The sequence below is a fragment of the Simochromis diagramma genome, unplaced genomic scaffold (assembly GCF_900408965.1).
Source record: "Simochromis diagramma unplaced genomic scaffold, fSimDia1.1 OVJJ01000079.1, whole genome shotgun sequence".
NCBI classification, from domain to species: Eukaryota; Metazoa; Chordata; class Actinopteri; order Cichliformes; family Cichlidae; genus Simochromis; species Simochromis diagramma.
The window spans coordinates 1,499,722-1,643,900 of record NW_024387075.1 but is presented as its reverse complement, the minus strand read 5'-3'; the positions used below and the strand labels follow the sequence as shown (position 1 = coordinate 1,643,900).

The following is a 144,179-nucleotide window of genomic DNA, read 5'->3' as shown; positions in this document are numbered from 1 at the left end:
ATAAAATGTACCCTTTCTCAACATTAACAACAAGTTTAAAGGTTTTTCTACACACGAAAAAACAAAGGTTTTGAAGGGAAACTGGATATGTTGCTGGACATGGAGGTGCAGGTCATGAGATATGCACCACACTGGTTGTTGTAACTGACAGGAGCCCAAGGTGCTGCAAACAAAAAAAATCATGCCCGCCTTTGTTGTTTATAAGGGATCCCTAAGAAAATGTCTAGATTTAAAAAAATTGCTGCTTCTTTAAATGTGACATCAGTGACAGTGTGAAGTTGGTACACACAGATAAAGCAGGTGTAAGCACTTACAAAGTTGTTTGGAGAGTAGAAACTCATTAAATAATTCTCATCTGCACTGCAGATGAGTTATAAGTAACTGCAGCTGCCAATAAATTATTGTCATAACTATCAATAACAACTACATAAATCACTTCCCACAGCTGTCTACAGTATCCTGCTTATCGAAAATCCAGTTTCCCTTTTTTAAAAGTGGAACATAGAGACACGTCTTTGTAGCTGACTAGACACATATCAGAGAACATGTATAATACCATGTCACATATTCTATATTTCATGTTATTTCAAATTATGAAAAGATAGTCTAATATGGAAATTTTGTCATTTTTGGATTCATATTTTTAGCCTTCTGTACTCCATACAATTGAAATGCTCTTATGCATTATATGACTGCCACTTTGTCCTCCCAGTCTGATTAATCAATCATTTATCTTAATCATCTTGTTTTCCTGTCTTGTTTTTGGGGTTTTTTTGTTAACAAATCTCTTTTGCCTATCAGCTGTCCAACATATTACCAAACATTTAAAATCTCCTCATGCACATTTAAAAATAATTAATTCATTAATGCAGCCATAGAAATCCTCCAATGTAATTGTAATCCAATGTAATCCTCCAGTGTAATTAAAATATAATTGTAAGGTTCTGGTTCCACGCTCATTTTCATACTTCATCTCTAGCACACCCATATATGCATGCACATAATCACAAAATAGATGCAACATGCATCACGTAATGGAAGATTTTAAGGAAAAACTTTTGCCAACACCAAAAACACCACTTTATACACTTTATTTTTGGTGTTTAAGCCAAAAATAAAGTGTATAAAGTGGTGAAACATTTCATTTCATTAAGTAAAATAATTTGCATTATCTTCAAAATGGCTGATGTGGCCTTTTTTCAAAAATAATTAATACAATCTGAGACACTGATATGAAGCCATAAGGAGAAAAGTGATTGACCAAGTTGGAAAAAATGATAAAATAACGTACACATGATAAGACAAAAAAGTATACCTCTGAGGTCTGCCTGTCCTACCCCATTTGATAGGATTAACTTTAAATTAAATGGCTTTTCTAACTAAAAATGTCATGGTTTAAGTGGCTCTGGCAGCCAGCCCTAATATAAATTTCCATCTGTAAGGCTTACAGCCCCACAAAGCTTCAAGCAAACTGGCAGAAGCTGACAGTCTGTTTCTTCTCTCTGTGTCATTGTTTGAAATCCCAAATTTTGGATTTGTAAAAGGGGGAAATATTTGTTTGAGAGTGCAGCGTAGCCATACTCAGTAGGCAGTAGAAGGAGAGTGAGATGACATAGCAGGTGGAATCAAAACCAATTACAGCTTTTGGGTATTGGTTTTAGAAGTTTTACAGGTGGCAGCTGCAATTGGGATGGCAGAAGAAAGCAAAATAAAAGGCTGGATGGAAGGAGCAAGGGATGATGTAGATGACAGAAGAGGGAGTGTGCTCCTAGAAGCGCCTGTGAAAATCAGTGGCCCCCTGGGAGACCAGCTGAGCTCAATTACCAGGAGAATACAGTTGCAAGGGGAAGCCGAAAGGATACAGCATCGATCTGTCACACAGTGACAGCAGGGAAGAGAGCACGGGCAGAGGGGGAGGGGTGAGCAGCAGACTAGAAACACAGGGTGGAAAAGAAATGAATCTGGGAGGGGGTGCAAGCCAGAAGACACATAGGGGCAAAGAGAGGCACGAGCAAAACAAATTCTACTATTTAGGGTGAATTACACTACCCTAAGTATGCTATTGTCGCTGTAGTTTATTTATTCCAAACAGTTTTCTCTAAACCAAATGAATCATCTGAATTATTAGATTGTATCTGGAGTATGATGGGGGAATTAAAGCAGTCGCTTGCATAATGCTAAAAGATGAAAAAAGCACATTCCTCGTGTTGCATTGCAAATAATAGTTAAAATAGGAGAGACACCCATTAGCATCTCTGCACTATCTATCTGAAAATATTGCTAGACCATAACAAGAATCATTTCATGACTGCTATTTTGCTGTTCCAATTTGCTCAGTTTATTTTGATATCTGCAGGTCTTTTTATTTCCTCTCTTTGAAATGTTGGTGCCAAACACACTATTGGGCTTAGCAGTTTAACACATTATGAACTCAGATTTCTGTCAGATTTACATATTTTCTTTTTTAGCTATTAGTAACGAGTGAATTGTAATGTTCGTCCACATAAATAATATATTTCAGGTGTGCTGTTTGTCCAGGAGACCAGGTGGAAGGGAACCAAGGCCACCGAAAGTGCATTCAAAGTGTTCTACAATGGTGTAGACAGGAAGAGAAATGGAGTAGGGGTAATGTTGAAGGAATGTGAATAGTGTTGTGGAAGTGAAGAGAGTGTCAGACAGGATCAGGAGTTCCTCAAAGGGGTGGTGTTAAATGTTGTCATTGGAAGAGAAAGAGGAAATATGGAGTAAGTTGGATGAAGTAGTAGAGAGCGTCCTCAGAACGGAGAGACTGGTGATTGGAGATGACTTTTGTGGACTTTTGGTGTTAAGAAGAGAAATGCAGAAGGACAGATGGTGGTGGATTTTCTGACAATGATCGAAATGGCTGTTGTGAATAGATACTTCAAGAAGAGGGGGGAACATATCCTTTGCAGAAGGTGCTACCTTTAAAAAAAATAGGAGTCTGCTAGGTGGTGTCAGGGGAGACTATAGCTAAGCATCATTGAATGGTAGTCTGTTGGATGACTGTGGAAACCATTGAGAGGAAGCGAGCCAAAGATTAAATGATGGAAGTTAAAGAAGGAAGAATGATGTGCAGAGTTCGCTGAGGAGTTGAGACAGGCTCTGGGTGTTAGGGAAAGGTTACCAGATGACTGGGATAGAAACTGCCAAGAAGGTCTTTGGTGTTGCCTCTGACAGAGGAAAGAGGACAAGGAGACTCGATGGCAGTTCTGGAAAGAAGAGTTCAGCAAAGAAAAAGTGAGATAGTCAGGGAGGTGAAAAAAGTAGACAGGAGTACTTTGAGGCTAGGCATACAGTAAAGAGAAACGTGACAAAGGCTGTATTAGCTATGCGGACAGACTGAGCTGAAAAGATGGAGGGCAGGTGTCTGTAAGGAAATGTCTTGGAAAGAGGTCGCTGCACTTTTTAACCAGTTAAACAGAATCCTGGAAAGTGACAGGATGCCTAAGGATTGGAGAAGAAGTGTACTGGTATCAATTTTTAAGAGCAAAGGTGATGTACAGAGCTGCAGTAACTACAGGGGGGTAAAGCTGATGAGCAATACCATGTAACTGTGAGGAAGAGTTGTTGAAGCTAAGCTAAGAAGAGAGGTGTCAATCAGTGACCAGCAGTATAGCTTCATGCAGAGAAAGCACACTATAGATGCAATCTTTACTTTGAGACTGTTAATAGAGAGGTACAGAGAAGGCCAGAAGGAGTTGCATTATGTCTTTGTAGATCTAGAGACAGCAGGTGACAGGGAGAGGAACTGTGGTGCTTACTGGAGAAGTCAGTACTGGCAAAGAATTATGTGAGGGGGGATGTAGGACATGCAGGTTAGCGAGACAGGGGTGAGGTGTGCGGTTGGAAAGACAGATGGGGTGGTGAAAGAAGGTGCGGTGGGCTTGCATCAAGGACCAGAGATCAGGCAGAAGTCTCCGTGGACTATGATGTTCACAGATGACCTAGTAATCTAGGGAGCAGGTGAAATAATGTCTGGAGAGATGGAGCTATACACTGGAGAGAAGAGGAATGAATACCAATAGAAGCAAGACAGAATATATGTGTGTAAATGAGAGAGAGACATGAGGAGAGGTAGTGTTGGTAAATCAGTTTAAATACCTGGGGTCAAACATTTAAAGCTGGTAGAGTTGAAGATGTTATTCATGATTTTATGTCATGTTATGGATTGCATGAAGGAGGACATGCAAAGGTTTGGTGTGACAGAAGAGGATTCAAGGGATAGGGTGAGATAGACCAGTCGAAAGAAGAAGTGATTTTTTTTTTATTCTGTAATGTTTGGCAGCAGTTTATAGGCAAATAACAGAGCCAGTACAATGTGATATGTCATATGGGAACTTCGCACATACCGGGAGAGACAAAGTGCACACAAAATGTAAAAGTTTATCAGAAGGGGGTTCAGAAAGAAGAAAGGGGAAAAATCAAGAAGAAGAAGTGAATTTTTTACAGACACTTAAAAGTTGACATGTTAACCATTCATTTCTTTGAAAGGGTTTCATAATTAAAAGTAATTATCATAGCCCCTATGAATCCACTGCAAGTAATACAGAATTTCAATTAATGCCAAGAAAATCTCACAGTACAGTAATAACATACTTCAAAGCAAAATGCTTGGGGCAATTCTGTTTGTGTATGTTATGCAAATGCCCACAGGCACATTTCCTGTTTAATTTTATCCCATCAATTGAATCTTACCGTCTCATTAGCTTTTCATGCTTCCAGCTCTCCACTTCTGCCCCTACAATCCCACACTGCCAATGAAGAAATGACCATGGGCCTTGCATTCTTAGAACTTACATGCGCAATTTTTTTCAGCTATATTTAATGAAATTAATATAAGTACACTGTTGGGAATGATGCCTCAAGGAGTCATCTGAGAGCAGAGTCCATGTCTGTTTAAATAAGGGATTCTCAATAACTTCATCAAACTATTCTGACAATAAAAAGAAATCCATAATTATGAAAAAATTGAGTAACTGGGTAGCACAACATTACACAATCATCTACACAATAATCTTCTGTATTTTTAACATTATTAATATTAACCACATCTCTTTTTGAATGTCTACAACTCCAAGGACAAAAATCTGTTATACCCCACTCAGTATGTGAGTGTGTCAGATCACATTCTGTGCAAATTTACAAATGTAGGTTGAGGAAACTGGGTGTTGTTGATGTTTTTCCATAAAAATAATACATGTAAAAACATTTGCCGAGATGGTGCTTTGCTGAAAGCTACATAAATTGGAATCAGTCATACACTTACAGTTAGGCTGAATAATGGTGATCAAGAACAGCACAACACTGTAATAAGTCATGGAATTCATCTGGATGTTAGTCCAACAAACACCAATCACCTTACCATTACTGCAGTACCCCCCTTGGAAGCAACACTTCAAGACAATATTGGGCTCCCCAAGCAGAGCAGCACACTCAGCCACCTAAGTGATCAAGGGGCTGATTTACAAAATATTTTTAGATTCATACTTGAACTTACTTGCAATCCTTAGAAGTTGCTGCCGTTAAAGGTAACAGCTGTTAACGGGTTGTCAGGTTTGCAAAACCTAGCAAACTGTGGTATGGACGTGGAAGGGTTTGGAATGGGGCCAATCACTGTCAGTGCCAGTCAGTGCTTTAGTGAAAAACAGCAGACATGGCACACACCATTGTAAACAACATGTTTAAACAGAAGCTTTAAAAGGTTAAAAAAAAAAACAACACTTGTTTAAAGAGGTTCTGAGAACCCTGTTGTTATGTGCACTATATGCTATACATTAATATACATTACTTTAATAGATCTTTTATTTCTGTTCATGCACAAAGATGTGTTTTAGTTATTTAGGTAATGCAGACAGATGTCCTTTCATGCACTCCTCCGAAAAGCCAAGAACACGCACACAGTTCTGTGACAGTGAATTTGCGTGTAGGTAGAATGCCGACTGGTTAAAAGGTACAAAAACATGGCAGCAATTGCAGTTTTTATTGTATTTAGAGCCATGGCTACTTCCTTCAAATGCAGAACATGGCATCCTGTTTTAAATTTAAGACATCTTGTATATGATGCTTAATTCCATAAACCTTTATTTGATACGCTTTTCTCTTCATGAATGACAAAGAGCCCAAGGCCTTGAGCTTGCTCCAGACTTCATACATCTCAATATATTTGGAAAAAGCAAGATACACTGAGGTCCAAACAATCTACTACCAACATTAGTGGTGCCAGATATCACAGACACCACAGTTCCTCCAGTCCTTTGTCCAGAGCAGTGCTGTCAGCATAAGGAAAAACCTACACAAAACCTACACAGGTAGGTAGCTGTTTGAAAAGATGTGATTGAAATCACATCTTTTAATACTGTCTTTTGCCACTGCCTTTGTGTATCTAGCTGGAGTAAGAAAAATTTACTCCAACAGTTAGATATGTAGTTCAAACCCACACCTGATCTGCAAGAATTAACGCAAGATGCAGTTGTTAAATGTCACGTAAGGAGGTGCAATGGACAAATCTAAAGTGCTGACTTTAGGAATTAAGTAAAAGATAATCCAGCTGTAGAGGGAAGGAAGGAGGATACCACAAGCAAGTCTCTTAAAAATATAAATGGAAGTGAGCATTGGTAAACAAGAGAAAGAAATACTTAAAAATCTTGAATTACATGCAAGTCTGTTAGTCACTGCTTAAGAGCTATCCAGCACTGAGCAGAAACAAGATACAGTAGTGTTCTGTTATGCAGCAGTAAGTCTTGGATCATTACCATGTGCTGTTAAATCGCTTTTCCTTTGTGAAACTAAGCAGGTATTTTGTTATCCCTCACCAAGACCAATAGATGAAAGACCTAGAGCCTTTAAAAACGTAACCAATGCACCCAAGAACTACTGCTTACGACTTGTTTGTCACTTGCAATGTGCATGTCTACAAGCGCACTAGCTATTTTGGAACATGTATGTGCACTGCAATGTACAAAAGGGTTGGCAGAAGTTGAATATGGTGGTGATTAATAAATCCACTCTTAGCCAGTCTCATTAATGGCCTCATCGTTCTGAAACAGCTGTGCCAATCACAGTGATGCATGGCAGCAGCTCAACAACAGCTCCAGGAAATCAGATTGGCATCTGGATGGTGCAGAGCACAACGACCTGAACACACAACCCCTGCTATCTGCAGCCAGAGGCAGATGGTGTGAGGGGGGAGTTATTTAACGTGTATCATAATGATAGATATAACTAATAAAACATGTTGATGAAGCCATTTGTATAAGTGCATCAATCAAAGCTATTTCAGTTTCAGTTTGCAGTACATCATAAATTTAAACATCATAAATTACTACACAATACAATTTGACAGCAGGATTTCCCTTGTAAAGCATTTCAAAAACAAAAACATGAAACAATACTTTGACTCAAAAAAAATGGAGGAAAGGCAGACACACAGTACCCATTTGCCATTGTAATCCATCATCTCTCCAGTCCATCTCCTGCATGAACAGTAGAATGCAGAGAGGTAAAGGATGTTGTAGATGCCCGGTTAGATAAATGTCAGCACACTGAATTTTCTGGACTACTTAATTTTTCTTGAATATATACCTCTTCAAAGGAGTTGCAAATTTGTCATGATTGCAAAATTTGTACTGTTACTTTCAAAGAAATAAACTAGGCTTGCAGGCTTTATAATCACTCAATTTAGGTTTTGCATGTGCTCAAGAACTGTCGGCCATGTTATTGTAATGTCAAACCTTTTATACATACTTTACATAGAAATTATTACTATTCACAATGCCTATATTCTGCTGCATGGTGACAGTTTCCTGTTGTTTCAGATAGAAGAATACAGAAAATATATATTTATAGCTAAACAGTATAAGAGTTACAAGTTACTTGACTTTTTAAAATAACCAGCATCTGTTTTATCATGATTACTTAGTTTTTATACTTATATTTTCATTACCTCTTTCTATTTTTTGTCTTCCTCATCTACCTCATCTGCCTCCTCCACCGCTACTCTTACCTTTTCATCTCCAGCTCATCCTCTTCCTCCTCATCTTAAGCCTAACTCCTGAACTCTAGTTTGGGGAAGAAATCTTAAATGAACATAGTTAACTTAATCTCAAAACTGTCACAATTAGTTATTGTCAGCAGATGAGACATGTGACCCTCACATTTCTGGACAGCTGACAAGAGATAGCTAAACAACAACTTAGCGTTACAAGCTAACATTGTGCCAGCTAACATTAGACTCTAGCGTCCTAAAACTTTTAAACTACCTTCCCTTTGATCAACACTTTGATTATATTCTCACATCATGAGAATTTATTTGCTAAGTGTGGTTCTGCCCACGTTAGTAACGTTTCAGTAATAGCAATGAATAGCCGCAAACAGGTGTGATCAGAAATGACCTACAATGACTTGTGTAAAGGATAATGCACAGAGACATGTAAATGTTTTAATTCCTCTGAGAGTATATACGCACTTGTTCGTTTACTCATAGCTGTCATAGTGTATCTCATCTACATAATGGTTTGCACTATGTTTCAGGATTATTAAACATCCAAAATGGCCGACAAGTTAAATGTCAAGCGGTAAGCGGTCACATGTCTGCAAAACCTCTATAGATAATGCTTCAATTTTTATAGCATTTTAATGATAATCATGTATCCACATTCACTTTCATACTCAATACACTTCAATACTTCCAGTATTGTGCTTCACTTCCCAATACTGTCTGTCTGGTGATGGACTAAAGTGGTCAGGTGTTCACCTTACAAAGAATCTATTTTTTTTTTAACCATTAATACTGTGGCTGAACATTTGTTTACGACAGGAGTCCTCTGCTATGTTTTTTAGATATATCCTTCAATTATAATAAATCCCAAATTTCATGGCAACCCATCTGGGTTATTGTAACAACCCAGTTTGAGCCTAAGTGGCGGCGCAGCCAGCAGATCAATAATGAGATCCACAGAACCATTCAGCAAGCATGGCCAGACATATTAAAAAGCCTTGAAAAGTGTTTGTTATCCATGCTACAGAATTCATAAACCAAATCCTTGGGCAAACAAATCAGTTTATTTTATACAGGTTTTATGAAGAAATTATGCGGGTCTCTGTTCAGCCTCTGCTACATTACCAAGGCACTTCCTTATGAATCAGAATGTCATGAGCTTTCTGTGGACCCAAAGGCAAAGGAACGCTGCTTCACCAAGGATGATCGTCAGCTGTTTGACTCACTGCTGCTTCATATCTGCTCATAGCCTACAAGAACTGTGGCATGCATAAGACTTGCATACTACAGGGTGGGCCATTTATATGGATACACCGTAATAAAATGGGAATCGTTGGTGATATTAAAGTCCTGTTTGTGGCACACTAGTATATTTGAGGGGGCAAACTCCTCAAGATGGGTGGTGACCATGGTGGCCATTTAGAAGTTGGCCATCTTGGATACAACTTTTGTTTTTTCAATAGGAAGAGGGCCATGTGACACATCAAACTTATTGGTAATGTCACAAGAAAAACAATGGTGTGCTTGGTTTCGACGTAACCTTATTCTTTCATGAGTTATTTTGAGTTAAGTTTCTCTTTGTTCACAGCCATTGACATGTCGAAGAGGTTAACACGTGAGGAGCGGATCGAAATTGTGTTGATATCTGGTGAACGCAGTAACCGGGTCATTGCAGCAGATTTCAATGCAAGACACCCTACAAGACCACCCATCTCCCATGCTACAGTTAGCAAACTGCTTGCTAAGTTTCGTGAAACTGGTTCAGTGTTGGATTTGCCAAAATGTGGACGCAAGAAAACTGTCACTAATGAAGAAACATCAGTGGCTGTCCTAGCTTCATTCATCAAGAGCCCACAGCGTAGCACTCACAGCATGTCACTGGAGAGTGGCATTAGTCGAACATCCCTTTGACAGATATTAGCTACTCACAAATGGCACCCTTACAAACTCCAGCTACTGCAGCATGACCCAGATCGGCGCACAGAATTTGCAGAATGGGCAAAACAAAAATTGGAACAGGACCCTCAGTTCACGCAGAAGATTTTGTTCAGTGATGAGGCAAACTTTTATGTAAATGGTGAAGTTAACAAACAAAACCACCGCTATTGGTCTGACACTAACCCACATTGGATGGATCCCTCCAAGACTGTTGGAACAACAAAAGTGATGGTTTGGTGTGGTATATGGGGTACAACGATAGTGGGTCCATTCTTCATCAATGGAAACCTCAAGGCCATTGGATATTTGAAATTGCTACATGATGATGTGTTTCCCTCTTTATGCGCTGAAGCTGGCACGTTCCCTGAGTTTTTCCAGCAAGATGGTGCACCACCACATTATGGGTGCCAGGTCCGAGCATTCCTAGATGAACAGTTTCCTGGAAAGTGGATTGGTCGTCGTGGGCCAGTTGAATGGCCCCCAAGGTCTCCCGATCTGACCCCCTTAGACTTTTATCTTTGGGGTCATCTGAAGGCAATTGTCTATGGTGTGAAGATACAAGATGTGCAGCACCTGAAACTACGGATACTGGATGCCTGTGCTGGCATTTCTCCTGCAGTGTTGCTATCAGTGTGTGAAGAGTAGGAGAAGAGGGTTGCATTGACAATCCAACACAATGGGCAGCACATTGAACACATTTTATAAGTGGTCAGAAACTTGCAAATAACTCATGAAAGAATAAAGTTACGTTGAAACTAAGCACACCATTGTTTTTCTTGTGACATTACCAATAAGTTTGATGTGTCACATGGCCCTCTTCCTATTGAAAAAACAAAAGTTGTATCCAAGATGGCCAACTTCTAAATGGCCACCATGGTCACCACCCATCTTGAGGAGTTTGCCCCCTCACATATACTAATGAGCCACAAACAGGACTTTAATATCACCAACCATTCCCATTTTATTACGGTGTATCCACATAAATGGCCAACCCTGTAGATTCACCTGCCATGAATAATCTTTTAAATAAACCAGGGTCCAGGACACGTGTAAGCTACGTGTTAACACTTGCTAACATTAACAAAGATCCAAACATCTTCTTAAATAGTCCACCTGTCTTTTTGCTCATAAGGATTAGAGATTCTATGGAAATTGTACAGTATAAAAGAAATTAATTTTGCTCTTTAGAAACAAATGGAGGTGTCACAGCCCCAGGTGTTCGCTCAAGCTCATTTCCAGTTGCAATTATTAGATTGGATCAGGAGGGTTAGTGAGTAATCGCTTGTGGAAAATCAGATTTCATAGGGTTGTGATGGCACCGACTGTCTCAGCAGGCTAAAGCAGCAGATATTCAAATTTTGACTTGTGTGTTTGAGGAGGAGACAGTCACACTTGGTGATTGGTGGCTGAACCCCTGCAGCTTGTTTTTCTGGCTCTAATGAGGTTGTCTTTTGTGCAGAAAATGTCAAAATTGACTTCTCAGGGCTGTACGTTTTAGAATTGCACACCTTTAGCTAACGGATAGGAAATAAAATACAGCATTAAAGACAGAATATACACACGCATATAACTTTGAGCTGTTTAAGCTAGAAATTTAGAATCAAAATTCGATAATGTGAATGTCGGATGACCTGCAGGTCATTATATACCAAAGTTTGCCACCATTGCTTTTTCTTGGGTCCAAAAACTAAAAACTTCACTTGATGCTACTATTGTCCATAGAATTTTTAATGTCCCGCCATATTTTCTTTGTTTTACTTTAACTATGACTGCAGAGGTTTACCAACCATTATATATCTTGGGTCCATTACTTTAGCTAACTCTGAGAGCAGGGATGGGTATTGATAGCCATTTCCATTTAGGATCTGGTTTCAAGTTGGTAAAATACCTGAGGCCAGTGACTCCTTCATTGATCTTTTCACTCATGTTCCCAGTTTAATTACTCTCTTTTTTGCCTCTCTCTCTGATACCAAAGGTACATGTAAAGGGGGGAAAACACTAATGGAAAGGTTCAAGAACCTTACATTAGTTTTTCTGATTAATGCAGTTACACTGTTTTGGGTGACTCCTCATTTATGTAAGTATCTCCAAATGACTTGGTTGAAGTCCAAATAAACCACAGAGTCACAGCAGCTATGTGGTAAATGCTGTATGTCTGGTAGAAATAATTATAATTTTTTGTAAGGGGTAACTTGCTTTGAATGCAATAACTGTCTTTTGTCACCTGCATAATTTAACTATTGTTACTGATAGACCGATCTTACTTAATATTTTCAGTTAAAAATAATGTATTTTCTGTAAAACATAATAAAGAATACCATCATAATATTCTTCATAACACTTCTGTGAAGCTACTGAGTTCATTTTTTCTTACCTTTCTCAGGAAAAAAAAAATAGGAGCGAAGCCCATCAAATTGCCTTTTTTCAATCTGAGAACAGTAACTGTTACGCAACGTAAGTTGCTCGCAGGAGTATAAACTTTATTGGCGTTTGTTATATTTGGTTTTTCAGAGCGCTGCAGTCTACACCACACACTCATTGACATCTTGCAGTGATTCAGATTGCCGTTCCTTTCGGACACTACTATAGATGGACATGCAGTGGCACCAGGGTGTTCATTTTTATTCTTTGTGCTGATGATCTTTGAACTTTACAGACTGTGGAGGCATTCATAAAATTATATATACATACATACATATATCTATATACATATATATATATTTTTATTTTTTTTTTGATACAAAAAAATGTTCATGCCTTTTTAATTTGTCATTTATTAAAATTATAAATATATATTTTAACTCAAAAGTACAGTTTTTAAATGTAATGTTGCTGAAACAACAAAATAAAAAAAAGAATACATCTATCTGATCGAGAAATCACTCATCTTTGGAAAAGAGAGTTTATTACAGAGAAATGGCTCTTTCCAAAATAAAAGCTATACTATACGCTTCTTCTGGGCTATATTCTCAGCAGCATATTGTAACGACCGTGGGTTAGTGGAGCTAAACTGGCTAAACTGCTCACTAGCTAAACGGCTAGCGGGGCGCTAGCGGCTATCGCTAAACTTCGCAACGGATGGAGAGCGCTCGTGCCTCATACACCGCACGACCCCGAGCGTCTCAGCAGCAGACTGATAATCCCCAAATGATCCAGCAGGAGGCAGTAGTGGTTCACACCAGTCGTTTATTTACCATCTTTTTCTACAACAATGTAACGCTGCTGACACCGAACCCCTATCCTGCTCCCACCACATAGAGTCGCGGTGTCAGCCAACCATGCCAATTCAACCCACTCCACAGAACACACATCAACTTCACTGTGGCTTACATTAACATAACACTAACACAACATGCGAATCAAACACATAGGAACTAGCAGAACGATAGAAAACATAGACAACACAATACCCAGAATGCATCTGGCTAACAACCCCAGCCAGGTCATTACACAGCCCCCTCCCAAAAAGGTTTACTTTTTTACAGGTCCACTCTGTAGTCCAGCAAATGTCCGGGCCGGCGTCGAGTACGCTTCGGCCTTGACTGGGAATCCATGGCGCGCCCAGTCGGGCCGGGCGTAGGGGGCAAGGAGTCCCCAGGCTGCACACCAGCCTGTGGGTTGGGGGCAAGCGGATGGTATGGCGCCAGCCGGTCCTTGTGTAGCACCACCCGCCTTCCCCGTCCCGGCATCCGGACTCTGAAGACCACCTCCGATAGCTGTTCCAGGATCTCGCCCGGGCCTTGCCAGTGGCTCATGAGCTTGGGGGTCAGCCCCCGCTTCCTCTGGGGGCAGAACACCCAGACCCGATCTCCGGCCCCCAGCATAGGACCGTGCGCACGGGTATCATACGCCCGTTTCTGGCGGGCCCTGGCTCCCTCCAACGTCCGTCTTGCCAGTTGATGCACCGTGTGCAACCGCTCCCTGAGCCGCCGGAAGTAGTCCATCTCTGGTCCACCAGCAATCTCCGGCTCAGGGGGCGCACCGAACACCAAGTCCACCGGGGTTCGGAGCTCCCATCCGAACATCAACGCTGCAGGAGTACACTGACTTGACTCCTGCACTGCTGTTCGATACGCCCACAAAACAAGGGGCAGGTGTTGGTCCCAGTCCCTCTGATGTTGGCTGGTCAGGATGGCCAGCTGGGTGGCCAGCGTGCGGTTGAACCGCTCAACCAGACCATCGCTCTGAGGATGGAGGGGGGTGGTCCTCGTTTTTCTCACCCCCAGCCTCCGACACACTTCTCCCAGCACCTGGCTCTCAAAATTCCTCCCTTGGTCGCTATGGAGCTCCTCCGGTACACCAAACCGCGTGAACATCTCATCCACCAGAGTCCGCGCCGTCGTCACCGCACTCTGATCCGGCACCGCGTACGCCTCTGGACACTTTGAGAAATAATCCATCGCGACCAGGACATACCGGTTGCCGGCATCAGTAACCGGGAACGGACCCAGGATGTCCACTCCGATCCACTCCATTGGCGCCCCAACTAGGTATTGCTGCAATGGGGCATGGGAGCGCTGGCTGGGACCTTTCTGCGCCGTGCAGTCGTCACAGCAGTGGACATGGATCTCCACGTCCTGACGACACCCCGGCCAGTAGAACCGCCGTCTCAGCCGTCGCACCGTCTTGCCATTCCCAAAATGGCCGGTACCTGCAGCCCCATGAACCCAGCGGAGGACCTCAGGCCGCAAGGCCCGGGGAACCAGGAGCTGGAGTATGTCGCCTCCCCCGTCTGGCGCTCGCCACCGCCGGTAGATTACACCGCCATGGAGCTCCAGGCTGTTCCACTGGGAGTACAGCGACTTGGTCTCGGGCCCCTGGGAAGACACGGTGGACCAGTCTGGCCATGTCCCTGCCTCCATCCAGTCCCTCACCATCCCCAGCGCTGGATCGCTCACCTGGTGCTGCTGTAGCTCCGCCGCGGTGAAAGGTTCCTGCCCTTCATCCACACCCTCAGGTTCCGCTGCTGCCGATGTCGGACCCCGGTCCAGCTCCTCCAGGCGCCTGCAGTACCGGCACTCATCCGCAGAACAGGGACGCCTGGACAGGGCGTCAGCGTTGGCGTGCTGCCGTCCTGGTCGGTGCTGGGCCTCAAAGTCGTACTCTTGTAGTATTTCCAGCCACCGGGCCACCTGACCCTCCGGCTGGCGAAAGTTCAGCATCCAGGTTAGGCTGGCGTGGTCCGTCCTGAGCAGGAACTTAGTGCCCAGGAGGTAAGGTCGGAAATGACGAACCGCCAGGACCACAGCCAACAGCTCACGCCGGGTAACACAGTAATTCCTCTCGGCCCGGCTGAGGCTGCAACTGTAGTATGCCACCACTCGCTCCTCAGCCTCTCCCCTCTGGGAGAGCACCACTCCGACCCCCACGTTGCTGGCATCAGTGTCCAAAAGGAAAGGCTGGCTGGGGTCAGGATACGCCAAGAACGGGGCACTCACAAGGGCAGTTTTCAGCTGCTCAAAAGCCGTTGCACAGTCCTCCGTCCAAGCAAACCGCTGACCCTTGTTTGTCAACTGATGCAGGGGGCTGGCGACGGTGGCAAAGTCTTTTACAAACCTCCTATAATAGGAGGCCAGCCCCAGGAAGCTTCGTAGCTCGGCGACGTTCGATGGGGGGGGCCAGTCCCCCACAGCAACCACCTTCTCGGGGTCAGTAGCCACCCCCTTTTCGCTCACCACATGTCCCAGGAACTTCACCTGGCGAGCAAGAAGGTTGCACTTGGCCGGGTTCAGCTTTAGTCCGGCCCCGCGGATGGCAGTCAGAACCTCTCGTAGGTTAGCCACGGCCTGTTCAAAGTCCTTAGCATGAGTCAGCAAGTCATCCAAATAGACTACACAGCGGGCACGGGGAATGTCTTTGAGGACCCTTTCCATTAACCTTTCAAACGTGGCTGGTGCATTGCATAGTCCAAAAGGCATCACCTTAAACTGCCACAGTCCTTGCCCTATGGTGAATGCAGTCTTGGGCCGTGCCTCGGCAGCGAGCTCCACCTGCCAGTACCCACTGCAGAGGTCTAGCGAGCTGAACCAACTGGACCCAGCGATGTAATCCAGTGCATCATCGATGCGAGGTAACGGGTAAGAGTCCTTGCGGGTGACCGCGTTCAAACGCCTGTAGTCCACACAAGGGCGCCACCCCCCTGTTTTCTTCTGCACCAAAACCACAGGTGCGGCCCATGGACTATCCGAGGGTTCAATGACACCATTAGCTGCCATCTCTTTTATCAGTCCCTCGGCAGCTTGCCGTTTGGCGAGGGGCAGGCGGTGGGGCCGCAGCCGGATTGGAGCAGCTGCTCCAGTGTCTATAGTGTGCTGCACCAGGCCCATCCTTGTGCAGTCCTCTTCCCTGGTGGCAAAAGTGTCCATAAACTCTGCCAAGAGGCTCTGCAGCTGCCGCTGCTGTGTCGCACTGAGGTGCACCCCACTCCGCCGCCCAAGCTCCTCTACTGCCGCGACAGTCTCAGGTGATGGGGAGACTGCCGAGCTAGGCGGCGACTCTGGCTGCGGGATGTTGGCCCTGCTTACGTTCACCCCCTGGGTCCTCTTCCGCACCCTGGCCACCCTCGGCCCCTGGCTATGGCATGGGGCTGTGGGGCGCGAGGGCTTTAGGGGTGCTGGTGGGGTGGGGGTCTGTCCCTGGCTACCGCGGCCCACTTGGAGCTGCACGGTCTCAGCACCAAGGTGGATGGCAACTCCCGGCACATCGACCCGTGCCCCCCAGTGGGCCAGCAGGTCCAGTCCAACAATGCACTCGTCTGTTATGTCGGCAAGCCAGAACTCGTGGTTCACACTGTTCGTTCCCACCACCACCTGCAGAGTCTTTTTCCCCGGCATCACAGTCTTTTCTCCTGTGACAGTGTGCAACACTGTGTGAGTAGGGGTCCAGTCTTTCGGCAATGAGTCGCCCGTCTCCGGAAGCACCCCCCTCCGCAGCAAGCAGATGGTGGACCCCGTGTCCACCAGGGCCCGGCAAGACCGTCCATCAATTATACAGTCCAGGTACAGTCCACGGGTGGACCCACAGCGGCCCACCATGGGATGAGTGTCACGGAGAGGGTTTACTGATTGGGGTGGGGGTTCCCTCACTGTCCCACCCCGTGGCCGTTTCCCGTCGGTGATGTCACTCGGCTCCGAGGACTAGGTGCGGGACAGTTCCGGGCGAGGTGACCGGGTTCCCCGCACCGATAACAGCAGTCTGCCCGGCGCCTCCGACGGGGAACTGCCTCTGATTGGGCTCGTCTGGCCTCCTCCTCCTCATCCGACTGGGACGCACTCATCTCTCGCTCGACCATCCTGGCCGATTGTCGGGTCACTGGCTTGCCCCGCAGCACCTCCTCAGCCCGCTCAGCCTCCCTCAATGCCTCCTCCAGGTCTCGGGGGGATGACAGCCGGACATGCTGTCACAGCCTCTCCGGTGTGAGGCCCCTCAGGAAGGCGTGGAGACCCAGCTCCGCCCGTGCCGCTCCTGGGAATGTCGGATAGCCCCGTCGGGCATAGAGGCGGACGTCCGCAGCAAAGGACCCCAGGCTCTCTCCCTCGCGTCGGCGTCGGCAAGCCAGCTCCTCCCTGCTCTGTTCGGCTGGTGGTCTCTGTCCAAACCGTCTGCCGAGCGCCGTGGTCAAAGCCCGGAGGTCGCGCTGCTCCTCTGGGGGCAGGTCCAGCAGAACCTGGAGCGCTGGGCCCTCCAGTGCAAGCGCCAGGTGGGTGGCAGTCTCTTCTTGGCCCCATCCATTGTGAGTGGCAGCCAGCGTGACTTGGGCCAGGTACGGCTCCAGCTGCGTCGCCCCAGTGTAGTGCTGTAGCTTAGCAGCCGTCCTGCCAGGAAGCTGTGATGCGGCCCCAGGAATCCCCTCCCGTCGCTGGGAGAGCAGGGGGTGGCTGTTCCGGGGCGCGCTGTGGCCATCTGGCCGCCCCAGCTCGGGTCTTCTCCGCTGGGTCTCGGCAGCCATGCTTTCCAGAAGCGAGCAGTTGTCTCGGATTATACGCTCTAATTCGCCTATGGTCGGCTCCATAGTGTCTGCTAGACACTCATGGATCCCACTTCTGACACCAATTGTAACGACCGTGGGTTAGTGGAGCTAAACTGGCTAAACTGCTCACTAGCTAAATGGCTAGCGGGGCGCTAGCGGCTATCGCTAAACTTCGCAACGGATGGAGAGCGCTCGTGCCTCATACACCGCACGACCCCGAGCATCTCAGCAGCAGACTGATAATCCCCAAATGGAGGCAGTAGGAGGCAGTAGTGGTTCACACCAGTCGTTTATTTACCATCTTTTTCTACAACAACGTAACGCTGCTGACACTGAACCCCTATCCCGCTCCCACCACATAGAGTCGCGGTGTCAGCCAACCATGCCAATTCAACCCACTCCACAGAACACACATCAACTTCACTGTGGCTTACATTAACATAACACTAACACAACATGCGAATCAAACACATAGGAACTAGCAGAACGATAGAAAACACAGACAACACAATACCCAGAATGCATCTGGCTAACAACCCCAGCCAGGTCATTACAATATTAAACATATCAGGTCCCCATAAGGAGAATCATGTGCTAACGGCTGTCTAAATGACTCAGGTAAAGTTTGTAGCATGGGTGCTTGTTGTTTTTGTCTGCTTCCACTTGTCTTTGCACTAGGATGATGTCGGCATAATTGTGCAGTCATATTCACTGTGTTCCCACTAGTGCTGTCAGCGTTAATCTCATTAAAATGACATTAACGCCATAACGCGGCAAATCTCCGTTAACGAGTTACCGCGGATCACCCCGTGCGTGGGGCTGGACGGCGTCAACACGTTAACAAGCAAACTGCGCTAACACACTAGTTCCCACCAATGTAATTGAGCATTACGTGGCACATCCGACATACTGTTTTACTTTTGTCCATGACGCACTTACCTTCAGGGCCATGCTTCACATGAAAACCAAGATAGTTCCAAACGCCACATCTGAATGAGGGTGGGGGAGGTTCAATTTGCCATGTTGCAACGAGCTTAGCTTCTGTCTCCCTAGCTTGTGCTGTACTGAGTGGATCTGCGCTCGACAGTGCAGCCTAGGCGGAGTAGTCGAACGTAGATCCACTGAGCTCTCAACACAGACAGCATCGTCAGAAGAAAAGTTGATAAAATAAATTTAAAAATTTGTATTGTTCAATACATATGCGTACCGAACCGAAAACACTGTATCGAATGGTTCAATATCAATACGAATATTGTTGCACCCCTAATATATATATCTATATATAGATATATATATATAGATATAGATATTTGCCTTGAGGGCAATGCTGAATGTGTGGACTTGCTGTTGACTCTGTATTCAACCTCACTTTGTTAGGATTGGAATGTTTTTTTGTTCTGTTTTTTTTTTTCATCTGTTGGCTTCTCACACTTTGACAATGATCTTGATTGGCTATGAAAATATGCAGGTATGATTTTGAGATGTTTTCCTCACAGATTGTTTCACGATGTGACAAGTTTGACAATCCATCTCACTCCACTGTCTCTCTGGGGAACTTCCAGATTGCTCGTTATTTTTCATACCTGTGCTGAAGCAACTCAGGGGTTCCTTCAAGGGCAATTACTGATTTTGATGTCAGTGCTATAATTCAGCGAATAATTCTGTGAGAACAGAAACAGTCAAACATTACTGACAGCAGATGGACACTAATTAAGAGGACAAATGGGGTTTTTAACTTAATGGCTCATTAAAGGGCTACTCTGTTGAGTATTAAAATTGCATTGTAGTTGTAAAACCTCATGCTGTCAGAGCACTGATGCACCATAATACTCAGGCACACACACCAACCAATAGAGGTTTCCACATCCAGACAAAATCAATTCCTCATCTTGAAGTACAAATTGCAGAGTATTTGGCCTTCAACCTTTAAATCTGACATTCTGACACACCCATCTCCTAAACCAGACAGCTTCAATGGCTCAGATCAGCTACAAGCTTATTGCAGCATAAGCATCAGATGCCAGTGACAATCCTGTGTGGCTTTCATTACAATGTCCTCAAGACAGACGTGTTTATGCGTGGAAGTAATACGACATCTTCAAAAAGGCGGTGTGACTTTGAAGAGCAGCATTTGTTTATGCATGAATTGAGCAAATGGACATTATATGCTACAACAATAATCCAAGCTTCTGCTGACAACAAAGCAAGCACTAAATGGGAGGAGGTACAAAATGTATGTGTGTTTTCACATAATCTGAATTAGCAGCCTGTCCAGGTTTATACAAACAGAATTTTGTCGTTAACCATCACAATACTTCAATATCCTGAAAACTGCAAGAATAGAGATGGGGGAGGATTCAATTCCAGGATGTTTACCCAATCTGTGTGTGCACTGCACGAAGTGCGAGCCTGTGAGTGTGCATGTGTACATCCGAGTCAATACACCTCCTGCTTAAGTATAGCTGTGTGCATAGGTTGTGTATTTTAATGTGCACAGTGCTTATTCACCAAATGCTCAGAAACTCCAACTCCATTATGAAACACTTTTGAAATAATAGAAACATTAGAAAGCTAATGAGTCTGTAGTAAGACATACAGTTAAAGAACAATGTATGAAATAATATTACACAGCCAGTTATTTCATAAAATGTAAAAATGAAAACAGAAACAATGCAGTCATGTTGCATAGCTCTGTACATCATGAAGACGATCCCTGTATGAATATTATTATGACTATGATTACGATCATGATTATTACCAGCAGCGATAGCTGTAAATGTAACAGTAACAGGTGGATAAACATATCTGTTTTATAAATGCCATACTAAGGAGAAGTAATATCATAAAAATATGCATTAAGCACCTTAATAATGCTTTATGGTGTGATAAAAATTTAAAGTACTACACCTGTCCAAGTGCTCATTAACACAAATATGTAGTACTTGTGGTAACGAGCTGCATCTATTGCATTGATTTATCCAATCAATCAGGCAGTTCAGTGCATTGTTCAAGACTACCTGCTGAAGTTTAAACCAATAATCGGAATGGGGATAAAAATGTAAAGATTTAAATGACTTTGGAACTTGATGTGGCATGTTCGTCGGTGCTACGCAGGATGCTTTTAGTACTTCAGAAACGGTTGATCTGCTGGGATTTTCCTACACAAACATGTGTGTTTCCAGCCACCCTTTGGAGGAAGCTCATTTCTGCCGCTTGTATCCGCGATCTCGTTCTTTCGGTCACTACCCACAGCTCGTGGCCATAGGTGAGGGTAGGGACGTAGATCGACCGGTAAATTGAGAGCTTCGCTTTTACACTCAGCTCCCTCTTCACCACGACGGACCGATGCAGCGTCCGCATTACTGCAGCTGCAGCCCTAATCCGTCTGTCGATCTCCGGCTCCCTTCTCCCATCACTCGCGAACAAGACCCTGAGATACTTGAACTCCTCCACTTGGAGCAGGAACTCATCCCCAACCCGGAGTGGGCACTCCACCCTTTTCTGGCTGAGAACCATGGCCTCAGATTTGGAGGTGCTGATCCTCATTCCCGCTGCTTCACACTCGGCTGCGAACCGTTCCAGTGCGAGCTGGAGGCCCTCACCCGATGAAGCCAACAGAACCACATCATCCGCAAAAATCAGAGATGAGATTCTGAGGCCACCAAAGCGAAAGCCCTCCGCCACTTGGCTGCGCCTAGAAATCCTGTTCATAAAAATTATGAACAGAACCGAAGACAAAGGGCAGCCCTGGCGGAGCCCATCACCCACCGGGAACGAGTCCGACTTATTGCCGGCAATGCGAACCAAGCTCTTGCAACGGTTGTATAGGGATCGAATGGCCCGTAGCAATGGGCCAGACACCCCATACTCCCGCAACACCTCCCACAGGACACCCCGAGGGACACGGTCGAATGCCTTCTCCAAGTCCACAAAACACATTTAGACTGGTTGGGCAAACTCCCATGCACCCTCAAGTATCCTCGAGAGGATAAAGAGCTGGTCCAGTGTTCCATATCTCTATTCTGTCAAAAAGGCGCTAAATGTCTCCACACCTTGCTGAATCTACAGGGAGTGCAGAATTATTAGGCAAATGAGTATTTTGTCCACATCATCCTCTTCATGCATGTTGTCTTACTCCAAGCTGTATAGGCTCGAAAGCCTACTACCAATTAAGCATATTAGGTGATGTGCATCTCTGTAATGAGAAGGGGTGTGGTCTAATGACATCAACACCCTATATCAGGTGTGCATAATTATTAGGCAACGTCCTTTCCTTTGGCAAAATGGGTCAAAAGAAGGACTTGACAGGCTCAGAAAAGTCAAAAATAGTGAGATATCTTGCAGAGGGATGCAGCAGTCTCAAAATTGCAAAGCTTCTGAAGCGTGATCATCGAACAATCAAGAGTTTCATTCAAAATAGTCAACAGAGTCGCAAGAAGCATGTGGAAAAACCAAGGCGCAAAATAACTACCCATGAACTGAGAAAAGTCAAGCGTGCAGCTGCCAAGATGCCACTTGCCACCAGTTTGGCCATATTTCAGGGCTGCAACATCACTGGAGTGCCCAAAAGCACAAGGTGTGCAATACTCAGAGACATGGCCAAGGTAAGAAAGGCTGAAAGACGACCACCACTGAACAAGATACACAAGCTGAAACGTCAAGACTGGGCCAAGAAATATCTCAAGACTGGTTTTTCTAAGGTTTTATGGACTGATGAAATGAGAGTGAGTCTTGATGGGCCAGATGGATGGGCCCGTGGCTGGATTGGTAAAGGGCAGTCCGACTCAGACGCCAGCAAGGTGGAGGTGGAGTACTGGTTTGGGCTGGTATCATCAAAGATGAGCTTGTGGGGCCTTTTCGGGTTGAGGATGGAGTCAAGCTCAACTCCCAGTCCTACTGCCAGTTTCTGGAAGACACCTTCTTCAAGCAGTGGTACAGGAAGAAGTCTGCATCCTTCAAGAAAAACATGATTTTCATGCAGGACAATGCTCCATCACACGCATCCAAGTACTCCACAGCGTGGCTGGCAAGAAAGGGTATAAAAGAAGAAAAACTAATGACATGGCCACCTTGTTCACCTGATCTGAACCCCATTGAGAACCTGTGGTCCATCATCAAATGTGAGATTTACAAGGAGGAAAAACAGTACACCTCTCTGAACAGTGTCTGGGAGGCTGTGGTTGCTGCTGCACGCAATGTTGATGGTGAACAGATCAAAACACTGACAGAATCCATGGATGGCAGGCTTTTGAGTGTCCTTGCAAAGAAAGGTGGCTCTATTGGTCGCTGATTTGTTTTTGTTTTGTTTTTGAATGTCAGAAATGTATATTTGTGAATGTGGAGATGTTATATTGGTTTCACCGGTAAAAAATAAATAATTGAAATGGGTATATATTTGTTTTTTGTTAAGTTGCCTAATAATTATGCACAGTAATAGTCACCTGCACACACAGATATCCCCCTAAAATAGCTAAAACTAAAAACTACTTCCAAAAACATTCAGCTTTGATATTAATGAGTTTTTTGGGTTCATTGAGAACATGGTTGTTGTTCAATAATAAAATTATTCCTCAAAAATACAACTTGCCTAATAATTCTGCACTCCCTGTATGTCATAAGGACAGTCATGAATGCAAAAAGGGGACCAACCCCAGTACTAGCAAGGTGTGTCGTACATAGGGCTGGGTATCGTCACTGATTTCTAGAATCGATTCAATTCCGATTCACAAGGTCCCGAATCGATTCGATCCACGATTCGATTCGATTCGATTTGAATCTGGGAAATTTTGACAGTCAGAAATATTATAATTCAGATCAGTACATTTACATATTTTTGTATCTATAAAAAGGAAGCTGATACACGCAAGACTTTATCAAAGGTGTAAGCATCACAGCAGATGCCTTTGTGTCAGAGTAGCTGAAGCTAAAACACAGAAAAACATGAAGGTGATTTTTCCTGGCCTGGGATATATCTTTCTACGTAGCACTTTTAATTCTTATTCTTATTTTTATATCTTTATGACACTATGTTTGCACTGAAGCACCGCAGCAATTTCCTAATGTTGTAAACCTGCTCAACATTTGGCAATAAACCCCTTTCTGATTCTGATTCTGATTCTGATTTATACAAATATTCTGCAGTACATCAAAAACGAAAGAAAACCATTAATCAACATATGAACGTTACCTCTGATGTTACAGCGGTTTTATTAGAGACACGGCTAAGCGTTTTGCATTTTGCATAATTTTAAAACGTTTAAATTTGTTCAGTATTGAACAGCAAAAAATTAGGTTTTCTTTTCAGAAGTATGTAAAAGGAAACAAACAGCGGCCGACAGCACTGTAAACAACGGTGGACTTGTGCGTAACAAGCAAGCGAATAATGCAGAAAACAGATTTTTAGACTGGAAACTGTTATTGAAGTACAGAGAGAGAGAGAGAGAGAGAGAGAGAGAGAGCTGTGTATGAAGTGGGATTTTATCGTGGTGGAAGCAAAACAGAAAAAGTCAGAGGAAATTCATGACGATGTTAATGTGAAGCATAGTTTGGATCTTCTTTTGCTGCTGGTTCGGTCAATATTGTTTGGAGAGAGATAAAACTAACAGCTTTAGAATCAGCGCAAAAAGGCCGTAAACACAAAGCGTGACTTGCCGACAGATCAGAATCAGCAAGCTGTCGGCTTTCAGCCCCGACCGTGTCCGCGCCGTCAGGTGAGAAAGGCGACATCTCACTGATTCTGATCCGCGGGTCCGTGCTGTGTGTTTACGTCTTTGTGCAGAATCCGTGTTCCTGCTCTCATTTACTGTCTTAACTGTTTGGTGGTTGTTGAAATTTTGTGAGGTTTCACCTGAAATTCTGGCATTTCGGAAAAAATAAATTTATATTAAAAAAATCGATTCAGGATTTTAATGAATCAATTTCACGTTATCCAAGCCAGAATCGATTTTAATCGATAAATCGATTATAAAAACCCACCCCTAGTCGTACATACTGGTATACTGGTTATACTAAAAATATAATAAAATTCAGTTAAATTTGTTATTTTAACCCACTACAGCAAGGATCTGGGGAGGAAACTGCATTTACTCATAATTTCAAAATTTTGAAACAACTTGTAGCTGTCAGGAATTAATGTGAAGAGGACCAGATGACAGAAAAACAACCACAACAGACTTCAATCCTTTTCCAGAGCTTTGATTATATTTCTCTTACAGAAACAAAGGTTCAACACTCTCACCAACAGCACATCTCAACATGAACATCCCAGCCCCTGCCCCCCAAAAACCTTCCTTAAATAGGCACTGATCATATCACCAATAAAATTGACAAGATTCCCCCCTACACAGCTACAAATAAACATATACAGTGAAATACTGCACTCATTTTAACACACCCACATACATCTGACTACAAAACAAACCCCCAGTTAAATAATATAGAAACTAGCTAAATCAACTCAAACTGAAGATTCAGCTCGCTCCCACCCTCAGCTCTCATGTAACAGTTTACCCCACTAATAGTTGATAATTAGGAAATTCCTTTCAGGTGCACGTCATTAGCACATAATCATGTGTGCACTCCATGAATCATGCCTCCAGGAAGTTGTCCTCAAAAGGAAGAGTGGTTAGTGGACTTCAAAATAAAAGCATAACAAAATCAAAACTTCCTTTCAGACATTGCAAGTGTGTGCTTTACCTTAGTGAGGGAGTTCCTTCCCCACACCCTCACACCACTGTTGAGGAGATTGTATAACATTTTATGCATTCATTATACAAGGATCTACACAAGTGTTTTGATCAACACTTATTGAATGGAATGAAAACTGATACTGAGCAGGGATACTGTTTTTGAATTTATACTTTTTACCTGTTTTATTTATTTTGTGCAATGCATTTATTATCAAATATCTTGAAGGGACTGACCTTCAGTTGTGCTTGCAATCTAGAGGTTATGAGCTAATGTCTGCATCCTGAAATTAAGCTAAGATACTGTAGAAACATGGTAAACATTACCCCCAGAGAACAAGAACATGTGTTTACTTTGGCAAGCTGATATTAACATTTAGCTGTGCATGCTCTCAGAGCTGCATGCCTGATTGTACACTAAGCTCACTGCTCTCTCAATATTATGCTGGTAGTAACGATAGGAATGCGAAATTATGCAGGCAGACTATAGTGCAGTTGTTCACATCCTTTTCACTCACAGAAGTCGTAGTGTGGTGAGGTATATATGCTCACTCACTTTTATAGATCACACAAAGAAATTCAATTTGAGCTAATCTGAACTCAGTGCATTTATTTCCCCCTTTTGTTGTTCACTTTTTTAATCTCCCTCCCACATCTTAAACCTGGTATTGTGTAATATAAAAGTAAGAGCAATGAAAGAGACATTTTTATCTCTTTAGGTAATAACACTAGCATTCTAACCTTACTGTTGGAGTCCTAGTACTACTGAGTTGTTGCCCTTTTTTTAATCTTACTCTCCTTAGCTCTTTCTAGAACAATTTCACAAGGCAGTAATTACAAATAAGAATGCTTTTGGCGTTACTAAGCTTCTGGACAGTAACAGATAAGAGAAAGGTTCTGGTCTGAATAATAATCAGGATTAAACACACACACAGCCTTGAGTTTCCTAAAAGCAAGGCAATTGACAGGGCTTGGGGGACTTTTAAATAGAATTTAAATCACAAACATTATCAATATGGATGCTATATGAAATATAACAACATTTTCTCAACAGATACACAATATATGTTTATTTCTTTTTTTAAAAAGTCAAATATTTTCAACATTTCGGAAAAAACAAGACACCACCACCACAACAATAACAGTTAAATAATACATAAACACACAAATGCTACTGCTACCAATCTAACTACTAATCTATTTTTGAAAATTTCACAGCGGAGTTCCATAGTCAGTATTTCCAGGAAACTCAATTAGGACCGTGTCTGTGACCTCGTTCACTGACCCAGACACTGTTCCTAAACACAAAGGACATGATTTACAGAGAGCCACAATGGGTGCACACACACACACACACACACACACCGATCCTTCCTGTCTGCTTAGCCATGTGGTCGATACTCACCAGTGCATGTCACTGTGTCTGGGGAAGTGAGACAAAGGTTAATGATGGGGTAAAAAGGGCAAACCTCTCCCTCCTCCGCTATGTGCAGTTTGTGCCCATTTTAAGAAGAGAAACAGGCAACACACCACAGAAAGCTAAAAAGGCACTAAAACTGATGTACAGAGGGATTTTGTTCTTTTCTCTAAAAAATCTCAGAGAAACTGCATGTACCACATAATTGCAAACAGTTTCTGGCCCGTGTGACTTGATTGTCTTGTCTAAAATGCAAACACATGATGCAAATATTTGTGTGGCCACGGGGATTTTCCTGAATGAAAAGTTTGCATTGTCCTTTGTTATGTGAAGATGTTGTTATTCAGCAAAGGTCAGTCTTTAAAATGGGTTATCCCAGTGGATGAAGATGGGTTTTGCACCCACTGCATCTTAGTGTGATGCTAAGGGATGCTGTCTGAGTTTCTATTGAAAATCAGTTGGAAGTAAGTCCTGTCTGACTTACCATGAGCAGTGTGTGTCACAGCACAGGCAGCAAACAAAACCCCATATGTTGTAGTGTCTGATGAGGACAGGCTGTAAAACCAGGCTTTCTTACAGGTGGCATACAATCGTGGAAAACTGCCAGAAAAAGGTAGTATGGGGTCCCTGGATTGAACGAGGGTTGTTTTCACAAGTGAGGGAGCTCTGGTATCTTGGGATCTTATTACTGGGTGATGGGAAGGTGGAGTGTGAGGTATACAAGCTGATTGGTGCAAGAAGAAGAGATATCTGGGCCAAAAGCCAAAGCTTTCAATTCACTAGTCCATCTACATTACAACCTTCAACTGGTAATGAGACTTAGTAATGACTGGAATAATAACGTCATTAATATAAGCACCTGAGCGCACCAGTTTAGCTCACTGGGATGAGTGGGTGACCATATACCATGTGACAGAGAGTGGATGGCTTGAGTTTGAGTCCAACCCACAGCCGTTTGCTGTGTGTCTTCCCCTGTCAAGGTGGCTTGGGCATCTGGTGTCTCATGATGCCTCCTGCGTGCCTCCTTTAAAGGTTTTCAAGTAATTCCTAGCCAGAAGGAAACTTATTAGGATATTTAATCTGGTCTGGGATCACCTCTGGATGCCCCAAAAGGAACTGGAATGTATTTGTGGGAAGAAGGATGTCTGAAATACCCTGTAATGTGATGTATATCTAAAATGTATTTGTACCACCTTTACATAAATTAAGTATTTATTCTTCTTGTATCAGTTTTAGGAATATGTTTCTTCCACCTTTAAAATTTAAACTATAAATAACACTGGTAATGAAACAATTAAAATAGCTATAGTATGTAATCTTATTATGGCTATACCACAAATAATAATAATGATGATATAACAGAGAATAAATTGTGCAAAAAACATACATTTTCATGCAGGAATGTCAAGTTTTGTTAAATGACCATTTGCAGAATCTCAGACAGGAAACTAAGGACAGGACCCAAACCAAGAATAGACACTGGTAATAAAGTATTTGGAAGATGGAGGCTTTCTGAATAGAGTAAGGTGGAGATGGGGAGGAGGTAGGTTGCATGAATGAGAATCTGACTTTTAAAGAATTAGGAACAGAGACTGACTGGCTTATCAGGAAAGAAGAATATTTGATCAGAGTGATGAGAGAATTGAGTTTGACAGTAGCAAAGCAGAAGTGACAAAAAGAACAGAACAACAGGAAGAACTCAAACACCCAGGAACATTGGCAGACCAGAAAAAATATATACTTTAATAAACTTGTGTAAAAACTTTAAAGGGGTAGAAAAAAAACCCACCTTTGTATAGTTTTCTTTGTTGTGTCAGTTCTACATTAATGAATCCAGGACTACAGTCAAAGCATACTCAAGTTGGAAGTCCCTGTGCCTTTAATCCTCTGTAACTGTACCCTGCTTCCCTCACCAAGAGAAACTGGACACAGAAAATAATTTCTCTACTGCTTAGCTCATCAGCAAAGACTTACATTTGGCTCACAGCTTTTCACAATTTGCTCATGGGGAGTGTGAATTAGCGAAACAGAGAGACAGAAAGAGTAGGAGAGAACATAACACATCAACAGCTGGTCACAAAAACAGGACAGCATGGCAACATTTAACGTCGCCGCAATGTTTTTATTCCACACAAAGGAAATTTCTGCATTTATGTGAAGGCTTTACTAACTCTCAGTCAGGCTGTACAGCCCAGCCATTATGAAAATAGTGAATGAGTGCTCTCTTAACTTTCAAGTGACCAACTGTGAAACCGTGTTACACAGGTAATCGTAATTCATATTCTGCTTTGAGACCTTAATTTAGCTCGACCTAAAATTATTTTCTTCATGAATGAACTTCTTTGACACATTATATCCTCCTTTGTCAAACACAAGCTTGTTGTTGTTTTTTCTCAGGACAATCCCGCAATTTTGTATTCACCCTGTCATATGAACACTGTGCCTTCGTTGAAACAATGAACAGGGTACACGTTTTAAATGCTGCTAACAGTGGTCTGAATGCAGCCTTATTCAGTTAACCCTGCTGTGGGTTGTGAAACCTATTTAAGTCAAAGAATTTCTCCTGGAATTTAAAAATTACTGGGAAAAATCCAGAGGACATTTTAATACAACAATGCCACAATGGATGCCAGGTAAAAACAGGAAAGTAAGGCAAAACTGCACAGGGTCATGAAAATTGGAGAATAAAAGTTTTAAAGAGCATCTGAGGAGTCTAAATTTAATTTTATCAATATCGTTATCAATACTAACATTCAGGCTTATGGCAATGTTGGTGTGTGGGGGGCAAATTATTGGCACAGTGAGGCACATATCTAACTGAGGATCATTTAAATGCTACTGTATATTCGTACCATGGCTGACATCTCCCTTTTTTAATGTTTGCTTTTAGCAGGATAATTCAGCAGCACTATCACAAAGTTCAAATTATGTTATAATTCTTTCTTGAACATGGCGGTATGTTTACAGTGCTAAACACTGCCTCAAAAGTCATCAAATCGTAATCCAATAGAGCATCTTTGGGTAAACAGAAGTTTTGTATTATACACTTGTCAGCATGTTGCTGGGAAAGAATTAAGGCAATTAAAGCAACAAGAGATTCAACCTAGTACTAGCAAGATAGAACTGATAAAGTAGCTTTAAAGTATAAATAATACAAAGACACTGAGGGGAGTACCGTCAGGGAATATACAATACAATCCGACCTTGATTAAATCGTTTATTATTGCATTTTCTTTGGAAATTATTATGGTGCATAGGAAAGGATGTTTTTGCTTGGATATCTACTGTTTGTAATGTGGAAACGCCCAAGGCCACAAAAGAACAATGTAGATAGTTGAATAAAATTCTTGCAGATATTTAAGCATCAAGGGAAAAATATAAAGAGAGAAAACTCAAGATCCATGTAACAACATGTTGAGACAGTCAGTGCTGACCAATGTTAAAAAAAAATAGTCTTTGTGTAGTCTTTTTTGTAAGCGTATTAGGGCTTCTCCCTCTTTAGCTCAGCATTACTTCTGGGATGAAATATGGAATTTCCTATAGTGCTCAACCCAAAGCACTTTTTTTTTTTTTTTTTAACTAAAAAGTGTAGACACCAGATTATTTTTCAGCATTCACACTTTGATCCTGAAGCAGAGATCCATGGTGTACAAGCCTAACTATGTAATGAACTTCAGTAGATCTAGTGGCAAAAAAAAAATCAGCTCCTTTTTGAAATATAGATTGTAGAAATTAATTATTATTGTGTTGAAACTAATTTTTGCACCACAAAGAAACGCTTCTTTAGCCATTTTGCATATTCAAAAATGTTATAACAGCATTAAACACAGATGTAAATTGATTAAACTGATCCATTACATCAAGGCCTTTCGAATACTGTATGTATACAGATGTATACACAGTTTGACATTTTCTAATCATTAGTGGTGTAAGGGAGCATAAGTCTTGGGTTTATTAAGTATGTTTCACTGTAACCAATTTTGACTTTACTCTTTAGCACATTAAAAATAGAAATGCAAAACAACTTGCAAAAGAACCAAAGTCCTCTGTTGGTAACCTAGAGAGATATTTCCCTCGTCCTTGAGATATTTTATATGTGTGTGTGTGTATTTGTGTGAACTAAAAAAGACAAAGGATGGACTAAAACTATATGTTGACAGAGTGTTGTGCAGAGAGAAATTAAAAATCAATGTGTCCTCCTTTCATCTGAGCCATTCTTCTTTTTAATCACAAACAGTGGTGACTGTTGACCTCCACAGATTTTTCATCATGAGATGTCAAGTGAGAAAAAGTCTGGAAAAACACTGGTTTGACCTTGAAGATTTTTTTTTTCTCAAGCATAATTGAAAGTAGCCATTAACTGGAAAAAACTAGCCATTAACTGGAAATTCTACATAAATCCCTATTGAAAGCAAACCATAAAAATAATCAAGATTCCTCCTCACAGGTTTTAACCCAGAAGATTTATACACCTGTTCTTTTTCATTTCAGAATGTCCAGTTCAAGGACAATTATATTAAAATGGATTACAACTTTCTTCTCTGCAGTTTTATAATAAGGAAGAGGATTTGGGTTGCTCTTTTACTGAAGTGGAACTTTTCTGGCAATGCTGTATATACCCTATATACTCTGTTTACAACCAAAATTTAGCAAATAAATAAAGAGTTGGATGATAAGCCAAACTTGTTGAAAACCTTCAAATGTTAACAGTTAAATCTATCCCCAAAACTATCTTATGGCTGTACTAAATATAGTATTAGTCACAAACTGCAGTTTATGAGCTTTATATCAGACCTTTTTTTTTACTCTGGCAGAAAAGGGATTCAAATTTCAATAGTAGGTGTGAACAAAATAATACAAACAAAAGTATCTTTAAGCAGGATGTAATGCACAAAGGTATGATAAATCGTTTTCTTTTTTCCACTGCAGGCATTTTTGCAAAGAAAACACAGCTGTTATTATTCACATTAGTTAAGGCTCTGAGCCTAATTAGAGCAGTACCTTCACCAATGTCATTAGTAACATTTGTGTGTACCTTCTACATCATGTCAGAAGGGCTGCTGAGGGAAAAAAAACTCTGTGCAATTAGAAGCTGTGTCATCAAAGTACTGTGTGAACTCTGTTTGGTGAAACATGTAACATCCACTGTGGGTCTTTCAATCGGCAACTGAAGTCACCTTTTTCACTATCTGAGTGTCTAGTATAATGTAAAGCCTTCTTACATGACACAATATGCTAAATGTGGACTAGATGCTTTTATGTCAACAATAGCTTTCCATCAGTGCAGACGGGGAAGCTTGATAGATATGCTGAAGCAAGGCTGAATGATTGGTAATGCTGGACAAATAGCACTGGGCTTTCCAGTGTGTCTTCCCAAAATATGTTAAGCTTCCAGACCAATCGTTGATTTGTTTTGCATTGTTGCTTAAGTAGTCCCACAGAAAACATTTACACTTACATTTTATTGCCCTTCGTACACCTCCATGCTTCTTTGCTTGATTTTTCTCTGACTTGCTGCTACCTCTCTTTCTGGATTATCTGAGCTTTGGTTTATTAGCCTTAAATAATGTTTGTTCAAATGGAAGTGTCCTCCAAGTTATTTGGAATTTAAATATTTTGATTTCTTGTTATCACTTCAAAAAACGAATGAAGTGATAAATCTTCTTTTCTTGCTCACATTCTGTGGCTGATCATTCATAAAAGCTCTAAGGCATTCTGGCTGCTTTAATCAATTAGATAAACACTAAACCCACAAAGAGAAGGGCTGGAGAAAGCTTATAAGTGCTGTGCTTTAACAATTATTTATAAAAGTGATGATAAAAATGTGTTTTAAATCATTATCGTGGTTATTTTTTGTTCCAGTTAAACACTCACAAACATCCATCCATTCATATTAAAAAATAACTTTTTTATTATCAGTTTTGGGAGAAAAAAGTAAAGACTTTCATCCCATATAGTGACAGATGGTAACAGATGGAGGCAGTAACACTCACAAGTACAGAAAGCTCTTATAAGTTATGAGTAATAGATGAAAATGGTGTGATTAATAGAACATTGGTGTCGAATTTGAAGTGATATTTTGTCACCACCCAGTGGACATTTACCAGCAGAGCGCAAAAATATTATACTCTGCGATCCTATTTTGAAATTTATCTAAAGCATTATACAAAGTGTTATAAATGAGTTGTAGTGTATCAGTTATCCAAATATATATAATAATATAATAAGTCTTTTTGATGAATTTGAAAACAAAGTTCAAAAGCCTTAGAAGAAAACATATAATATGAAATAAAAATAAATAAATACAGTACAATTTGAGATACAATATAAACAATCTTTCATGACATTACTGGTGCCATTAATTTAGAAAAAGATATAAGATCAAATTGAGCTTTAGTATTTCAATCTTTTAGCAGTTTTATAACTTTAAATGCTGTATCATGCAAGACATTGGATGTAATTTGAAACGGTGTATTGTAAAGTAAGTAAGCTTTAGTAGACATGCAGTGTGATGCACAGCTCCCTTGTCGGATCTGCAATATCATAAACAAGTCTTGTTTTGTGCAGATGGAAGGCACAAAAAATGATGAATGCTTTTCTTGCACTCATTTTTTTGCACCTTCTATGGTATTAAGCAGTTTTAAGTATATGACAAAACAAAATTCTTCTGATAATGTTATATTATATGTAAATAAGACAGGAAAAGAGTAATTATGAATGATTCTATATTTGACAATAAGATAGATTTAATTCATTTTATAAATTCTGCCACAATTCAATTGTGAGCAAAGTTTGATTGTTGGGCTGTGCCTGTGTTGTCAGTTGTGATGTATTGTTTTGTGTTTTGGGACAGCTTCCCAATAGCATTTACTGTATATGCTACTTGCTTTCAGTGCTTTACATTATGAGAAACTTTAATAACCAAATCCATTCAACTTTTTTTCTTCAAGGTTTTTCTGAACGTGAAGCATTTGGATTGTTACAAACTGATTAATGGATCAGTAAATGCACAATTCACTCTGTGCTTAGTCTCAGAACCTGTATCAGGGGTACCTAATCCACACTGAAGTGTGCAGACAGGTAGTTCAAAAAGTGAACCAATGTCACCATCTGGTGGACACAATCTGACAAAAAAATAATTTTCTTTTTCTTCTTTTTTACTATCTTGCGATTTTTTTGTTGATCATAAACGTCAAATTCAAGCACAGTATAGGTGTAACCAATAAAGTGGGGCCTAACTGTTGTACACTAATGCATTACTATCTGAAACCTAATACTTTAACTTTATAATGCAACAGTATATTGTGGTTGAAACATAATAACATAAGTGTTCTGATCTTTTTTTCTTTTTTGTTGATATTTTGCCTTTCTTTAGCATCAGTCAGTAGAGAGCATAGAATCACATTTATATAATACAAATTCAGACCACATGTTTTCTTTTATTGTTAAAAATTATTTTGTTATTTAATAAAACATTATATAACAGTGGACAAATTGAAGGTTTTTATAAGAATAATGTTGGAATGCTCATCAGACATCATGATTAGAATCTTTTATTAAAGAGCATAATCTTGTCAAAGGCAGCAAAAACCTTATTATCCATTTTGTTGTAGTTTTGTTGGTTTTTGTTATTGTTGCTTTATTTAAAATAAAGTAGCACAAGCTAATCGATTTTAAATATCCATCAAACTGAATAATTAAAAAGTTGAGCATACTTTGAAGTGCATGGTACAACTGGAATTGGCAGGACAACGTCAAGACATAAATAGAATAGTCCATGATGTCTTTCATTTAATCCTTTCAGACAATCCTTACAGTAAACTTCACTCAACATGAGCACAATTGTGTTTCTAACTTTAGATCTATAATCTTGTGGCTATTTAAGACTGTAGGGTGCTTGTACTTTTTTACGGTGTGTTTCCCGAATATCTAGAGGGCTTCTAAATCATGCTGAATAGCTTACCATACATATATTAAAGCACTATTACCATGAAGAAAACCTCAAATAAAAGCCCAGATGAGGATTAAAGTGCAAAGTTCTGCTCATTTAAACAACTTGCCAAGCTTCATTACCAGGTCTTAACTGACTTGTGACCTTAGAAGCAGAGTCATAGCTTTCAGTTAATAAGTTAAATATCCCTTTGGCTAGTGAAAGTGAGCCAGAGCAGAATACATGATGGTATTTTCAGTAAGAGACTGGAGATTTGACTCTGTTGTTGGTTGCTTGTTGTGTAATTTTAATTAAGAATTTGATTGACCTGTCTTCTCAATAAACCTAAAATTAAGAAGAAGAAAAAGATGAAGGAAAACAATCAAACAAGACTTAAGTCTTGTTTAAGTTTCTTTATGGAGCGCAAATGCAGCAGCATCCCAGACTGAACCTGGGAAAAAGTGTTGTGCACAAATATGTAGTTAGGGGGATGAAATTTCCAATTATAAAAATTGTTCATAGGCACGCTTTTCCATTTACTGACATACTGTGCTTCTACAACAAAGAAAGAAAAAAGAGAGAGGACTCTTTAGGCGCCATTACTCATTCAGTTATAATGACATCATGATGGGAGCGACAGAGGCACTGCGCCCTCTGGTGGTTGGTAGAGAACAACAACAAGAATCATTAAAATGTATTTATTTCACATATTCAGTTTTCTTTATCTTCTGATGATCTGTAATATAGGTACTCAGTAGTGGATTTTAGTTTATAAGTCTAACTACACACTGTACCCAACATTTAATGGAAACAGGCATATAACAACTGAACAAAAAGACTCTAGAAAGGCACATTTCATATTTCTTTACAGAGAAAGGAGTGTAAGAGCAAAGTGTCATATTGTTGAAATAATTTTTTGTTTTGTTCTAGTAGCTACCAAATGAATGTGTTACTCTAGTTTTTAGTATTTAAATGCATTTGCTCTCTTGTAGAAATAGAAAAGGAGGCAGATGAGGTGGTTCGGGCATCTGACTGGAGAGATTATCTTGGCTGGCTTGGCTCAGTGTGCCCCCAGATGACCTGAAAGAGGTGACTGTGGTGAGGGGAGTCTGAGCTTTTCTCCTTAGACTGCATGTCTCTGTGACCTGAACCCAGATAAGCAGTAGAAAATGGAAGGATGGATAAAACAGAGTCAGTAAAGTCTTTGACATGATTACATCAGACATAGTGGTGCACACAGGCCTGCTGCCCAAAACACTATAGCTCACAGCTCTGGCAAAAATGGGGGAAGTGGCAGGGGTGTGGCAGTTTAGGATGGCAGACTATATGCCGTGGCTGACGAGCTGGAACACACCTCAATTGTGGCTCATGAGGCAGACCTGCAACACAAGAAAAAGGAGAAAAAAACTCTTCCACAGAGGGAGAGCCACTAGAGGTCAGCGACCGTAACATCCAGTCAAAATGGCAAAGAGTTTGGAGCAAGTTTAGGGATGCATAATTTTAATTAGGATTTTGATTACTTTTATTTCTTAATCTGTCTACACAAAAAAAATAAAACAATTAAAGAAGAACACAGCCAATGTAATAAATAAATACAATAAATAAATAGAAAATTAAAAATTGCATTCCCCGTGTAACAATAGCATGTACTGAAATCCACTTTCAGAGTCACTGCCAGAGTCTGTCCCTGTTGCACGTTGGGGAAGTATGCTAATCTCAGTGCAAAAAGGGATTTGCAGATAAAGTCTAACACAACAACATAATCAGATCAACAAAAGAAGAAGCCACTGACCTCTTAAAGATTCAAGCCAGCGATGAAGCAGTGATGATCTGAATTTAAAACATATGGAAAGGCAGCAGCATGTTAAATATGGAGAAAGTTGTATGGATGGTTGTCTTCCTTCTCCTACAACCTTCCCTTTTGATGCAGTCCAAATGAGCATTAAAACAACTAAAATACAATAACCTTTTGCTGCAACTTTGAGAACTGCTATGGTTAACAGACAGAAATACATAACACAAAAATACATATCATGATTGACGATTGATACATGCAGTTACACATAGCAAGTGAACATATTTTTCTTTTGGACCTGTGTGATAATCTAGAGTAACCTCTAATCAGATCTCAGGGATTTAAGTGTGGATCACACTGTTAAACTGCCAGGTAACAAGTGAGACATCAGCAAAAAGGGAATTCCAAGTTACATCAGTGATCTTGGGCAGATGATGCATTTAATACCACCTCATTGTGATTGAAAACACGATTAAACACTGCTTATCAATGCCACTTTTCCTGCAATACAAATGAAAAGCAACTGGACTTGTGTCCGCTTGTATATGCTGGAAAGGATTCAAGATACAATACAAAAACATTTTTATTTTTCTGAAAGCTTTTTAATCAAAATTCACATTTTTATTATTTCAAGAAGAAGAAGAAGAAGAAGAAGAAGAAGAAGAAGAAGAAGAAGAAGAAATGATTCAGGGTACACCGTAAAAAAAAAAAATCCTAAAAAAACAGTAGTATTCCGGCAGCTGGGGCGCCAAAATAATACCAGAAAATAACTTTCACACGAAAATACGGTTATTTTCAGTAATGACAATACAGTTTGTTGCCCTAATTTTACATGGGATTTTGCCTTTTTCAAGTGCTTTTAAACATTAAATTAGGAACATTTTAATGTGATTAAACAATGAAATTACCTGTAAACAAGGTCAATGAATGCGGCAATATGAATAATAATACTTAAATGTACAGAAATATACAGTTAACAGTTGGTTTAAATAATAATGGATTGCATCATATAGCGCTTTTTGAGACCCTCAAAGCGCTTTACAATTACACTTTATAATTCCCCTCTGGCCATCACCAGTAGGTGGTAGGTGAAGTGTCTTGCCCAAGGACACAACGACCGAGAGTCTTGAGCCACGATCGCCCTAAATAGCAATAATAATAATTATTATTATTTGATGTAAAAAAAGTTTATAAGAATCATGTTATATACTTTTCCATAGCATTACATTTGAATTTAACAGTTCAATCTTTCAAATAACGGACAAATATTTGTGAAATTATGATACATTTGTGAATGTATTTTAACAATCTAAATATGCATATGTACAGACAAATACATTTAAAAAACAAGAAAAATATGTTTTATTAGATTTACAGTGATTTTACGTTAATTTACATTTGAAATGTAAAATCACAGTCTATTTATGTAAATTTAATGATATTCTAAAAGAATAGTACAAAACTGTAAAATACACAGTAAACTACTTTTATTACAATTTTTTTATAGTGTACACTTTAAAAAACTCCAGAAAGTCAATAGTTACTGCTCATGCTTTGCAGTTAAAAACTGACTGACAGTGTGTAATATCATCTAACAGGGCCCTAAAATGACAATTTAAGTGAGAAGTCACTTCACGCTGAGGTTTCAGACATACTTCTCAGTAGCTATAGTCAAGGAAAATATACAAAATGTTTGTGAAAGGATCAGGACCCACACCGGCGTTTGAGTGTCAGTCATAGCACTTTTAATTTGAAACAGCACTATCCACTGGTTCTGCACCTTATGTTCAACTGGGAAACAGGTTTTCCCACACAACACACTCCTCCTTCCCGACTCCAAATACTAAAAAGGGGCAGAGTTCATTAGTTGTCTCCATCTCACCTGTCCCTTCCGACCTCTCAGGACCATCCCATGAGCTTATCATACCACCCCTCCAATGCAGTAGAGCCAGAGACCACAACCCTGTCACAATATTTTACAATCTTAGAAGTACTAAAAACAGAGAAAGAAAAAACTCAAAATAAAAGGAGAATTACTTAAAAACATATAATAAGACAGAGAATAAGAGATACAGAATATTACAAATAATCCCTAGCAACTATGTAAGTAGTTCTTGCTTTGTATTGCTTATGTTTTAACAGAATTATTAAGCATCAAACAAATAATTTTAAGCTATTCTTAAAATGATGCAACATACTAATGGCAAACTTGGACACATTTAGGGATGTTTTCACTCTATAGGATTTGGCTCTCTAGCCTGTGGTGCTAATGCAATCTATAAGATGACCTAAAGCGTCTTAGTTGCTTAGCTTCTTTTTTCTAAATAGAAAAGAAGCACTGGTTAAGGATTGCCACGTGAACATGACCCAGTCAGCAGTTACATGAACACGTAAGTCAGCTTTAGAGTCAGCCGAAGCTATATGTCTGTATAGGAGCTTTAGAACAAACCTTTGGTGATTCCTCTCGCATGAAAAGTGCAAGCGTGAACTGCAGCTGAGTCTGCTGCTGGAAATGATTTGGCTATTTGGTTAATAATTGAAACAGTAAAAAGGAAAATAATATATCTTGAAGGATCTCCTTTGGGTCGTTGTTCTGCTATTGTCTGCAAATTAATGTGACAAAACCTAAACTGCTCAGCAAATCTGCAAAAGAATTTATGTAACAAAGCAGCACATCTATCTATTTCTTTATAGTTTGAAAAAGACTACAGAGATAAATAAGTGTAAATTTGAAGTTATTCATTTGAAAATCACTCAACAACGACATTTGAAAGGTTGAAAATTGGTTGTTTTCGGAAAACAATTTGAGCCCGGAGTCCAAAAATAAGGGCAGGAGTACCAGCAATGTTGGTCATGATTTTTAACAACACACTGTGTTTGGGAAGTACAGATGACCAAAGTTCAAGCTTCAAACTTCCCATTGTGGCTAATATTGCATTTCAGCTTGTATATCTCTTTGTTGCATTGTTTTTGCCTCATTGAACCAAATTGTGCAAGCTTTTGACTTTCTTTTTTCATTTCTTTATTTATAAATTAATACATTTGAAAAAAAGACAAGATGTGTCCTTTGTCCCTTGCTATTTAACTCCCATCTATTGCTATTACACTAATATTCGCTGATTTATTTTTGTTCTTTTTACAGACACCAGCGTACTGTATGCCAATCTGAATGCACACACCTTTGATGTTAATGTTGGAATATCACTGGTGTTGCTCTTGTGAGTTTGGCCTAGGCCCACAATTAGCTACAAACCTAATTAACTCAGCAAGAGGAAACCCTAGCAACGTATTACCACAGTAATCCCAAGGCCACTAATCACCTGCCCCATAAAGAAAGTAGAGCTCTGTGATTCTAGCGGGTTATAAAAAAAACACCTAAGAGTGTCAGACGTCCATTTTAAATCTGTCCAACTCGTCGTGGAAGCTGTACAGAAAGGTTTCAGGACTATGGACTGAATTACATGACAGACATGGGGCAGACGCAGCAAACAGAGAGCACTGAGCAGATAGACATTAAAATCATTCAGGATATGTACAAAAAGTTTATTTTGGAATGCCCGAGTGGATTACTTTTTCTGCATGAGTTTAAGCGTTTCTTTGGTGTGGAAGCTACAGGAGAAGCTTCTGATTATGCAGAGAACATGTTTCGAGCATTTGATAAAAATGGGGTGAGAGAATGAAACCTGCTACAGCCTGGCTTACAGTCATATCATGAAATGTGATAAAGTAACCAAAATGTTCTCATCTAACCTCTCTTTTAGGACAATACAATTGATTTCCTTGAGTTTGTGGCAGCACTAAATCTTGTTTTCCGGGGAGACCTGGAGCATAAACTGCGCTGGTCATTCAAGGTGTACGACAAAGATGGAAATGGATACGTGGACAGGAATGAACTACGGTCAATAATCGATGTAAGTCCTAAATGTGAACCAAAGGAAAAATATTTTCTTTTTATAAAATAGAAATTTTATGTTCAGAATGATGCATCTCAGTGTATTTATTTTTTACATTTTGTCTATGATAGCGTTTACATATACTTAACAAGCTGTGGTCTTTGATATGTACTTCCCTAGCAAAGTTCCTAATATTTGCTTTTACTGTCAAGTGCTTTAGAGAGTATGCAAATGCTTTAAAAGCACTGTATCTTTGGGATTTCACTGTATTTCCTAACAGAGTAAGTGCTGAGAATATAAGTACAAAAAAAGACAACAAACCTTTTTTTTTAACCAAACGTGACTCTACCAAATATACATTTCAAATTACTTATGGTAGTCTGTAACTCTAAATATGTGATAATTAAACTGTGTTATATGTTTAGCCTGATAAGTCTCATATTCTGTATTTTTGTATTTCAGAAGCTAAGGACAATGGAAAGAGAGAAAAAGAAAATTTTTAAGATATTTTTTTTAAGAATGAATTTTAACTATTGGACATTTCTATTTCTGATGAAGAATGTAATGGCTTCTGGTGATGCTGTTATTTATGTGATGCCCATAATATTTCCAGTTAATAAATGAATTTCTTTGTCTCTTATTCTGCTCATTTCCAAATCTTCAGTTCAATATTGTATTGATTTCTGCTATCATTATTATTATTGCCTTAATTATTGTTTTATTTACATAACGATGTGTACTAAAATTCCTAAGACCTAACTATATATTTTCTTATTTTATAAAAATCATTGCTTTTATCCAGAGCATCTATCGGGTTAAGAAAATCTCCAAGAACAACACAAGTGATTCCTATCTTACTGTCGATGAGGTTGTTGATCGAATATTAGCAGCTGTTGATACTGATGGGGATGGTGAGCATTTTTTAATAATGATAATTAATTTGCAGTGAATGCAAATGTAGATAGGACAAGAGTGGAAATGGTGAAAAGGTGAGAAAATGAGTCGGGTTTTGCTGTTTCTTGTGTTTTACAGGTACTGTGAGCATGGAAGAATTCATTAGAGGTGCACAGCAGGACCCCTGGCTGCTTAATATTTTAAAGCTGGACATGAACCCTGCCAGATGGATGATGGACCAAAGGAGAAAGAGTGCACATTTCTGAACTGTCCAAGCAGCTTTTCCCAGAGAGAACAATCTTGACTATTATCAAGGGTCCTTGTTTATGAAATGGAATTAGATTCGCTTTTGGTCTTACTGTAAGGTAGAAAATATCTTTTCTCTAAGCAATCTCTATACTTGACATATAAGAGCTCTCCTGGATGGTTATGGGATTGCAGAATGGGATCTAGAGTCATAGTTCTGTATTTCTGCCCCACCTACTTTAATGCAGAGGTACCAAAAACCTCAAAGCTGCATGTTTAGCTCTGTTTGTCCACCTTTTTTCTATACCATGTGGCCTAACTTTAACTCCCTCAGCCATCATCTTCCCTCAACTTCATTGGTGCTGTCATTATAATATGCTCTTTTTGTTCTTCATACACTGTATACATTATTTGAAATGATTTGAAACAGCTTTAATAACTCATACATACACACACACACATATATAGAGAGAGAGATAGAGAGCGAGAGAGACAAGTACAGCCTTCTTTTTATAAAGTTTATGCTGTAAATAATGATGTAATTATTGAATCATTTGAAACAAATATTATTTTTATTTTTGATAACTACATGATTATTGTGCATATCAATGAAAGTGCAGTACAGAAATATTTTATTTTCTTTAAGAAAAACAAAAACATAAGATAAATAAGTCATTCTGCCATGCTGTATATATCCAACATGTATAAACCTGTTCTGTGTGCAGAGATCCACTAGTTTATGTTGTGAAGATCAATGGTGCCATCTAAAGGTGAACTGCAGTCCTCTCATTACAAGTTGGGATTTAAAGTGGATAAAAAAAAATTTAAAAAAGAGAGAGAGAGAGAGAGAGAGAGAGAGAGAGAGAGACAAGTACAGCCTTCTTTTTATAAAGTTTATGCTGTAAATAATGATGTAATTATTGAATCATTTGAAAAAAAATTATTTTTATTTTTGATAACTACATGATTATTGTGCATATCAATGAAAGTGCAGTACAGAAATATTTTATTTTCTTTAAGAAAAACAAAAACATAAGATAAATAAGTCATTCTGCCATGCTGTATATATCCAACATGTATAAACCTGTTCTGTGTGCAGAGATCCACTAGTTTATGTTGTGAAGATCAATGGTGCCATCTAAAGGTGAACTGCAGTCCTCTTACCAAGTCTCATTACAAGTTGGGATTTAAAGTGGATAAAAAAAATTTTAAAAAGAGAGAGAGAGAGAGAGAGAGAAAGTAAAAAATAAAAAAATACAACCTGTGATTTGTGTGATTTTTTTTTAAATCAAGTATCCTAAATACTAAAGTGTTGTCTTTGATTGGCACTCTTTATTGAGACAGAAAAAATGAACAAATTGCAAAGTAGTTGTCATGAACTGGTCAAAATGAGAGCGTTGGACCCAAAAGCAGACTCAATGGACTAGAAGAACTATTTACAGGTTTTATGAACAAAAACAGAAATTCAAGACTTAGAACATGACCCAACCTATAACATTCACAAACGGCCGAGAAACGAGGAAGGTAACGAGGCCAAAGAATGCTACACGAGAGGAACACAGTCTGTTGAATCCTGGTCGCTGTGTCCGTGAGAGTATCCTGGGAAATGAACCGAGGGGGGAGAGTTGTCCAGTTCCAAGAGAGTCACGATGGGCAGAAGGGCAGATGGGAGAATGAGATGAGTATGGAATCCTTGGTGGAGGTCTTAGTGTGTTAGCAGAGGCATTATGACTAGCGCCATGGAGTAACGCAACAGGAGGTGGATCTGCTTGTGGCTTTTTTGGGCTGTTGTCACAAAACATTCTGTTTTAAATTTTACACATGATAATGGAAAAACTAATTTAGTATGTGAATTGACCTGATCTTCCAAAATAGATACCAAATCAATCCATTGCTTCAATCTTTTCTATAAAACTGCAAAACTGAGAAGACACTCATTCTAGAGTCTGCACTCTTACGCATTATTCTCACACAAACTATGAATTTAACGCAATTCTTAACCTTAACTGATTGTCAAAGACATATATCAGGCATGTAAGACTTTAACCTTGAACACAATCTTACATCATTGTCTTTTGTCCTCTCTATCTGCTAACTCTTGCTATCTTTGGGAATGAAACAATATTATATTTACATTTCCTAAAAGCAAAATGTAGCAACTGTATTTACAGGCAGCACAACAGATGGCTACGTTTGGTTGTATTTGCATGGCTCCAGTTAAAGTTTTCCAAGATGGCGGCGCGTGCACACGCAGCGGCTTCTCTCTCTCCCGAACAAACTACTTTTTCGTGTTTTTCGTCCTGTAAGTTGCAGTGTTTTTGTAAGACTTTGTCGCGTCTATCTGTGTGCAAGCGAGGATATGCCCGAACACTTCTTCTCGACATCGGCAGAAACAAACTTTTTAAGTTAAACTCTGTGGACACCGAGAAGCTGAAAGATCTGGGTCTGCTCCGAAGGCCTACTAAATCACCGACCCCCACTCCCGCACTTCGCCCACAATGGATGCGCCTCAAGCGGTGTGAGAGGAAGCAGAAGAGGGGTAAGCGCGGTGGCATCCGAGCTAGGCTAGCGGCTAGCCCACACAAACCCGCCATCCCCTCTATCGTTCTGGCCAACGTACGCTCGCTAGAAAATAAACTGGACGACATCCGACTGCTACGTTCATCTCAAAGGAATGTAAAGGACTGCTGTGCTTTTGTGTTCACGGAAACATGGCTCAGCGACAGTGTCCCGGACCGCGCCATTCAGCTCGACCAGCTAACATGCTACCGTGCTGACAGAGTCATCGTCGCGGGAGGTAAGACCCGCGGGGGAGGACTTTGTGTTTACATCAATGATGCCTGGTGTCGCGATGCTGTTGCGGTCTGCAAACACTGCTCACCAGTGCTGGAGTTAATGGTTATTAAGTGCCGGCCATTCTATCTACCGAGGGAATATACAGCCATACTACTGTGCGCTGTGTACATCCCTCCCTCCTCCAATGTCAACAACAGGAATGAGGCACTGAATGAACTGTACCAGCACATCAGTGAGCAGCAGACAGCCCATCCTGATGCTTTTCTCATCCTGGCTGGGGATTTCAATCATGCAGACTTAAAGTGCGTGTTTCCAAAAATACAACAACACATTGACTTTCCAACAAGGGGAAATAACACACTGGACTTTGTTTACACCACCCAGAGAGGAGCTTACAAAGCTTTTCCCCTCCCCCACCTCGGCGCCTCAGACCATATCACTGTCATGCTAATGCCTGCCTACAGACCGCTCGTTAAAGTCACCAAACCGGTTCGTAAGCAGATAAAAGTGTGGCCAGAAGGGTCTTCAGAGGCTTTACAGGACTGCTTCAACACCACAGACTGGAACATGTTTAAGCAGGCTGCCACCTATAACAACACCACTGACCTCCAGGAGTACGCAGAGACTGTTACTGCCTACATCAACAAGTGTATTGAGGATGTAACAGTCACGAAAACCATAACTGTCCGGGCCAATCAAAAACCATGGATGACAGGAGAGGTCTACAGGCTGCTGAAAGCTCGGAATGTTGCCTTCAGAGATGGAGACGAGGCAAGCCTGAGGACAGCTAGGGCCAACCTTTCCCGTGGCATCAGAGAGGCTAAGAGACAGTACTCCAGGAAAATATCGCATCACTTCAAAGACAGCAGAGACTCACGGAGCCTGTGGCGGGGCATTCAGACCATCACAGATTACAAGCCCCCACCACAGACCTGTGATAGCACTATCCCCCTGCTGAACGAGCTGAACACTTTCTTTGCTCGCTTTGAAGTCCAAAACAGCACCACTGCACAGAAGACTCCACCCCCTCCTGGTGACCAGGTGATGACCCTGTCCCCGGACAGCGTGAGGAGATCCCTCAGCAGGATCAATGCACGTAAAGCTCCGGGTCCTGACAACATTCCTGGTCGTGTACTGAGAGACTGTGCAGTGGAACTCACTGATGTCTTCACAGACATCTTCAACATATCACTCATCCAGGCTGTCGTCCCCACATGTTTTAAAGCCACCACAATCATTCCGGTTCCAAAAAAGTCATCTCCCTCCTGCTTTAATGACTACCGTCCTGTTGCACTTACTCCCATCCTGATGAAGTGCTTCGAACGACTAGTCATGCAACACATCAAGACTGTCCTGCCCCCCTCCCTGGATCCCTTCCAGTTTGCGTATCGGCCCAACCGCTCAACCGATGATGCCATCTCCACTGCACTCCACTCAGCACTCACACACCTGGACAATAAAGACTCATATGTTCGAATGCTGTTCATAGATTTCAGTTCAGCATTCAACACTATAATCCCCCAACAGCTCACCCAAAAACTGGTCCAGCTGGGGCTCAACACCTCACTGTGCAACTGGCTGTTGGATTTCCTCACCGGAAGACCTCAAGCAGTACGGGTCGGCAGTAACACATCCAGCACCATCATTTTAAACACGGGGGCCCCGCAGGGATGTGTGCTGAGCCCCCTCCTCTTCACTCTGCTGACCCATGACTGCACTCCATCATACAGCTCCAACCTCTTCATCAAGTTTGCGGACGACACAACGGTGGTGGGTCTCATTAGCAACAGGGATGAGACCGACTACAGAAGTGAGGTGAGACGCCTGGCCACGTGGTGTGCTGACAACAATCTCTCTCTGAATGTGGAGAAGACAAAGGAGATTGTTGTGGACTTCAGGAGAATGCACACCCAACATGCTCCTCTGACCATTGACGGAGCGTCTGTGGAGAGAGTGAGCAGCACCAAGTTCTTGGGTGTGCACATCACAGAGGATCTCTCCTGGACGTACAACACCACAGCACTGGCCAAGAAATCACAGCAGCGTCTCTTCTTTCTCCGCAAACTAAGAAGAGCAGGAGCACCAGCCCCCATCATGCACACTTTCTACAGAGGCACCATCGAGAGCATCCTGTCGAGCTGCATCACTGTGTGGTTTGGAGCCTGCAATGCGTCCTGTCATAGAACCCTCCAACGCATAGTGAGAGCTGCAGAGAGGATCATTGGTGTCTCTCTCCCCTCCCTCCAGGACATTTACAGCACCCGTCTCACTAAAAAAGCCCTTTGCATAGCGGCTGATCCCACGCACCCAATGCAAAGCTTCTTCAAGCTGCTGCCGTCGGGGAGGAGACTGCGGAGTCTCCAGGCCAGGACCAGCAGGCTGAAGGACAGCTTCATCCATCAGGCTGTCAGGAAGCTTAACTCCCTCCCGATTCTGCCCCCTCTCCCCTCTCTCCTCCACGGTCTCACTGAACTCTGTCACACACACTCACACACATACACTCTCTGACTCACTCACTGGCCTGCACCAGTTACCAGTCACTTTGTGGAGCATTGGACTGCCATTACCTCATAAGACTTTGTTGTTACACTATCTCTTACCGTACATTACTAAATCTCCATTTGCACTATTTGCCCATTTGCACTACTCTGCCTGGTTTGCACTCAATGTCATTTACCCTTATATTGTATATTGTATAGCTTTCTTGTTATATGTAAAATTGTATTATATTATTTAATTTTATTTAATTTTTTTTACTTTAAAATATTTTACTTGCATTTTTAATCACTCTTATATTTAAATGTTCATTTTCTATTTTATCTAGGGATTGAGAGTAACGAAGTTTCTATTCTCTGTATGTCCTGTACATGTGGCAGAATTGACAATAAAGTTGACTTTGACTTTGACTTTGACTAAAGCATCCATTATCTTCTGCTCTTTGCTCTTTTTCTGCTTCTGTAGTGCTAGTTAAATGCTAAAGATAGTAAAACACAAACTGCATCCAGGACACAAACAAATGTATAACACTGCTAACACAACTTCGACTCTTGACAAGCACCTGCACAGACCGAATGCACGAAGTTACACTAACACAATGTAAGCCAAGAGCCCAGAAGGATGTTAAAACTGAGTGAATGCCTAAACCAGCTGAGCAGTCAGACCCTGAACTATAGACCAGGTCACAAATGTACATGTTTCTAGAGTACTCTGTGGGAATCACTTTATAGCACTTTAGCCTGGTTTTATCCTTGCTTTGTGTTGTCATTTTTGTGTTTATACATAAAAATTAAAACAAAGATTGTATCCTCATTAGGAGAGGCATTTGTATTAATGTGTGGGACTGAAGCATAAGGGTTAAGCTAACAGTTTGTGTATTTGCTGATGTTTGTTGAGCTGACAGAAATGTTGCATTTGAATTTACTTACCACCCTTTATGCTAGCTCCTCTTCAGTAAGGCTAGCTGGATGCTGAAGTGCTGCAACCGCAACTTACTGTTCCCACCTCTGTAAAGAACCTAATTTAACCCTTTAAAGCCGGTCAGAGCAGGCATGCTCCATTTTGCATAACTATTTTTAAATCCCGGTAGAACTGGAATCACGTAAGCTAGCGCAATAATTTTTTTTGCATATGAAACCTAAGGAGTTGTACTTACATCTTATGCCATCAGCTTGTCCTAGGTCACGGTTTCCTTCCACATATAGCCTTGCAAAAAGTGCATAAAAAGCACTTGCAGCAACAAAAACATAATATTCCAGACACAGGCTTTGCCGATCCGATCAGCTGTTCATAACACTTCCTACGTTGGAATAGACGTCAGCGCGAACTATCGCATGTCCGCCATTACCTGTCCGAAACCGGAAGTGACATCATTTTCACGGAAATGTAGGGGGTTTTTTCAACTTCAGGGCCTCATAAGCCTATACTGGTGTTTTTAAAAGTTATCTTTGACTTTATGACTTTCTGTATCATTTCTGGGATGCTTAGAACTCAAATTACACTGCTGGAAATTGTTTATTTTGATGCATATGCTGTTTTTTTTGCAAATTTGCATTATAATATTTATTTTCGTTTTTCCTGCAGTATATAAAAATTGGTGTATTTCAAAAATAAAACTATGAAGATACTCAAAATAAAGATCCTGTGGTGGGAAACTATTTTGTGCAACATTTTTGTATTTACAGTTTTGAGGGATAAGCCTCTTAAATTTCTCTAACTAGAAATATATGTTAAAAAACAAAAACAATTTTCAAATTTTTTGTAGTTTATTGCATTTTTTGCAATTTATGTAGTTACTATGCACTTAATGCAAACATATTATTAAAGTTTGGGTTATAATGGTTGTATTGATGTATAGCAACTTGAAATGCTCCCAAAAATGGCACTACAGCATGTAAAAATATAATATAAGATCTGGCGGACTTGGTTCTATGGTAGGTCTTAAAGGGTTAATCAACTCAGCTAAGGTGATTGCATACTATTATCAGTTAACTTCCCTTTTTCTGCTGTGTGTAATGAGCAATAAGCCCTCTCTGTTTAGCAGCCTTCCTAAAACCCTCATATGACCTTAAAACACACAATGTTTCAATGTGCTCTGTATTCAAAAGCTACCTCCTTTACACACTATGAGCTCTGTTACTATAGTTAAGTGCAACAGACCTGTAACTTTCACTGTCTTTGGATTGTGTGTCATAGATGCTGTCAGCTGAAACAAAAATCCTGTTTAAAAATATTTATATGATGCCACTGGTTAGTGTTGTACATATAGGGAAGAAATCTCAAATGTGTTATAAATGCATAAGGTATGATCCACAAGCATAATCGCACACGCACTGCACAGTGTGGGGTGGTTGGTGGTTCGATTCCTACCTGTGTTGTATAGAGCGCTTTGAGTACTTTAGGAGAGTAGAAAATGCTATACAAGAAAGAATCAGTCCATTTACGGTAAGGTTTTGTAAGTGAGTGAGAGGGATATTAATCATCAGTGACCTGTTTGCCTCAGAATCAGGAAGTGTGCTGAACAGTCAGAGCTGTTCACTTCCTGATATAAACGCTCAAGAAGTAAACCGTCCTTCAATTGCATGAGAAGAATTCCACAGTCAAATGGCTGGTAGGTAACTTGAATTCTACTTCTAGTGCTAATATTGTTTAGGTCTGTGACAGTTGTTAAATGAGACATTTTTCAAGGTGTTGTCCCATAATGTATTCTAGAGAAAGCTGAGATTGTGTGGCTGTGAAAACAGATGTGAAGACAATTTTAAGGGAACTTCCCTAGCATCAGAGAATTTTCATGTTCCAAAAACACTTTTACTGTTGTCATTGTGTTAGAAAGAAAAAAAGCTGTCTTGCCAAAATACATGTATGGTAGTGCTATATGATACTTTACAATACCCTATAAAGGCAGCTTATGTAGGAGAGAACAGTGTGTCATGATTTATGAGATGAAATATCATTAATTTGCAAATTCTGCAAAAATTTGTATGACCACTAAATCACAATAATTAGTTAATACAATACAAACTCAGCTTTCATATTTTAATGTATGATGAATATTTGGATCAATCAGCCTACCTCTAGTGCAGTGGTTCCCAAAGTTTTTTTGCTAGGCCCCCCTTTGTTTTACAAGAAAAATGCTGCCCCGTGCACGCACGCACATGCACGCACACGCACTAACACATCCTCCAACCACACACACCAATATTTTGCTCCATTGCGGTTTATTTCACACTTCAAACATCTAGTAAACAATTAAGCAAATGCAAGTAATCTGCAATAAATTACAGGTAGTAATAAAATAAGTCTAACTCTTTTATGCTACATCCGCACCTACACAGGTATTTTTGAAAACGCAGCTGTTTCGTCCACACGTAAATGGCGTTTCGAATCACTGAAAACTGCGATTTTTTAAAACTCCTTTTTTGCGTTTACGTGTGGACGAGGAATACAGAGTTCGTCACGCAATGTCAAAGGTACGTGCCTTTTTTCACGTCATGCTGTGCACCACGTTATCGTTTACATGAGATGAATTGCAGAGTAGCAGATAGAGACAAAATACTGTTAATCTGACTATCGTCAGGTTTTACAGCTTACATATGCACACGCAGTTACTGCAGTGTTGCCAACTCCTCAGTAAGGAAAATCGCTATTGGCTGTCCTAAAAGTCGCTAGAAGTCGCTTAATGACGTCATCACCTAATTTGCATAATTGGTCATGCTAATATAATTGTAACCTACGCTGTTGGAGAGAGAAATAACATCGTGGAAGAGACATAAAGTGAGTAAAAAACATCCTAAATGCATTTAGAATTTATTTAGAACTACAAATTAAATTTCTTTTAGCAATTATTGTTTTTTAATGTCACAATTCCAACCCTGCTCCTTTATCCGGGCTTCGACCGGCAAAAGTGACCCGAAATAGGCACTCTGGTGGAGTTACTTTGTGTGTGTTTATAAGTAGTTTTAAACCTTGTGATCCACAAAACAGCATAACAGTAAAAGAAGAACTGACTGCGTTACAGTCAGTGCGGGAGCAGCGGCTTCGCTCATGCGCGATTCATTTGCAGTTTGGACGCATAGGTGTGAACATCTCCTGCAGCTGGGGGAGGACTATCCTCTGCCCGTGAGTGCTTTAGCACGGGTGAGGTGCCCACGGCAGCACCGCTGCTTGTTGAGAGTAAGAGCAACACGCTCTTTCACGTCAAAAAGTCATCATAAATAAGTCTCCAATAACACCAGAAAAAGTCGCCAGATTTGTCGCTAGTCGCTTTTTAGAAAAAAAAAGTCGCTAAGGGGCCTGAAAACTCGCTAAATATAGCGACAAAGTCGCTAAGTTGGCAACACTGAGTTACTGTCCCTCTATTTAGAAAGGCAGAGGCGTCACGATGTGATTATTTTACGTGTAGTTGTTTTTTTCCTGTGTAATAATATTCAACATTGCTATCAATACATTTTTCAAAAAATGTCTCTCTGTGCAAAATGGGTTCAAAAACATAAACAACTGTGGGATATTGTTTGTCGGTGATTTAGACAGGGGGAACAAATCGTGGCAGGATCAGCCTGATGTTATTTGTATCCCACTGTAACTTTACTGTATAATAGCTAAGATCTCCAAAATGTCAGGAGTAGTTAGTTATTACAACAAGTGTTTGTGAACTAAAAATCAAGAATGTGGGATACTGTTTGTCCGTCATTTGGAGAGCCCAGCGCGTGCTCCCGACAAAGGGAAAACCAATTCTGCAGGGGAGACCTACCTCGGCACTTGTGCAGGTGAAGCCAAAGGAAAGACCACCATATTTCACCATATTCACCATATTTTCTAGTCTTTGGCTTAGAATGAAGTTGGTTTGGAAACATATTCAGCGATGCTTCATCTCCTGCTTTGCGTTTCTGTAGGCGCCCCGTGCTAGCAGTGTCCAAGCGTTTTGTTTCCTTTCCCCCCTTTTCACACCGTGCCCCCGCTGCAATGGCTCTGCGCTGTCTGTGTAATTTGTGCCAGCCATGTTCCCAGGTATTTCCTCTTGCCCTTTCCCCACTTGTATTTGTCTTCATTTTCCTTTGCTTCTTGTCGTGATCTCCATCATGCCTCACTCTGTGTTCGGTCCGTCAACCTGCCTAGTTAATTTGTATCTTTAGTTTATTTCGTTTTTTCCTTGTTCAGCAATAAAGCTGGTTTTGGAGTTTACATTTCATTTCCTGGAGTCTGCATTTTGGGTCCTTTTCCTGCCTGCCTGCCCACAGCCACAACACCATATATGAGATGGAGGAAATGGCTGCAAAGCTTTTAGGTAGATCCAGCATCTAGTCTATGGTTTATAGGGTTGTACCACACAAGTCAGTAAAATTGCTTTATGAAACGGTGCCTAGTTGTTAACCTATTTTTGTAACACAGCAACCAGTTGGGAGGTATGGGATCTATCAGGACAAAAACTGAAGTACCTTCCTCAGGACCTTCTGGCACCAGTTACTTTGTATACAAGTGTGGATTTGCAGAGGAACAAACTAAAACGTGTCACCGGCATCTCCAAAAACACCAACATCACAGAGCTTAATCTGTCCAGGAACAAGATAATCGAGTTTTCTCAGGAAATCTGCAACTTGAAAAATTTACAGACACTCTATATGAATCATAACAATGTCAGATCAATTCCAGAAGGAATCTTCCCACATCTTAGAAATTTAAAGTTCCTAAAACTCAGCACCAATCGCCTGGCAAGGCTTCCTTCAGATATAAACCAGTGTACCAGTCTTACTTACCTGGACCTTTCCAAAAACTGCCTGCAAAACATCGAACCACTAGTTGGGCTACCAAAACTGAGGGAGCTATTGGTTGAGAAGAACCAGCTTACAGAGCTACCATCCCAGCTTTTCCAGAAAGGTAGCTGTGAGCTGACCAAGTTCAAGGCCATGTGTAATCCACTAAGGTGTCCACCAGAGGAAGTCTGTGCTGGAGGGGTCATGGACATTCAGAGCTACTTCCTTCAAATGGAGGAGAACCCCAATGCTCACACTACCTGGACAGTTAAAGCAATGTTTCTGGGCTCTTCCATGGCCGGGAAGTCCACACTCTGCCACAGCCTTAGGGAAGGGAAGCCTGTGGCAGTTGCAGTGAAGGATCGGACGGAAGGAATAGATATCACTCGGCTGTACACCCATGAAGTCCGCTTCCTTCTCTGGGACTTTGCAGGGCAGGAGGAGTACTATCTGACACATCATATCTTTATCACACCAAGAGCACTTGTTATCCTCACTGTCAATTTGGCCAGGTGAGACAATTATTGTTTCTTTTTTGATGGTTATTTTGTTAAATTATATGACTAATAGTCAAATAATATGACTAATGCGACTATAGTTCTTTTGTTGCCCTTCCAGCTATCTAAAAGTTATCTTTCTAAAAGAAATTATTTCACTAGAAAGTCTTTTTAATGCTTTGCAATTGTATATTCAGCCTTTATTTTAGAAAGCAAGGGAAGTCTGTGGAAGTTGACATATATATATATATATATATATATATATATTATATATATAAAAAAAAACACCCAGCACGCCCCTGCGGGCGGTTTATCCTTCAAGCTCGGGTCCTCTACCAGAGGCCTGGGAGCTTGAGGGTCCTGCGCAGTATCTTAGCTGTTCCCAGGACTGCGCTCTTCTGGACAGAGATCTCCGATGTTATTCCCGGGATCTGCTGGAGCCACTCGCCTAGCTTGGGAGTCACCGCACCTAGTGCTCCGATTACCACGGGGACCACCGTTACCTTCACCCTCCACATCCTCTCGAGCTCTTCTCCGAGCCCTTGGTATTTCTCCAGCTTCTCGTGTTCCTTCTTCCTGATATTGCTGTCATTCGGAACCGCTACATCGATCACTACGGCCGTCTTCTTCTGTTTGTCTACCACCACTATGTCCGGTTGGTTAGCCACCACCATTTTGTCCGTCTGTATCTGGAAGTCCCACAGGATCTTAGCTCGGTCATTCTCCACCACCCTTGGGGGCATCTCCCATTTTGACCTCGGGACTTCCAGGTTATACTCGGCACAGATGTTCCTGTACACTATGCCAGCCACCTGGTTATGGCGTTCCATGTATGCCTTGCCTGCTAGCATCTTGCACCCTGCTGTTATGTGTTGGATTGTCTCTGGGGCATCTTTACACAGCCTGCACCTGGGGTCTTGCCTGGTGTGATAGACCCCAGCCTCTATGGATCTTGTACTCAGAGCTTGTTCTTGTGCTGCCATGATTAGTGCCTCTGTGCTGTCTTTCAGTCCAGCTTTGTCCAGCCACTGGTAGGATTTCTGGATATCAGCCACCTCCTCTATCTGCCGGTGGTACATACCGTGCAGGGGCCTGTCCTTCCATGATGGTTCCTCGTCTCCCTCCTCTTTCTTGGGTTTCTGCTGCCTGAGGTATTCACTGAGCACTCGGTCAGTTGGGGCCATCTTCCCAATGTATTCTTGGATGTTCGTTGTCTCATCCTGGACTGTGGTGCTGACACTCACCAGTCCCCGGCCCCCTTCCTTCCGCTTAGCGTACAGCCTCAGGGTGCTGGACTTGGGGTGAAACCCTCCATGCATGGTAAGGAGCTTTCTTGTCTTTATGTCAGTGGCTTCTATCTCCTCCTTTGGCCAGCCTATTACCCCAGCAGGGTACCTGATCACGGGCAGGGCGTACGTGTTGATGGCCCGGATCTTGTTCTTACCATTCAGCTGACTCCTCAGGACTTGCCTGACCCTCTGCAGGTACTTGGTGGTTGCAATATATATATGTATGTATGTATGTATTAGTTATTTAGGTGACAGCAGCAGTGGATATTTTCAATATTCAATATTCACATGGCTGCCATATGTCGCTTAGTTTATGAATGTTGTACTTACAGCTTAAAAAAAAAAACCTACTTTTTCAGTCGAGAAACAGTTTTTTTTTTTAATGTGCTTTATGACCAAACACCTTCCACCCTACTGATATTTACTTGAACAAAAACTATACATTGAGTTTAGTGCTAGTTAGCCAAGATATGACAAATGTGAAATTAATATTTGTGTATGCCAGTTATTGAGCAGCAGCATTCTGACATTATGTGTAAGTACCAATGACACCCAGCATCTTAGAGACCAATAGCAAAAAAAAAAAAGACAATAATGATTCTGATTTTCTATCAGCTATAGCACTGTAGACCCAGAGTCTTTCAAAGACCAGATTTGGTTCTGGTTAAACAACATACAGTTACGTGTGCCAAATGCAGTGGTCATGCTTGTGGGAACACATTGTGATCAGTGCAGAGACCTGGAAGAGGTAATGGAGAAGAAGAAAGACATTGATGAGAAGGTTAACATAATGCTGGTAAACAGAAAGATGGTTTTAAAGTACCAGAAGAAAAATCTGGAAGAAAATACAGACCCATTTCTCTACATGGATCAAGTGGATGAGATTGATTCCCTTTTAGAATACAGTTTGAAGGTAATGATTGGTATGATTAAAATATACCATTTTAAATGCCACACAGGCCCAGTGGGGTGTTACTGTGGATGCAGAACCTTTTACAGTTTTCCTTTACCTTCCCTTCAGGTGTTGGATCTTCTAACTCTTGACTGCACAAAGACTCAGGATATTGTAAGATTCAGAAGTCATATTTTGAAATGCATTCAATCAGAAAGCACTTTCCTGTGTTCTGAGACCATCTTACCACAAAGTTATGAAGAAGTGGAACAAGCCATCCAAAACCTTGTTACACTAGAACAGATTCCTCAACATGGTAAGTCCAGTTAATGACTGTGCACTTTATTTAAGTAACACGGAGAAGTTGTTTTTGCTTTGTAATAAAAAGTATCCATTTTCTATGTCAGGTATTATTCTACTTGAAGAACTCTGTGATTTAATAATGAACCATGTAACACAGAGCAGAGAGCACCTCCACTCCATATTGCAATTCCTCTTGCGATATCTGCACAGAATTGGGGTTATTATTTGGTATGAAGATATTGATGTACTAAGTGACCATGTGTTTATCCAGCCTTCATTCCTCATTTCTATGTTCAAGGTCAGTGGCTGTTTTTCTTTTTTCAGACCTATGTATGCACACACTACCCTTTCGAAGTACAATGGTTTCCTTTACAAGCATTAATGTGAAGATTCCTGGTAGTGTCGCTTCCACTTTAATTTTAATTCCAAACAAAAAATACCAGACCAAAAAATAGCACTGGCCACGGTCAAACAAGCAGCTACACTCTTTTGATCCCTTTGCCTGAAGATTTCCACAGAATTTACAAACTACACTAAACTACTGTTACCACAGTTTTACTCTCCTAACTTACTATCCTAACTGCTTTCTATGATTGCAGACCATTGTGAGACATGACCTGGTGCAGCAGCTTGAGAGAATCTCAAGAGACCTACTCATGCAAGAAGGAGCTCTGATGAAACAAAGGTTCATCTGGGTGGAGGACTTGCGGTGCAGAGGCACCCTGCACAATGCAGCCCTGCGCATCTTAGTCCGGAGGGAGTTAGAGAAACTGGTCATAGATGATGATGATTTGGTCAGAGAGGTAGTAGGTAACAAAAAGGAGGAAGGCATAATTCTCACCCTGTTGCAGCACTTTGAGGTTTGCCTCCCAACTCTTGTCAGAAGCCCCATGAACCCCCAAGCACCAGACTTCATCCCAGGAGAAAATCACTGGGAGTCAGTCAGGGAGTCAAAGAGAGACCCTGATGGAGCTTGCCTCTTCCCCATCTATCTGAAGGATGACCTCATAGTATGTCAGAAATGGGGTGAGAACAAGCAGGATGATCTCAGAGTGCATGTGTACATCCTTCCTGAGGTTCCACATGGCTTCTTTCACAGGTAGCTTGGAAAACATTTAATTGTTTGTCACCTTTTATAACAGGGGTAGGCAACTCCAGGCCTCAAGTGACAGTGTCCTACAGGTTTTAGATGTGTCCTTGATCCCACACAGCTGCTAAATGACCTCCTCAACATGTCTTGAAGTTCTCCAGAGGCCTGGTAATGAACTTATCATTTGATTCAGGTGTTTTGACCCCGCCTACACGCTTTACAATCACAGGTCAAGGATGACCCTTGGTTTGACCACTCGTCCTGATCTGGTGGTCAGGGCAGGGCTAGTGTCCATGGTTGGTGTTGCAGTGTCTCTAGATGGCGACAAGGGCTCTGCTTGTTGTTGAGTTGCACTATCAGGCTGGCTTATCAGATCGGGTGCTGGTGCTGAAGGTGCTGGTGATGCCTTAGCGCCTCTCAGGTGTCGTCAGTTACGCCGACGTCTGCCCCTCGCCAGTGCGGATCACAAAAGACTGCAGTCTCTGCAGGTCGGATGATGACAGCCGGTTTCCAACTTCTGGACTCATCCTGAAAGCAGATGTGCTCCCTCTGCGCTGCATTTGTAGTATCGCCTCTGGTGCTTCTCTTTCCATCCGTGTCTTTTGCACCACCGAATGGCTTACGACGCGGGGTACCAACTGGTATACGGTGATGGGAAGCACTGAGCGCAGACATCGACTCATGAGGAGCTGCGCGGGTGATCTGAAGCCGTCGACTGGTGTGTTCCTTTGCTCCAATAGAGACAGGTAGGGATCTACTCCCTGAGCATGAGCTTTATCCAGAATTGCTTTGGCCGTTTTGACTGTTCTTTCAGCAAGGCCATTATTTTGTGGGTACAAAGGGCTTGAGGTTGTGTGGACAAAGTCCCATGTGACTGCGAAGTCCTTGAACTCTCAAGAGCTGTACTGTGGGCCGTTATCTGAAATAAGCTTCTCTGGTATACCGTGTCTGGCAAATATGGCCATGAGCTTTTTGATGACGGACCCTGCGGTGGTGGAGAATAGCCTTTCGACCTCAAAGAAGTGGCTGTAATAGTCCACAACTACTAAATAGTCTCGTCCACGCCATGTGAAGAGGTCTGAGGCCACAGCCTGCCATGGTCTCTCAGGAATCTGTTGTGTAATGAGAGGTTCTTTAGGGTTCGCTGCACACCTCTCCTGACATATGGAACAGTTTTCCACCGTGGCAGCAATGTCCTTGCCCATGCCTGGCCAGAAGAGGGTGTCCCTCGCTCTCTGCTTACTCCTCTCAATCCCCATGTGCCCAGTGTGGATTCTCTCCAGCATATTGTTTCTTAGGGCTGTTGGCACTGTGATTTTGTCACCTTTGAAGATGATGCCATGGAAGTGTGAAATTTCATCTCTGAAATTCCAGAAGTCCAAAAGGGTTTGGGGGCATTTTTTCCTGTCCTCAGGCCAGCCATCATGCACGGTTTACTTCAGAAGGGTGAGCTGCGGGTCTCATGCTGTCGCAGCCTGTATCTCTGAGAGCTTTTGGTCACTTACTGGGAGGCTGTTTATCACTGAGTGGACCTGATCCTCCATGCCTTTGCTCAGCGTGCTGTCTTGGTCGAGCAATGGTTTCCTGGACAGTGTGTCGGCCACAGGTATGTCTTTTCCATGCCGGTGCACAATCTCTATGTCGTATCTCTGCAGCTGTAACAGCATGTGCTGCAGACGAGCAGGGGCTACGGAGATTGGCTTCTTCAATATGTGCTTGTGGTCTGACTCGACGATAACTCTTCTGCCGTACATGTAGGTGTGGAAGTGCTTGCATCCAAACAACACTGCAAAGAGTTCTTTTTCAATCTGTGCATAGTTAACCTCTGTCGGGGTCAGTGTCTTTGAAGCATATGCTATTGGATGTCCGTCCTGCATCAACACAGCTCCCAAGCCATACTTTGATGCATCTACCTGTAGGCATAGCTCCTTGGTCGTGTCGTAGTATGCCAGTATGGGGCCTGGTTCCCTGGTTATGAGATCCTTTATTTGCTGGAAGACTCTGTCATGATTCTGATCCCAGACGAACTCAGAGTCTTGCTTGAGCAGCTGACGCAGCGGTGCGTTCATTTCTGATAGTCGTGGTGCGAATCTGGACAGGTAGTTCGGCATTCCAAGAATTGTCTCAAGCTCATTCTTATTCTCAGGAGGTGGCATGTCCTTGAATTCCTGTAGTTTCTTTGGGTCTGGCTGGATGCCCTCCTGGGTGAGTTTGTGTCCAAAGTAACTCACTTCTGTGGCCCCTATGACACATTTCTCTGGATCGAGACGCACTCCTCGCTCCCTTGTGCGCTCAAGCATGGCACGGAGGTTCTCGTCGTGTTCCTCCTTTGTCTTGCCAAACACGAGGATGTCATCCACGATGGCTGCCACCCCATTGAGCCCTTCATATGTCTCATTGATTTTCCTTTGGAAAATGTCCTGTGCTGATATTATCCCAAAGGGAAGGCGCAGAAAGCAGTACCTGTTTTGTGCGATTTCATAGGAACGTGCAATGTCTATGCCTTTTTCTAGTCAAATCTGACCCTTGGCTCAGCAGCTTTTCTTTGACTTGTGGGAAACTGGTTGCAAAGACAATCCTGTCTTGGACCATTTCATCACAGTTAACATAGCCACACTGCTTGACAAGTAGCTTTAACTCTGTCACAAAGTGTTCGAATGACTCTCCTTCGCCTTGGAGTCTTTCATTAAATTTGTATCTGGCAAAAACGGTGTTAGTTTTCGGCATGAGGTACTGTTCAAACCTGTCAAGATAGGTGGTCAGCCTTTTAGCTTCTTCATCAGACAGCTGCCATGTGTTATAAATGTCTCTGCCTCTTTCTCCTACCCACAGAAAAGATAGCTGCACTGGGTCTCCTCGGGCTTGCCACTTAGCGGGCTGCTAAACATTAGCTTCACATGTTGCACAAACCTTTGCCAGGCGTCGGGAAGAGTAGCTGAATCCCAGTCCATTCGTGGTGCAGGAACTCCCGACGAATCCATTTCGCGCTGTCAAAGGGTGTTTAGTTCGAATTACTCTGACACCATGTAATATTCTGTTCTTTGACTTATGAATAATATATTCTTAAACTGCTTCGTGAGTCTCCATCTTCTTTATTTACCACTCACTCGGTACAACATAACACACCTCCACTTCCGTAACCCGCCCCACTGCCACTACAGCAAACCCCAAGGGACAATAAGCACGAAGTGCAAACATTATAAACAATACAACAGTGTTATATAAAATCTGCAGGACACTAGCACTTAAGGCCTGGAGTTGCCTACCCCAATCTGTAAGATAAATATATTTTCAATTGTATGTTGGTTTTCACAATTTTCAAGGCAGAGTCTATATAAAAGACTCAAATATGTACAATGAAATTCACACACACCACTAGCACCACAAAAAGCTCATTCAATAAGCTAGAGAGAAGATGTATTGTGTCTTTTTTTTAATATATATAATGGCACACTTTTACATTTACACTTTCTTTGTAAATTTCTTCAGTTTCCAATGTTTTCATTGATTTATAATTCAATTTTTTTTTCTTATTCTTACTCCACTCAAAAACCTCATGAACCATAAATCTTCTCTCATGGTTGCCACATGTAACCCTTAGACTGATCATTAAGACGTGCTCTCTTTACTCGACTCACTGGGTGGGAAAGGAGCAGTGTCTCCTCTGCTGTGGAAACAGACTTGCTCTGTTTAGACAGGGGGACAACAATGGAGATCCCTTTATAGAGATACGCTGCCGAAGACCTGAGAAGGATGAAGGTAAAATAAAAATCTGTGGTGTCTTTTGTTTTAGGACCAAAAAAAGCTCGACAGCAACGGTAGAACTACATGTAGCTCATTTCTTTTCTTAGAGTTTCGGCAGATGTGGGATCTGATCTTGGCAGTGATGTCCAAGCTGTTTGTGCTGTCAAGGCAGTGGCCAGGACTGACCCAGCAGGTGCACACTCCCTGTCCAGAGAGAGGCTGTCTGCATTATTTTACCTGGAGGGACTGGCAGGAACTGAACAACACCAACCTTTACAGTCTGTAAGTGTTGTATCTCTTAAGACTTCATCCCTGATGGCTTTTCAGAATCTAGACTATGGTTTAATCACATGCATTCAGAGTTGTGGGGATATTTCGGTTACTTGCGGACTAATCAAAACCAACATTTTTAAATGTGTATGAATATACTGTGCAGCTGCTCCAGTATTGATAATTGTGACAAAACCTATTTCTTGTTTACTGAAGTTTTTGTGGTTGTTGTATTTTTCTAGTTAAACTACTAACGAATTACATTTGACTAGGCTTTGCTTCCATGCCTGTAAAGCATCTGCATACATTTTTTAACTGTACAGTACAATGAAAATGCAGCTTGTTTCTGATTTTTATGAGGCGAAAGTGGTGTGTAAGTCTTCTGATGTACTAGCAATGGTCAGAATTCCAATGTTCCGTGCCCTCAGACTTTTACCATTAGCATCGGTGCTAAAACAAATTACTGTTAGCTTGTAACAGATAGCACACATAACTAGAATTAACTTGTTTTTCTCCTCCCCCTGTTTCATTATGTATTTTCATCTGGTTATTGTTTATATCTCTTTATTTTTTACAGTGTGAAGGAGGAAAAATTAGTTTGCCAGGGAGGCCATACACGACGAACGGAATTCATTTTTCCAAAAGGTAAATTGATGTCTTCTTTATTCTGTAAAATAAAGGGGAAAATACAACAACAACATGTGCATTGTTTATATTGTTATTAATCACCACTGTGTTTTCTCTAAAGCTGCCACTTCGCATTGATGACTGATGAGAATGACGTCAAAGAAGACAAACACAGCATCACAACCTCTTAAGCAATATGTTTAGTGGCAAAATGTTTTTTGTGCTAGCCAATTTTATCTTCTTTTTTAGTGACTGGTATGAGTATTATTTGGAAAAGTGTCACCAAGTATTAGGTTCAGGGCTGAGGCTGATTTTGTAATAAATGTTTTGTAATAGATGTATTTAAAAAATACTCCAGAAGACTACTTGCATTTCTATTTTTGATATGCAGCGTTTCAGTGTTTATGTGTACAATGACAGCCTCTTCTGGCTCTTGAAGACTGTCAGCTATGTTTTTCTTTGTGAAGACAAGTTGTAGACCTTACAGTGTTACATGAAAAATTACAACTGCTGCATGTAAAACATTTAAGCTGATCTTTAATAATATGATAGTCCAAATCAATCCAGTCATCTGCAAACTCCTGAAATAGGCTTGCCACCCCTGTATTTCTCTAGTTTTTCATCAGTTCCTCAAAACTCTCTTCTACGTGCTGGCTAATGCTGCCTTCAGGGTCTACTCGTAAATGTCACGAAGAATGGTTAATTGTTAAACCCCTGTAGTCAAAAGAAATGACATGTTATTAATTACATAAACTGTCGCTGTCATATAAAAAATACATGTCAGATTATCATATATTTTTGTAGTCTTTTTTGTAGTCACTCGTGCCTGTATGAAAAAAAAGTCCTCACAGCAAACTGAACTGTGTAGTCTGAGTTAAATCCAGATAGAACAGAACCCAGTGAGTTAATGTCCTATAGGTCATATAGCAGTAATTTTCTCTTCTCTTCTGTCTAAAGACGGAAATCGACTGTCTGAAGTCTATTTTTGTGTCTTCTGTTTTGGAAATAACCTGCTTAAATGTAAATCTGACACTTGTTCAAGTGAAGAATGAGGTAATCGAATTGATCAACTTCTGGACGTACACAACTTACATGTTTTTCAGAAATATTTATGCAAATGCTTAAGACCCTCCTGAAGTTCTAAATTTAGGTGATGTTTTTAGGAAATTACATCTCAGCTATGTAACTCTGTTTAAAAACGAGAGGGACAGAATTATAAGACCATGGCACCTTGGTCAACATTCACTTTAACTTTGTGCTGAGCAGCTATAGAAGTCTACATAAACTATATATATATATATATATATATATATATATATATATATATATATATATATATATATATATATATATATATAATTTAATGAAGGAAAACACAAACTGGATAATTTTACAGGGCGAATAATTTCCAAATACATCAAAATCTTTGGGCGTTACCAGTTTTGATTATTCTTGCCCCACTTTAGGTAGTTACTATGTTTCCCACAGTCTTCGAAGGCAGCATCCTATCGCGGCATCGCCGGACCTCTCTCAGGTGTCTTTCCCGGGCAGCTGCACGGCGGAACGGAGAAATGAGAAAGGGGCAGCATGGCGGACAGGGAGAAGAGGAAAGCTACCCCGCCGTCTGGCCGCAACATCCAGGTGAAGTCCCCGGCCAGTTTCAGGTAGGTCCCGGCGGACACAGGGTTGGAGGGAGGGAGCGACCGAGCTGCCAGCCTGCCCACCAGGCTGGAGGCTGTGAATGAGGGATGAACCACTGCGGTTCTGCATATCCGAAGGTGCTGATGCTGGCTGGTTGGAGCCGCTGCAGCAGCAACAGTGTCTGTCTCCGCGGAGCTTTCCAGCGTTCCGACTTGCAGTGTGTTGTTGAGTCGCATGTTTTGTGCTTGGGCGTGTCTGCTCCCGGTGGACAGACACGAGCGATGAGCTCCCTGCTGCAAACATGGTTTAAATATGCCCTACTTTCTGCTAGTCTGCTTCAAAATCCTCACAGTACAAGGATACTTGGTCGTAGTGCATGTTTAATACATATTTTTTCCTTTGCTTTGGTACTCCTTTACGACGCAGTCCAAGTCTCCATCATACGTTTGCATCATTTTGAGATTGATTTGCTGCTAAAACTCTTGATTCGACAAACCCGACACTGATTTAGTGTCATATTTTCGGATTTTAACAATACAGACAAGGAGTAAAGCATATGCCTCCAAAAGAATATTTAAGGGACTGATTGTGTTGATGATTTTATGGAAATGTTATCAGAGCCATACGTCATCATAAGCTGACTTTTGTGGTTTAACAGTAAGTAAACTTTGATATTTAGTGGAAACACTTTAAAACATTATTGAATCATTCTTCCTGAATTATTATTCTTATACCAGCTTAAAAATAAAACACCAAAGAGACAGAACAAAAAAAGAAAACAAGTATACTATTTGTCCCAATTACTCACTTTTACAATGCATAGATTTGCCATACAGTCAGACTGATTTTGAATAGCCTAATGTACTCAGTAAACAAAATATTCAGTAAAATAATTACATCCTTACAATAATAATTTAGATTTTGGTTTTGCTCCTTGGGTTTATTTTCAGACTGAAAAAAGCAGTCCGGGGAATCTTTGTGCTCTACAAACTGGACATGTAGATATATATCTACATGTCCAGCTGATATCAGCTGTTTAAAAACGGTAGGTCAGGTGACCAGTCAGAGGGATTCAACCTGTAGAGCTGAGCACTGCAAGAGATTAGCTCCACGCTGATGTCTGCTCTCACATGCTGAGTGTCTCACACTCTCGGAGACCATTGCAGCGCTGCTTTAAGAGAAGCTGTGGCATTACTTCAGGGTGATTATTGTGAGGATGGAGGCCTGTGATCAATATTCTCTAGTGAGACAACAACAGACACACACACACACACACACACACACACACACACACACACACACACACACACACACACACACACACACACACACACATTCCTGCAAACACCCAGCCTCTGGCCCAGTCTGTCCTTGTCTCATTAGCTGAGCTGAAAACAACCACCAAACATCTTTGTTCAGGATTTCATGATGATCTGTTATTGGGGATTGAATGCTGCTGATTGGTATTTGGGAAATGTGACTGACTAGAGGAAAGAAGCCAGATAATCCAAAATCTCGGGGGCTGGCCCAGTCCCAGAGCGGCCATATGTTGTCATGTTTTTCTCTCTCACCTCCCTGCCTGTGCACGCTACAGTGAAATCCTATGTCTCAGCCCAAGCCACTGCAGTTAAGAGACCAGCTCTTTGTGTTGGGAGATGTTCAGTAAGTGAGACACAAAAACACCTCACCTTTATTTCTGGTGTTTTAGTGGCGCATTAGGATTTGTGGCATGAATCTGAGTGCAACTGAATTATGTATTAGTCATAAAGAACTGGGTTATACAGAAAGGATGCAATAAAGACACCCATTCGATTTTTATACAAGTCAGATAAATGGTCTGTATTTGTATAGCGCTTTACTTTGTCCCTATGGACCCCAAAGCCCTTTACACTACATTCAGTCATCCACCCATTCACACACTGGTGATGGCAAGCTATATTGTAGCCACAGCTGCCCCAAGGCAGACTGACAGAGGTGAGGCTGCCAGACACTGGTGCCACTGGGCCTCTGACCACCACCATTAGGCAACGGGTGAAGTGTCTTGCCCAAGGACAGACCGACCGAGACTATCGGAGCCAGGGCTCGAACCGGCAACCTTCCAATTACAAGATGAACTGCCAACTCTTGAGCCACACAAAGTCAGATAGCCGCACAAAGTCAGTCTGTATAACAATAGATTTCTAGTAAAGGTTCTAGGTTTGTAATCCAAAATGTACAGCAGGTAAAATTCTTTTTGCCAAAATCATTTATTTCTATTGGTTTATCAGTATGCAAATTGTGTCTTCTGCTTTACTGAAAAGTTTGTTCTCACTGGGTGTACCCTGGATGACTCATGTTACCGCTAAGGATGGAAACTGAGTTCCCAGTAGTTCAGTTCCTTGGAATTGTTAGTCTGCTTTCCTATCAATTCTGCTTATTGGTTCCACTTCAGTTGGTGTCCTGGAGGAGGAAAGTAGCGGTGCAGTCTACAGCATGAATATGGACATAACTTTTATTTTTATTGCACAAAAGGACGAGAGCACAATGGTAAAGTGCAAACTGCATACAGGACAGAAAACTTGCACTGCTAAAAGAACTTCAGCTCTTTGCAATTATCTGCACAGATAGCATGCTAAGCTAGCCAAGAACCCAGTGTGATGTTAAAGCTGAGTGTAGAGCCCAGCCCAACAGTCAGACCCTGAACTTCAACAGGCAACAAATTGATGAGCAGTCAGGCTCTAGCATTTTTCTCCCTGTTCATGTTTCTAAAGTAGAATCACTGTGGCGATCGCATTAAAGTCTCTCTGTGCTGGTTTTCATCTTTTTGCTTTTTGTTGTCAACTTTGTGTTCATACCTTAATACTGAAAGAAACGTCATGAGTGTGTCCTCATTAGAATAGGGGTTTATGTTGGTGTGTTGGCCTGTAGCCTATAGGTTTTTATTGTTAACTGGTAAATTATGAGACAATGATTTTCATGTCATTTTACAGAGAATAGTGAAAGTAACATAATGAGTAGTAATACATCTTTTGACTTTTAAGTAATGACCCCAACACTAATCAGAGCCTCCAGCATGCACAAGCATTTGACCGCACAGCATACAGTTATTTCCCACGAATGTGATGTCTTTGATGTGTTGGCTGGTGGTGGTGACTCTCAACCCAATGACAATTGACAGGAGAATCGATAAGGACACTAATCGATAAGTGATGTTGATAATGGAAATCTGAATCTCTAAATTCATATCAGTTCTTATCTAGTAAGAGTTTTACAACTCATGATTTGGTTGTTATAAACACTGTGCACTATAACAACAACGAAACGTTTTCCTGTTAGGCAGCTTTGGTAGAACGTGTGTAAACTGTGGCATGTGGTGTTAATGATATTCAAGCTGACAATGAGCCGTGACAGCAGAGTTAAAAAAATAGTCTAAAGTGATGTTGAATTCTGCATTTGAACATCCTTTTTATGTTCATCCTGGAGATGAAGAGAAACTGTTGAAATGTTCAGGAAACCGGCAGTCATATTGTAACTGATATTAAGCAAAGGACAACAAAATGCTGCACAATGTAGTCTACAAAAAAAGGAAAACTGGAAAACTTATAAAGGCTGCATAAAATAATTAGACCTTTCAACTAGTCATCCCCAAACAGAATTTAATCTTCAGCTATCCTGTAATATTTAATGTGAAATTAGGTGTTCAGGAAGTCTCAAACCTGGATTGTATTTTTTCATTTTAGAGGGAGTGGTGTGGTGAGGGCTGGGCTATACATTTATGTGAACTGTTGTTTTAAAATTACCTGCTGTGCATTATTCACATAACTCACTTGTGGCACAAGAGGGCGTAGTGGGAAATCTGTATCTGTGCAAGTGTGCGTAGTTAAGCATAATTAAGAAGATATGAAGCAGAACGACAGTATAGGATTGCAGACTACTCTAGGGTGCTTTAAGGGAAAAACTCATTAGACATCAGACAGCTGAGATCCCTGTTGATGGATCAGGTAATGCCTGTCTTTCTCAACAGGTGCAAGTTAACTGTAATCACTTGTTAGAGTTATAAAATAGCTTTCTGTGAATAGGGTTTGAGAGTTCTAGTAAGTTATTTGATTGGTTTATCATACAGTAGCATTAATTTGATTTGGTTAACTTGTCTAAGCTGGAACTTTCACTCTGTTAACAACAACTGGAGCTGAAATAAAGGTATTGTCATCACCCCGTTGGACAGGTGGACAAGGCGGGTGGAGTGGACATCTAAGTTTGTGAATGTAATAAGTCAAGAACAAAGATACGTAGGATTTTCAAATTGATACCATAGGTGCATCTACTAAAAACCTTGGATAAGTTTGAATGTCAGTGATCTTGACCTCATGGTCAGAGTATGCTTTCTGAAAATCTTGTGAATGCAAAAACTTGAAAACGGGACTACGTAAGATTTTGAAATTGGCAACTCAGGTGTGTTGCCAGTTGCCAGTAGTTTTTGTTATGTATTTCATTGAACTGGCTGTCATTTCCAATATTGCTCATACCTCCACCAAGTTTCCACCTTAAGGGCACGGAAAATACCTTTGTAGGTCATCATTCATCTGTTTCGTGTTTAAAGAACATAAGTAGAAGGCAGCTGGAGTTTGTTCTAGGGATGTCATGATACCAGAAATTTAGAAGTTGGTACCAGTAGGATTACACGAGTCTCCATGCCCAATTCATTACCAAACCACAATTATTATCCTATGTACTGTACTTAAACAGACTCCTTTATTAAAAGGTATTTTAAAACACTGACATACTGGCATAATTTTAATTTAAAATGTTAACATTAAAATTTGCTCACAAAACACAGATTGAAATGTTAGGGTGGTTGTCGAATAGTCTAGTAACGTTACAGCAAGGATTGTAACCTGTGGAAGAAAGTTGATTTCACAACAGTATTGCCAGCTATGATAACATATATTTCAGGATTAAGTAAGAAGGATAATACAGGGAGTGCAGAATTATTAGGCAAGTTGTATTTTTGAGGAATAATTTTATTATTGAACAACAACCATGTTCTCAATGAACCTAAAAAACTCATTAATATCAAAGCTGAATGTTTTTGGAAGTAGTTTTTAGTTTGTTTTTAGTTTGAGCTATTTTAGGGGGATATCTGTGTGTGCAGGTGACTATTACTGTGCATAATTGTTAGGCAACTTAACAAAAAACAAATATATACCCATTTCAATTATTTATTTTTACCAGTGAAACCAATATAACATCTCCACATTCACAAATATACATTTCTGACATTCAAAAACAAAACAAAAACAAATCAGCGACCAATATAGCCACCTTTCTTTGCAAGGACACTCAAAAGCCTGCCATCCATGGATTCTGTCAGTGTTTTGATCTGTTCACCATCAACATTGCGTGCAGCAGCAACCACAGCCTCCCAGACACTGTTCAGAGAGGTGTACTGTTTTCCCTCCTTGTAAATCTCACATTTGATGATGGACCACAGGTTCTCAATGGGGTTCAGATCAGGTGAACAAGGTGGCCATGTCATTAGTTTGTCTTCTTTTATACCCTTTCTTGCCAGCCACGCTGTGGAGTACTTGGACGCGTGTGAAGGAGCATTGTCCTGCATGAAAATCATGTTTTTCTTGAAGGATGCAGACTTCTTCCTGTCCCACTGCTTGAAGAAGGTGTCTTCCAGAAACTGGCAGTAGGACTGGGAGTTGAGCTTGACTCCATCCTCAACCCGAAAAGGCCCCACAAGCTCATCTTTGATGATACCAGCCCAAACCAGTACTCCACCTCCACCTTGCTGGCGTCTGAGTCGGACTGGAGCTCTCTGCCCTTTACCAATCCAGCCACGGGCCCATCCATCTGGCCCATCAAGACTCACTCTCATTTCATCAGTCCATAAAACCTTAGAAAAATCAGTCTTGAGATATTTCTTGGCCCAGTCTTGACGTTTCAGCTTGTGTGTCTTGTTCAGTGGTGGTCGTCTTTCAGCCTTTCTTACCTTGGCCATGTGTCTGAGTATTGCACACCTTGTGCTTTTGGGCACTCCAGTGATGTTGCAGCTCTGAAATATGGCCAAACTGGTGGCAAGTGGCATCTTGGCAGCTGCACGCTTGACTTTTCTCAGTTCATGGGCAGTTATTTTGCGCCTTGGTTTTTCCACACGCTTCTTGCGACCCTGTTGACTATTTTGAATGAAACGCTTGATTGTTCGATGATCACGCTTCAGAAGCTTTGCAATTTTGAGACTGCTGCATCCCTCTGCAAGATATCTCACTATTTTTTGACTTTTCTGAGCCTGTCAAGTCCTTCTTTTGAACCATTTTGACAAAGGAAAGGACGTTGCCTAATAATTATGCACACCTGATATAGGGTGTTGATGTCATTAGACCACACCCCTTCTCATTACAGAGATGCACATCACCTAATATGCTTAATTGGTAGTAGGCTTTCAAGCCTATACAGCTTGGAGTAAGACAACATGCATGAAGAGGATGAAGTGGACAAAATACTCATTTGCCTAATAATTCTGCACTCCCTGTACTTTGAATGATGTTAGCATAAACTGAAGAAAAAGTCTTTACACATGATTATGTTTAAAATAATTAGGGATGTTTCCCTCAGAATTAGATTGTATTTGTGGCAGCGAGGCAGATCATGTGTGCACATATTTTAAATGTTGTTGAGCATACTCACAAATATCATGAATTATTAAATAATAGCATATACACTAACCACATTATAAATAATAAAGAAATAATCAACTGCCTCGCCAATAAGTTTCCAATCCGTTGAATGAACTCCACAGGTATTTGCCTGTTCTGCTCTACAGCCGTAGTGAGATAAAGTGGCGAGAGCTTTTCTTGTTCCTCAGGCTCTGGTTAGATATGCCTTTCCAGCTCACTGTAGATCATGTTTACTCAGATTTACTATGCCAAGGAGTAGGGCGGGGTGATATATCGAGTTTTTTAAAAATATCGATATATTTTTATACGAGATATAAGATGTGACCATATCCTTTATATCGATATATACGTTATAATTATAGTTGTGGAGCCACAAGTTTGCCTCTCTTTCGTCCACTTTTGTCTTTACGCAACGTTACTCCGCCTCGCCTCTCCTTCACTGAACACAACTCCCCCTCCTCCCTCATAGCTTCACCTGCAGGCAGCGACAAGATGAACACGGCAAATCTCAGTTAACGAGTTACTGCGCATTGCTCCGTGCGTGGGGCTGGATGGCGTCAACGTGCTAACGAGCTAACCACGCTAACGAGCTAACCACGCTAACGCCATGCAGCCCACAGGGGCTGCACAGCCTAAAATCCTTTCATTTTCTCAAAAGTTGACAGCGCGCCTTATGTATGAATTCTGGTTGTGCTTGATGACCGCGAACCGATTTTATGTGGAACACAGCGCTCAGCAATCTGTCAAAAAATGTTTTAGTACGACTCTGGTAAGCTACGGGACTGCACCACTTGATGGACTGTCGGAGCATTACGGCTACCGAGGAGCCTCGCGGAGTAATACGCACTGTGCTTCAACGTAATATTACCGTATTGTGTGTGTGTATAAGGACCATAAATGGCACCTGAAGTCGATTTCAAACTCCAGGCTGTCAGTCACGCAGTAGAAGTTGGGAACAGAGCAGCTGTGAAATCTGCCTATGTTATTATGCTCAGCGTCTTTTAGTTTACATTTTGACTGCACAATTGTGAGCTTTTTGTTATGGACAAAAACAACATACTTTTCTTTTATTTATGGAGCATTATTTTTAATAAATGCTCATAATTTATTTTTGAGTAGTTTTTTTCATGTACATCTATGCTTTATGTTAATAAAAGTGCCTGTGTGACATCTGGGACACAGCTTTGACTAAGAACTCTCTTTTTGTTCTTACTTTATGGCTTTAAAAAAATATCGAGATATATATCTTATATCGCCATCCAGCTAAAAAATATCGAGATATGAATTTTGGGTCATATCGCCCAGCCCTACCAAGGACGACACTAGCTGGCTAGCAGTTTGTGAAATTTCAAATACAATTACTGATGCTCTTACATGGTGGAAAGGATGCATTGTGCAGATGGTTAAAAAGGTTGATCCAAATTCAGCATCCATAATAGAAAATATTTTTCAATTTTAATATGTGACAATAATGCAAAAGCAGAAGAGTTACATCATTAAGTTACTTTAACTGCAGCGTTAAGCAGTCATATTATATTTTTACTTAAAATTAACATTGACAACAGTACTTTTATGCTTACATTTGACTTATGCTGTGTCACTACTGTTGCTATAATGCTGCTGCTGCCACCTTGTTTCAGTAGATTTACATTTCAAATTAGGTAGTGTGTCATCAGGGACACTAGCTCTCTGGTAAAGAAAGTTGGAAAAGGCCCTTCATTTCTCTTGTAAATGTTGCTGCAAACATCAGTTAAATGTTGTTCAGGATTTTTTTCTAGTTTTTTCTTGAATCATTGTGATTTAATTTGGAGGCTATATTGCCCACCCATACTCTTGCATTTTGCATGACTTATGTCCCGAGGAATCAGAACTCGTAGGCAGATCTTTCCATTTTTTCCCCCAAATTACTTAAAAATCAAAAGTTTATCAGTAATCTCTTAATTATAAATCCACAAAAGTGTTTGAGTCATTTATCCATTGACCCTCTTTCTTTACTTTCACCTTTTCATTTGCAGCTTTAATGTTGGTTGATTTGAATTTCACCTGTAGTAGGAGCTAGTGGACAGTAATTGCCCTGCTTGCTGTTCCCAGTGGATGATCATTTACTGCTGTGTCTCATTTCTGCTAACAATGCATGTTTGACTTGACAGCACTCCGTTCTGTTTATACAGTACAGGACCCTCTCTCGCTCTTCTTTTTCTGTCACTCTCTCTCTCTCTTTAAAAGCAAGTACAGCACAAATAAAACCTAATTTAGGAGTTACAGTTATATTTAGAGAAAGATAAGTTGCTAACGTTCCCTTAGTTTTTCTAAAAGATCCCTGCTTTGCTTGTGACATCTGGTTTCACCAAGATGGTGAAAGAATTATGACAAGGTGTCTGTTTCACCTATGGTAGGTCTTGATGCATTCTCAATCATCCAGGAAAGAAAACCTCCAAAAGTTGATTCTTTTCATCTGGACGTAGCATTTTGTGGGAGAAACGTTTCAGCACTCATCCAAGTGACTTCTTCAGTCTCAACTGACTGCAGGTTTCCCCAATCTTATAAACAGTACATTTGCATAATGACTGAAACCAGCCCACTGAGGAACAATGGGCTGGGAGGTCAGTTCCTTAATCTTAATTATGCAAATTCTCATGACCATTGATCAACAACCACTGACCAAAACCCACTGATCAAAGACCACTGATGAATGGCCATGAGTACCATTCACAGAGAGTTGGGGAATGGCTGCAATCACAGCATTGTAAGATGGCGAAAGATGTACCCTTAGGCCCCCTCCTCGATTCAGAGATGGTCTTTCCCTTTTCACATAAATGGCCTCCTTGACTCCGCGCTCAAACCAGCGTTCCTCCCTGTCCAGGATGTGTACATCCTCATCATTGAAAGAGTGTCCACTGGACTGTAGGTGTAAATAGACTGCAGAGTCCTGGCCTGATGAGGTAGCTCTTCTGTGTTGTGCCATCCGCTTCACCAGAGGTTGTTTGGTTTCCCCGATGTATAAATCCTGGCAATCCTCCTGGCACTTAACAGCATACACTATGTTACTCTGTTTGTGTCGGGGGACCCGATCCTTGGGGTGGACCAGTTTTTGGCGCAGCGTGTTTTGGGGTTTAAAAGCCACAGAGACCCGGTGTTTAGAAAAAATGCGTCTCAACTGCTCCGATACTCCTGACACGTATGGGATCATTACAGGTTTTCGCTTGGGCAGCGGTTGTCCTTCTCTCCTGGATTGGCTGGAGCTTTCTTTAGATGCCTTTCCAGCTTTGACAAAAGTCCAGCTGGGATAACCACATTTACTCAGGGCCTTCTTGATGTGCTGTTCTTCTGCCTCCCTGGCCGCTGTGTCAGTGGGGATGGAGTTCGATCTGTGTTGTAGCGTCCTGATGACACCCAGTTTGTGCTCCAGTGGATGATGAGAGTCAAACCTTAGATACTGATCTGTATGTGTAGGTTTACGGTACACGTCAGCTTTTAGATGTCCCCCATTACTGATGGAAATCTCACAGTCTAAGAAGGCTAACGTGCCACTTTTCATATCCTCCCTGGTGAATTTGATGTGTCAGTCCACTGAGTTAATGTGATCCGTGAATTGTGGTACGTCCTGAGATTTAATTTTCACCCAGGTGTCATCCACATATCTGAACCAATGGCTTGGTGGTGTTCCAGGGTAGGATAGCAAAGCCCTCTTTTCCACTTCTTCCATGTACAAATTGGCCACGATGGGTGAAACTGGGGAGCCCATGGCACACCCATGTTTCTGCCTGTAGAACTGACCCTTGTATGTGAAGTAGGTGGAATGAATACACAGTTCCAAAAGCAAACACACTTGGTCGATGCTGAGAGTGGTCCTGTTGCTGAGGGTGGTGTCATCCTGTAATCTCTTACAGACTACCTCCAACACTTCCGTGACTGGGATGCAAGTGAAGAGAGATGTAACGTCTTGCGAGACCATGGTTTCATCTGCCTCCATAATGACATCTCTCACCTTCTCAACAAAATCCAGGGTGTTCTGGATGTGGTGTTCAGAGCTGTCCACCAGCTCGTTGAGGTTCGAAACCAGAAACTTGGAGATGTTATAGGTGACAGAGTTGATCATGCAGACAATCAGTGTTAAAGGTGCATTAAGGCATTTATATATACCTGGCAGTTCTTTCATCCATCCAATCATTTCAAATTTAGAGACACCTCTTTCAAAAAACCAAAGTGGAAACAACTATATGCATATTTTATCTACAGTCCATGCAAACTGGTATTATGATCTACAGCTGTGTGTTAAAATGAAGTTTTCAGCCACACGGCTAATGAGAATATGATTGCATATACATTTACTGAGGCTATTTCTTAGCTTCAATTTACAGACATTCTGCTTACAGCAAAACAATGGGGGGGGGGTTTAAGGAAAGAAAAACAATTGTAAAATTGTGAAAGCTTGGCCAGTTTAGTAATGAAGTAATCTTTTAATTTTTGCACAATGAATGTCAGGTAATTCTCACCCTGTGTCCTTTACATTTATGCACTGACCTGCACTTTTTACCATCCTATTATGCTTGCATTAGCAACATCAAAAGGGTTTCACAGCAGCGACAGTGGTGGGATAACATCAAGTGGGAAGCTATAAAAGACTGTGAAAAGCAGACTGTAGATTTATTCTCGACTAGAGAAATGCTACATCCCTAGAACATGAGAGGTAAACGGGCACCCTGGAAAATAAGGGAATGGAACTTTGTAACGTGTCTATAACATGGTAAAACCATATATGAACTCATTGTGATTTCCTAACCTAAATGCTCACAACACAACTGAAAATAAAACTCAAACGCTAGTGAGAGCGAATTTTAAGAACTTCCTTGTCAAAAGTTGTGATGTCCAAAATGGGAATGCCCCTACATGTTTTCAGAAAAAATGTTCCAGTTGGTGAAAACAAATAAACAGTAGTATTGTTTAGTCAGAGGTTTTGTTGAAGTGAAATTTTTAAATTTGACTAAAAACAGTATTATTATTTATCAGCATTACTTTACGATAAGTGCTGCAGACTATCTGAATATACCGTGTGACTGTTTGGGCACCTGTCTACGTTTGCTTTATGGCCTGTCAGCCTTCTTATTTTGTCACTGTCACCATGCTGCCAGATCTCAGCACTGAGTGCAGTAGTTTCATGAATGATGATAAGCCAGAATCTTCTTTTAAGAAGATGAATAGGGAAAAAGAGCGATGGAAAAGGGAAAATTAAAAGTCTTCTGTGATCAATGAGCCCCATGACTAATTGAGGGTGACCGTGTTTTACACAGATAGAGGAGAGAGAGAGAGCGAGAGAGGAGTGTCCTCCTGTGCTGATGTTTTTCCTGTTTGGACTTCCCGTGTTGTTAGATGATCTGCTAACACCAGCAGTTTCCAGCATTGGCATAGTAAATCTGAGTAAACATCAGAGAGAGGGAGAGAGAAAGAGGGTTATATAATACTACTGTTCTCTGGTGGCTTCAGCTCCTCTCTTTGGGGGAAAAAAAATCCCCCATCCATCTCGCTTCCCTCCCAATGAGCAGCAGCAGCAGCAGCAGGGCTCTGAATCAGACGCCGCTTCCATCGACCCTGGACGAGCTGCTCCCCTCCTCCCTCTCCCCCAGCTCTCTTCCTACACTCGCTCCTCCCTCTCTGCCTCCCTCACTGCCTCTTTCACTTTCTAACCCTCTTGCTCCTTCTCCTCCTCCTCTCCTCTTGGCTGTGGATGCCCTCCTCACTTACAGTATGGATTCGGGAGGGGAAGGAGAAGAGGGCTGGATGGAGGACCAGTGGGAGAAATGGTAGGACATCTGTCTTATTCTCTCTCTCTCTCTTGTTTTTTCTTTTTTCAGTTTATTGGCATGCAGCAACATGGCTGTGTGTGACCTTGCAAGTGTGTAACTGCTAATGTTTCTTCTTCTTGCTATTTGGCATCTCCTCGGTACAGGCATGCCCTTGAAGGAGATCGCCTTTATATGACTGTGTGTACGTTTGTACCTAAACAAGAGAGGTAGAACGTGCAGCGGAGGTTGCTGCCTTATGATGACCAAAAATAGGACCATAGAGGCAATCACATGTTATCCTGCTGCATGTGTATTACAGTGGAACTGCCGGTGTAGGAGAAGCACTGTGTGGACGGATCGTTGTCCTCAGAGTTTGTTTTCATGCAGCTGATGATGGAGAAGAGGGTGATTGTACTTGGATCTGTTGAATTGGACGGGACGGTCCTGATTGTGCTCCTGTCCTTGCAGGAGGGCGAAGCTAATGAATGACAGAGAGCATGCAGCCTCATAATTCCTAGTGGTAGTGTAAACGTGAGTAAGGAAGGGAAAAGAGTATAGTTGGAGCTGCTGTGATGACTAAATACTGGGCTGAAAGGTAGAATAGCACGATCAGAGCAACACAACACAGAAACACATGTGATCGTAGCATTTAAGAGAAGTATTATGTGGGGAGCATGGTTTTCCTGTTTTCACTGTAATAAAAGATATAGAAGCACTATTTATTTCTCATTGCTCTTTGTCAGGAGATTTAATTCCATTCTGCATATTTTTCTTATCTCTCTCTATTAACAGAAGTCGTCTTCTCACTGCTGTGTGACCTTCCTATATGATAAACTGCAAAATGTCTTTTTCTCACAGAGATTATATCAAATTCAGATCAACATAAAAAAAAGAGTTAAAAGGAAAATACCCATATTTGACCTTGTTTGCCATTTGTGAATTTGCAAGCAAGCTTTAGATAAATGTAGTTCTATCAGTGTTATATTGGGTTGTTTCTTATATACATACATATATAGGATATTTATATATTACTGAGCTGGCCAAGCACATCATGGCCTGAGCGTGAGGTCATTCTGCCCTTCATTAACACAAGCAGAGAGACAGGCCGAGGAGACACAAACATGGCAGCAGGCTGCCCTGTCACCACCTGCTGTTACAATAATGCTGCAGTTTGTCCCACATCCTTGGCGATATAAAACTGAAACATCCGTCCTGCAGTGTTGTTACAATCTGAAGTTGTTTTACAACATGAGCTGATGGGACTTGTCTGCAGGGACCGTTTAAAAGCTGAACAGTTTAAAACCCACATCACTTAAAGCGAATAATCAAATTAAATAATCTCAGCAGAAAGATAAAATGTGCTGAGAATGGGATCAAAATCACAGATCTGAGCAGGAAATGCTCAAATCAGCCAAGGAGAGGTGAACTTAAGTTTTTTTTGACATGTTGTAGAGAGAAATTTATGTTTTGAGACATATTAGTCAATTTTCAATCCTTGAATGTGTTCCTTTTTATTACAGAACTACTTTTGAATTGTTCTTTCTAAACTTTGCCAAAATTGTTAAAAATTGAAAATATGAAGCCTTTAGTTTCCAAGTCGAATCCCGAGTCCCGTCCTGTGTGAGACGTTGCTGAATTTATTTGGTTTTCTCTGCTGTGTCACGGTGATGATGTTGATGTCGGCCGGTTGTTACTACATCTTGACCCTATTTGCCATGTCTCACTTTCAGTAATGATGACACAGTAAATGTGTCACAGGAATCTCTGACCTGGACAGCCCAAGCAGTCTGCTGAGTCAGCCTGCATTGATCGCTGGTAGGGTTGTAAGTGTAGTGAGATGATGAGTATACATAGTGCAGGAATATAATCCCAAGGGAATTCCATTTGTTTTCAGTTGTATTTATTCAGTGCCAAATCACAACAACAGTTGCCTCAAGGCAAAGCTAGCAAAGGTGCATCAAGTGTTTGCAGACATATGTTGAAAGGTCAATAGAGCTGGACTGTGTCAGTGGGCTGGGGGTCAAAACCTTACCATTACATACTGATTAAGCTCAATCCAAACACTGTATACTTTTGTGGCACTATGGAACAATGACAGTCTTCTTACCACATCAAGTACTGCCTAGATAATCTGGTCCAGCAAACTTCCTGTTGATCAGTGTACACATTTAAATAGAATTCAATCTATTAATATTACAATTTTCAAAAATACAAATTCAATTTCAGGAAGGTGAATTTTAAATTCAGTTGTTAGTGTTTAAAAAAATATTGTATTTCACAGATTTTCACATTTTCAAGAGAGCTTTTTGACATTAAATAATTGATAAGATACAGATGACCTTATTGAACTTTTAACTCTTAATTAAGCTAATCGCTAGCCCTTTCACAGACAGCAGCATGTGCTGCTAATGCTAACTGCTAACTAAAAGCCAAGGATCCAGAATTTGTTGCGCTGGCTGCTGAGCTCTGTGGGTTTTTGCAGCACCTCCACGTGTACTAGATGCTCCTTGCTCCTTGTTGTTTCTATCTCTGACTTTATGTCCTCTACAAGAGTTTGTGTTGTTTTATCTTCAAATATCCAACAAAAACATGTATTGCTAATTCATAACGAAGAAAGCTTTGTAACTATCCCCACTAGTGAAGACTGTGTCATTTCCACAGCTTCCCCCCCGAGGTCTGCAGCACTGTTGAAAAGGCTCTGGAGTAGCCCATACTGGAGGTTTCTGCATAAGCGCGTAAACCTGTGACACAAAAAACCTGTGGCCGAACTCAGACACACACAGACTGTTTTCCTTCCTGGTGATGAAGGAAAATGGTGGGCTGGCATGTAAAAGGGCATTTATTCTTCCAGGACCTGAAGCTCAGTAAAGCATCACTCCAACAGCCAAACCCATCTGTTGTCTGATTGGATTGTTAAATTTGTGATTTACACGACATTGACCAATCAGCTGAAAGGAAGAAAAATCAGGTCAAAATTTGTACTTCTAAGTTGAAATCCACACGCAGCCAGGAAACCTGAGTGCAGAGGTTTACACGTAGTTTTTTGCTTTGTATCTGTAACCAGATCTTAACAAAACATTTTGTAACTTGTGTAAATCTTTTTTACACACACACAAATTCTCATCTGTAGATGCACAAACACAAAACTTTCAGATATTTTGGTTTACCATGTTACAAAACTCAGTACACAAATATGCATTTGATTTACATATACAAAATATTTATGACCACAATTTGAGCCCATAAATGGACAGCTGCTGATTGGATTGTGTGAAACTGGCAGCTGTGTCTACTGCTTATCCCATTTATAATGCTTAGGCAAAAAATACATGATTCATAATAATTTATTGTACTACCTAATAAAATTCTTTAGCAAAATTTCCACTGAACTGAAAACTTAACATTGATGAAGGGAGGATTTATTGGAGAACTGTTGTATTATTGTCTTAGCTTTAGCTGAGTGTACCTAATCAATAGGGGTGGGGGAAAAAATTGATACTGTGTAGTATCGTGATATTTTGTTTGCTAATAATGTATCGATACAGGGACAGCAGAAATCGATATTTTGTTACAAAAAAAAGTTTTTGTGGACTGGAACATGCTCTGACTTCAAAGCATGTTGATCCTTTTTCTGAGCAAGAATCCTGACATTCCTTCACTGTCCAAATGTGTTTACCTTTTTTTGGCAGCAATAAACATGACAGTTTACTTATTTTAATTTAAGACATGTTTTATTTTAATTAAGTTTAAAACTTTTTTATTTAATGTAAAATTATATTTTGTTTTAATTTACGTTCAAGTTCTTCAGTTGCTGAATGGGCTGCATAGTTTTCATAAATTGCATTGTTCAGAATAGTTAGAATTGTACCAGATGGTTGCATTCAGTTAAGTTGGACTAGACTGTAATACAAACCGTTCAAGTTTGTCAACAATAAAACTGACTGAAATGAGAGAAAGACTGAGTGTGAGACTTTGATATTAGATAAAATGAATATTGATAAAGTTTACCTTTATGTACAGAATCTGAATATCGCAAAATATTTTAAAAAAATTGCAATAATATCGTATCGTGCGTTAAGTATTGTGATAATATCGTATCGTGGGATGTATGGTGATTCCCACCTTTACTAATCAACTGTTAAATGAGTGCATTTGCAACTCCAATTTTAGAAAAGTTGGGATGCTGTTTTGATCACAAGCACCCAGTACTGATTCTTTGAATCTTTTCATGATGTCACTGTATATACTGTAGATGATGAGATATTCAAAGTTGTGACAATTTTATACTGAGTAACAAATTGTTGCAGAATTTATATCTGCAGTTTTTTTGCAGATTGGGGAACCTGTGTCCTTCTTTGCTTGTGAGACTCTACCGCCACAAGATTTTTTTTTTTTTTTTATATATACCCAATCATGTTACTCACCTGTTGCCAGATGTTTTGTTTTACTACCACATAGTTGTACAGGTTTTTGTTTCCCCTGTCTCAACTTTTGTGATACTTGTTGCTGCCATCAAATTCAAAAAGTTATCTGTTTTCTACTTTGAAGAAAATATATGGGATTATAAGATTTGCAAATAATTGCATTCTGTTTTTATTTAACTGCGATGTGACCCGTGCAGCCCATCTTATCTGAGAACTGTTCAACCCTTCACCCTGTGAACCTTGACGTGTGACAATATAATTTGCTTTGTGGTATACACACTGTTGGGATTTCTCTTTGGCTGCAGACAAAGAGGTTTATTTTTTAAAGTATTTCTTTTTCCCACCTCCCTCCATGACTCTCTCCATCTTCACACTTTTCTCACTGTTGACTTAATTGTTATGGACTCAGTCCCTCTCACTTATAACTCTGTAGACTCACCGTTTCATAATATCCCTTGAAAAGCCCGGATTACTGCTCAAAACTTGCAATTTAAACCAGTTAAAATGTTGTTTTTTGATAGCTTTGGTCAGAGGGCATATTCAGTCTGGTATTTGATAACTTTTCCTCAGTTGTAGTTTAATAATATATGCAAACCTGTGGTGAAATAGCCCAGGCTTACAGGTTGTCTTGGACAGGTTGTCAACCTGTTGCAGGACTAACATTATTAACATTTTGTATTTGCCCCTGTACACCACCACAGGGTGCTTCAAACCAAACAATTAAGATGTGATTAAAGTTCAGAATTTTGGCTTTAATTGAGTGGGTTTCCAAAAGTAGTGCATTAACTGTTGAGGAATTATTGCCAGTTTTCTACACACTCCCCCAAGTGCTCAAACGTAATTGGACAAACTAACAAACTAACATTATTTCATCATTTTAAATTTAGGTATTTTTACCTATAGGTTAGTCAGAATAAAATAATTAACCTATGATATATAGGTTTTAGTGTCAGAAAAAGATTTAAGGATAATGATGATGTAAATCAATATTTCCTCTGCACAAATTGCCTAAAAATGAAAATACCAGTACAAGTAGTTTTATTTAAGGTCATCTAAGTTACTCACATACACTGTGTATAGCTGTGTTGTAAAAAGTTTTTTATTTTACATGTATTCCTTTTTTTTTTTTTTTACTTTCCCATTGTCTTCTTTTCTTTTGTTCACTTTGTTCTGTCCTTCCTTCAGTCTGTATCTCCCACCCACCTCCTTCAGGGCTTCATTATGGAGGTAACAGATGCTTTTTCTCAGGCTATTTAACTTTCTATTCCCATCCTCTGACATGTGATGGCTGAAGACTGTAATAGCTGTATGTACACTCACGCTAGCAGTCAGAAATGACATTACCATGATGCATCAGTGGGGGGATGGTAGCTGCACAGGTTTACAAGGTATATTTGACGGCTTGCTCCCATGCTCTGTCGTCTTTGTCTTGCATCTCAAATAACATTTTGCTCTGACTCAGTCTGTTACGCCCGGAGGCTGCAGGGTAAAGGGACAACATGCAGCCATAATTGCAGATGGGGAAAACTGAACCATTGTTTACTGGATGTTAATTGAATCCTGCCACAGACAGCAGGACCGTACATTTCCCTTTCTGCTGCAGGAGCATTCAAGACGTTTGTACTTCTCTGCAAAACACAAGTTCACTTTTCTTAGTTTCCTATTCTGCATTTTTGCCAGCGGTGGCTTTATGTGACAGTGAATCCAACGAGTAATCCAAAGGTAATGTTACAAGTGGTGTAAGGCATTACCTTCTTTAAATAAGTAGCATGATACATTATAATGAATTATGTGTAATACATTACTTTCCTTGAATAATCACCCTATAGCTCATTGTCACTGACAAAGTATGAGAAGGAGAAGAAAAAGAGTTATGCTGTGTGTATTAATTTTAGTCCCACTTGTGATGAATGAAGTGTAGTGGTGCCAAAAGAAAATCACTTTTACAAACAGCAGATGGAGATATTCACAAAATAAAACAGGCTGATAAAATCCTGGATGCTCATTGTTTTCTGCTCTAAACGAGCAGGTAGTGCTTGATTTAGATCTGCCTGAAATCAGTGCTTGAAACATTTAGTAAGTGCTTTAATACTAAATATAAATCCTTTAGAGGTCTGAGTGAAGTGTATAAAACTATGTGGTATAAGAGTCAAACGCCATGTTTCCATTTGTTAGGAACAGTACTATGACACAAAACAATAGCTTTAGATCTGTTTATCTCTTATAAGTATTAATGTAGATGCCTATGCTTGTTATATTTTGGTCATTTTTAGCAACCTATATTCAAATTGTCATTGGACTGAGCATAGGAGATACAAATAACTGGGTCAACAAGAGATTCTGAGATGTACTATGGCTTGAGGATTATATATATATATATATATATATATATATATATATATATATATTTTTTTATTTATTTATTTATTTTTTAATATATATCACTCATCTATGCGCTATCCTCTTCTTGTCCCTCTCACCCTAATCTACCCTTTCACTCAGGTTGACCCATGACATCAGCCTTGATGAATTTGAGGATGACGACCTCTCCGAAATCACAGAGATCACAGATGAGTGTGGGATGAGCCTCAATTGCAATGGCCCAGATATAAAGGTAGGATGGCCCCATGAAGAGCCGCTTCTTGGCAGATGTCTTGTCATAGCTGCAGATGTAGTGTTCATCTTCAAGTTATTCTTTATCAGCTGCTGGTGAAAAAAATAATCAGCAGCTCTGAATGAGAGCTGCAGTATACTAGAAGATCCGCTGAGTTATGTAAAGCTGGGTTGGAGGTTCAAATTGTTTGTGTATGCTATTTGTCATTTATAGAAAGCATTCGTGAGTCCTCCTGCAAAGATTATGACATTATTTTTGTGGTGGGACTTTGGGAACTTTCTGAGTGTCTTGGGAAGCTTTTAAGTTACATCAGATGGTCGTCCACTTGAAAAGGCCGCTGACAAACAAGGTCAAAATGATCGTACACCAAAGCCTTTTAACTCTATCTAACAAAGTTTAAAAAAAAAATTATATCGTATTGTACGTTCCACTCATGCATAACCTCCAGTGTTATTCGTCAACCTCATCATGCGATCCTTCAAAAATTGGGCTTGCCTCCTTTCGGTGACACTCTGTCAAAGTTTGAGTACAGCTAAGGGTCAGTCTCTCCTCTCTGTAGTGTTTTGTAATGAACAGCTGCTGCATTCAGCTTCCTGCCAGCAGAGAACAGGAGCCCGAGGCAGACAGGCCTGACAGACGGTGTCGGAGGCGCTCGCTGAAAAAACTTTGAATGTGATCGCATGCGATTGCCCCGATCCATCCTGGGCATCTAAATAATTCACTCTGAGCTTTTTACTGTTTGTTGAAATCCACCAGGAGTTTTTGTTTGGGGAGTTTTTTTTTGTTTTTTTTTAAGAATAGAAATGAGGGGGTCACTAACAGAACTGAGTAAGGAATATATACATGTAACTATAAGCGAAATAGTAGTGGAGTGGTGCTGAAGGAGAAAATAAATAGAGTTAAATTTGTTATTCTGTCAGATCATCATCTTCTATTTAACTCTACTGCTGTAACCAAGGCAACTAGAGGGCGAGAGGCTTTTCACAGGGCATTTGTGTGAGTAAATAAGATTCTATCTTTCTTTTCCTTTTTCATTATTTCTGTGAGTTATATTTTATCATTTTAGTGAGGCAGTGACTTGACTGATGGGACAAAAATGACTGTAATAATGCAGAGTGGAGGGAATATTTTGGGGTTTTAAAAGCCAGTACTCTTTCATACAGTACTCTTTTTTTCTTGTCTTGCTATCCTGGGAGCTAATTATAGCTCACATTGCTGAATGTGAGCACTTTTTGCTGGAAGTGTCTATGTGTGTGAAGACAGATGACTCATCTCCTTGAAGAGCCTCGCAGAATCCAAAATGGCCCCATGGATGGCAAAAAAGACAAATCTCACAGCACAGCCAACAACAAATCTCACGTGTTGTCACTCTCAGGAAGTGCAAACAAACTGTTTTGCTGCTGGAAGAGACAGCTCACTGGTCCTAGTAATGTCACTCCCCTCCATTTGGAAATCTCATGTCCTTTGGTCTACTTTACCATATACCTGCAGTTCATTGCAGTTGGCGGGATTTTGCTGTGCTACAGCAATTCAGTTGGGTTTACGTCTCGACTTGGACTGGGCCTTACGTTTTCAGTCTTTCTATTGTAGATTTGCTTCTGTTGTTGTGATCACTGTCCGGTTGCATGTGCCAGTGTTGGCCAAGCCTTAGCAAAGTACAGTCATTCATTACCTCTCTGCCATGGTGTTATAATTGATATGGGGTGATTAGGGTTTGTTTATTTTTCTCCAAATGTTATATTGTCCATTATGGCCAAGCATCTTCACTTTTGGACATCTAAGCATGTTTGTTTTAGAGCAAAGCATTCGGCATACATACATCATTTTACATATCTAGTCTAAGGAGATTAACTTTCTTTTGGAGCAAGGAACTGGTCGAAACTTGCAATTTAAAGTTAAGGCTGTTAAGGTTCTATAAGAATCAGGAGATTGTGATCCGCTCGCACTGCTTCTTGTTTATCTCCTCAGTATGTCAACCAGTGATTAGGGGGCAAAATAATTGCACTGTTGTTTTATTTAAGAAAAAAAGAAACAAGGACAGAAATGCAATCCCCTTATTGTGCAATTTTCTTCTAATGACAGTACAGATCCTGTAGGAGACCATTTAAAAATTTAGATGTTACTCAAAAGTTAAGGTATAGTTAGTGTGTAGATCGCATTTAGTATATTGTTCTTGTTCTAAGATCATTTTAGCAGCTGTATGTTGAAGGAGAAAAATTGCAAAATGTCCAATTTAACAATTTCTTGGCGATCTTATGGATAGATAAGAGCTACAACAGTCACACGCTTGGAATTGAGTCCAGCGCTTAGTGAATTGTGTATTTAACAATGCTGGTTTCCCGAGCTGTACAGTACATAACCGGACAGAGTCATATAATCTTTTGTGGTAGTCAGTAACAAGATGTGTTGATTTTCTGAGTGTTTTCTATATCTTGCAATGACTCACCAGTGAGGATGCAGTTTGCTTTTTAGATGGTGTTGAACCTTACACTGAAGGCACCTAGCAGAATAAAGGAAATTGTTGTTTTTGTCACCAGCATGAAATCCTGACAGACACCAGACAAAGGGAGGTTGTAGTAATAAAAAGAAAGATGTCACAGTGTTTATTTTTTAACCACTGCTATTTTCATTGAGGTTTTTAAACCACTACACCCACCCCACAGTTGTACACAGCTTGATTCTTTCAGTTCATGTTTTTTGTTCTATATTTGTCTTGTGCCACACTTCAATCCCATCACTTAAGACTAAAGGAAGCTGTTTTTAGGAAACAAGCTCTGATGACGAATAACAAATGTAGCCACTGGTTAACAAACATTTTTCATTAAGAGTTGGCAGAGAACAAGTTACACATAACAGAAGAGATTTACCAAGTGGCGAAGAAGTCATTTATTGAAGTAGTTGATTGCTTAGTTTTCAACTAATTTTCCCATTTATAAGTTAGATTTAACAAAAAACGTATTTATGATTAAGTTTAGAGGTTTTAATAATTTTATAAATTATTTTGGTAATTGATCATAGAATCTTCTAATAAACAAAAGGTACAACAATTAAAACAATACCCAACAATCTACATAGTTTCAGTAATATAGAAGAAGAGCACTTTGGGCGTGGTATTTAGTTGTGCTAAAATGGCTAATGTGGCTATCAGATAATTACTACAAGTTAACATGTGCACCAGCCAGGGTAGCATTTATAATACTGGTTTAATACTTCAGTGTTCTTAAAGTAGATGCTTTCCTCTTTAAATTCCTTTAGCTGTAAGTGATGGGAGGGGCTCTGTGCTTGTTGTGCCAGTTGGAGGAGGTAAAGATGGCAATTTTTAAAAAATCATTTTTGTTGCAAACGATTAATTTAGTATTTAAACATTAGTTTTATTATCAGTTAATATCTGAGGTTTTTTGACAACCATAGTAGACACAAATTCAACAAATGGCATATCATCTTCCTCAGCAGGGCTTGCAAAATCGCTAGCGATTTTTCCAGTCAGGCTACCAAAATCTATCTCTGCCCTGCCCGTCGGGCTATTGTAGGAAGGAAAAATATATGTCAATGCTTTTGCATTCTTTCGGAAATGTAGCTGGGTAATTATGTCATTGGCATCGGTGAGCCACTGTCAATATGTGACATATTGAAATCGCGTTTGAATTTGCGCTTGTTTTTTGCTTTCACTTTGCAAATGTCCAGGTGCCTTCTTTTGGCGCACCGGCCGGTCACGACCGGCGGGGGAAAAGTCACTCGGGTCAGAACATGGGGTGCCACCATCATCCCACTTCTGACACCAATGTGGCGAGCTCAGACAAGGAGGAGACGGAGGTGTCGTTTGGTCTTGCTTCCCGTGAGCTAGCCAGGGAGCACAGCCGATTATTGACATCTGCAGAAGAACACTGCTGCTAGCTAACTGCTCAGCGTGGCAACCGCACAGCAACAACAACAACACACAGGGCGCCCTCTGACCCCGGAAGGACACACCGTCGCAGCGAGAGGGCGTCACCCGTCACTATGGCAACATAAACAAAACATAACTGTACAAACAGAACCCCGAACAGCCCTGACCCGCTACAATATGCTGCTGAGAATATAGCCCAGAAGAAGCGTATAGTATAGCTTTTATTTTGGAAAGAGCCATTTCTCTGTAATAAACTCTCTTTTCCAAAGATGAGTGATTCCTCAATCAGATACAGGGCTTGCAAAATCGCTAGCCCGACGTCCCGGGGCTAGCGATTTTTCCAGTCGGGCTACCAAAATATATTTCTGCCCTGCCCGTCGGGCTATCGTAGGAAGGAAAAATATATGTCAATGCTTTTGCATTCTTTCGGAAATGTAGCTGGGTAATTATGTCATTGGCATCGGTGAGCCACTGTCAATATGTGACATATTGAAATCCCGTTTGAATTTGCGCTTGTTTTTTGCTTTCACTTTGCAATCCTGCAAACTGTGTCTAGAGAGCGACAGTACTGATTGGTGAGTGATGATAATTTGCGCACCAATTCCTCTGACATCGTCTTATCAATCGTTAGCTTACTATGCAAACATGACAAGTGAAATCTCCCGCAGCAAGCTTAAACATGTGAGAGGTTGATCGCGCAGAGAATCGCTGACCGTTATGTGTGTGTGTGTGTGTGTGTAAAAGCAGCAGGATATATATTTTAGTTCTGCTGAGCCAAATAAGACAGGTCAGGGTGAAGAAGTGACAGCCAAAGAAAAGCTTACCACAAAACGGAAAAGTTATGACAAATCAGACTATAAGGCAAAAAGAAAGTGCAGCTTTATGGTTTCATGGACAAAAGAATTTCTGTGGCTGCAATATGACGAGCTATATAACCGGGGCTGCACATAAGTGGTCCGCAGGTGCGCATTCGCTGTCAAAAAAACAAAAAAACAAAACGCGCACAAGATATGAAGTTGCAACGCGTGTTTGCATACATAAGATTTTCTGGAGGAGGACAGACATTTGTTTAAAACTCTTAAAGATGTCGAAGAAGCTCCTTTAAGCAATTACTTTGGTGTTCCTCCACCTCCAAACAAATGTCAGAAGGAGTCCGAACCACAAAAGAAGCACGTATTCTTGGAAAAGTGGTTGCAAGAGGTGAGCTGGCTTCAAACAAATGATGAACGCACAGAGATGTGGTGCGGAATGTGCCGTGAAAATCCCATCCTAGCGGACAAAAACAGTGCTTTTTATATGGACTTGCAACTTCTTATCTGGTGCGCATCTTTTATTTTGACAGCGAATGCGCACATGCGGACCACTTATGTGCACCCGTGTAAATAACATAATGTCCTGCCGGGTGTGTTGTTGGTTTTCTCTCGATTTCTGAGTGGACAAGCGCCTTTGTTACTGGGACCAGTCATTTTAAGAAAGGCCCCCATTAGAACCCATGAGAAATGCAAGAAATGCATTATTGCTCAGTCTGCAATATCTTTCCCAGAACAAACACCAATTGCAAATAACATACTAAAAATAAACCTGAAAAATCTGTTTAGAACGGCGTACTATGTTGCAAAGAGTGAACTACCACTGGCAAAATTTAGCAGTCTTTGCAAACTTCAAAAAGCAAATGGCCTAGATCTTGGTTCCACTTGCCTCTTACCCGTGACTTCAGTGGAAATTTCAAATTCAGGATCTAACACAGACTGATTCATGTCCTACACAGTTCTTACAAGTTCATAGAAATTTCTGTTCAATTAGAACCAAGTATTTGAGTTGATGATTGTAATTTTTATACAATGTTGTAATTTGTGTTTCAACAATTTTTTGATTAATGTTTTGTTTCCTTTACAATATTATACATTAAAGTATAATATTGTAAAGGAAACAAAACAGGAAACAAAACATCAATCAAAAAATTGCTCTCTTTTTTATTCGGGCTACTTACATTTATTTTGGGCTACCAAAAACTGAAGAGTCCCTGCCCGAAGGGCTACCAGGGATTTTGAAATTTTGAGAGCCCTGCTCAGTATGCTGGAAGTGTAAATGTTCAGCTTTTTTTAAATGACATTAACCATAAGAACCTTATTAGCCACTGATTTGGTCTTTGTGTCCTTCTTTTCCACGTCCTTCTAATTTTGTTCAGTTTGTCATGTGAACTATGATGTGCTTGAAAACATTTCTTGCAGAATGTTTAACCATGGAAAACAGAAGCAAGGATCAAAGACTGAATCAGCTTGATGAGACAGACTGACATTCTTTATGTTTCAGCTGTAATCACAGACCTCAGGGGCACTGCCTTGTCTTTGCTTCTCATTTTAAAGTGCACAGAGTTTTAGAGGCCCAGTCTGTTTTAAAAATTTATGAGGAGGCAGGGCAGCTTTAGAATATTTGGTAGGGAGCCCTCACACACACACACACAGAGCTGAATTTATCAGTGATCTCATCATCCGATGGGAGACTGAAAATGTATCTGGTCTCATCAATAATGAACGGTCACATGGAAGGAACATCACACACACCAGACATGTGTGGTGCCTGCCTGAGTAGGGGGCCACAGAGGTGTGCACTGTGGTATTTGCTCGGTGGGTGGATGGACAGTGGGCTAACAACATTATAAGGACAGAAGTTCTCCACCTGACCTTTTAATCTTTAAGTTCAGGTGTTTTGAGTCCCATTGCCACAGGCGTATACCATCAACCACATAGCCATGTCTCCTCTGGGGCTTGTTCAGTCCTGTAGCTTGGCTGATTAAAAATAGGCCCAAATTGGCCACCAGAGGCAGAAGTAAGCACAGATTGAAAGTAGTGTTAAAAGTGGTAGGAACAAGATATTTTGTACAGTACTTCAAATAATTGATGGGACGGGATCCACCCATTCTCATCTGCTTATTCTTATCAGGGTCGCGGGGGGGTATCCCTGGTACCACAGGGCAAGATGCAAGGTTCACCCTGGACAGGTCCCCAGTCTGTCACAGGGCTAACACGGGGAGACAGATGGGTGTGTTTTTTTTCCTTCTGTATCAGAATCTCTCTTTGATTTATATCTCTTTTTATTAGACTTGGGTAGAAAATATATATATTTTTCCATAATTTCCTGGCATTTTATTGGGGTATACAGTATGTGATAATAAATATAAACTTAATATAAAAGGACATAAAAGCTGAGCTAACTGATATTAATCATTGTAGCTAACCACGTGCATTTCACCCATAAAGTCTCTGCCATCTGGAAAACAACACTCCTGCGCCTGAGGAGATGTCATGATCAACAAGATTGTAGATATATTTTTGAAGAAATCCAAATTACCACCAAATAGGCCTGAATTGTTAGACTATTTAGGTGCTTTTATCCCAAAATGTTCTTCTCAAACAAAACTTCTGCTTCTTTTGCTCTTATGACAATGTAAATAAATAGATTCTTTGATTCATTTTTGTGGTGAACACACAAACATAAAACAAAAGTCACTTGTTATTCCACAGTTAAGAAGCTTCTTTTGAAGAAGACAGAGAAAATTGGCTTTTATCTAAATTAGTGTGCACATGGCTATGGTGAAGGGTTCTTGAAGGGTTAATGGAGAGCAGCTGATGTCCAGAATGAGACTTAAAGATATTTAGTGCTTCTGAGAGACATAAAGTGACAACATGCATTATAAAAATCAGTGAGAGAGAAAGGGAAGTGCTTTCATGCCCAAGTGTAAGGGTGAATGGATTTGATTAGGAGTCATTTGCTGTGTGTGGATGGCTGAAATGTCGTATGTCAGGGTGGAGTCAGATAGGATGGCCAGTTACATTTAAGTGACTGCAAAAACACACAAAAAGCAGCATCTACACACAGATTTACCACACATGGAGAATCAAGGCTTTGTATTATGTCTAGATTCTGCTTTATTTATATTAAATTCACTTGCTTAATGTAAATATTTGAAATGATTTATTTTTTTTATTTTACAGAAACAAAAAGAGAAAAACCTTTTAGAGAAAGTTGGAAAAATCTGAGCTATTGAACTTCATAAAAAGGTGTCATGTTCCTTGTGTGTTATTTCAATTACTGATATTTGTAATGCACTGCAATGCACTTCAACAGTATTGTCTTAAAATATAAGGTGCCCATAAAAATGTTTTAAAGGTGAACCTGTATAAATAAGTATCAGTGAAACAGATCCCCTTAATCCAGAAGGGTAGAAGGAGAGTGATATACAGAGGGAGAGTGAGGATGGAGAGTGAGGACGGAAGCAATAGAAAATAAATGGAGCAATGAGAGAGAGAGGGAGTGAAAGAGGGTCTAGCAAAACACCAGTGGAGAAGCAGACCCATTTCCATGGCAACAGTGTTTCTCTCACCTACTGCACATGTCAAAGCTGAAAATACATGCAGTGTTGGCACTTATACACACACAAACACACACACACACACACTGCCCCCATGGATACCGCTCACGTCATCTCATCCACACATGGTAACAGTGGAGAGGAAGCTGCTTCATCAATGCAAACAGAAACAGGAGAAGCCCTGTTTGGCTCTGCTACTGTTAATAAAGAGCAACCGATATGACAGCAGTGTTCTGATATTCAGCCTTGTGCTTACCTTTATGTATTCCCATTGACATGAACAGACGCTTACAAGGCCCGACCCTCTCCTGCATGATTCATTTAAGCCAAATTAATATATATATATATATATATAGATATCTATCTATCTGCTCGTTTGTTCGTTAATAAAAATGAAATAAAATGCAATACTTTACTGGATTTTATAAGAGCAGAGTGAAGCCAAAACTCTGGATTTGACAAACACATACAGGTCCTTTCAAAGTCGGTATGGTTCAAATGTTCTCTTTCTATATTTTATTTTTCTGGCATTCGGTTTGCAGCTGAGCAGTACGTTTGGGGTGATTTGACATTTTCAGTCTTTCCTTGTGTTTCCCCTGCTCCGGCTGCTCTGATTGGGAGAAAGAAGAGCATCACGTCTTCAAGGCAGCATCATTTCCTTAGTCACTGATCCCCTTGTCTCCTAGCAACAGGGGGCAGGGCTCTTCAGAGTCCAGTAATAATTTCTCATCATAAAAAAGAAGAAGAGAAGAGCATTTGCAGGCTCCATTAGGAGGCATTGATTTTTAGCAGGTGAAAAGGTGAATTGAAGGAGAGTGGGGGTAGACAAAAGAAAAATATTGGTGGGAGGATCGTTGTTATTAGACACAGACAGACACTGACATGACGTTGCTGCCCTACAACACAAACTCACTGCTCATCACATGCCACTTACAGGTATTTGCAGTGTGTGTAAATGGTTGGTTGGATATGGCTGTAGATTAAAGATGACCAATTGATAATTGGATTGTTTAAGGAATAGATAGCTGGATAAATCATGACTGCATATGAACGATGAACAGTAGTGACCATGACAACACTAGATGGGAAGCAGAGGCAGCGAAGGCTGCAGGCCTCAAACTGTGCCCTGCTTGATCACCGGTATTACTATAAGTCTATCCATAGTTTACAAAACTGACATCAAACTGTATTAAAAAAAAGCATCATTTTCCCATAATCTCTGCTGTGAAAAAAACAGGTTTAAGACATCAACAACATCAGTTATTTATAAACAGTATAACTGTTAGACTGAATGATGAAAGGTGGTATATAGATGGGATGGGATAAATGCCAGCTAGACTGAAATGGATGGATGAATGAACAAGAATCGACTATAGAACATTAGACTGCTGGATGCTTGATAAATGGGTGGATAATAGATTGATGGAAGATTATTAAGTGGATAAGAGGATGGAAAGGTAGATAAGCATACAGATAGCTATGTAGCAGGAGTGGGCAATTAATTAACCGAGGAGGTCACATGAGAAACTGGACCTGTTGTGGAGGGCCACACCATTAAACTGATCTCAGATCTGCTCAGTATTAATATTATCTTGGAGTGACCTTCAACAGCAGTCCCAATCCCCCCTGTGCCTGATCCCTGCTATACAGGATGATCAAAAAAGGATTAAAGATATAGTCTGGCATTAAAAAAGAATTATACTCATAAATATACATTGAATAAGGTGTGACTGTGTCTTCCAACAAATTGATGCATTCTCACAAATAAAGAATTAATCTAGTAACACTATAAGAGCTGTAAGCCATCATGTTGCCCAGCCACAGTTGTGGAGATGGACATGGATGTTCTGTCTAATCACATTTTATGTATGTGGCTGGAGACATATGTAGCATGCCAAAGATGGAAGGGAAGAAAACTTGTAGGTGTTCAAGTTGCAGGGAGGCACATTTTAATTCATGTCTGCAACTTCAGACATAAGATATGAAGGGTCGTGCCTATGTTTTATTGTTTTATTTATGTGTTTTCACTATGTGTGTGAAAACACATAGGAAAAAGACAATGATATCCTCTTCCTCCTCACTTCAAGCCTCTTCCCATGAACTTAAGTCATGGCTCTGTCACATGTAAATGTATATAAACATGCTTATTCCAAATATTGTTGCAGTTACTTATTGTCAGACATGCAACCATCCCATCTACAACAGCTGGCATCAAGCTGACTAAATAACAAAAACACCTCTAGTAGAGATTACATGTAAACTCACCCTCCAAACATAGAATTCATGATTGTCTGCAATCTAAGATTATGGAAAATATATATATTTTTAAATTTTTACATGTTGGTGTCAGTCCTTTCTTGTATCATCTTTGGAAGTAATCCATGGTCTGATATATACTCGGCAGTAAACAACCGATCTCCATATACAGTTAATATCTGCATCTTGACAATCTTTGTGTTTGGCTTATGTCTGTATTTTTAAAAGAGCTTTTATTCTTGCTTTTGCCCTCGTTTGATTCAAAACAGTTGTATGGGTAAATGACTAAACCATATAAGTCTAATAAATGTGGACTGAGTATGAATGCAATTAGATGAACATTTTCCACTTTAGCTTTTGGCTCTTCAGCAAACCATTATAGCAGTCCTATTTCAAAGACAGGCAGGCTTCTTTCTTTCTTGGGAGTGAGAGACCTCTGGATATCTGGGATGAGTGTCTCACTGCATACAAATGTGCTTGAAGGCAACACTTAGCCAACAGAAATGAATTAACCTCCATTCCATTCAGCAACTGTTACCTTACAGTCTGCAGCAAGTAAATTCGGTTAATAGGAGTGCTGTCTGTTAGAACAAAGGTTTAAATGTTTACGATATTGGTTATAATACATTCCTGGTACTTGTGATTTCTCGGTGTATGAAGTATTTACAGAACAGTAGCTTATTAAATGATGGGGTTTTTTTTCTCTTCCTCACAGTTTCCTTTGTGAGGTTTGTTTCCTAAAATAGTTTAAGGTGACTGTGTTTTGTATGGCAGCTGAGAATTACACCAGTGTTTCTCCTACCATTGCCTTGAGGGGGCGATCCAATACTGCAGCCTCACCCCACAGTCAGCCTAGAGAAAACACCGTTAACTTTATTCAGGACTAGCACAGATGTTTAAAAAGAATATGACTTGGATCCAAACTAAATTTTATAGATGCTAAAACTGACAAAACAAATGAACAAACAAAAATGAATAAATAAATAAATAAATAAAGGTTTGATAATACTATATTACTCAGTATCAAAAATAAATGTTATAGCATTAAGTTTAATTAGATTTTAGTTCTAGAGCAACTATACTGTTTTTGTTTCGTTTTGTTTGTTTGCTCATGTCTCTCAAATTGTAAAAACGAAATAGATTATTTTAGATTTATAACTTTAAATAACTCTAAATAACTTTTTTTTCTGATTGTGCTGTAGAAGGTGGCAGACCTCCAAAACAGTTGTTCAACATTGTTCATGTTCTTCTTTTATTTGCATTTGTTTTTTTTACAGGTTTTTCTGTATGTGAGGCAAACAGAGAGCACTAAAGACTATAATAGGCTTAACAACGACTTGCCATGTGCTGTGTGTGTGTGTCTGTTTTGTATGTGTAGCTGCAGGGATAGTGATGATAAGTGAAGCAGACTGTACTGTCCCAGTGCCCTCTGACTTACTGTCTCTCAAATGCTTTGCTTGTGTGTTGTTTCAGCAGCAGTGAATCTCTTCTTCTTTTTTTGCCAACAAACTCATATCTTGCACACTGTGTGTGATTAGCGTTAGAGTAAATAAATGTGCCTAATTTTCCAACTCTTGTTTTATGAATTGATTGTTTAGCCTTACGGAGTCATCGATTTTGAGAGGTTTCATCATCAAAGCAATTAACAAATTGATTCAATTGCAGTGCTGCACGAAAGGCCAGAGGTATTATATCTGTTTCTTTTTGGGGGCGTGAATATTTTTAACAATTTCCTGTTTCCAGGGTCAATATCATGAATTTGTTTTGAAATTTTTGTACTAATTTTCTTAATAGAATAGGTTTTTAAGCTTTAAAAGTAAAAAGATAAAATGAGAAATAGCAGAGCAGATTGAGTTTTTACTCTAACCTCATTACTGCAGGTAAATTCTGTCAGGTAGAAAAGCTTGATGCTAGAAATAGTCCGTCTCAGCTTTAAACGGCACTGTGTGTTGGCAGTGAGTGTGTTCCTGTTGAAGACAGAGTTGCTTCCAATTGGCCAGCTAAATCTCCTCATCCCATCCACATACACTCTCTCTCACTGTCTTCCTCTCTCTCTCTCTTCCCTGTCTTGACTGATGTCGGGCTTATTCCAATCCCTGCAGAGCCGTGTGAGACGAGGAACCAATAGCATGTCGGGGAAGGCGGAGCTAGGAGCAGTCGGCCAGCTTCAGGCAGAGATGCTGCATTTGGACCTCATCGATGGTGCTGACGGTTACCGCGGTGACAAAGAATCCTCGAAGGCGTCTGCAATTTCAACTCCGCCAGTCACCAAGGACCCTGCAGCACCTGTTACCATGGATACTTACCGGCCCAAGAGACCCACGACCCTTAACCTCTTCCCAATCGTGCCACGCACACAGGTATAGCCTGAATTAACCTTATCCTCTCGCTCTCTCACACACACACACATTCACTCACACAGTTACATAGTTTGTGGCAGGTGGACAAATATTGATGAGTAATTCTGGAGGACTGTGGGAATGTTTCAGTGTTTTTCTTTCAGTGTTTTTTCACTCCACCTATATTGGAGCCTCCTCTCACACAAATATTATGTTTGAAATTGTAAATATAACTGGATAACCTACTTGACATCACCACTGGATTCACTACAATTGCTTCTCTGACAGGATGTGTTTTCTCCACTGAACAATAGCCTCAACTGTCATTTCTTTTTTTCTATTGGTGCCCGTCTCTGTTTGCTTCAATGGCGCTTGAGCTCGTGACCATTCGTGTCTGTGTGTGTGTGTCTATGTAAATCAATCTAAGTGAGGACCAGCACTAAGAAGGAAGACATTTTAGGGTAGTTTTAGGCTTTAGTTTTGGAATGGGAGCTAAAAAATGTAAAGTATCGATAAAGAGCAGCGGTGTAGCCATACAAATGTGTGCAACCATGTTCGGGTTTACTGCGACAGTGAAGGTGTGTTTAAAAAATGTATTTGCACTATAGAGCACACATTTAGATTTTTCTTTTTTTGTTCAGTAAAACCTATGAATTAAAAATTGAGTATTACAATCTGCTAATTAAGTTTTGATAATGACAGTGGTATAGTTATGGTTTGAGTAGGTGGTAGACATCAGAGTGAAAGATAGTGATGAGGGCTGAAGTACTTTGTTCAGATAAGGAAAACATTATGACTTGGATCAAAAGGTTATAAAAGCCTTGGTTGTCATGGTTAAAGTATGAACTGATTTGGTTCAGATAGTGTTTGTAGTTTGTTAATAATTACTTATTGAGTTACTTGAAGTTGAGGTCCTCATCTTATTCTTTTCTTGACTCCCTCCTTTATACCCGTAATGATTACTAGACCAGGACATTCATCATTATAGCCTCTTGCTAATACGTTGATCTTCTTGACTTGAGGACAGTGTCCAAGTTCAAATAAAACACATCTAATGTGCACAAAATCAAAACCTTTAGCTAGCTCCAGGAGATGTTTCAACACCTGCACAAGCGTCACTGATGTTTCTTTCAGTTCTGGGAAGGAAAAGTAGCATGTAGCGAGTGGATTAGAACTTGTTAGGTGAAAAGAGCTTCAGAGAATATGGTTGGATGAACAATACAGTTACTTTGCCTTATAACCGAACAAAATACTATAAAATGGGCTAAAGAGTCAGAAATAATGTTACATGATACATTACACTGTTAATTCAGATAATAAAGGATTTGTTGCCATGACTTGTTAATGTGATGGAATTAATTTGAGAGAAAAAAGGCAAAACCATGTCATTCAAGAAAACAAATTAAATCATTTTATTCATGTTTACATTTGAATTCTAGAAATATTTCCTTTGATTCACTGAAATGTAGAACTACCTCTATGTCATATACATAGTAATGTATACAGGGAGTGAGTTTGGCCTCCTTGAGCGCAGGCAGTCAGCATGATCAGCCAAGCGTCTACAGCCTATTTGCCTTTGCTTTGCACTTGATCTGGAAGCAAAGTCTGCTCTGCTCAGTGCTCCGCTTTGTTCCTGTAGGTTGTTTGAGCTGTCAAAACTGAAAAGTATAAAGGAAGTAATTGGTCTCAGTTATGTTTCAACTGGGGAAATCTTCTTGTCTATTCCAGCACTGTTCATTTTTACCTTTTATACAGCAACTAGAAAACATCTAAACCAGTCCTGAAATACTTTACTGTTGAGGTTACTTTAAAAAGTTTAATACATGCAATGAAAGTGAAGACACAGATCAACAGGCTGCATTTTATACCAGATAAATTCATTAGCAGTTGCGGGTGTCGCGTTTTTACTTAAATATTTATTATTTAAAATACTTTTTGGTCATAAAAAATATCATCAGGTGTGATCAAGGAAATCGGGGTAATATTATGTTTTAGTAAAACGAAACACAAAACAAAATCTGTGTCTGAAATACCATCAAAATTGATAGATTGAGAAGATCACATGGCATTATAAAAAAAAATAACTGATCTGTCATCGCTGAAGTAGATTTATTAAAGTATTGTTCTGTTATTGAGACAGCATGGCTAAATCAGTTGAGGCAGAGGTGACAGTGAAGACTTTCACAGTGTGCATCCTTACACAGCAGGAATGAGACAGAAGATTTAGGATAATTTCCAGTCATTAATGTTTTTTCTCAGACCTTGAATTGTTAGAAGAGGCGTAGGTTGTGTACACTGGGCGACTGTTTCCAGGTCAATGAGTGTGCAGAAATGCAAAAGTATACGGCATATTTGCTCTGCATTGTTTTGCAGCGAGTCCCATGTCTGAAAAGCATCTCTGATCAGCATTAACACACTGAGGGTTTTTTTCAAAAGCAGTATTTTTTAATCCAGTAATGTCAATAGTGCCACATCGAGTCAGACTGTTAAGAGGTTGAATTTCATCATTAAAAACCTTTTTTCCTTGTGCAGTGGTCAAATAAATGAGGTAAAATTAGTTTTCTTTACCCATTTTAAAATGAATAACCAGTTCTGATTCTGTCCACCTTTTAGTTGTTATAGTATTTGAAATATCGAGTAGTCAAAGATGCACAGTATAATAAATCTTTTGCAGTACTGAGGAGGGTGCTGCTTTACAGACTGTCTCCACTTTTGCTTCCCAATTGAAGTGATTCAGTGGGCAGAGAGACAGATGTCCCTCCGAGAAAGGATTAATCTAACTCTAATTACTTATCGGGCATGCTCCATATGTTGAAGTGCATGTGTGTTTGTGTGGCAGTGTGACTATATGGAAGGTCTACTTAGATACCAGTAAGAACAAGTAGCATGTTGTCATTTAAAATTGATTTATAAAGTTTCAAGCTGACCTGGTTTTAATAGCTAGCTCAATTTGCAATGAAATTCATGCAGAAAATCCAAATATGGCAGGGTGACACAAGATGCAGCTGTGATAGGCTGAGACAGCTGTCAATTAAGGCACCCCATCTCATTCATTCAGCTTCCGTGGTCTCCAAACACTTCAACTTGGCAAGCTTGTGTTCTGTTGTATCAAGTTCACACAGATTTTAGTCATGGATTCACCCATCCATGACTCCATCTGACTCCTCAGATATATGCAGTTGTTTCCTACCTGCTGATTCACTCTTTACCATGGCAACAGCCCTGTCTCCGCCTGGTACACGTAGATGGAAAAGTGAGTCACACGTGGTGGGTGGACGGAGGAGGAAAAGATGTTATTTTGTGCGTGCTGTCGTCACAGGAGTTTCCAGCTCTCCATCTGTTAAAATCTCTGTTTAACTCTTCTGTTATCTACAACTGAGTGTTAAACCATAGTCTTTCTGTGGAAGCTGTTAAAATAAGCCACTGAGTCACAAAATATATCAGTCGTGATAATGATTAGATTCATAAGCGTGTTTGGCAGGTTTTGAATAATTCCTTTTAAAACCTATTTGGTGGCTAAATGCCAAATTTTCTGGAAACACTGCTGCCTTCTTCGGCCTAATCTAGATGCCATGATCAATTAGTTTATTGGTTGTTGCATTTTTATACATATATTTTAAAAAGAGATTAAAACATGGCTTAAGAACAACTTCAACACCATGCTGAGAAGTGTTTCAGTCACTGTGTTGTGACTGATTGTGGGTGTGGACTGGATGCACTGAGTTGTATTTAATTGCACTCAGCAGAGATGTCACTGTGAGCAGCCACACCCTTTATGATCTGTTCACCAATCACTGATAAGCTGCTCTTTAAATGACTCCTTTCATCAGTGACAATGATCAGCAACCTCTCTTTTTCTGTACTTATAAATGAAAGTGTCATATAGATACCACAAAGATGTTCATATAGATTTTTGTAACAAGGTTGATTTTGCTTTTATTCTTTCTTGATTTCCATATTTAGAAATGTATAGAAAGAAAGGAAACCTCACAAGTTTCATGACTTCAATCAGCAATTACCCCCCAAAACAGCCTAAAGAGGCTGTCTGACTGCGTGAGTGTGTTTCCCAGTGGCTTGTGTAAATGTCAGGTCCCTTTAAATGCACACCACGGAGCATGGACAAAAGAGTTCCTGCTCATTCAACAGAATAAAAGGTTTGTGTGTGCATGTGTGTATGTGAAGTGAGAGAGAAGCGAGAGGAAGAGAGAGACACACACACTCACACACAGAGAAGTTGTATATGTTGTGTCAGGATCCAGAATTCAGTGAGCAAACCCATCTCTGTTCCTCTTTTATCCATCTGTTGTTCCTTCTCTCAACTTCCTTCCTCTTCTTCTTTTTTCAGGACACGTTAAACAACAACTCCCTTGGTAAGAAGTACAGTTGGCAGGAGAAGGTTTCAGGCTCATCCTCGCCCCTTAAAACAGGTGAGCTTCCCCACATCATGTTTATGAGTCATGTTTTAGTTTAGACGCATTTTCTCATTTAGTTGATGGTAACTGGGATGTGCTGGCCAGAATCCATTGTTGTGTTAGTAACATTCAGTCAGTGTCGGCGTGTGTGATTTGCATTGAGTCTGACAGCTTGTGTGTCCCTCTGAACCTTGGGGACACTGCTCAGCCTTGGATTAGCTGCTGGGACAAGTTGAGCTAGCTGAGGCTATGCTGTATATTGTGCGTGTTTGGAAGCCAGCTGAGGCTTAAAGCTAGCTAGAGGCTGTCATAGCCCATTGATGCTGTTCTTTGAAGAGCACCATCCAAAGCTAGAGTAACCAGATTCACAGCCAACAGTTAGAAAAACGTAAATATTAGGTGTTAAGTCGACCTTTTAAAGGCAAATCTGGGGAACAAGCTTCCAAATTCAGGCGAAAATGAACTTTTATGCTCTATTCAAGTAATAGGGACAAACTTTAGAGCTTTTAGAGCACATTGTTGTGAGATGATGCCCTTGTATTCCATGCCCTATAAATTATATAAATTGAAATAATGGCAAGTGTAACAGTGTTGCTGTCTGGGTAGTTTGGTTTTATTTGGATTGGATTGAATTTCATTAGGTGTGACTGCGAGCACTATAGTCGATTTGTCATTTGATATGTCAGACTCACTGAAAAAAACAAATGTAAATCTGTTTGCCGGATCAGTCTGAATCTACAGAGTAGAAGAAAACTGCAAGGAAAAGTTTAACATGTGGCATTTCAGCGATCGCTTATTTAGAAACAGGCCCAGAGGAGTGCCTCTGGTACACGCTTCCCGCCATTTATTTTTATAGTCGACATAAGACCTTATGTCTTCACAAAGCCCTACAAGCACCATTTTAAATTGGTTTTATTAGCCATCTGAGACAACTCTGTTCAATCTGAATTGCAAATCAAAGTGATTCTGTGTAGAAGTAAGGAGAGATTTTACTTTTTAAATATAATGAAAAAGGTAGCGGGCGACACCGGCGGTTGCCCGGGGCGGCATCATGGGCATCGGCAAAAAAATAAAAAAATAAAAATTGATTGAATCTTTATTTTGAACATGTTGAAAAAGTACAACAAAATAGAATTAAAAGAGACAAATGAACAAAGCAAAACAAAAGGAAAACGAGCAACCACAACTCCAAATAACTTTCATGTTCAAAAAGGAACAGGAAGAAGCATAAGCTTATTTAATCCCACCCCTTCCCAACTATCTAGTATCAATAGACTACAGAAATACCTCCTTGCAATTACATTATATGTTATGTGTAATTTTTTTTTTTTTTTGCTCGTATTCATGCTGCCCCGACGTCATGCCAGCGCATATTAGGAATGGCATAGGCACCGATCGGTTTTCTATCGCCCATTTGCTGGGTGTAAGGGCACCCTCCGTTTGCGAGGTGCGCCTGGTGCTTGCGGCACAGGGAGGAGAGGGCGGGGCGGCGGGGGATTCTCTGGCTGGCTGGAGCAGCATCTAATAACCAACTCGCAAAATAAAAACAACCCAACAAACACGAAAACACCAGACATTATGATACAGACTTATAATTTGCACCAATGTTTTTTCGAAATTCTGTACGCGAAAAGTGAGAGCAAGAGCCCTCAGTGCGCCTGCTTGCTGCTGAAGTCAAAGTAAAACTTTATTGTCATCTCCGCTACATACAGTACAGTAGGCTCCAGTTACAGCAGTGCAAGTAAACAAACAATATATATAAGAAGAGTAAGAAAATAAATATACACTTTAGGACTCAGGGTAAAGGGATCAATAACAATTTAAAATTTATATTTTACAGTTTGATGATTTAAAGTCTCACACACAACCCGTCGAAAGGGGAGGGGCCCTGCTGCTTCCAAGTAGAGCACATTTCATTCGTAATGATGTAAATCCAAGCCCATTATGTATTCATGATTTGAATCCTGGGTTGTGTGAAATCCCAGAAATACACCTTAGACAAAGTCAATCTGTGAACTAAGGTGTAGGTGTGTTAGGTTAATTGTAGTGATCCTCAGGTTGGGGGATTTGTGTTCATACTGGAGTGCAAAATTAAAACCAATGGAAGATGGACAAGAAAAGTTCAAAGCCATCAGGTGCTCAGTTTAGAAAAAACAGAAAAGAAGAGGAGGAGAAACGAGCAAAAGATACAGGTAAGCAGATGTGTCATTGGATAATGGCAGGTCATCCTGAAACAATCAGAGTCAGAATACTTTATTAATCCCTAAGGAAATTATGTGGGTTACAGTTGCTCCAAAAAGAAATGGTAAAAATAGTGACAGTAACAGACTAAACTCCAAACAATACATTATGTTACAGGTTTTAATATTAATTAGTCATTGTCAATTGTTGATTTGTCCTGTTCTCATTGTATGATGAATTATGATGGCTGTTTGGTAGCTGTTTGCATACTATGCATACTATCTCTCTCTCTCTTCATATGTGTGTGTGTGTGTGTATGTGTGTGTGTGTGTGTGTGTGTGTGTGTGGTGGGGGACAGGGGGGCCAGAGGGTGTGTTCGCCCAGGGCGCCAAACAGGCTAGGACCGCCACTGAATGAAAAGATTCTTTCAATTTTGCAGTGCTTCTTGTGTGCACACCTTTAACATTTAAATGAAAATGAAACAGATTTAATTTGAAATCAGTCCTGTCCTGAATTAGCCCCTCTGCTATTTAAATGCCATTTAAAATACTCGGGAATGATGTCTGAATCCCCTGCCAATGGATTATGACATAACACGTCAATCACCTTCTCCTGGCTACACTCTGAATTTGATGAGTAATGGGGATTTGGCTGTGTAATCCTGACATCCGTTACCTAACCATTTCTACTTTTTCTCTCTTTCTGTGTGTGCTTTATTTTATCTGCCTGTGCATTCGTTGCCATGTCTGTCTTCGTGCATGTGTGCGCATTTGTTTGTCCATCATGTTTGCGTTTCTGCATCACGTATGTTTGCTCCGTGTACGCGTCTGGGCTTTGCTTGTGCATCTGCGTCTGCATGTGTGTTTGCTTGGGTGTCTGCATGTTTCTGCTCACGCCCGCACTCCCTCTAGGTGACCTCACCCCTCCACGTGAGCACAGCTGTCTAAGCGACGAGGACAAGGTGCACGGTGGGGGAGCGCAGACCAAAGACCGTGGGACCTCCACCGACGCCCCCTGCAGACACAGTCACACCTCGGGACACTCGCACAGCTCATCTGCAGGGGCTGGGACACGGTCCAAGATTCAGGAGAAGCCACCGGCACCACCACCACCACAGAACTATACACCAGCTCCTCTATATCCTTCAGGGAAAGCGGATGGCAGTGGGTCCCACAGGGAGAGGATTAGATACCACACAGATGTTCATATAGAGCCAACAGAGGAGATCTATCTGACTCCTGTGCAACGTTCCGCAGATCCCCTGGAACCCCCCACCGTCCAGGACCGGCCTTTCCTCTCACAGCAGACTGAGCAGGGACGCATGTCCATTAGCTCTGACACAGAGGGACCACCTCCTTATCAGCCCCTCCCAGACCGGACCAACCCCTCCATCTATGAGGAAGACGAGATCTATGTCCCCCCACCGTCATACGCTTCCTGTGTAGAGTCCCTCATCACGCCACCTAGCATGGCTGTGTCAGCTCACTCCTCCCATGCACTGGACCTCAGCCTAAAGGGGACAAGTACAGGAGCTGGGGCAATGCTCAGGGCTGGGTCATCAGTTGAGTACGTTGATGCCACAGATGAAAGCTACTGTGGGGACGACGAGGATGTGGACAGGTTAATAATGGACGCAAAGATGAGAAAGGGAGGGGTAAAGGGAGCCGCCCCACCGAGGACTTCCATGAGCTCAGAGGCCAGCGGCCTGACATATGACTCAGTTAAATATACATTGGTGGTGGATGAACATGCTCAGCTGGAGTTAGTCAGTCTCCGGCAGTGTTACCAAGGCTACAGCGATGACAGCGACTCGGCCACCGTCTATGACAACTGTGTCTCGTCTCCATACGAGTCAGCCATCGGAGAGGAGTATGAGGAAGAGGAAGAGGAGCATGACCCTCGTATAGGAGGAGTGCGTCGAGAGGCCACAGCGTGCCTATCTGAGGATTCTACTCCAGAGGCGGACCTCCACTTCTCCAAGAAGTTCCTCAATGTCTTCATGAATGGGCGCTCTCGCTCCTCCAGTAAGTCTGGTAAAAACTCAATTCCAAACATGGCTAGCATTTAGCTTTTGGTTTGTTTTTTTGTTGCGTAACTAGTATAAAGACTTCTTGAAGAAACTCACTTTGGTTAGCAAATGTGGTCGTCTGACAGTGCTGATGGCAGTTTGGGGTTTTGTTTTTGTTTTTTTTACATTTTTCCCTTTAATCCATTAACTACATTTCTGAGACTTGCTTGTAAATGCCAGGAAGTTTATCAGCACTACTGGCTGGTGCGCTGCCTAATTCCCTTTAAATATACACTGTCAGTGGTGTCTAGCCAAACTGGCAACAATTGCTATTCAAGGCTTAAAGCAGCGCAGCTGATGAAGCAAAGCCACAGGAATGTTCAGGAATCAAAATTTTGTCATACACTAAACACAGTCATCCTAACTGTGGAGTAATACAATACTAAGCCATACTGATACACAGTATAACCATTGGCTATTACATTTACTATGTACTGTATTTGCAAAGTAGTAGTATTTTTTTTATTTATTTTAAAATTATGTCACTTCTGCTTTTAAGTCTCGAGAATAAAAGCAGTAGACTGGACATTTAACTGACCTGTTTAGTGAAAAGGTGCTCAGCCAGCTTGTCCAGGGGATGTGAGAAAACACACATCTAGAAAGAAGTTAGTGAGGCGTTTGAAGTTCTAGACATAAAACTTCCATAAAACTGTAAAACTTCCCAAACTGACTAAAGGCGCATTGGTTGATGTAATTTTGTGTCACTTCCACTGGAAGATTCATTCATTTTCAGTAGGAAGCAGAACAACAATGCACTGATTGTGAAATTCAGAAAATATCTACTCAGATATTCTACTGAGTAGAATAGCCTAGAAGAGACTTAGAAAGTCTAATTGAACTGTAAGTCTCACCTGTTTAATTAGCTATTAACTACTACTTTTGTAGTAGTATTCCAACAGCACCCTATGCCACTTATGTGGTTGAGTATTTAGCCGGGACAAAATTGATTTCTTGTGTCACCATATTTAGTCAACAAGGTTTATTTTATCAGAGATATGATATGATTTGTCAGATAAATCAGTGCTTTGCAAATGCTCAACATCTGTAAAATGACTGTAAAGTTTTGTTTTAACACAGTTAAGATTTTTAGGTTTTAATGGAATTCACTAAAAGTTATCTAAGTTGTAAGATTTAAGAGTAAATTTGGACTATTTTGATGATAAGGGGTCTAAAGAATTAGAAATCTTGTGGGGACCTTGAAGATCCCTTTGTCATATCTTATTAAAGCTGCAGGCTCTGTCTAATAGATGTTTGCTTAAACAGACTATCTGTGATCTCTCAATGAGAAAGAGCGCTGCACTGAGAGGGAGATGAGAATCCTCTGTCCACTGCAGGACTGATTCAATTGCTGTTGCCAGCCACATATTGACACTCATCATAGTGTCTGTTAAAGAGCCAGCATTAATGGGCACAAGAGGCAATTCATGTTATGGAGACAGAGATTAGGAGATACGTGTGTTTACAGTATTTGCTCTAATAGTCCAGGCCGGTCTCTTGGAAGGGATCCATGTATTTTAGTCTCATTAGAAATGCTGCAGCAGTTTTTCTGAGCAGTTCAGGCAGCAGTCACAAAGGTCTCAGGGGAATGTAGGTAGAAATACACAATGCACGTTTGCTTCATGCCTAATTAAAGTGTGATTTATGTCTCAGAGAATGCATACATGTAAATGCTGCATCTCCTAATTATGTTCTCTGTGGTCTTTTTTGGACTTGTGTTACAAATTATAAGCCTGTGTCATTAATCTTTTTGCAAGCCTGACACAAAGGCTGACATTGCATACTGTTTACTTCATATTTTAAAATAAATCTCTCTTGTTTTTTGTCCTTTTTTTGGTATTCAAGGTGCAGAATCCTTTGGTTTATATTCCTGTATCATAAATGGTGAGGAGAAGGATCAGAGCCACCGAGCAGTCTATAGGTAATGACAGTTACACTACCATCCTCGCTGTAATCCCAACAGACATTGTAAAACCGTGAAAAATGACAGTATGTAGTGTGTGCTGTCACTTCTGTTGATTATGATGTTAATGAATTGTGAAAACCATAGTAAAGAAATGGGAAAAAATAAGTCTTATGGTTTGATATTGTAATAACAGTTATGTTTAAAACTTGCGTGGATTGATGAAATAACACTGCGGTAATATCAAATGACACACTATGCTTATATTATCAATAAAGTGTGGCATTCATCTCCCAGTCAGTTACCGTTATAAACATTTGAGATTCTATTTTTCCTATCCAGCCTCTTATGTCTTTGGTCAAACAGACCAGATTGTGTAAGCAAAGATGATCACCTGAAGTATTAAATGCTTTGTGTTCATCTTCACTAATGAATCTTTCGTAGAAATGAGTAATTCATCCAGCAGCTTTCAGATAACTCAAATAAGTCAAACAGCATTTTTTTTTTTTAGAATGAGCCAATCTTCAGGCATTTAACTTAAAGATGTGTTCTTTAAGTGTTTTAATGATAAACCATCAACGCAATTTTTCCATCCTGACCTACTTACTTATTTGTTAAAATAAATAAGTCGATTTTACAGCACATTTAAAACCAAAGTGCTTCAATAAAACTAAAAAAGGGTTCTTAAAACGCCCTGTACTCCCTGTTCTTTTAAGAAAAGATTTTAGTCTGCAGATTGTTGACTACAGCATTTATTTGTTTGGTAGATTTCCAATTTGTGTCAAAGATTAGGTTAGTTTAGAATTATATAACTTGTAATTTAATAGTATCAAAGAGCCCGGGTCATCTTTCAAGCTCTCAGTTAAAAGTAGAAGGCCAAAGACCTCAAATGACCTCAGTTTTGCATTAATTTAACTGGAAGAAACTGGGAGATCCTATTTTTTTATTATCCAAGAATGACATAATTGTAACTGGGAAAAGAAAACTGAGACTTTCCTATAACTGCACCAGTTGCTTTCTGGGTTTTTTTTTCTGTCATATGGAAGTTTTCACCACTGAAAAAAAAAATGCCATCCATAACTTGAAATTTTGAGTTCTTTTCTCCAAATTTTTAGTTAATAAGTTGACATTTCTTTGTTACCTGAAAACAGATGGCAGTGACACAGGCACACTCAACATTGGGTAGTGACAGTATCCATGAGCTACCAGTGTAAACATGTACAAACTGCTGCGTGCTGATAATAACACCATGCCTTTTAGCTAATAACACAGAGATTTCATCATTTCTGAAACCATGCTGAAAGAACTCAGCAGTTGACTCAATCATGACCTACAGCTTCAGCTTTGGTAGCTAATGCCTTCCACCTTTTGCTTACAGGTAACAAGGAAATGACGTACCTTCACAGAGCTTCCTGATTGACTGAGCTACCTTAAAATTTTGAGTTATTTTCTTGATATTTTAGCTTATTAACTCAAAATGTTGGACATATAGCTCAAGATGTTGAGTTATGGATGGCAAAGAAAAAATATACAAATAAATTTAGTGACGGAAATAAGGTATGTCAAGCATAAGGCCCAGGGGCCAGATTCAGCCCAGAAAGGACTTCAGTCCAACCCAATGGATGGCTTTAGAAAAAGGGTAAGGAGGGCGTAAATTTTGGATTTGTAACTGTATTTGCATAGGTTTTACAGCTTTCCATAGTAATACAGACCTCCCCCATAGCCATTCATACTACATCAAAATAAACAAGTAACATGTAAAACATGAAAATGACAAAAATTCCTTTTTTTTTCCATTTTTCTGATATTACTGTATTGGAGATTAAATTTGTGGTTAAATGTCTTTAGAAAGGGGAGTTTTTAGATCTGTCCCACTTAACATCAAAATGACCTGCATGTGACCCACAGTGTAAAATGAGTTTGACAGGCCTTCTTTAAAGTGTCCTCACACTGTACATCAAATGGAAAAATACAGTGTTACTAATATATAGCTGTAAGCAAGGAACTGATTGTAGTTCATTTTTACCCTGGGTTGTGTGTAATATTGTGTAGCAACACACCTGACCAGCTAACACACATAAGTTGCATTTAAGTCACTGATTTAATTTTTTTCTTTACACTGTTTAAAAATTTCCTTGTAACGACAAGCAGGCGTAGGAAACCCGTGTTTGACTTTTAAACCTTAAATTTCATTTTAAATTCAGAGCTACTTTGTGGAGCAGTTAGCACATAAAAATCTCACATCTTTCTCGACAGGTTTGTCCCTCGGCACGAAGATGAGTTGGAGCTAGAGGTGGATGACCCGCTGTTGGTGGAGGTCCAGGCAGAGGATTACTGGTATGAGGGCTACAATATGCGAACTGGTGCTCGTGGGGTCTTCCCGGCCTACTACGCTGTAGAGGTGACCAAGGACACGGAGAACTACAAAGGTACCAATAGTGCTGGGATTTGTAGGAGTGGGCCACGAATATGTTAGTAAAGGGAGAGATGGCTGCTTTAGGCTTAAAAAAAAAAAAAAAAAAAGGGGGCTGTTTACATGCCATGAACATCAGAAATGTCATCAGTGATCAGATTTTCTAGATTCAGTACCTCTGGCATAGTTGTGTTTGTGGATGGGAAGCCTATCAGGGTTCTTGCATGGAGTGTGCTCTGATATGTGGGGTTAATGTGCACTCCAGGGAGTGTTTTACTCTACTTTTGAAATCCCAAGGAGGTGTATGCAGCAAGCAACAGGGGATAAAGTATGAAATGATGTGAAGTGCAATGCTATAACAGATTATTAGTCAGTGGTACTGATCGACAGCTCAAAAATGTATTCTGTTCCCTTAAAGGAGCTAGTGACTGAATTGTAGCTGGAATATAGTGCTGTATGTAGTATTACATTTTACACATCTTGCTTCTTGTGTTTATTGTCATTGTTGTTTTTTTCTGCTTTTCTCTGTGCAGTAAAGAGCAATGAATGGATTGACAGATACCGCCTAAAGTTTCTGGGGTCAGTTCAAGTGCCCTATCACAAAGGAAACGATGTTTTGTGTGCAGCTATGCAGAAGGTAAGCTCATGTTTTACACGCATGTGTAAGTTATAGGAGACGAGACATGTAGGGGGAAAGAGGAGCAAGAGACACGAAAGGGAAAGAGAGAGAAGGACAGAGACCAAATACAGACATGACTGGGAGACATACACAGAGAACATGTCTCTGTCATAGGAGACACAGGGATGAGACAGAGACAAGAAAACAGGAGATGAGAGATACAAATAAACTCAGAGGCATAAAAGAACTAAACTCAACACCATAGGGGTTTAAGTTGCATTTGTGTGTCTTTGTGTTGTTTTGCTTTGATAGCTCAAAAAGTTGTTGTGATGTTAACAATCCATTAAAGCCTTTATAACTTAGTAACTATTATTCTTGGAGTTGTTTTTATCTTGTCACATTTGACCTCTGACCTCTCCTTTAAGTTAAATAGAAGACTATGTCTCTTACTTATTGACGACATATACGCATATAGGGAATGATATATAGGGATCATAAGTTTTGCATAACGTTACTCTGACCTCTTTTTTTTAAGGTCAAATAAGGTCAAACCTTTGAAAAATGTCTTTTACTTTTGTTTTAAATTCTAGTGCCTTTTGTTTCAGTTGACCTCACTGCCTATATTTTACTTTCAAGTTAACCCCAAATTGAATTTTTTTATTGCACTTTAAACTTCTTAAAGTGTTTTTTAAAAAAGAAAACAAAGTTAATACATACAAAATACAATATTATCTCCTTAAAAGTAAATACTGCCCAGAGCTAGAGCTGCCTTGGCAGAGGTTTGCAATTTGTTTGTTTGCATATTCACAGGTAAAGGAAACTTTTGAAGAACTTTATTCTAGTAACATTTTCAAAAACCATCTAACACATGTCTTACAGATTGCTACTAACCGAAGGATGACAGTCAAGTATAACCCACCTTCCTCATGCATCCTGGAGATCAGTGTGAAGGGCATCAAGCTTTCAGTTCAAGAGGATTACTATGCTTGTGACAGAGTAAGACATTTACTGATCCTGTTTATGTCTACTGTGAAATAATTACATGCAACTTCACAGACTAATCAAATAAAAGCTCATCAGCAATCTTTTGGAAAGGTGAAAAGGTTAAGGATCTCACTTTTTCAGTGATGCATGGTTTGGTTCATGTGTTTTTAACTCATAAAGATTTTCTTTCAAATTAAAATATTTTGTTTCTGAAGAAGAAAAGGCTCTTAGTTGTTAGAAGTACTCAAACCAGCCTGTGTGGCAGAAATAACTGGGATGCTCAGTTTTACCTCAGCATGTTGTCTAAACCATGTCTACATCAAAATGCATTGGGTTACTACCCTGCGATTTGCCATTTAGATTTTTGCATTATTTTGTAGTTGAACAGGTTTACCTAATAAAGAGGTTGGCGAGTGTATATTTGAAGAGTAAGGCAGAGAAAGAGAGTGAGAAGCTATAATCTATCAGCACAGTGTTGAAGGAACACATGAGACACATCGCCACCATGTGGCTGCCGACTGATACTGCAGACAAACGTGTTAGTGTCTGGCCACAGTAATTACTTCAGCGAAAAGAAACTAAGAATTCTGTGGGAATTCTATGTATGTATATGGGATCATTATCAATTTAAAGTTCATCTGTTTAAACAATTGAGAAATTAATGTTTTACTTTTATCAAGATCTGATGTTCAGATAATATGTGATGCACTATCGATCTCGATATATTTTAATATTGCAGTCGCCAACTAGTCTAAATTAAAAGCTTTAATTATTTTATCAGTAAGCAAAAAAAAAAAGAAAAATGAAATCAATAAAAGTAAAATATATGAAACAGGGTTTGAAATGTTTGCTTCTTGGTGTTAATCTTAGACGTTTATGCATCCTCTGTTGACAGAGTAACGAGTGCAGTCACTTCTTCCAGTTAAAGAACGTCTCCTTTTGTGGCTATCACCCAAAAAACAGCAAGTAAGTAAAAACTGAAGGTATTAAGCAGTTATGCTGCTCTCTCTGTCGAGACTAAAATTGCCACAAGGTCTCACTATTAGATAAATATTCAAGAATATTGGACCTCTTCCTGCTCACTGATAAAACAAAGCAGGAGTTCATCATTATTAGGTGTCAAAGTAATATACTGAATGTCTTTTTTAAAACTTCTCTGCAGGTATTTTGGTTTCATTACGAAGCACCCAGCAGACCAGAGATTTGCCTGCCACGTATTTGTGTCTGAAAATTCTACCAAACCTCTTGCAGAGTCAGTAGGGTGAGTTGTGTTTTTTTAGGTTTCCTTTGGGCATCAGTCGGGGGTTTTAGTGAGATACGGTTTAACAAGTTGCATATATAAATACATCCCGCCAGCAGAGAATCTTTACAGCACTGAAACTTGCTGTAAATAATACTTGTATAAGTTACTATGGTGTTTAAGCCAGGTACACTAACCCATTAATCTTGATTCATACTAGGCCCTTCAGATCCTTAGTGTGTCCACGAAAGTGCACTGTACTGCAGGTTAAGAAAACAGGCAAGTCAAAGTAACCCCCATCAGTCTCACAATACGGGTGCAGTATTTACTAGAAACATTTTACCTTTTAAGAAATTTGACCTGACAGGATCAGCCAGTTTTTCTCTTCTCAGCAATTCTCAGTAAATCTTCTGTTATTCTGAAAGTGATCTTAAACAATCACTAAAACAAAATGGAACCAAATAAATACACTGCAGAAATCAATTTAAACTTAATTGAGCTCATTCAAAGGAATAAAAAATAGAAAACTGTCACAGGTTGCCGGGGCAAGCCGTGTGTGAATTATTTAGGACGCAAGATGTGGCAGCTCTGGTGCAAGTGAGTTTATTTAGCCAATGTAGATACAAACGAATACACGGGCAGAAAAGAATAAACACTAAACTGAGGAAGAACAGCACCAAAATCACAATAATAGCAAACACAAAACGCTGGGTCAAAAGACCCAGGATCATGACAAAAACAAAACCTTAATAAGGCTTTTCTCAGGCATGTCTGGCACTTTGTAATGTTCTGCACCTGTTGGCTCTCGTTTAGAAATGTTTATGTTGTGATTAAGTTTATGTGACGTTCAAGAAATTACTGCCACGATGACGTGATGTGTTTTTCTTTTCAGGAAAGCCTTCCAGCTGTACTATAAAGAGTTTGTGGAGTTCTCATGCCCTACAGAGGACATCTACCTGGAATAGCCTTGCCTTTAACCACAACCCTGTAAAGTACGCTGTATCATAACATAATGTTGCATGAAGGACAGATATACATTAATTGGTAAAACAAAAACAAAAAAAGAGAAAAATTAAACATTAACACATCTGACAAACGAACAGGTATAGAAGGCCCAAGTTTCAGACCTGTGGTGAAAACCTTGTGCAGCAACCAGAGATGAAAATGAGCCAAAGGAGGGATTTCCTGGCAAATGAAAATATGCAAAATGGCATCAGTGATGAGGCAAAGATGGAAAGCACAAATATTTTAACTCATCAGTTTCTGCAATGCTTGTTAGCCTGTAGCATCATGTCAGCAGGGGCAAAGCTGAAAGCCCAGGAGACAGTCTGGACCACTTTGTACGCTGGAAAAAAGAAAGAAAAAGCAGAATCTATGACTTGGAAGTGAACAAGCAAGTGATGTTGGTTCATTTTGTCTTGAAATACTGTAACCAGGGTGTGAGCCCGAGAGAGGTGTTTATTTACTAAAGACATAACAACCTCACAATGAAAAAGGAGTACTAAACTAAATAAAACCCATGTAGGAACAGTTAATTTTATCCTTTTATCACACCTAATATGAAGGCGTATCCACATTTATTAAAAAAAAAAAAACAAAGAGAGAGAAATCTCAATAAAAATCAGATGCAGTGATGTGCTCTGCATTTTGGGGGTTCTTGCCACATTTTTACTGCTTTTTGTTAAACCCAGACACAGATCTGTACTGCATATTCAAGGTACAGTAAGCACAGTGTGAATACACAAGAGTAGAATAGGTTTGCTTTTCCATTAAGCAGTTGGAGCTAACTAGTAAAGGAACAGCTGAGTATCTAAAGTTAATTTCAAATAGTTTTAGTTGAATAAAATTAAAAGATGGTTTCAGCTTCTCACTTTTCAGTCAGACAGGCAGAAGGTAAACTTTGCAGATTGATTTATATACTTTACATGCTAATGCTCAATTAAAGTAGACTTTAAACTACTTTTCTCTTGCATCTGTGCGGCTCAGTATTTGGAGATTCACACTGGTGGAGTTTTACTGGTGGAATTTTTCACTCTCGCCACTTGTGTAAGTTTGCTCCTGGTGGAAAACTACCAAAACAAAAGATTGATGGACAAACCATGGATTGATGATTTCACTTCCTGATGGAGGCTAGTGTGACCAAATGCACTGGAGTTTTAGGTTAAAGCCTAAAATGATGGTACAAACATGTAATGTAACCAAAGTGTTTTGAGCTGGGGAGGTGCTCCTTTTAAAACAAGTTAAATACTAAAATCTCATATTCCCCCTTTCCACCAAGGTGAGCCAGGTGCTGGTTCAAGTCTTTTGTGCTAGTGGTAGTGTGCAATTGGGCTTTCCAAATGTTGGTCAGCTTTTTCACGAGCCTTTGTAGTTTTAACTTTACAACACATGTATAAGACTATGAACACATCAAATGATTAACACTTTACCCTTTGAAATGTTACTTTGGAGTAAACATTGAAGTTCTTTTCATGACTGAATGGTTTCTGTTATTTTTCAGGCCTTAACCTATAGAACAAAATGGCTGAGGTGGCATTAGAAGTTAATGAGAAATAACCTCTCTCTCTCTCTCGCTCATATATATATATATGAGCGAGAGAGAGAGAGAGAGAGAGAGAGAGAGAGAGAGAGAAAGAGACTTAGGTGTCAAAAACCATCGTTAAGTTTACAGGGGACATTGACAAATGTCATCTCTAGGGGAGAAAGCATTACAGGTCTCAGCTTTTTGCTGAAGTTCTGTTGAGAAATGAAGTGAAAAGAGACAATTTGTCTCTCTCACTAACTACTGCTGGAAAACTACAGAGGTGTATTTGTATAACTGCTGCTGCTTGATTTTTTTAATTTAATATTGCCAGTCTGCTTAAATTATCATCCATACTGACACTTGGGTTTTTCTTCTAGATGATGTGCTAGTTGTATTTTTTTACTAATGGCCCCAGCCCCTTTTGTACTTTTTTTCATAGTTGAAAAACAGCAAAGTGTTGATGCTACATTGAATAGTTCTTTGTGACAAAGGCAGAATAAAGAACTCCTTAAATGTACTGAGCATTGTCCATGCAGAGAATGTTTAGAGGTACACAAGTGTGTACTTTAAGCAAACATCTATTGGTGCTATCGTGCACAGCTCTGTCCATATGTTCAGTAAAGCCTTAGTAATTCCTTGTCTAATGTCAGACATGCAATGCTTCTTTACTGTGTGCTCTAATTAGGTGTGAAATTAGTGATAAAGATGTTTAACAGAGAAAAAACCCCATCTGAGTTCGGCTGTTTACTCCTTCATACGACATTTTTCTGCAACTAGAATATGACACATTCTCAGACTTGTAGAGACAAGAAAATGATGCTTGGTGCAGTAGGTACAGGTGCTAACGAGGGAGCAAAAACAAAACTGGTGTCTTCAGATCTTCACTAGTAGTGCCTCTTTTTCATGAGATCATTGTTACTTTTTTGAGTTAACATTATTAAAATCTTTTAAGGGTTTTCCATTGAGTGTGTGTTGACTTTAAGGTGATGAATGCAAATTGAGTTGTTTTGCTGTGATTTGCTCTTCATTCCACTGCACTACACATTATTTGCTGTACATGTGCTGGTAGTAGTCAGTTTTTCCTCTATTCATCCTCGTTCTACCATTTGTTGCCATCAGAGAGACCAGTAGAGAAGCTCCTCCAGCTCCTCTAGGGTTACACTTTCTTCAAACCTTCATTTCTGCAGGCCATCCTCAAACAGCAAACTCAAAACAGCTCCTTTCAGTGCAAAGTTGCAGCTCTATCCTTTGCGCCACTGTCCCGGTGAAGATTGAGGTGTGAGACAAATAACTGGGCTCCTAACTCCAGAGCCAGGATGGCCTTTAGTGTAAACACACTGCTAACACCCATATCAGCGATCATCTTCTTTCTGCTCATTGCCATAGATGATTGTAGAAACATGGATTGAACTGTAAGTTAACAATTTTGTGACACTCAGCTCACTGGTCACAGCAACAGTGTTTGTAGTTTCTGTTTCAAAATTCCTTTCAGATCATACAGAGTGAATATTTTACCCAAAAGATTTCAAATACACCTTCTCATTATTTCTCTGATATCCCCAGGAGTGTACATAATACTTGGGAAATTATGAATTTTATTATTAGAGAAGGAGCTGTGTTTAATTAGCTCATGCCTGAGATTTCACAAGTTGGGCTTGATTGAGAACTTAGTCACAATGAAAAGAAACAAAAACTTGACCCAAGTGTTATGGAAGTCTATTAATGTCCTGTTTGTGAACATGTGAAACCAGTGAAAACGCATACAGTGGATAATTACTGAGACTTGATGTTGTAAAATGTGCCATAATGGTTAATAAGCAATAATGATTTTTGAGCTGTTACACCAATTATTCGGAGGAAGTGCTTGTTGCAGAGCTTTATAGACATTTTAGTAACCCAGATTGTTCATGGTAATCTGAATTATTGAAATGAACATTAAGTTACACCATTTTTTGTGATAATGAGATTTTTTTTATTTATCAGCACACGTACAGCACAGTTGTTTTGCAGTTAAAAACAAAGTATTCTTTCTACATCAGTTGTCACTAACACCGGTTTGTAACTAAATATTTTATGTGGTCAATATTTATCAGACAATTAAATAAATGTAAAAGCAAGATTCACTAATGAAGGATATTGAAAATGTTCTATTCAGCAGTTGTCTCACCAGTTGTCAGTTTTTCATTGTCAAAAACAGAAAAAAAAATCATTTTGAAGAAAACAAGTTGTCTGCTGTTGTTGAAAGCCATTGTGTTTGTATCAGGAGAGATCAACACTCACTTTTCTATGAATTCCCCTCTTAAGAGCCGATCAGACTGACAGGAGAACGTGGACTGCAGCAGGGGCTATACAAAGAGTGTACAGACATGGGTGTATAAATAAAGAATTTAATTTCTGTAATTATAAATATGACATTGTATTGATTCAACATGTAGTTTGTGAAATTTCTCTTTATTTTGGACTTTTCTCTTTCAGCTGTGAATTATTCTGGATTTAAAAGTTTTACTGCAGATCTCATGGTGTGCTGTCATTAATGTGCTGGGATCAGTTATACAAACATATATTGCTGCCATGCTCCTGCTGCCTGATTCAAACTCCAGTGATAGTGCTGCATCTCTACATAAAAGAAAGTTATGTAGATAAGAAAGGTTAATGAAACTTGCAAGAGAATTTGTGCTTTTATACAGCTTTTTTATTACATCTTAATGGGTATTTATGTATAAATTAACAGTAGGCCTACTGTAATGTACTGCTATGCACCTACATACCAGTGATGCCTGCACAGCACAGGTTGAAACTTGGATACAACTTTGTGCTCAGTGATGCCCTGGCCTCACTGGGAGTAGAGGCCCCATGACACCATCTGTCATCTGAGTAGGAGCATGCCCCAACGTAGTCAGGCATGCATACAAGAATGTAGGGGCCATACAAACTACTGAGTGAAATTTTGAATTATTGCAATGAAATTTGCAGTTGCTGTACTTTAGCATTTAGTACTTACCATGTTTTACTTCACAGTAGAGGAGAAGTCCAGTGATATCTGATCAGGTCACAGTCTAGTTGAAAATGGTGGTTTGTAAGGAATGATTTGGCTCTCTCTGAGGTTTGTCTTCAATCCAAACAATTGGGTAAAATTTTGACCCAATATTTGATCAAAGTCACCCAACCTATAAACAGACAAAATTATTCAAGCCTGGGAGTTAATTAAAGAACCCAGCACATCGCCAACCCAACTCCTGAGTCACAACTTTTGAACCAATTTTTGGTCAAACTAACCCAACTTCTGGACCTATAAGTGTTAGAGTGAATTATTAAATGTTGTCATTTTTATGCTTACCATCTCTACATTGTTTTAACTCTGTGATGAAAGGAATTCTTTTGTCCCCCTCCCCAGATTCTTGAGGTTCTGGGTGGGGGCTGTAGTGTTTATCACAAGCACATCCTTGTGACTGTTAGTTTGATGTTTGGTAGGCTTCCTGCCCTTTTTGTGGCTTCACTGTGTTATCTAGGGTGAACCATAAATTGGGTGTGGGGGAGACTACCCTCTTTATGACCTAGGATGTTGCTTCCTGCTTTTATGACCCTTTTGGTCAGCAGGAGAACACACATACATTCTCACATAACACACACATCCTTACCTACACACACACACACACACACACACACACACACACACACACACATACATACATACATACAGTGCCTTGTCTTTGTAACCAAGGGGGGCTACGAGGGGAGGTGCATGTAAACTATTGTTTATTGTGTGAACGTTTTCAATAAAAGGCAGCGAGAGGAGGCCATCGTCGGGGTCATTCGTAATGAAAGTCGAAGTGCGTTTCTGAGTGTCAAGAGATGTATTCTAAGACACTTCTTCAGCTGAGAATGAGAGAGGAGAAACACACAGTTTTTACTTGCAGCAAGGGAAGCCACAGAGCGCCCGCACGGGAGTGAGAGCTCAGGGACTCGCGCTCTGCCACTGCCCTGGTCTTTATTTATACATCAGTAGGTGCGTTTGTTCCTTACATTGGAATGTGGATGTTTAAATTCAAATTCAAATTCAAATTTTATTTGTCACGTACACAGTCATACACAGTACGATATGCAGTGAAATGCTTGGACAACTGCTCGTGACCTAAAGAAAACAAAAAAGGAAAAGGCTATGAATAAGATAGGAAATAAATATGAAAAATTAAAAAGGGAAATAAATATGAAAAATTAAAAAGGGTAAATTTTACTAGGAAGGAATAAAATATAAATTAAGGTTAAAAAGGAAATAACTGTACAACACAAATTAGAATGAAGGGTAAATTTAACTGAGAAAGAATAAGATAAAAATATAAATTAAAGTTGAAAATAAAATAACTGTACAACAAAATACAAAATATAGAACTATATAAGAATGTTTATACGCGTGTGTGTGTGTGTGTGTGTGTGGGGTCAGAGTGTGACCCCATAAAGACTTCCCTAAACCTGCTGGTCTGGAAGTCCAGCAGTTCATCTAAACAAAAGGCACTTAGACTAAAACTGACATAGTTACATTTATCCTACCATAAAACAAAGAGAAGGTACGACCTCTCCCATGCTCCCAGGATGTGGGTGTGAATGCCAGAGCACTCTGGAATGCACACAAAGTCTTGTCAGAATCAGAATCGTGTTTATTGGCCAAGTATATGTGCAGACACATACAGGGAATTTGGTTCCGGTAGATGGTGGCTCTCAAGCACAGCAATGTAAATCACACACACACACACACACACACACACACACACACACACACACACACACGTGTCTATATACACACATTACACATACATACACAAAGCTGTGTAAACCAACTATAAATAACTAATCTAAACTTATATACATAAAATACAAAAATGAAATGAGGTGGAATGAATACTACAGAATGTACATAAGGTGCAGTTGCAGTCTGGCAGTGGGAGCAGTGTGACAGGTCAACTGTTAAGAAGGGAGATGACGAGGGGAAAGAAACTGTTCCTATGTTGGGTGGTCCTGGTCTGCAGGCTTCTGTACCGTTGATCTTCTTTTCCGGCGTGCTGTAGAAGTGGTGTTTACTGCGGTCATCCTGAAAGTGTGGTCTGACAGGAATATAGGAGCACATGTTCCTGTCCAGCCTGGGGGCAGTATGAAATATGCCCGTTGTCCACATAGCCAGGCCATTCCTTGCACCCAGTACGTGCCATTAGAAGGTCCACTCATATTCACAGGGGCGCCCTCTCCGTGGCCTGCAGTTTGGACACAGTTTGTGGTGTTTCCAAGGGGTCTGTTACTTTTCTCTTGTTGATAACACATCGAGTGGTTCTTCACTGGGAGTTGGTCCAGGAACACTGGGAAGTGGATGGATGTATAATGTGTTTGTCACATTGAAATCGATCCAGAAGAGTTGATCACATGTTCCATTACCAGTGTTGGGACTAACGCGTTATTAAGTAACGCGTTACAGTAACTACGTTATTATTGTGGTAACGAGCACGGTAACTAGTTATTATGCCAAAATCAGGAACGCGTTAGTCGTTACTGGGATTTAGATAGGGTCGTTACTCGTTACTTCGTGTGGTGGCTATCGCGGAGCTTCCACAGATTCAGTAACATTAGCAAGTGGTGGAGGCCAGCAGGTGGATGAAGGAAAAGGGACGCAGAAGGAAAAGAGACCCGAGGCGGCCGCCGGTCCAAGTGTGAACTGAACTTCAGGTAAGAAGTTATGACCTGCAGTCTCTCTGGGTCAGATATAAACCAAGTTTAGGTGGAGTTTATTTTCGTTATTCTGACTTATTCCGTACTGCGTGCTAGCTAGCATGACGGAGTTTCTATACAGCTGGGTGGGTGCTATGAAGTTAATGATGTTGAACATTATTTTGTTCATAAGTTATTAGAGTTGCCAACCGTCCCGTCTGGTATTCAGAGAAAATATTACGCGTTTGTTATTGAGGTGAAAAGGAACAGTTTGTCCTGTAATTCAGCTACAATGAAAAAGGCACAAAGCTGGAGTTATTCTGTGTTTACGCTGCACAGCTGCCTCTTCTTCTCTCATCCTCTCCCCCCTCCCTCTCCCGTTTCTACTTCAATCATGAAAACTGATCAGTGATCAGCTGATCGGCTCTCTTGTTTGTTTATCGCTCACTTTGCGCCGAAAGAGGAAACCAGCGGATGTCGCGCTAAACAACAGCAGCACGTTTAAGCTTGATCAGCTGTTGTTAGAATTTATTTAATATTAATTTCTAGTATCAGCTGGTGTTTGCTGGAGCCACAGCTGTAAAGCTGCTGGTCATGATGTCGGTTTGGTTATCTGGTGAGAGGGAAACATGAAGATGAAACCAGGAGATGTCCTTACTGAATCATCAGAGCTGTGATGGAGAAACAGGTTTACCTTTTAGGTGACATGAATGAGTTGAAGGGAAGTTATGAACTGTTTCTGAGAGACAAATAACCCCAGGATCCTTTTTTAGGTAGCTGACAGCTGGTAACTGTGCAGGTGCGGATCTAGCAAAGTGTTGCCAGGGGGGCATGTAGGGCATTAAAAGGGAAAGGGGGGCACAAAGAAATACTTTTCTTTCTTATTCTCATTTAAAATGTCTAGCTTTTAAAAAATAATTATCTGAATCTTACAACAAACGATTGATAGATTGATGCATATATACCATCAAAACAGTGTACATCACTGTCACAACAGTGTTTATTTTCATTCAAAGGCTTTATGATTTTTCCTATAATGGTGGGCCGGTCTCTAGTCAAAATGCCCGGGACGATTTATTTGTCCCAGTCCAGCCCTGTATGCAGCTCATCTGCAGTCTGGTGTTACCTACATCTTCCTATTTGGAAGGCAGAATTTCCGAGTTCTGAGTACAATCGAAAGCACCACGACTGCAGTTTTTGTGTTGGATGTAAAAGGCGCACATGACGCTGTTACGTAGGCTAGAATCATGGCAGTAGTCAACGACGGTCCAGGCGTGGGATTTCTCTCGTGGAAATATGCACATTATCTTTTCCTTTCTATTGGTAGGTGGCACAGTGCACTTGTGGCAAGTAAGCAAGCTAGAAGACTGGCAAAGTTATGGAAGCAACACATTAACAAGAGAATTCTGAGTAAAACCAAAGTTACTTTCCCTAGTAACTAGTTACTTTGAAAGTAACGAGTAACTTGAAGTAACTGAGTTACTTTTGAGAGAAGTAACTAGTAATGTAACTAAGTTACTATTTTAAAGTAACTTACCCAACACTGTCCATTACTAAGTCCAACAGCATGTGAGATTGTATTGTTGGTGGTGATTTGGCTGTGTTGGAATCCAATGCCAGCAAAGCTAGCTGCACACTTTGCTTGAGTGTTGTTCATATATTCACCATATAGTGTGGGGTGTGTCGACGTGCTGGGCATATGAGAAGAGACATAACAGTCTGTATTTGCAGATTCTGCCTTTGTCCTGTCGTGGATATAACGGTACCAGGCATTGTTCATCCACGGGTGGATGTGGTCTTGTGTCATGTCTCTTAGATGAGAGTTTTCCTTTGGAGTACTCTGACAAGGATCCAATCACCTGGCTTCAACCTGCAAGAAATAGGTGAAAAAGAGTCTTGCGGCAGTTTATTGTTCAGAACAACTTCTCTGTTTATCAACAATCAAGTCATCCATCCGCCAGAGTGGTTTCACAGATTGATTTATCTAGTGGCTCGCTAGTAACTGGTAGTGGAAAAGGTCGCCCATGTATAATTTCAAATGGGGACAGTTTGTTACTTCCTTGTGTTTTTCTCATCCACATTTTGACTAGGCCTACACATTCTGGCCATGGTCTGCCAGTTTCTTCCATCGTTTTCCTGAGCCTTTTCTTTATAGTGCCATTTGTTCTCTCCTCTAATCCTGCACTCTGTAGATGGTAGGCACAATGGTGTTTCAAACTGAAACCTAGTGCTTCAGATACTTTGCTGATCACGTCATTTACAAAATGGGTTCCATTATCTGATCTTATCAGAGTAGGAATTCCATATGTTGGAATGAAATGGTTGCATAGACACTTTGCAACTGAGATTGCGTCTGCTTCTTTCGCTGGGTAGATTTCTGGCCATTTTAAGAGAACATCTATATATACTAGAGCGTATTTTGAGCCCTGACACTCATTCAATTCAATGAAGTCCATGTGAATTGTATGAAATGGGTGAGGTGGTGTAGGAAAATGTCCTCTTTTTGGTCTTAAGTTGCCTTGGGTATTGTGTTTTTGGCAGGTCATACATGTTTTCACATATTCTTTTGCTGAAGTTTCAAAATTTATAGTGTAGAATTGTTGGCTTGTTATAAAGATCATCCCTCCTAATAAGACATGGCTTAAACCATGGCTCACTAGAGCGGCTGTTTTGTGCAATGATTTGGGAAGAATGGGTTTTCCTGCTATTTTCATTATGTCATCAGTGTCTAGTACTGCTCTGTGTTTCAGCCATTGCTTCTGTTCTTTTGGTGGTGCTGCCTTTTGTTTGTCCTGCAGTACAGACAGTGGAATGGTGTGATTTTCATGAGTTGTTAATAAGACTGTGGTTGCTATGGCTGCTGTCATCCTTCTGATGTGCTGCACGTTTGCAAATTGCTAAATGTCGTGGCAGTTGTACTGTTTTCAACAGTTGCTTCAGTAGATCTGCATGCTGAACTGGGTTTCCAGAGGAGGTCACCATGCCTCTGTTATCCCATATTTTTGCAAAGTGGTGAACTGCTGCAAACACATACTGACTGTCTGTGTGGATGTTAATGTCCTGTCCTTCATGTATTTCATGCTCTGATTACTGCAGTCAGTTCTGCATGCTGAGCTGAATGTGTGTGTGGCAAGGCTCTTGCTTCCACTATAGTGTCTGTTGTGGTTACTGCATATCCTACACAGTTACGCCCCAGTGCATTTTTTGATGCTGAACCGTCAACAAAGATGTCAGTGAAACCTTGTGGTGTACTGTAAATGTCAGCACGTGGCTTAGTTTCCCTTTTCTAATTTTTCCACGCAGCAATGTGCTTTTCGCTCTGTGGGCGTTGGCAACAATGTGCTAGGATTTAAAGGTCCACATCTCACTATGTTGATGTGGGATTGCGAAAGCAGTGTGCCAGCATAGGAGAGTTGTCTAGCATGTGTTAACAAAGGCAAATGTGCTTGTAGCAGTATAAAAGTTACTGCTTGAGGTACTCTAACAGTCAGAGTGTGTCCAAAAACTATGTCAGCAGATTTTTTGCACTGCCTCTGCAGCTGCTGCACATGCTTGTACACAGGTGGGCATTCCTGAGGCCACTGAAACGAGTTTGCTTGAATAGAAAGCTAGTGGCCTTTGTTTTTCTCCAAATGATTGTGTCAATACTGCTTTCATGTGTCCCTGTGTTCAGTCTACATTTAAGTAGAATGGTTTGTCATAATCTGGCAATGCAAGCATAACGTTAGTTTGGAGCATGAGTTTTAGTTTAGTAAATGCTCCTTCTGCTTCTGGTGTCCACTGTATTTTATCTTTTAAAGCAAGATTTTTTCCATGAATTGAATTCGTTGCGCTATGCTGCTTTGTTTACTGTGGCTTTGCGGGCTAATGTTTGTTGTGTTTTGTAGGAAAACCAGCCAACAAAATAAAAATGCTGGAATGCGATCCAGGCTGGGCACCCTCTATCAGCCTGGGTCATACCGAGTTTAACGCTGCTACCACAGCGAGATTTGGTCGGTTAAGAGAGAGAGCAATATCAAAGCAGCCATGAAAAGTCCCGCATATATTTGCTCAATTGTTTTATTGAAGCAATCAAGTGATGAATAGCTGTTTTCCAGTATGTTATTTTGAAATGGGTTATTTTCTCTCTTTTGCCTGTCCCGTTTGGTTCTTTTGCCATCAGAATTATTGTCTAAAGGCAAAGAAAGATGCCCAATGGATTTACTTTACCAAATGGACCATTCCAGCCTTGCCGTGTTGGTCTATTTGATTCATCTTTGCTTTTATTGTTTATCTTATTTTATTTTTACTTGCTAAATATGGGACAGACTTGACTGGGGAAAAGAAAATGGAGAAAGAAAGAGGGAAAGAAAAACAGCAGGAAAAAGGAACGGTGATAAAGGGCAAAAAACAAAAAACAACAAACCAAACAGACAAAACACATATAGCAAACATCTGGATCACCTGCTGAGAAAGAAAAAAGAGAAAACAAGCAAAAAAAAAAGAGCAATATAATAAACATCATTGCGATGATCTATGTGAATATGACAGTAAATACTAAATATTATTCTAAGGAGCTTGGAAAGAAAAGCGTCTGGACTTGTTTAAGTTGCTTGAAGACGTTTCACCTCTCATCCGAGAAGCTTCTTCAGTTCTAAGGGTCAAATGGTGGAAAGTGCCAGATTTAAACCCAAATGACCCCCTGGTGATCCTATACCTAATCACATAAGCCAAGGTGTGAAAACGGGTGTGGGTCACAATCAGCCAGGGTTTCGGGTGAGCTAATTGTGAAACCTGGCCCCACCCTATCATGTGATTTCCTGAGGTCAGATGGCCCAGGAGGTGAGGCTAGGCCAGCAAGTTGGAGTCCAGAGTAGAGCCATTAGAAATGATTTAATCTGGAGGTCACAAAGGCATGTATAAGTTTTTCAAGATCTCTGTACGGTATTAAATGTTTGACCTTGGAACTTTGGCGCAATTGGAAGAAGCCAGATTTAACCTCAGAGGAACCAAAGAGCTGTTTATCCAGCTTAAATGAACTATTCAGGAAAACACCTAGATTACTTATAGTATCTGTAAGAAAGCAAGCAAAGGGACCAAATCGGGCAGCTAGCTGATCTTGTGGAGTGTGACTATCAAACACCATAATCTCAGTTTTCTTCTCATTTAAAATGAGAGAATTGGCTGACAGCCACTCGGTAACCTCTTTCAAGCAGTCAGACAAATAATTCAGTAAAGCTGGCAGGTCATCAGACATTTGGGAAAAAAATTTGAATTTCGTCAGGTGGGAGATTTGACACTTGTCAAAGATAGAACCCGGGGGTAACATGTACAAGGCAAACAGTAGAGGGTCCAGCACAGACCCCTGCGGTACTCCACAACAAAGAGGGGCAGCAGCGGACGAGTAGCAACCCATCATGACAGAAAAAGTCCTGCCCGAGAGGTAGGATTTAAACTAATTAAGGGCGGAATCCTTGATGCCTTCAAGATGTTCCAGTCTCTCTAAAAGAATTTTGTGGTCTACCATATCAAAAGCAGCAGACAGATCCAATAAAATTTAAATGGCAGGGCAACCTGAGTTAGTAAAAGAAGATCATTGAAAACCCTCAGCAGTGCTTTTTCAGTGCTGTGACGAGGTTTAAAACCAGACTGAAATTTGTCACTAATGTTATTTGTGTTTAAGTAGGCCTGTAGTTGCAAGGGGACAATTCTCTCTAATCTTTTAGATAAAAACGGAAGTTTACAGATTGTGTTACACCTAAGTCAGCATTACAGTTTTTTACAGACGCTAGGACACATTTCTCAATACTTAGGTCACGTTTGCAAAACTCCTCACACAGTGAGCACAACAGAAGTCTATGTGGGCTAAACTGAGGACCAGTTATCATTGTTTTGGCACAAAATGCATTCAATGACTACATCTCTCAAATTTCATGAATTATCTTCTCACTCAGACACAACAACTGCCAAAAATCTTTGTACGGACAGGACATTTTGCATGTGCTTACATACTGTTTTCAAAACTGTTAAACTTATGGCCAAAACAATAACACAATGCAAAACCTGAAAAGACAGCAAAATCCAACAGCAATATTTTATTGAAACATATTTCCAATCTAAAAATGCAGTTTAACCAGCCACAGCTGATTCTCATTGTAGATGAACATCTACACAGATGTTACTCCTTCAATTTCATTACAAAAGGAGACAACTGCTGAATAGGTTTTTTTGTGATGTAAACATGGACCCAGCCAGAAATGAAGTAGATTAGCATTACTATTGTATGTGTATCAGTGGATGGTGTGTATACAAATTCTTATATTTTGGGATTACTTAGTGCAAAAAAATAAAAATACATAAACAAATATTAACGAATTCTGCATGATGTCTGATTCATTCCAGTAACATATATTGAAATTATAAACAGAGATGTGTCCTTGTTTTACACAAGAAAACACTGTGTAATGCTACATGTTGTTAGTGTTTTTTAGGTCATTGTTTTGTGGGTGACAAAGTGTGTTTGTCGGCTGTCAACCTTTGCTAGTGTTCTGGAAGAATGAGTTTATTTGAGACCTGAATAAAGTGTTTTGGTAGTTGTAGTGCATTTTGAATGTGAAATGAACTGCTTTGCCAAGCTGACGGTCAGTTAGGAGGATTGTGTGAAGAGTTTTGCAAAAGTGACCTAAGTATTGAGAAATGTGTCCTAGCGTCTGTAAAAAACTGTAAATGTAACCAGAAAATGATCAGAGATGCCAACAATGTCAATGTCCTTAATGCTAATATCCAGGCCATATTGGAAGACCAGATCCAGCATATGGCCTTTTACATGGGTCGGTGCACTCACCCATTGAGCCTCAAAGCTAGAGAAAGTAGAAAGTAAAATACTGTGGCTATGCCTCCACCTTTCCCTGAAAGTCTCGGTGTGCTGAAAAAAACATAGTCAGGGAGAAGGAGTTCAGAGAAGGAGAAAAGCTCCCAGGAGGAATCCAAATTTTAGTCAGGAATAAAACATCCAGGTGCAAGGTGAGAAAAAGATCATTTAGGATGAAGGTTTTATTCACCAGCAATCTTGTGTTTAACATTGCCACCGGGGTCTTAGTCACCTCATCCCCAACAGAGGTGCGTCTCAGCTTGCTTAGGTGCCTTTAGAATGGGATGGGTGAAAAAACATTGCAACAAAAGATAGCAAAAAAGACACACCCATACACTCAGATGCTATTACAGTGTTTCTCAAATGTTAAAACACAAAAGCCAATCCTGTAACCCAAATGACCAGTAGTCTAAACACATTTACGAAATGTAGCCACCATATTCCAGTACCATAAACACATGTCACATGAAGACACAATTCACAAAACACAACCCTCTGTACTCATAAATCTAAACACATTTTTCCTTGCTAAAACACATGTTGCAAAACAACTCTGCTCATATTCTCAAATGAAAGCCCATGTGATGCAAAATGCTTGCCACAGTCACCAATCTTTGAACACAGGGAACACACCTGGCGTCAGTCACTACACACAACGACTCAAAATTGAAGACACCTGTTGCTAATGATGTGACCCCACCTATAACAGCATAGTTTGGTGAAGATGCCAAACAATCACAATGGATGAAGGCATTCGAGCGTGCGGAAGGAGAAGAGCTGCAGGCCAAAGAGGAAGAGGGGTTGAGATCAGAGGAGGAAGAGGTGAAGGCCTAAGAAGAAGAGGAGTTCGGAGTAGAGGAGGAAGAGAAGGAGGCAAACAAGAGAGAGGAGAAGGTCCAGGTGGGAGAAGAAGACAACCTCGCACCATCATAACAGATGATATGCGAGCAACAGTAATTGATCATGTCATTGTCCATGGCATGACAATGGCTGAAGCGGGACGAAGAGTACATCCAAACCTGAGTAGGTTCACCGTGGCCACCATTATCAAGGCATTTAGACAACACAACAGGTATAGTACGCTATTGCTTTCTTTGTCACACTACAGTTTTGCAGGCCTGTGAAAGTGGTCTGTTACTTTACATGTAGTTTTACATATAAATCAGTCAATTGACAACACATGTTTCTTTCTTTAGAGCTGAAAGAATGCCACATAGAGGTGGGAGGGTTGCCATATTCACAGCGGCACAAGAAACCCTCATTGCAGATATGGTCCGTGAGAACAACTGCATTAGACTCCGAGGGATCAGAGACAAAGTCATTGCAGATAATGTAAACTTTGAGAACATTGATGCTGTCAGCGTGTCCACAATAGACCGAGTTCTCCGGCGCCAACAGATGAGGATGAAACAGGTCTACAGGGTTCCCTTTGAGCGCAACTCTGCGCGACACATAGAACAACGTTACGAGTATGTGCAAGTACGTATACATCCATGTCCACAGTACAGTTAGTGGACATACTGTGTTGCTTAGTGGCCTACATTACTTCTGGACAATACTGTGCTACCTGATTGACCGTTCTGAACACCTGTACGCTTTTCCATGTTCACAGAGGATAATACAGTTGGACGCGATGGCCAGACCCCATGAGTACCTCTTCCTGGATGAGGCTGGCTTCAACCTCCAGAAACGAAGGCGAAGAGGCCGTAACATCATTGGCCAAAGAGCCATCACTGAGGTTCCTGGCCACCGGGGGGGTAATATTACTCTTTGTGCAGCTATGGGTACGGAGGGGCTTGTCCACCGGCATGCTGTCCTTGGGTCTTACAACACCCAACGTCTCCTCACCTTCCTAGAGGAGCTAAAAGACATCCTCCTGGACCGTCAACAACACCATCCTAGGCTAGCACATCACATGTATGTGATCATTTGGGACAACGTCCGCTTCCACAAAACACACCAAATCAGAGAGTGGTTCACCACCAACAGTGACCACTTTTTAAACGTCTGTCTGCCACCCTACTCCCCTTTCCTGAACCCTGTAGAGGAGTTCTTCTCATCATGGAGATGGAAGGTGTATGACAGACAGCCATACACAAGAGAGAACCTCGTACGGGCAATGGAGCTGGCCTGTGCTGACATCCCAGTGGAGGCCTTCCAGGGATGGATTCGCCATTCCAGGGCGTTTTTCCCGCGGTGCCTAGCAAGGGACAATATAGCCTGTGATGTGGATGAGGTGATGTGGCCCAATGCAGCTCGGCGACATGATGCCGCACAGTGACTGTGTGTAATACTGTAAAAAGACCGTGTAGACAATAAAAAAGACTTCACACCCTGATCATGTTTCCGAGAGTACTGTTGTGTGCGATAGATTCTGTTTTTGCATTGAGTTGTGTTACAGTAGTGTACGTACATGCAGGGTGTTTTTATAGATTTATAGTCTTCATGTGAAACTCACAAATCTAAATGCCTAATCCTCTGCAGGGTTCTATGACGATCCGTTACTGTACAGTTTATAAAAATATGCATTGGCGGTTATGAACCAAAGAACCTTCTCACAAATTGAGCATTGTGTTTTCAATTGTTTTGGTGTAGTGTGTAATGCTGTGTATAGTGTTTACAGTTTTGACAGCTTCGAGCTGCTCTCTTGGTGTGGGAGTTTGAGTTTTGCAGTGGGAAGGTGTGGTTGTGTTTATGTAGCTTTAGAGAAGGGTGTTGTGTTTGGACATTGGGGGACCTGGTGGTAACGTTTGTGACATGTGTTTTAGCATTTGAGAAAAACTGTAAAACAGACAAACACACCTGCAATGAAAACAATAGGTTCAGGTTACAGTAGCTCTATAAGAGGTGTAGAGGCATATAGTGGTATCGAGTAATATTTTAGTTAGTTTTGGAAGTTTGTGTATTAGTATATTGCTAATGTAAACCACATATCATTTAAGTATAAGACACGTTATTATATGAACGTGTCTTTGTCTTTTATTGCTCCCCTTGACTAGGGATGGGTATCGTTTAGGTTTTATCTGATACCAGTACCAAACCGGTACTTTTGAAACGGTGCCGGTGCTTAAATGGTGCTCGAACCGGTGCTTAAAGAATGGAGAACACAAAATTGGTCCAAAAACCTCTCATGTTCAGCTGTTTTTTTGTAAAAAAGATAACAATGTTAGCCTTTTCTGCAGCTATAGGGGATTTATGGCATCACTCTTGGCTGGAAGCAGTGCTTAAACAATGGAAAAAACAAACTTTGTCCAAAAACCTCTCATGTTTAGCTGTTTTCCACTTTTTCTTTGGTCATTTTAGCCTTTTTGGCAAGGGTGAAGGGAGTACCTGCCATCAAACAAGAAGACAGCCGCATGTAACTACAACGGTGTTTGCTAGTTCACCTTACATGCATTGATTTAATAACGTGGTTAGCCTACTCAACGTAAATTACACACGAACAACATTAAGCTACTCACGCAGAGAAGAATGGCTGCTGCTGCCATCATCATTCGTCATCATTTCTGCTACACTGGCAGGGCTACGGACCAGGACTCTACTCTTCGGGTTTTTGGGGGACGTTGCTAACTCTGGGTCAGACAACAGGCAACCCACGCGCAGTCGATGTGCACGGTGTGAGGTCTCGCAGCAAGCTATCAAATACGGCGCATTTCTCGGCTTTTAACAAAATGCTATACGTCGCCAGGTGTTTCATCAGATTCAAGGAGTTACCTCGTTTGCACAGTATCACCTTAAAGCACTTGTTGCAGGCTGCTGAGTTTGCATCTTTTGCTGTGAAGTACAGCCAGACTTTGACCGCTTCACTTTGGGCATTTATAATCTGTAGCTCTGCTCTAAAAGAACGTACGTACCTGGACCCGCCTACTACGCTCACAAAGGTAAAATGATTGGCTGGAATCCAAAGTGTATGACATCTCAGGAAAAAAAAAAGCACAGAAATAAAGCACCGAAATGTGCGCTGCTTTTCGGTCTGGTTACTACCGTTTATGTCAGAACCGATACCGGTACCCATCCCTACCCTTGACTAGTTGTAGAGTCGATAAAGAAATGTAGAGGGACTTTGATGTCATTATTCTTATATTTGACATACTGTAGCTTCACTCCTCTTTGCTTTAGAATTATAGTAGTGCCTATATGGTCAAACTACATATGGATACATATGGAGTACTATATCACTGCATAATTCAACTTGCTGTTGTATTCTTGTTTGACTCTGATTCAAACAAAACATCAGTCCTCCTTTTTGTACCACTTTTCTTGGTGTACACACGAGGAGAATGGTACAAAAAGATTTCCATATTATTTATCTCTGGCTGAAGAAAATACAAGAAACTCATCAGTTTCTCTTCGCTATCTATTGCTAAGCTCAGTGAGTCACAGCTCTGTTGAGCAAATCATTCCTTTAACCTTAACTAGAAATGACTTAATGAATGTCTTCACAAATAAAATTTTAGCCACTAGAAAAGCAAATATTTCTAACCATCTCACAGACACATCATTACATACAGTTATGGATTTTTATCGAGACTCTTTCTCTCCAATTGATCTTCAATAGTCACCTTCTCCAAAACACCAGTATGCTTATTATACCCCATTCTTTCATGACTGCTGCAAAATTACTTAAAAAGTAGTTTTTAAAAAAGAATTTAAAAACAATCCTAAAAGGGGAATATCCACAAAATTACCTTTAATTGCAGATAGAATGTCTTATTTAAGTAATTTACTGTTATCTGCAAAGGGTCTTATAGTCCTCTTCTTCTCTTCACCTTTCCTTCATGTCATGGCCATCATCCAGTGTTTTGTCAGTCCAACCATTTGATGTTGAGCACATCTCAGTGTTCTTTCTCTGCCTCACTTTATCTCTGTAGTAAAAGTTACTTTATTACAATTGTCACATTTATTCAACATAATTTCACTTCAGTTTGCATAATTTTAGCCTGATTTCTTATCATCTTCTTATCATCTTGATTAGAAATACATTGCTCTTTGTACTTCACATACAGTTTTCAATTCTGATTACTTCATTGTAACTTAGAATTTGCTTTCTCTCCTTATATCAGTAAATATGTGAACTTCAGTATTTATCAATCACAATACACCCAAAAATTACTTCTTCTGATTGCCCATGCATAATAAAATCACTTTGTTTTTAAATTATTACCTCTTGATCATATTTTGATTAGATTCATGATTTGATTAAAGCAAAAATAACTATCAGCAAAAGCACATGCATAAATCTCTGTCACTGCACTCTTTGTCACATTACACCCACGAAAGCTGGATTTTAGGCCTTTTAATTCACTTCTGTCTGTCTTCTTGAAACCATAAATATTCCACAAAAACCTACTGGTTAGAGGATATGCTTCTCTTTATGGTATTTTAAGATTTTAGTACATGAGCAGAATTTTCACCTTTGTTAGCCACCAAGCTATAATTAAAGTCTCCAGATTTAGTCACAACCTAAAATATTTACAAAATAATATATAATATTGCAACATAATTACAAAAAGGAACAACAGTCCATCAAGCCTAAACATTTAGATTTACCTAGCTGGATTAGATGAGTTTTCAGAAAAGGAAGACGAGCTATTCTACTAGCTCACTTGTCAAATAATCCAATAAAAATAAGCCTATATATACGTTTAACAAGCTAGCCCCTTGCTTATAAAATAATTCCAACTTTGATTTTCGATCTAGCCAGTACGAAGTGTGTCATAATGTTTTGGTGCCCACACTAGGCGGGTGACAAGTATATCCTGCTTGTCCCAAATGCTCTGGTCCCAGCAGTACTCTGGAGACAGCAGCCTGCTTGGTTTATGAATCCAAAAGTACTTGTTTAGATGGCTCTCATCGTGCCACAGAGCTTCCACATCATTTATTTTATCCTCCATGATAGCCAGATAACAGGCATCTACCAAATGCTTTACATTTTGCCACGTTCCTCCAAAGATAGCAGCATGGTAGTAGAAATCGCCAGTTTCCATGAAGGCTTTAGATTTGGGGTTTCTGTCGTAGGTAAACCGGGCTTTTGGTAATTTATAATAGTGGGCATGGAGCAAAGCCACAGAATCACCCAGTGCCTCAGACCCAAATCTCCCCTTAAACTCCTGATCCACATCAAAACAGAAGACATAATGAAATCTGTGACGGATCTCTGACTCTATAGCTTCTGATATTGTCCTCATTCGCATCATAGAAATGTCTTGCCACCTGGTGTGCTTTCCCACCTGGATAACCTTTATGTTTCTGTGAGAAGCAAGTGTGATGTTTGGTACTTTGTCTGGTAAGTCTGTAAACACATAATACGTCACTGGTAATCCCAACATAAAATGTTGTTCTGCTGAGATGAGGAAAGTCTTGAGGTAGGCATCCAGGTACCTTAATAAGAGACAGAGAAAAACAAATGATTTTTTTATTTGTAAATTATTGCAAAACAATACAAAACCCATCCTGTTTGTATATTTCTTCACTATCTTTGATGCACCAAAAGTAATTATTTCAATCTGAGCCAAGGTTCAATCGTCCACACCCAACAAACAGCAAGGCAAGCTGGTGTTTATTGGTTATGGGTCATAAAGGCCAACTACTCCAGATACTAATTACCAATTACATTTTTAAAAGCTAAAAAAAAAAAAAAAAAAATAGCAACAAAGAAGGCAACATGCAAGAAAGCAAGAAAAGACCTAGACATGACTATAATGCTAATAATAATAATAATAATAATAATAATAATAATAATAATAATAATAATAATAACCGTAGATGTATGTGCGCAAATTTATTCAGGTTTAGATGTCTGGATTTCAAAACAGTTTGGTCAAATTTGGTCAAATTTCTTTGTATTTGTGCATGAATTGGAGCACATATTTGTGACTCCTCAAAAGTTACACAGAAATCCATGTACACATTTGTAAACATTTGTTTGTGCTTGTGGATCTTATCGTATGCATTTGCAACCCTTTTGCAGGGGTATAAGGCATATTTCCCCCCATAAACTAAAACTAGAGTTACCACCTCATGATTACTTATGTGGGCTAGTGAATTTACAGTTTAAATTCGCCATGTTGAACTGATTCAGCCATGTAGGTATGCCTACATTTCTTAATCATTCTATTAAATTCTATTAACTAGAAGGCACCACTGTATAATAGCCAAGAAATACAGTTTTTATGGAGGAACCGACCGTCCCACAGCAAACACAGTAAGGGCCACTGATGACTTTTCTCCTATGTGCTTTTGATCAAAAAGATTTGGATCAAACATTCCCTCCCAGATGATAGAAGCATTCCAAGATGTTGATGTCTGAACTGCTGGTCTGGCCCTGGATTAAAAGAACAAAACAAATTAAAACACAATCTATATATTCTTGTTTAAATTAATTCAGGAACATGTCCCTATGTATGTGCTAATGAATATGAGGAACTAAAAACAACTTGAATTTACAGTTCACCAGAGATGTTAATTCATTTGTAACAGTATTGTACACAGCAAAATCTCCAGTGTTAAATTAACACTAGAGAGTGTCTATATGGGTCCACTCCTCTGAGTGTTAAATACAACACTGTTGAGTGTTAAATTAACACTTTTGACAGTGTTATATGTTTAAAAGTAACCTAGTCAGTTTTGAAGATTAACAAAGACTAACACTGAGCAGTGCTGATTTTCTAAAACTTGAAAATAACTCAAAATGTTAGAAAATCAGCACTGCTCAGTGTTAGTCTTTGTTAATCTTCAAAACTGACTAGGTTACTTTTAAACATATAACACTGTCAAAAGTGTTAATTTAACACTCAACAGTGTTAATTTAACACTGGAGATTTTGCTGTGTACAGCTGTTATCAGTGTTTTGACTGTTTTTAATCATGAAACTCTCTAAAGACTGTTCTTCCAGTGTTTCTTTTTGCTTTTTTTCCTTTATTGAGAGTAAAAAAAATCTTACTTATGAACACTCCCAAGCAGGTTATTTTATTCTATAGTTAGTTTGTGTTTTATTGTGTAAATGCTTCTTTAATCATGTCGCTCTGGTTTTTCTTTTTTCTTTTTTTTTTAAACACACTTTCAAATTTGGTTACTGTCTGCTTGTCACAAGTGCTATTGTAACATTAACCTCCAAAAATATTTTATTTTAACTGTACTTTGATGCAGAAGTTTCCTAAATTGTGTGCACAAGCTGCATGTGTTTATTCTACTAAAAACAACATCTTAAAAATCAAATACAAGTATGGGACATTACAATTACCAGACAATGGTGTCCAAATTTTGAATATCTCTTACCCAAAGTTAAGTGTGTCATCCAAATTAATGTGGTGGCTTGGTTCTCGTTCAGGATATAATTTTATCATCAGGATAGTGTTCCTTAAATATCTGATACCGGAAAAATAAGCACCACAAGACATAACAACAAAATTAATTGTTTGAAAAGGTTGCTACATCATATAGATATTACATATCAATATGCTTTTGAAAATAGTGCCTTAATACATACCTTGTATATAAGGAAGTAGAACCGAGGATGACCAACAGCAGACAGCAGAGGATTCCATCATTTTTACTTAGAGAAATTAATAAAAAATAATAATATTAAAAATAATACTAAATAAATCAAATAAAGTTTGGGCCTCACTTCATTGTTTTTCCTTTGACAGGTATACCAATATTTAGCATCAATTAACAGATAAATGTCTTTACATAGGTAATTCATGAAGATTGCTAAAGCCTGAGTCGTGCAGGCTTACAATGCTGTTGGTGAACATTTTGGGAACCATCATTCAATGGGGAAAAATGTGTATTCCCCTATTGCTTGCAATGCTAAAAGCCACTATAGTGAAACTAGTCAAAAAGCTGTATATGGTACTGCACTGAAAACCTTGCAATTGGTTAGGTCACTAGTGGGCTAGTAGGTAGTAATAACATCTGGCTCCAAAACACTGACATGGTGGCAGCCAAAATGTTGTCCAGAAAGTCCAAAATCAATTGGGGACATTATGGTTATTTTTATGTTTTTTATACCTACAGATAAAACAACAAGGTAAGGAAAACAATAAGTTAGAAAGATTTCTGGAAATGCTCTCTCCTTCACTTGATACAAGTTTGTATAAAATAGAATCAGGCAAAGTGAAATCAATCCTCTTCTGATTACAATGGAAGAGTCTCGTTTGTTGTCAACTCACAATTCAAAATCCAGTTTCTGTAATAATAATGCCCCCCCCCCCCCCACACACACACAGACACACACACACACACACACAGACACACACTCCAACCAACAGCACCACCATCTTGGCCCACGCTCCTACCTCATTGTTAGGGAAAACAGCCCTGTCATTTTCTTCTTAAGCAGCGTTCTGATGGAGGAGAAAGGGATGGCTGGTTGACAGAATTAGACCTTATTGAAAAGAAAAAAAAAATAGTGAGCCCAACCTTGGGATAAATAAAGTAATAAAGTATCTTATTTCATGTAAGATATTTTCATTATCTTACATTCATTTCCTGGATAACCTGCCATATCCATAAATTATAAACTGCTCAAAACTGTTTTAGACCAACAAAGTCTATTGCTCATGTTGGATTGTAGTGTTATTTTATGCCATGTTATACCCCGAATTAAAGAGTGTGAATTATTATGTAGTTTTAGTTTGCATTATTCTCCTGAATTAGAAGAAGCTGATAACTATTGCATTAGTTAAACTGATTTGCATTACATTAAACTGCTGACTTGTTGTGAATGAATGACATTGTTTTATGATGCATTATACTGCTGAGTTATAAGAAATACTGTTCGCAGAAGGTTATTGTCTTATTTGTCTGATTAGAAGAGAACAGAGTGTGCTGGAGTTTTCTGCCCCATCTCAGTAGGAGCAGATAAACGGGGAGCCAAGGTCGTAGCTTAGGCGCTGTGTGAGAGAAAGCATGTGAATGTTTAGGCTTTTTATGATAAGGTGGAGGCACCAGAGGCTATAAAAGTTTGAGCAATGCTCCACCATTTTGAGATCTGAGGCTGTCTGCATACAGTGTCCATCTCCCACGCGTGTGTTCATTAAAATCATCGTTTGACTCAACCCGGCCGGACCAGTGTTGTTATTGTGGTTTTTCTCTTGTGTCCATCCCCAATTTGAACTCGTAACAGCTTGGGGGCTCGTCCTGTGGTATTGGGGTGGAATTTAAAGGTTTGGACGGTCTGAGGTTGTCGAACGGACAGGCACAAGCCAGTGGTCTGACGTGAGTGGGCATAAGCCGGCTTATCTAAAGGTAAGGCACTACCTGTTGAATTATTTCCAAAGTGTGCCAAATTGGATATGACTAAATTAAAGTCTACTCACTGAAATTACTGGTAGAGGGTCTGTTTTGATTTTGATGAGAATCAATATTGCTTAAGAATATTTAATGAACTTGAAATTAGGTCAGAAACTGTTCTGGAGGAAACAGTGTTGTTTTAGAAATTGGGTCAGAAACTGTTCTGGAGGTAACAGATACTGCTCAGGTAGTTTGGTAGGGAAATTAGGTCAGAAACTGTTCTGGAGGAAACAGAGACTGGTTAATAGTTTTACAAATTAGGTCAGAAACTGTTCTGGAGGTAACAGATACTGTTTAATTGGCATGGTAAAATTTGTCAAAAATCGGTTAGGTGAAAATTATTATAGGACGGCACTGGAAGATGCTAGGAAGCACATAGCCCGGAGGTTATGCTCCCTCCTGGTCGTGGACGCGCGGTCTTGACCTGTCGGCGAACAGGGTTAGTTCAGTTTGGCTTAACTGTGGGGTACAGGGCATCCCGGAATCAAGCTAGGAGTTACCGAGTCTCCTCACCGTTTTAAACGGTGTCATGTGCTTGTTTGGACAAAGTTAAATTGAGTTAGGGATTTCTCATTGGCTCCAAAGTTCCAGAAAGAGACACTTTTTGGGAAGTGCTAATGGATTTAAAGGACGTAGTTCAGCTTGCCATGTCTCATACTTTTAGTGACGAGACCATTCAGTACATGGCCTGTAAAATATTAGATCACAGACAACTCTTTCAGGAAGTGTTTCCTAATGTTTGATTCAGGTCAAAGCATCATTACATCAAGCATTACCCGCACTTAATAAAGTGATTTGGTCCCTTAGTTCATCTTTGGACAATGAGATTTGAGGGAAAGCACAAGGTTTTCAAAAAAATAATTCATGACACTCACAACTACAAAAATGTACTAAAAACTTTGGCAGAGAGACATCAAAGCATGATGGCATTTTATTTGTCCTCATCAACGTTTTTCAAACCACCTGTGCAAACATCCAAAATGGAGTCTTTGTACATTTCATCATTACCTGTAGATACACAATCATTTATTTCAGGTATTGCTGACAGTGACACAATAAATGCAACAAAAGAATAGAATAGAATAGAATTCAACTTTATTGTCATTGCACATGCACAGGTACAGGGCAACGAAATGCAGTTTGCATCCATCCAGAAGTGCTTTAGTGATATAGATATATTACAATATATATTAGCAATAATATAGATATGTGAGTATATTACAGAAATGGGTCTATTATGGTATGTTATAATGTACACGGTATGAAGTATGTTGTGAATATTCTATAACTATAAGTATGTACAGGCTGTAGTGAGTACAAGCTATGTACAGGATATGAACAGGATATAAATATGAAAAACTATACAGAATATGAAATAAATAACTTTACAGAATCTGAGATATACAGCTATACAGAAATGGGAACTATGCAAGTTGTAAACAGTTGTAGGATTAAAGGTTATCGAATGTACAGAATGATTATTTACACAGAGCTATACAGTAGTGCAGTTAAGATAAGTGAGGGTGTAGATAGTTTCTACAGAGGTGCTAGTGCTAGTGGTTGTGAGTGGTGGTTCAGTCCATGTTATTATTGTGTGTTTGAGGGTACAGTTGTCCATTGTGTGTGTGTGTGTAGGTGGTTGTGGGTGTGTGTATGTTCAGTCCATGAGTTTAACGTGGGTCAGATGTCAGGAGGCAGAGTTCAGGAGTCTGACAGCTGTGGGGAAGAAGCTGTTCCGGTACCTGGTGGTCTTAGTCTGGAGGCTCCTGTGGCGCCTCCCAGAGGGCAGGAGGGTGAAGAGTCCATGTGATGGGTGACTGGGGTCTTTGATGATTTTCCCAGCCCTTTTCAGACACCGCTTCCTGTAGATGTCTTTTATGGCAGGAAGTGGTGCTCCGGCGATGCGCTGGGCAGTTTTCACGACCCTCTGCAACGCCTTCCGGTCCGAGGCAGAGCAGTTCCCGTACCAGACTGTTATACAGTTGGTCAGGATGCTCTCGATGGTGCAGCGATAGAAGTTCACCAGGATGTCTGAGGACAGGTGGTTCTTCCTCAGAGTCCTCAAGAAGAAGAGGCGCTGGTGAGCCTTCTTGACCAGCTTGGAGCATTTGGAGCACTGATGACACAATCCTTTAGACTGATAGCACTGATACCATAGATTCACCAGAGCGTATTAGTAGATGGCCAGAGGTTTTTATTGTTCCGCCATTTTCTTATGAAGTGGAACATGTATTAAGAGAGGGTAATGCAGCATTTGATAAAGATGGGAAAGTAATTACACTGACATGAGATCAAAAACACAACATACTTGAGACAATGGGGGAAGAAATCTACAAACTAAAAGCATACCCTAGTACAACACAAATTGGCAAGGCTGCAGAAGCTTTAGTTAGAAAACATCCCTGTCTGAAAGAGAGGAATTCTGACACTGGGTGGGAAGGGTGGAAGAATAGCCTGAGATATAAAATGGGAAACCAAAGAAAGAAGTTGGCTAAAGCTGGCATCATGGATGTTGCTGTGAATGCTGGAAAGCGCAGCAGAACAAACCCAGATGGAGCTTCACCAAGGGCCAATATTAAAAGACCTAGGAGAGGTGAGGTCAATTCTTCCTTCTTATCCTTCTGGAGAAACAAGGGAGTCTCTGGAAACCAGAAGACTTGAGATGGTAGAAGAGTTCAAGAAGACCTCAGCAGAAAGAGACATCCCTCTCATTCATCAGCATATGATGCGCACTTTTGCACTCCGGCGTGAAGAGATTGTCACAACTTCTCCTCCTGTATCAGAGCTCAAGGACAGATGGCCAGCACTCTTTCATGAGACACAGGTAGTACAACTAACGTATATAACATTTGCTGCTCATATAGTATGCTGTGTTTTGCTTAGAATATTTTTGGAATTCTCCTCAGCTCTACTTTGAATTTCATTGGATCACGAATCAGAATCTGCCACGTGTTTTATGCTGCGCTGGATGATTATGCTCCTCAGCTGATTGGACTTTACAACAAGAGGAAAACTGGGCGGGTCGGTGAAAGGATGGAGCAGCTTTTCTTGGCATATGGAAAACAGGTATTTAAATAGTAATTATTATTCTGCTTGCTTGGCAGTTGCCATTGTTGTGTTTATATATACATATACATTTATTTATTAGGACACAAACGACATCTATGCCAGCCAGAACAGCAGCTCTGGCTGGCCTACCAATGTACCTCAAGGAGGATTCTTCAGAGATTTTCAGAACATGCAAGGCACTTGGGTATTACAAAAATTTGCACATTGGAATTTAAAAAAGGTTGAAAGGAGTTTATAAGTCATCTGGACTTGGGTTGAAAGTTGAAGACGTGAAGTTGAATGACTTATAAACTTCTTTCATCCTTGATTTGACTGGATGAATTAAAAATGAACCTTCGCTGTCAATTTCAAACATATTATGATATATAGAATTTGAAAAACTGAAGAAAGGTGCCTGACCATACTTTTAACAGAGATATTACAGATGAATAATTGTGCACTCTTTATTATAGGATGAAATTGAGTTCTATGAAGCCACAATTGCTCTGGTTGCTGATGTCAATGAAGAGGAGGTGCCTGGAGGAGTTCCTTTCTCACCACGCCAAGTGTTCATAGTACTTGAAGATCAGGTTGTTAGGACTCATCACTCATGGACTGATGCACTGGTGTGTTTGTTTGGGCTAATCTGTGCTCTGCATCTGAGCTATCCTGAGAAGTGTACTGGCTTTTTTGAGTTCATTCAAGTAGTGTTGCTGAAGCTAGACGATGAGAGAAAGCAACTAAAACCAAAATTGCATACACCTATGTTGCAGGTCTACATTACTAAATTTGTGTTTTGTACATTTAATCGATTTTCAAAATGCTACAAAAAACATTCAAAATTCCCTAAAAGCACACGTTTTAAAATTCCTAATTATTTGTTTGTTTGATAATGGCTTTAGCAGTTTATGACTGAAAGTATTGTTGTATTCATTCTGTATTTTCTCTGCAGTTAAAGTTAATAAAAACTGAATGGAAAGAATAATAGCTTGGTTTTGTGTTAATAGTACTTGAACCATTTGGTGCAATCGGTTTCCCCAATTGGATTAAGTTGTTTAAATACAACTATTTAAGTTAATTTAACTTAATTTGAATATGAGCATTTAACACTTTAAATAAGTTTGAATAAATACAGCATCTTAGTACAACAAATTTAATGGTTCAAGTTAAAACATACTAAATACAATGAGTAAATAAACATAATGCATTTGAGTTACATTATCATATTTGCTTTGGGTTCTCGGGACTCTAATAAAGTACTTAAATAACCCAAAACTGTTTAAGTTATAAAACTTGAATCAATTGGTGCAATCGGTTTCCCCAAATCATTTGAGTTAACTTGTCAGGTTTTACAGTGTACTATTCTTATGAAACTGCATACATAAACTGAACTAGTCAAACAAGCGAATTATGACACATTTACAAACAGCTGTCACACTCAGCACATGTTACGTTCAGGTTTATATGATGGTATAGTTTGTGATCATGCTGTTGTAGTCTGGATAAATGCTGCCCTCCTCCTGATTGATTCTCCTTTGGCTTCCGCCTCTTGTCTGAATACAGAGATTACACTGTATTATTTTGCTAGTGGGCTTACATTACTCCCTGACACTCCATCTTCAGGTCTGCGGGTTTTCACTTTAATTAATTCATACAACATCTAATCTTGATTTAAAGCACTTTTATAAATGTATGTTCTTGATCCAACACAGCTGATTTAAATGGCTAAATTGCCACCTCAACATGCCCTGAAGTTCTCCAGAGACCTGGGCCCTATTTCAGGAAGCCGGTTTAGAAAACTCAGAGTGAAAAACGATACTCAGGGTTGAGTAACCCCGAACTGTCCAACTCGGAATATTCGGTTTCAGAAAGGCTGATAACAATTAGTTCAGTCAACGCGGAGTTGCTTTAACCCCAAGTTAAGCGCGCGCACGAGGATACATAAAGCCCTGATTAGTGGAGCACAGATTAAGCGAGTCACCATGGAGACGGAGGGAAAGAAGGCGCGGTCAATGTATCTTACAGCGCTTGAGGCCGAAATTCTGATGGCAGCATATGCCGATAACATGCAAATTCCGCGGAAAAAAAGTAACACAGCCTCAGCTGCAAAACAAAGGGAACATGCATGGCAAAACAAAGCCAACAGAGTCAATGCGTGAGTGTTAATTTAAACATTGATCTAGGGATTTCCACCCATTTAACACGTTATTTTATTATATTTTATTTTATTTTTTATTTCATACATTTTATTTTGTGATGTGATGTGAGCGCAGGTGCAACCCAACAGGCCCCAAATGTTCCTGGCAGCAAGTAAAAATGAAATATAAAAATATAGTCCAAACAGGTAAGGTGTAATTGTATTATGAGCCATAGTGCTTGGTCTGTTTGTCCAATGTAAATCAATTGCAGTGAGAGGCTACATTAATTTCCCCTCTGTAAGCACTTATTGAAATTATCTGAGCACATTACAAGTACATATTTGCTTACTCTGTATGTTCAAATGTGACCCATTATAGCCAACAGAAAAAAAGCGGAGGCCCGAAAAACAGGTGGGGGTCCTCCACCACCACCACTCACAGAGGCTGAGCAGTTGGCTTCCACATTTGTGATAATGTTGGCAGCATCACATATGATCTTCACAGTGCAGAGAAAACAAATTGGCATCCATTACTATAATGAAATAATTTGTTAGTTTGAAATGCTACAGGGAACTATGTACCTGTACATTAATGCTGTGGAAAGACTTCCTGTTCACATAGTCTCCTTCATTTACTGAAGGAGCAATGATTGGAATGTGAGTGCCATCTATACAGCCAATCACGCCTGTGAACCGTGAGAATAAATGTAAAATTTAAGTAGTAGTTCAAATATCACCACATCATGAATTAAGTTTCGTTCATCCTGATACCTGCAATTTTGTGGCATCCCTCTTTGATAAATCTTGTGGGTCTATGACCGGGGAACACCACAAACGAGTACAGGAGACGTTTCAGTGCAACTGTAACATTCCTGACTGCCTGACAGACGGTAGCCTTGGAAACGTGCTCAGCGTCACCAATATTATACAGAAAGCTCCCGTTTGCAAAAAACCGAAGTGCAATACAAATAATATGTACAGAACTGAGAGAATGTCCGCGATGTGTCACATGAGCAATAATAGGCCTGAGGATGTTATTCAAATGAATTATAGATTGTGCTGAAAAACGGTAACGTTCACACAGGAAATCATCAGGAAATGATAAAATGTCCAAACGTGCTCTAATCACTCTCTCCCGGCGGAGAGCTCTGCGGAGAATTTGGGCTTCAACATCTACTGGCTCTTCAAGGAAGGAGCACGCCATGTCTGACACTTCCTACAGTCAGGTTTCTGACAAAGAGGCGGAGAACGTCAGGGTTAGTTGAAGTAAACCTGCTAGGGGGCAGGTTAGCGTCACGGAGTGTGTCGTCATAGTAACTCGCTTTGTGAAACCGAAAACCCAGAGTTTTCGTTAACTCAGGGTATACTTACTCAGAGTTTGCACTAAACTGGCTTCCTGAAATAGGGCCCTGGTAATGAACTAGTTGTTTGACTCAGATGTGTTGATAGGGTGATATCTAAAACTTGCAGGAAAAGGGCCCTTGAGGCCTGGAGTTCCCTACCCCTGGTCTTGACCAACTTTAATACATCTGGGGAATAAAGGGGAATTCTCTCAGATAATAGCTTCTACTTGAGGGAATCCATTTATTTTTTTTATCTTAGTGGAGATTCATTGACATGAGGATTGCAAGAATTATTTGGGATATGAGCAGACATTAACTGTGTTGAATCTTATTACAACAATTAAATTGAACAATTAAACAATTAAAAGAACTGAATACACAAATTGATCTTTTTTTGTGTTTGTTTTTAAAAGCACCATTTAGAAGTACAGCTGTTCAACACTTGTGGGGTTCTTAACCTTATTTTTATATACTAGGTTTGTTCTGGTTTTACTACTTTTCTCTCATCACACTCAAATTGTTGCTACTTTTAGTCTGTATCATACATCTAACATCTTCAGTTTTTCCAAATATTATGGCTTTATCAAACATTTGCTCTGATGCCAGCAGGCATATTGATAAATAAAACACGACAAAGAAAGACTGTCAGGCGTTGTGTGGAGGCGAGGAAGGAGGAACCCAAACGCAGGACTCGCAGGTAGGTGAAGGTTTATTATAAGGAGTGGGTGAACAGAGGGTGAACGGACACGGACTGGCTGGACAACTGAATGGCTGACTGAACTGAGGGAACACACGGGAAGGACCACATAACATCAATGACACGACAGTCACTTGGTGTTCGCTCGCTCTGTGGTAGAGTATCACTTCCTGTTCCTGCTCAAACACAGTGGTGTTTCTGAGTAGCTTATTTGCTTAACAATTTAATTAACAACTTTTAAATACATTCTTCTTTCAT

General features: G+C 40.3%; 5 protein-coding genes and 1 long non-coding RNA gene across 9 annotated transcripts; 5 read left to right on the top strand and 1 right to left on the bottom strand.

The window, feature by feature from the left end:
• The first annotated feature begins 39,866 nt into the window (after positions 1-39,866).
• LOC120742327 (guanylyl cyclase-activating protein 2-like) lies at positions 39,867-42,275 on the top strand. The gene is made up of 4 exons (XM_040045600.1): positions 39,867-40,419; positions 40,513-40,662; positions 41,447-41,555; positions 41,677-42,275. Exons 1-4 carry the CDS (start codon positions 40,213-40,215, stop codon positions 41,802-41,804), a joined length of 594 nt encoding a protein of 197 aa, XP_039901534.1. The 5' UTR covers positions 39,867-40,212; the 3' UTR covers positions 41,805-42,275.
• A 7,353-nt stretch (positions 42,276-49,628) lies between these two features.
• si:ch211-210p4.6 (malignant fibrous histiocytoma-amplified sequence 1) lies at positions 49,629-62,813 on the top strand. The gene is made up of 10 exons (XM_040045593.1): positions 49,629-49,687; positions 52,465-53,338; positions 55,228-55,525; positions 55,634-55,820; positions 55,912-56,105; positions 56,407-56,906; positions 60,499-60,656; positions 60,749-60,923; positions 61,489-61,556; positions 61,660-62,813. Exons 1-10 carry the CDS (start codon positions 49,681-49,683, stop codon positions 61,674-61,676), a joined length of 2,478 nt encoding a protein of 825 aa, XP_039901527.1. The 5' UTR covers positions 49,629-49,680; the 3' UTR covers positions 61,677-62,813.
• A 104-nt stretch (positions 62,814-62,917) lies between these two features.
• Positions 62,918-116,204, top strand: mapk8ip1b (mitogen-activated protein kinase 8 interacting protein 1b). Of its 4 annotated transcripts, XR_005697831.1 has the most exons (13): positions 73,630-75,642; positions 82,551-82,662; positions 95,279-95,536; positions 99,861-99,942; positions 103,020-104,132; positions 106,019-106,094; positions 108,333-108,505; positions 109,023-109,126; positions 109,988-110,104; positions 110,988-111,058; positions 111,255-111,353; positions 112,225-113,526; positions 113,573-116,204. XR_005697831.1 is itself a non-coding variant. In XM_040045502.1 (12 exons), the coding sequence occupies exons 1-12, from the start codon at positions 63,126-63,128 to the stop codon at positions 112,295-112,297; spliced, it is 2,355 nt and encodes a 784-aa protein (XP_039901436.1). In that variant the 5' UTR covers positions 63,021-63,125; the 3' UTR covers positions 112,298-116,204. The 4 variants fall into 4 exon arrangements, 3 of the variants coding, with proteins under 3 accessions (XP_039901438.1, XP_039901436.1, XP_039901435.1); XM_040045502.1 differs by lacking the exon at positions 73,630-75,642 and adding an exon at positions 63,021-63,202 and having other exon boundaries at positions 112,225-116,204; XM_040045501.1 differs by having other exon boundaries at positions 112,225-116,204.
• Positions 116,205-126,195: 9,991 nt separating this feature from the next.
• Positions 126,196-128,006, top strand: LOC120742346. Its single transcript, XM_040045621.1, has 2 exons — positions 126,196-127,472; positions 127,597-128,006. The coding sequence occupies exons 1-2, from the start codon at positions 127,141-127,143 to the stop codon at positions 127,910-127,912; spliced, it is 648 nt and encodes a 215-aa protein (XP_039901555.1). The 5' UTR covers positions 126,196-127,140; the 3' UTR covers positions 127,913-128,006.
• Positions 128,007-131,072: 3,066 nt separating this feature from the next.
• LOC120742326 (N-acetyllactosaminide alpha-1,3-galactosyltransferase-like) lies at positions 131,073-135,920 on the bottom strand. The gene is made up of 5 exons (XM_040045599.1): positions 135,700-135,920; positions 134,889-134,954; positions 134,678-134,767; positions 133,587-133,724; positions 131,073-132,781 (listed from the first exon to the last, which is right to left on the bottom strand). The coding sequence occupies exons 1-5, from the start codon at positions 135,726-135,728 to the stop codon at positions 132,097-132,099; spliced, it is 1,008 nt and encodes a 335-aa protein (XP_039901533.1). The 5' UTR covers positions 135,729-135,920; the 3' UTR covers positions 131,073-132,096.
• Positions 135,921-138,988: 3,068 nt separating this feature from the next.
• LOC120742297 lies at positions 138,989-140,112 on the top strand. The gene is made up of 3 exons (XR_005697839.1): positions 138,989-139,520; positions 139,603-139,762; positions 139,845-140,112. It is a non-coding gene; the product is annotated as an uncharacterized LOC120742297 (long non-coding RNA).
• The last annotated feature ends 4,067 nt before the right edge of the window (positions 140,113-144,179 follow it).

Excerpts from the sequence above, each read along its gene's own strand:
- LOC120742326 (XM_040045599.1), bottom strand. The coding sequence starts at position 135,728 with ATGACAGGGCTGTTTTCCCTAACAATGAG. Across the intron at positions 134,955-135,699 it reads CTGTTTTCCCTAACAATGAG|TAAAAATGATGGAATCCTCT; the intron begins GTAGGAGCGTGG and ends AATTTCTCTAAG. Across the intron at positions 132,782-133,586 it reads ACTGTGTTTGCTGTGGGACG|GTACCTGGATGCCTACCTCA; the intron begins GTCGGTTCCTCC and ends TCTCTTATTAAG.
- si:ch211-210p4.6 (XM_040045593.1), top strand. Across the intron at positions 55,526-55,633 it reads TTTTAGAATACAGTTTGAAG|GTGTTGGATCTTCTAACTCT; the intron begins GTAATGATTGGT and ends CCTTCCCTTCAG. Across the intron at positions 55,821-55,911 it reads AGAACAGATTCCTCAACATG|GTATTATTCTACTTGAAGAA; the intron begins GTAAGTCCAGTT and ends TTTCTATGTCAG.
- mapk8ip1b (XM_040045501.1), top strand. The coding sequence starts at position 75,377 with ATGAGCAGCAGCAGCAGCAGCAGGGCTCTGAATCAGACGCCGCTTCCA. Across the intron at positions 99,943-103,019 it reads ATCCTCGCCCCTTAAAACAG|GTGACCTCACCCCTCCACGT; the intron begins GTGAGCTTCCCC and ends CACTCCCTCTAG. Across the intron at positions 104,133-106,018 it reads TGGGCGCTCTCGCTCCTCCA|GTGCAGAATCCTTTGGTTTA; the intron begins GTAAGTCTGGTA and ends TTGGTATTCAAG.
- LOC120742346 (XM_040045621.1), top strand. The coding sequence starts at position 127,141 with ATGGATGAAGGCATTCGAGCGTGCGGAAGGAGAAGAGCTGCAGGCCAA. Across the intron at positions 127,473-127,596 it reads GCATTTAGACAACACAACAG|AGCTGAAAGAATGCCACATA; the intron begins GTATAGTACGCT and ends TTCTTTCTTTAG.
- LOC120742327 (XM_040045600.1), top strand. The coding sequence starts at position 40,213 with ATGACAGACATGGGGCAGACGCAGCAAACAGAGAGCACTGAGCAGATA. Across the intron at positions 40,420-40,512 it reads GAGCATTTGATAAAAATGGG|GACAATACAATTGATTTCCT; the intron begins GTGAGAGAATGA and ends CCTCTCTTTTAG. Across the intron at positions 41,556-41,676 it reads TGTTGATACTGATGGGGATG|GTACTGTGAGCATGGAAGAA; the intron begins GTGAGCATTTTT and ends TGTGTTTTACAG.